Below are 132416 nucleotides of genomic sequence, written 5' to 3'. Positions count from 1 at the left end.
GAAGGTTCACTGGCCTGCTGGTTTAACCTACCTGAAGTTCCAGGATAAGAAGTGACCTTGTCTCAAACAAAACGTGGAAGGTGCATAAGGAGTGACACCTTAGGTGGTCCTCTGACATCAACACGCATGTGCTCTTGAGCATGCATGTGAACTTACACATGGACAGGTACCCCCCTCACCCCTCCACAAACCCTTGACAGCCAGGCAGAGTAGAGTGAAGGCACAAAGACAAGATGAGATAGAAATGTTTTGAAGAATTTTTTTTTAAATTTAAAATTTTAATTTGTTCACTTTACATCCCTATTGTAGCCCCCTGCCTTGTCACCTCCTGATCCCGCCCTCCTTCTCTCATAACCTCTCCCTCCCTCCCCTAGTCCTCATAAAGGGGAGCCTTCCTCCCCTGACATCTGACCTCAGCCTACCAAATATCGTCTAGACTGCCCTGTATCTTCTAGGCAGCCCCACCAGGGGAAAATGATCAACATGTGGGGGCTTGAATCCATGTCAGAACAAGTCTCAACTCCTCATATTATGGGTCCCACAAGGAGACTGTGCTGCCTGTCTACTACATCTGAGCAGAGGGTCTAGGTCCACACCATGCATGGTCCTTGGTTGGTGCATCAGTCTCTGAAGCAAACGCTTCCTCTGCCCAGATTTGTTGGTTTCATTGGCCTCATTGTGGAGCTCCTGACTCTTCCAGGTCCCTTTATTACCCAACTCTTCCATAAGACCCCCAGTGATCCACCCGGGAGTTTAGCTGTGTGTCTTAGCATCTGCTTGGAGCTCCTGCTAGGTGGAGTCTTCAGAAGACCTGTATGGTAGGCTTCTTTCCTGTTCCTTTTCTTCAACTGCTTCCAGTGTCCATTCTATTTACCCTTCTGAATGAGAATTATGCATTCTCCCTACTTGTTATTTAGGTTTTTTTAGGTCTGTGTATTGTAGTGTGGTTCTCCTATATTATTTGGCTAATATCCTCTTATGTGTATATACCATGCATGTGTTTCTGGGTCTGGATTATGAAGAATTTCTTGTAACAGAGAATGACCAACAAATTTTAGGGCAGAGTTGCCAAGTCTGAGATCTCAGAAATGTACTATTATGGGCCTTCAGCATCCCCGGCAGCAGCAGTAGCGATGCTCGCAGGACTCAGTGCACAGCAGCTCCTGGCTCACCTCTCCCCACACTTGTTTGAAGGATTTAAGTGCCCAGTATGCTCAAAATTTGCACCCTCAGATCAAATGTATTTGCATCTTGTGATGTGTTTAACAAAGCCAAGAATAACCTATAATGGGAGTCCATGGTGGATGGAGCCTGAGATGGAGCCGGAGACTCTGGAGGCATGAGTCAACAGAGCCACAAATCCCCTTAACAAAGAGCTGAACTGGGCCAGCATCAATGGTTTCTGCGAGCAGCTCAACAAAGACTTTGAGGGGCCTCCACTTGCCACCTGCTTGCTAGCCCATAAGATCCAGTCCCCACAGGAGCGGGAGGCCATCCAGGCCTTGAGGGCCGGCAACAAACTGGCAAATTGAATGGGAGCAGGTGAGCTGGCCCTGCCCTGAGGACATGGGAGCAGGAGAGCTGACTCTGCCCTGAGGACATGGGAGCAGGAGAGCTTACTCTGCCCTGAGGACATGGGAGCAGAAGAGCTGGCAGGCTGACTCAGCTACTTCCCTGATCCAGGGCTCTGAGTTGACCTCACCTCAATATTTACCCCATGTATGATCTGCTGGAACATGTGAAGGGACTGGTCCTGCAGATCCAAAGCTTAAGAATCTCCCCGACACATGGCAACAGCAGGATATCTGAGAGCAGTCCCAGTGAGGATCCAGTATTGATGGTATAGACCTCAAACCAGACCCATGACTTGCAATGAAGATTTGAAAGTAAATATGTATGCATAAAAGGCTATACTGCATGATATGCTACAGCTTCCGTGACAAGATTTTTGTCTGTCTGTCTGTCTGTTTGTTTGTTTTATTTTACTGGGGGGAGATTACAAGGGCAGAGGTCGGATATGAGGTGATGGGGAGATCAGGTGATGGGATTGCAGTGCAGGACAATCATAGACAATAGTGCATACAGTCATAGACAATCAATAAAAGTTAAAAAAAGAAATGTATTATTGTTTCTTTTGTTTCTATAAAGAGAATATAGATGTTCCATCATCACAAGTGGGCCAGCTCCTTGATCTCTCTAGGCTTACATTTTGCAGCTACAATGTTTCATGTTCCCTGCCCTGTAGCCTGGCTGAGGAGAGTGACTGGCCTGGTGTCTGTAAAGGCTTGAGAAAAGGGTTTGCCCTATGGTAGCACTTCATGAGCACCAGATTTACGCTGTGGGGGGATGCCATAGAGAAGGTTCTCTTATCTCTACCCCCGAGGCTACTGATCTACTTCTTTGAGCACTTTCACATCAGAACTCAGTAAAACAAAACTTCTGCTTCCAACTGCATTCCTCAGATTCTCTCTCTAACCAGCACGCTCAAAGTTTCTTTTTCCATGATCGCCCCCCCCCCGCCCTCACCAATTCTTTTTGGAGATTTAAAAAGCCACCTCCCTCACCCATAACATTGTCATACTGCAGAAGCCCTAGATAAGCTGTTCATGGACAGTAAGCCATTTTGGTGATGTGTCTGCTCTAGCACACGAGACGGAGAGCTGGAGCTTTCCACACACACACTGTGACCTCATCTAATACAGATCGGTTTCTTTTATGTACCAGTGGCTCCTGACCTCAAGACTCCAGAAAAGTGTAGAACCTATGACTATCTCTTAGTTGATACCGATGCTGTGTCTAACAGACTCCCCTCATTGACCTTTGAAAGGGTCATCTTTTGAAAAACCAACAAACTATTTTACCCACAGCCATTTTTTTTCTTATTTGTGAGTCATTGCCCTCTCCTACTCCTCCCAGTCCCCTCTCTCACTTCCCTCTCCTCCAGATTCATTCCTCCTCTGTTTCCCTTCAGAAAGGAGCAGAGCCTCCTAGGGATATCAACCAAACACGGCATAAGAAGACGCAATCAGACGAAGCACAAAGCCTCATTTCACGCCTAGACAGCAACCAGGTAGGAGGAAAAGAGTCCCGAGAGGGGGCAAAAGAGTCAGAGACACTCATACTTCCATGGCTGGGAGTCCCACAGAAACACCAAGCTGACGATCATCAAACGTATGCAGAGGACGTAGCGTAGGCCCACATAGGCCCCAGGATTGCTACATTAGTCTGTGTGAGCCTTTCGGAGCCCTGCTTAGTTGGTTATGTGGGCCATATTCTCCTGGTGTCCTTGACCCCTCTGACTGGTACAATTCTTCTTCCCCCTCTTCTGAAGGCTTCCTGAACTCCAAGGGGTGGGGGGGACTTGATGGAGATCTCCAATTTGGGCTCTCTCTGCATTAAGTTTGGCCACACAGACCCTTCCTTAAAGAAATAATACTTTGTTACTTTATTATTCATTCATTCATTCATTCATTCATTCATTTGTGTGTGCACAGGAGTGTGCTCATGGAAGTCAAAGAAGAATTAATGAAAGTCTGTTCTCTCTCCTAGCTGGGTTCTGGGGATCAAACTCAGATCACTAGATTTGGCTGCAAGCACCCTGACTTGCTGAGACATCTCACTGGCCTCTCTTCTTTATTCTCCTAACATGTTACCTAACATCTTTAGGATATTTTGGTGCCTAAGTAAATCCAGAATCTGCTGCCAGCTTAGCAAGAGCAAACTTCTGTTACCAATATCTGACCTAAAACAGAGTCTTGCCTGGAGAATAAGAGGAGCAGGGAGATACAATCACAGACCAGCTCCTCAGAGCCAGCAAAAGCCTTTAGCAGGTGAGGGAGGAATGGGAGGATTTTAGACAGTGAGTAGGCTTAGGCATGGCGATTCTGCAAATGAGGCTGGGTCTATTTCTGACATGGGAAATTGCCTTACTTCAATCCTCAGAGGGCTCAGCAGGGCTTGAGGGTGGGGATTTTACAAGGATGATGTACATCAATGGGTGGGAATGAGCCTTGAGGTTGAGGTGGCGGGGGGGCTTTGAAGGAAAGGGCAACATGGCAGCACTAACATGGCAGCCCTTTGTGGCTGAAGCCAGTTGTGCGTGGTTCAGTTTGGCGTCTAGCTTTGCAGTAGCAGCTGTAGTAACAGTCTTGGGGGGGTCAGTGTGGCCAGTTAGGATATCTTGCCTGAAACAGAATGCTGGTTGGCCAAGGGACTGACTTTCTCAAGTTTGAGAGTATGTGCCTGGTAACACATGTTCTGACTGTGTTCTTATGGACTTGATGCTACATTTCTACCTTATCATGGCCCATTGGCGGTTCTGAATCCTAGTGTGCCTCCTCAACGAAGTCAGGTGACCACAGTCCTCTGCTCGAAATTCTCCAGAGGCCCCCTGTCCTACCCAGAGAATCACCTCAATTCCTGGCCATGGCCCTTCAGGCTTTGTATTTCTTCACCCGTCTTTTTTTGTCCCTCTCTTCCACTTAATGTTGGCTGTCCCTATGCTGCCCTACACTCCACGAGGACAGGCCTCAGAGCCTTTGCAGTGGCCATTCCATTTCCCTGGAATGCTTATCCTTCTTGAGTCTTTGTGGTCTGTCCCTCTTCCTTGGAGCGTTTGCTTCAACACTGCCTTCTCAGTGAGGCCCATTGTCCATGTGTTTGAAACAGTAGTAACTCTCACTTCCTGTCCTTCTGAGCCCAATGAGCAGCTCCAAAACACTTGTCATCTTTTAACAGATTAAGAGCTTAACTTGCTTATTTCGTCTCCGACGTCTGAAAACAAGCCAGCCCCGACAGCATTTTTCGTGTGTTTTTCTCACTGGCATCTCATATAGATGTTCTTAGTAAAATGGTTGCGTATATGAGACACTCGGGTAATATTTGTTGAATGAATGCGAATCTTCCTTTCATACCTGACTCCATTTTCTCCAGAGTATACCTTCCGAGGGGGTCCTATTCACGTAAAAGAATATGACATTTAAATTTAAGGCAATTCTTGTGTTTACAAGGCTGTAATTCCATTTTTAAAAGCCTTCAGTTTGCCAGTTAACTTTAGGGTACTTTGAAGGGCTGAAGGAATGGTTGTTGTTTCCATGAAGTAAGTGGGAGAGAGCAGAGGCCAGAATCAAAGAAAATAGGTCATAGGTCATGGAACAGGGAAATACTTCAAGAAACTTCTAAATGGCTTTGATTCTTTATTGTGCTGATGTGAACTTAGCCAGGACAGGCTACCAAAGAAATAACTTGGCTCTCTCTCTCCTTTCTCCCTTTCTGTTTCTCCCTCCCCTCCTCTCTCTCCCTCCCTTCCTCAGTCACTCTGAGACCGTATAGTATAAGCCAAGCTGGTCTAGAACTCACTAGATAGCCCAGGCTGGCTTCAAACTTGTAAGCAATCCTCCTGCCTCAGCATCTCAAGTGTTGCAACTACAGATGCAAGCCACTAAGCCTAGTTCTTTGTCTTTTCGCCTCATTCTTATGATTCCATCTCAGTTCTGATGACTGGGACCAATTGTGTCCCCAAGGTGGCAGAGGGCAGACATTCCTGGAAGTGTATAGAATTCTTCAAGATTCTGTTTTGCTGGGTACAGACAGGACTCCACTTTTTCCTTCTGGCTTCTTCAGTCCTTGAGAATGTGGGAGTCAGCTCTGACCACAGGGCTGGCCTGGGTGGATTTTACAGCAGCACACAGATATTTCCTCCTGGCCCAAATGCCTGGGGTTGCAGGTCTGGAACATGTATTAGCGGAGTAATGTCTGGGGAGAAAAGGCCATAGCATGGAAACCCTGGCTGCTATGACAACAGCTGCAATAATAAACAACCTCTATTTCTCTAGCAAAATCATGGAGTTTGGCCTCGTGGCGACACTTGGAAAGGAAATGTGTAATACACCAGAGTATCTTGTGCTTGGCTTGGGCTCTTTTTTTTTTTTTCCTCTTGGGTTAAAGAGATTTGCCAAGTGCCTCACTGGGCAGATAGAGACAATTACACATCATCCAATGTGTCACCTTCCTAGACATTTGTAAACAACCGTCATTCAGAATGTGTGGATTGAGCAGTCAGAACTACCCCTTCTCCCTCTCACACTCACTCTTCTAGAGTAACTGCTACCACAGGGACCATACTAAAATCCATATGTATGCATGCACATGCATGCATGCAAGCATACACAAACACACACACATGCACACACGCATGCATCTTATCAACTGGGTTTCTGTCTTCTTGCTTTGAGTGGATAGGGCTCAGTGGGGACTAATCAATAACCAGTAACTCTGTTCTTTCTTAGCTGTATTGTAATGATTCTCCTTTATAATTTCTTGATGGCACCTCAGATGAATTCAGTTTTCAGGTTCCTGTCATGTGTTTAAAGGTCCACCCCAGGAGAATCGAGTCTTCAATCTCTCACTGAATTCAGATTCTTTCTGTACCGCTGCATTGACACCTCTGACTCCAAAGCTAGGTCCTGACCTGTGGTGATGTGGTCTGTCTGATAAATTTCCCAGTCCCCAAACCTAAGCCCAAGCCTTGAGGGCAGGCCTTAGGGTCTACTTGCCTCCAGGCTCCGCTCTCCTTTCATAGAGCTTATTTGGTCCAGTTCATCTTTGATTTGGCCAAGAAGGGCACCATGCTCTACATCCAAGGACCTTACTCCCATCCATCCTCACTCATTTGTGGCTCTCTCCTTTGAACTTAGTGGTTCATAAGTCTTTGTGTGTATTCTTGATGTAGGACTTGAAACCAGTAGGAGTGGACATATCCACTGTAGGACAGTTATGCCTCCTCTGCCAGCCCAGCCCTGCAGGAAAGGAGGACCTTGACATTGCCCTCCCTCCCTCTGCCCAGCACACAGGTGGCTCCAGCCAGCCTCCTGTCCTTAACTCCTCTCTAAACTGCAGGTAGGCACTTCCAGCTCCCTAGCCATATCTCTTGGGCAGTTGAGGAAGAGAGACATAATTGCCTTCCGAAGAATTTCCTGTGGAGGATTGCAATCAAGACAGTTTTAACTTATGAAGGAGAGAGAGAGAGAGAGAGAGAGAGAGAGAGAGAGAGAGAGAGAGAGAGAGAGAGAGAGATTCTGAAGGGTCTTGGTGGGTGTGTGAGGGTAGGACTTGGGTGTAGAATGAGTAGCTGCTCGTCACTCACTGTTTTCAGCTTTAAGCAGCAGCACAATTCAAAGACAACAGAAAGCATTCTTCCTATTCACTGACTTATATACAGTCATTTCTATAGATGCATTCATCTCCAATGCTAAGCTTTCCTTTTTTTTTTTTTTTTTTTTGATGGCTTCTTTGCTTCTCCAACAGCTGTATAATCTTTCCCATAGTGCATGAGGATGAACCTTAATCTGTTAAACCATTGTCCTATTGATACTGATGACTAAGGCAGGAGACAGGTTTTAAATGTTATAATTATTACTGCAGTGTCTAGCCTCTGGTCATCATACAAATATCCCTAGGAATGTGACTGATGAGCCAAAGATACATATGTTTTGTCTTTTGATAGGTGAAATACTTTGTATTTCAAAAGATGGAACCAAATTGCCAATAAAAATTGTGGCAATTTACACCGGTTCTAAATCCCCCAAAACACTTGCCTGTACTGCATATTGTCAAGCTAAGCTAATTGGGTCTATTCCAATCTAATTGATGAAAAATGATCCTATTCCTGTTTTAATTTGCATTTCTGAGATCGCTAATGCAGTTGAACATTATTTTATGCATTTACTAGTCATTTGCAACTTGTGAATTGTTTATATCCTCTGATAATTTTTCTTGTTTTGTGTTTAGAACTTGTGTTCCTCAGTCATAATGGCTTGACTGGAAGATACATGGCAAATATTTTCTTGCCATCTGTGAATCTCAAGATGCTTTCATGATAAACGGACAGATGACTGAAGCCAAAAGATTATTCACACACACACACACACACACACACACACACACACACACACATACATATATATATATATATATATTTTTTTTTTTGACAGTGTCTTGTTATACAGCCAAGGTCAGCTGGAACGCATTACATAACTCAGCCTGTCCTTGAACTTGTGATGATTCTTCTGCCTCAACTTCTTGTTCTTGAGTTTCAATTACAAGCAAGCATGTACTTGGCTGTGTGTGTGTGTGTGTGTGTGTGTGTGTGTGTGTGTGTGTGTGTGTGCGCGCGCGCGTGCGCCTATGTGCATGCATGTGTGTAGGCCAACATCGAGATTGTGTTCACCCCACTCCTACCCCCCAAGCCTGCTTTAGTTTATGGAGGCACACTTTCTCATTGCTCCACAGTTTGAGCTTGACAAGCTTGTTAGCCTGGCTGGCCAGAGTCCCAGTCATCCACCTGTCTCTGTGATTCTGTGGTTCTGTGATTATAAACATGTGCCGCCATGCTTGGAATTTTTATGTGGGTTCTGGTGATTGAACTCAAGTCGTTGTGTTTGTGTAGCAGGCACTGATGACCGAGTGGGCTCTCCAGCCCCAGGATGACTTCAAATTGTTGTCTCTGGAAAATATTAATGAACAGTGCTTGTCAAAGTAGATTGGCTGCTGCAACAAATTGTCCACATACCCATTGTTTCAACCACTGAAGGGTTTTAACTATAAAACAGTCAGCAGGATGTTTGTGGTAAGCAGTTTTCAAGCAGTATCTTCTGGGCGCAGTGTTCTTTCATTCTGTGACCCTGTTCACCTCTACGTCCTCATTCAGCTGGAGAGTGGGAAGAAGAATGAGTGAAGGAAGAGAAAAGGAGCGGAAAAGGACTGGAGGGAGGGGGAGGGGAAAGGGAAAGTGGTGTGTGTGTGTGTGTGTGTGTGTGTGTGTGTGTGTATGTGTGTGTGTATGAGGGGGGGTAATTTTTCTGGTCAGGTTTGGAAGAGGGGCACATTATTTTCCCCATATTTTTCTGGCTAAAACACAATTATACAGCAAGAGAGACTAGATACAAAGTCTGCCCATGAGCCAGCAGAAGCAGATGAGCATCGCTGACCATGACACTTAAGTGAACAGAATGACAACTAAGTGGCTGTACTTAATTTTTCATAGCTGCCTTGTGTTTCTGGAGAACACCAGAAGTGGGCCTTGGAAAGAACACTGGATGGTCCCCAAGACAGAACCTTCAGAACACATGAATGCCAAGAGTCGTGATTGCCTCATTCCTGCCTATGAGGTCTCATATAACAAAAAATATGTAGGGTCTTCTTCAAAAAGAGAAGGCTTTTTCTGGAGTTATGTTAGGAGGAAGAGGTAATCTCTTGGTTCTAAAAATAGTCTGGAGGTCTGTGATCAAGTGGGCTCTTATGACACGACAGGAAGGTGGTTGGCTGAGAGTGCTCAGGTCAAGCTAAAGCCAGCACAGAGCTGCAATGAGAATGTCAGGGCTGGAAGGCACTGTAAGGGTCTTGGGTGAGCCTTTGAAATGTGACTCATAGAAGAAAGAGACACCAAGGTAGACTTTAGCTAGGGCTTCTGACCTCTGGGCAACATGAGAGAGTGAGACAATAGCTTAGCTTGCTGATAGTTACCCCCCACCACACACACACACACACACACACACACACAAAATGAAATGTGGGTCCCTACACAGTCAAACAATTTGATCTGGCTGTCTTCACTAGCCCTGATGGCCCTTTTACACTTTGGGAAGTAAGATTGTAAACTCAAGTCCCTGTGCCAACTGGAAGCAGTGAGTTTTCATCTGGGTGATTTCCTGAGATTTGACATTGTTTTTCATCTGGGTGGTTTCCTGAGATTTGACATTTTTGGTGGAGCACTCTCCTACCCCCCCCCTACAAGCCCCAAAGTCTTTGGCTACCTAGAAGATTGATCAATGAGTATCTGAAAACAGAATAATGGTGAATTTCATAGTCTCTGTTTCCCTGTTTGTGAAACCAGAGCACTGCAGGGAATGCCTTTGGGGGTCTCCATCAACAGGCACAATATACGTGGTAGGATGCTGAGGTCAGCAATGGTCCTGACCTGTTTTCTTTATTAAGAGTTAGAACCAAGTAAAGGAAGATGACAATTTCTCTTGGAGCTAAAGCTTCTCATAATGTACATGATCTTAAGTAAGCCATTGTCTCTCCCTGCAACTGCCTTCTCATCTGAAAAATGGGGTACGGCTGGTAGAGTGACTTGTCCTCTTTGACTTTCTAGAATCTAAATACAGTGTGTGAAACATGGCTTTGTGGGAGAAGGCAAGCTCTGCCAAAATGCATTTAGAATAGTCCCCTCATTTCTTGGTTACTGTATAATCCAGTGGTTTTTATATTCTTTGTAACTCTCGAGGGACCATAATGACCTCCTCCTCATTCACATTGGAAGGCCAGAATGTCCAAGGGCAAATTCTGCCCCTTGCTTTGTTATGGTGGCTTCACGCTCCAAATGCAGTCACATCTGTTCTTACAGCCCCAGCTTCTCCCCACAGGGATGGCATTGGGCACTTGCTATACACCTAAGTATGTGTCTTTGTTTTCCTGTGAAGAGTGGCAAAAGTCATTAAGTGATCTTTAGCTCAGAGGGGCTAACAATCAATTCTATGAAGGAAGGTGGCAATAGTGGCCTTTTCAAACTGGCTGGATACTTGGTGGAGGTAGACCACACACTTGAAATGTACTGGGGCTACCTTGGAGTATGCATTTGCCTCAAGTAAAAGAGGTGAGGCGTGTGAAAATCAAGTGTCCATTGGCAGTAGTTACAGGTCGTTGGAACCAAAAGGATGCCTGGGGCGGTTTTGGTCTTCATTTGCTGGCCCAAGATATGCCTACCTGTCCAAAAGACCCAGCCTTCCTTTTAGGGGGCTTACATTGGGTTAGAAGTACAGATGCGTGGTGCTCAGCCTATCATGTTTGTTGCTGCTGTTTGTTTTTTGTTTTCTCAGACAGGGTTTCTCTGTGTAGCCATGGCTATCTTGGAATTCACTCTGTAGACCAGGCTGGTCTTGAACTTACAGAGATCCACCTGCCTCTGTCTCCTGAATTCTGGGATTAAAGGCACACACCACCACCATCAGAGCCTATTGTGTTTTTACCCTGATCATTCCACATTAAACCACCAAGCAGAACAGGACCGCAGTTATTAAGGACAACATTATTTGAATAACTAGCCAGCACATCCTAAGATGATAATCATTCCCACATTGGCCAGGCCTTGTCCTCTTCCCCTTTCTCAGGGCACATATGGGTGAGAGAAAAGAATCTATAAAGCCCAAGGGAAGTGTGTGGGTGTAGAGCTCACACGAGGCAGAGAGGATTTCCCAGCAGAACTGTTTCAGTCAGGGGACACACCCTGGGATCTGACAATTTGGGGGAAGGGTTTTCTTATAGTCTTTCTTGGTACATATCGGTGGCCAGATATAGAATAAATGCATGGTTCTCAAGCTGTCCAGTGGTACCTATGATGCCAGCTCATAGTACTGAGAGGCCTCTTAGAGACGGAAGCACCACAATGCTCCTCTGCAATTGGACGCGTTCCATTCTAATTTTCTGATGCTATGCATCTTACCTGGTTACTTAATTTTTGTCATTTGACACAGATTTTGAGGTCTGTTGCAATTCACAGACATAAATCACCACATCTGACTGCTGCCTATTATTTCAGTACCTCTTAAGGCGAAAACCTCTAGAAGTAGGCAATGAAACAGCCTCCAGCAATGAACTTCAATTCCCAGCTAGCACACCACTCAAAACACATCCTTGCAGTTATTTTATTCCAAAACAGCAAATTGTCTTTACAGGTTTAGTGTTCTTAAGTGGTCTCAAGTATTAGTGCATCGCTTTTTAAAATATACTTTGCAAGTTCACCTCGAGCAGATACTAATAGAGGTTACCCTGTGAGGTGTTGGTGAGTATAAATGAGATCGTGCATATAAAGTGCTTAGCACATTATCTGGCAAACAGGAAATTCTCAATTGATGGAATACTCTCTCCAGAGCCTAGAACACATTAGAACTTTAATAAATACCAATTATAGTAATGAGTATTTGATTACCTCTGGTGATCTGGAGTCTACTTCTCCATAAAGCTAGGTCCCGGAACACTTGAAACATGAGGTATGCAGAAGATGGTAATTATCAAGTCACCATTAATCCTTCCAAATTATTCCCCTTTCACAGATGGCGAAACTGAAACTCAGAGAGATTACACATCTTGCTTATGATCATTTAGTGTAGTTAGTGGTAGAACTGGGGCTCAAACTTCAGTGTAAAAAGTCAAAAGCTTTTATTTTTAGCTATCATGCAATTTTGCTAGCCTGGGGAAATGTATTTGAATGTTGCTATTTCAGCAACAATAGTTATGATTTTCTATTTGGGTGGATAATGATTTGTAAGTTATGATTTCTGAGACCTAACTTGTATTAAGCCCCGCTTAGACTATTTTTTAGGATATATTTGTGAATCTTGCGGTACATCTACTTAAGCCTCTTTCAGATAAACACATCCGTGGATGCATAGATAGGTTGGTAGATGCCATCTTGGCTTCTAGCCTCCACTTGCCCCATCACATGGACACCTGAATACAATATACAAATTACACAGATATATTGGCACCGTGAGAGCTTTTCATGTCATGGAATCTATGTCTCTATAACAGTCTTATAGGGAAGTTCAATTCTACCTCCCAGACCAAGCAAGGCTCGGTGTTGTGACGTAGCCCATGCGATGCTAGTGCAATGTTCTAGTGCTTAGGCGTCCTCTGACTCAAAAGTGTTTAAATATAATAAAGTGGTCTGACTTGGGTGGAGTCACACTTGAGGAATTAGGGTCAGAATTCAAGAATCACAGGCGAGTTGTCCACAGCCTACGTGGGCAACTAAGGTTCCTATGAGCCCATAGGAACTTTTGCTTTGATGTAGCTATTTCTTTGGTGAGTTCTTCCTTGGTTGTTCACGAGAGAGAGAGAGAGAGAGAGAGAGAGAGAGAGAGAGAGAGAGAGAGAGAGAGAGAGAGAATTCTACGCAGATGATGAGAAAGTACTAGTGACTTGGGACTGTGAAGCAGGTGTTTTCAGGAACTATGAAGCTCTGGGAATAGGCAAGGGTCAGGTTTGATGAGAGAACTGTGTAGCTTTTGCACAGGGCTTTGTAAAGACACCTGCATGCATGGAGGTGGAGTCGGGATGTGGGTGGGGGGAGCACTTGCTCCACTGGCGGCCAGGAGATCTGGCTGGAAGTTGAGCAGAGATGGTTGACACACTGTTGGGGATTATGATGAAGATTTCGGTATCCAAAGAAAGCCAGAATGGAGCCGCTGCTTGACTTCACTTTACAAATGTTGGAGGAGAAATTGGCCAAGATGTGATTGTCGTTGCAAAATCTAGGCTGCACTGTTCTGGGTCTTATAGGGTTAGAGGTGGTCTAGATGCATCTAGCAGAATGCTGAGCCTATTTTTTTTCCAAAATCTATCTATCTATCTATCTATCTATCTATCTATCTATCTATCTATCTATCTACCTATCTATTTATTTTTGTGTCTGATGTGTGAGTACAGGCATGCCACAGTGCATATGTAGGAGCCAGACTATAGCCATGTGGTGTCATTTTTTTTTCTTCATCCTTATGTGAATAAGAACTCAGAATTGGGAACTCAAGTGGTCAGGCTTGGACAGGGACTACCTATACTGAATGAGCCACCTCACCAAGCCTGAGTCTAGATTTCTGACCTCATGAAATCTACTCAAAGTCTCAGTTTCTACTCTTTTTCCCCTTTTAAGCCTTTTGAGATGACAGCTTTTATAGCCCGTATGTGTTGGCTAATCTTGATTGTTACGTTGATGATACTTGAATAGTCGAAGGAAACACATATTTGGGCGTGTTTCTGAGGGATTATGAAGACCCACCATCCTATGGGCTGGGGTCCTGGAGTGATTAAAAGAAGAATACATGGAACAGGGTGAGCACTAGCATTCACGGCCCCACTTCCGGACTGTGGGTGCAGCATGTGACCAGCAGCCCCCTGATCCTACTGCCACGTTTTCCTCACCATCACAGACTGTAAGCTGAGATAAGTTTTCCATTTTAAATTGCTTTTGTAGGGTATTTTGTCTATAGAAAAAGATTAGTAATTAAATACCAGGCTGGCCTTAAACTATGTAGCACAAAAACAAACAAGCAAGCAAACAAAAAAGAACAACAAAAAGCCAAAAAACAGTAATATCTTGAACCTCTTACGTATTGGGATTGGAGATGTATATGGCCAAGTCTCATCTGTACAGTGCTGGGGATCAAGCCTAGGACTTTGTTGGTGGTAAGCAAGCACTCTACCGAGGTGTATCCCCCTTCTCGCCTCTCTTGTGTTTCTATGATTTCTCTTTGAGACCAAGTTTATGGTCTCCTCACAAAGTCCCATCAGGACTTCTGGCCTTGGAAAGCTGTTTAAAGCACTCCTCCTGTCACTGAAGGGGATGAGCATTTGGGTGGGCTAGTCTCAAATCTACTAGTTGTAGGTATCCTTTCTGTCATGCAAGAACATTTACCCCTCAGATGACTGTGTTCACTGCCTGAAATAGCTTGGTAGTATTGCCTTGATGAGAAACAAGTAGGCCTAAAACAATACTTACAATCTAGGATAGGAAGAGTTCAAATAAGTAGGCCCCTGCCCCTGGGGGAGAGGCTGTCAGAGCCAGCTTCCTAGAGGAAGCTGTGTGTCTCCATTGTTCTGCGTTGAGCAAGGAGTGGGAGGTTTCAGATGGAAGGAATGGTCCATGCAGGAGCACAGGGCAAGTCAAAGCTAGGCTGTGTGCAGAACTGAAAGGCTGGAGAGAAGTCACACTGAGGATTTTAGCCGTCATTGTTGTCAGGACACGCGCCAGGGACAATAGGCAGGCTGGAAGGATGGATTTTGATGGGATGATCAAGATGCTGTTGAGAAAAAGAAATCTCTAGTCTAGGGACAAGGGAGTAGTGTGGACGCAGGCAGGGTAACCCAGTTGTACTAGATGAGAGTTAGTGACACAAGCCTGAAGCTAAAGCATGGCTGAGCCCATCAGGAACCAAGCTTCAGGAGCAGCTGGGCCGAGCTCATTTGCCTCTACACTGCCAGACATCTGTGTTATGAGACAACTCAGTCATGCTGGCTTAGACCAAGACTCTGCTCAGAGCTTCCCTGTGTTTCCCAGCATCCTTACCTCTCATATTCCACAGGGTATTGGTTCCTGGATCCCCCTCCCCAAGATCCAAAAGGACCTACATAGGAATGGAGTCTATGCATGCCTAGCTTCCCCTATATCTCAACTCATTCCTAGAGTAATTGTAAAGTCAAATCCAAAACAAGTGCTATATAAGTCGTTCCGGTGTGTCGCGTAGGACCCGACGATTTAAAAAAGTGATCTATGTGTGTTCAGCACAGACTTCGAGCAGCCCGTAGGGTTTACTTTGAGTTTGCTTGAATAGGAGTGTGAAGAAGCCATGGGTACTGAGCATCCACGGTGGCTCCTCCGTTCTCCAGGCATTCCTCCCCTCAACATCCGAAGGGCTTCCAGACTCATCACGGCAAATATCAGCCCGTGCCCTTTCATTTCTCTATGACTCACCTCTGACCTGCCCCTGCTCTCTTCCTCCTCCTCCTCCTGGGGCTGCCGAGATAAATCTGTGACTTCTTGGCTGCTGAGCCAAGTCTTCTGTCTGGCCTTGGCCCAGCACTGACACAATCTCTGAGCCCAGCAGGGCAGAGGCGGTGGCTTCACCTTGGCCTGGAACAGATCTGAGGTGCTCTGGCTGTGGAGAGACTTGTAACCTAAGGCAAGAAGGAGAAGCGTAGCCTACCCCCTCCTTCTGTAGTGTTCCCTGTCTCCTTAGTTTTCACTCCACCTTGGCTACACGTGTGTGTAAACTGTATGTGGGAGCCACTGGACAACTGGCAAGGCGTAGTCAGTTCTCTCCTTCCATCATGTAAGTTCTGGAGATTGAGCTCAAGTCGTCATGTTTGGTAGCAGATGTCTTTAACCACTGAGCCATCTTGTCAGTTGTTGGGGCTGTGATTGATGATGGTGATGATGATGATGATAATGATGGTTTTAATGCTTATTCCTACCAATAAATTTTTTTATTTAATTGTCATGGGGAAAAAAATCGAGGCTTCCGCAATTTTAAAGGTTACCCTGGTGGTTGAATGTACATGTTCTATTAACATCAGGACTGAGACAAGCCAAAAAAAAAAAATGCCTTGGGTCGGGCAGGCTTTTCCAGCATTTACTCTGGACAAATCAGAGCTTCTTTGAGCTCCATTTATTTCCTTCTTAGTAAAATCAGCAAATTAAATGCACCACTCCTGGAGGTGACTAACAAGCCAACTGCATGATGCTTGCTATGGTTTGGGTCCATAGCACCTCTTAAAGCCCATGTGTTAAAAGCTGGGTCCCCTGCTTGACTCTAATAAGAGGTGGAAACTTCAAGTGTGGCCTACATATTTTAGGGCGTGCCTTTAGAGGATGTAGTGGAACCTCCTCAGACCCCAGATGCCTCTCTTTTTCTCCCAGATAAGAGATAAATGGCTTCCTCCCACTGTAATCTACCAACTTGCACAGATACAATAGGACCAAGCCACCCTGGTGTGATGGTTAATGATAATTGTCAACTCCACACAATCTAGAGTCTCTAGAAGGGCCGTTAGTCATTTCTGTGAGGGGTTATCTTCATTACAATAGTTGAGGTGGGAAGACTCATCCAGCCATTTCCTGTCTGGAATCACAGACTGATTAAGAAAGGAAGCTGAGCAGCAGTGCCCATGTGTTCCTTGCTATCTGCTTTCTTAATGATGGGATGTGGCCAGTTCCTTCAGGCTCCTGTCACCTTGACTTCCCTCCCAAGGTGGACTCTTACCGTACACTGTGAGTTGAAACCCACATTTTTCCCTTAAGTTGTTCTTATCATGCTGATTTTCATCATAGCAACAGACAAGAAACTAGGATACATAGACTGAAACCTTTGAATCCATGAATCAATATAAACCTTTCCTCTTTATAAGCTGATTATTTTGAGTATTTGTGACAGTAACAGAAAGCAGATTGATACAATGTCCAGCCAAAAGCACCAACTATTCTTTCTTCTTCTTCCTCCTCCTCCTCCCTCTCCTCTTCTTCTTCTTCTTCTTCCTCCTTGTCCTCCTCCTCCTCTTCTTCTTCCTTCTTCCGCCTTTAAGATGGTACTATTCTCTCCCTCCACCTTTGAAATGCAGCTTACTTTAGTATGAATTAGACAACAAGAAGAGACCCATGGAACGAGAAGGCTAAAACAAGATGATTAAATAGAATAAGTTTGTGTCCAGGGGCCCCACCTATATTTTCTGTCCATGAGCCTTAGTTTTATAGGTAAGAGCTTTAGGCCAGACAAAATGCTTCAGTACCAAGCATGTGGTCTAGGAAGATGTTGGGGAGGGGGGGTGAATTATTCTGGAAAAATTTCCTTTCATAAGTATCTTCATTATGAAATAAGACTTTCCATAGCTCTCCTGCTGTTGTGTGTTCTTTGCTCTCTGGCAGCACAATGTTTCCAGCAGCCTGGGTGGTCTTTGCCTGCAAACAATCCCCGTCACCACCACTCTGCTCACCTCCTGCAAATGTGCATAATGGGGCTGATGACATCTAGCATGGCCAGGACATGAGTCCTCCCAGTCCCAGTTAGTTCTGCAGAGAACTCTGTCCCTTACTCCTAATATTGCAAAGCTGTCGTGCAGGGCACAGAGAAGATGACATCACAGGAGAGAAAACTCATTCCCATTCTAGGAGAAAGAGCTCACCAAAGACTTCATAATGAAAAGAGTGATGCTTCTCTCTCAAAGGATTTAAAGAGACAGGGTGAAACACAGTCCACAGAGAGGCCTCAGGAACCCAGCAGTGATGGGAGAAATGTAAGCTCTCACCTTAGTGATGATGCTCCAACCTAAAGGCTCTCATATCACTTTTTCCTAGAGCCCAGCTCCCCACGAAGTTGAAACACAAACAACTGTGTCTCAGAGGAGCAATGAATGTAATATGCCAAAGAGCCTGACAGCAGTTCAATTTCTCAACACGAATGCCGTTTTGAGACGTGATACAATTATCCCTAAACTTTTAAAATGCTGTGGGAGCACCTGGAAATTCTATGCATCAAGTCACCCAGTTCAGCAAACATCAGTGCTCTAATCAGCATCTATTTATCCTTCTTCCCCACTAACGTGTCCTAGGGCAGACCCTCCAAAATGCAGGCATTGATTGGTGATTGAATGCTTCACACACAGGCAACGTTAAGTGGCATGAATCAACTGGGGAAAGTAACCGCATGGATTTAATGGTATGTTCTGGAGAAATGAATGAGCAATTCACCATATAAAGAAACTTTATTGCCAAACGAGGAAAAAAAACTCCTATAATAGCTTGGTATTAATTATTAACAATTATAAAAATATTACGACTTCAACATTAATTTTATTGTTTCCATTAAACTTTATTTAACAGTGGCTAATCATTTCCCTTGACCCAACTTGGCAGTAATACAGTGAATGAAACAAAAGATGTCAAGGGCTTAACACAGTGTCAAACACTGAGAGTGCAGACATGAAATGATGGTCTTTATTCTATAATGGTGAGATCATAATTTCCCCAAAAGACAAACACATTGGTGGTGGTGGGGGAACCAGAAAGAATTCTTGGGTTGTACCAATAACCACAAAGTTCACATTTAGATACAAACTGACAGTGAGTGTTTGTTATGTCTCCCAGACTGGTCTTGAAGTTACTATGTAGCCCAGGTGTTCTTCCCATCCCAGCCTCTCTGATGCTGTGATTACAGATGTGTGCCACAATATCCGCTGACACTGTTGATTGGTTTTATCCTTCCTTGAATATAACAATAATAGCATTATTCCTAACAGCTGCTACTACAAGTACTTTGATGATGATGGTATTTTACTTCTATTTTGTGTGTATGTGAATGGTGTGTGTGGGTGTGTTCCTATGGGTGCACATGCTCACTGAGGTCAGAGGTCAACCTCTGATATCTTTCCTTAGTTGCTGTCCACCTCAGTTTGAGACATGGTCTCTCATAGGTTGGAACTTGGGCTCACTGATCCAGTTGGCTGGGTGGCCAGCAAGCCCTAGTATCTTCCTGTCCCTACCCCTCCAGTGCTGGGATTACCAGTTAGTGACCCAGTGCATGGGCTTTTAGGCTTGAACCAAGGACTTTAAGCTTTTGTGGCAGGTACTTTCCTGATTGAGACACCTCACCAGCCCTGTGATTACCAGAAGCTTTAGTGATAGTTATTGCTGACATAGTTGATCCTGCTTGGGACCCCCTTGCTTTTCCTAACAGCTACATTTTCAACAACTACTCTTCCCTCTTGGATCTGACCTTGATTATATGTCAAAGCATACATCTTCCTCTGAAGGGAGGCTCAGAGTTGGTACCCAGGTGCAGCTAATTTTCCTGATAGCAGCATCTTGCTGATGACATCCTTCCTTCCTATCACTGATATGTCCTGGGTTTCCTGCTACTGGAGCAGTGTGGCTATTAAGTTGCCTTCTGATTCTGTTACTGATCTCAAAGACATTCAACATTTTGTTTTCTTTTTTTTCCTAAGTGAAACAAAAGTGATTTGCGCTGCTTAGTAACCTAAGAACTTTCAACAGCACTTGGAATGTGACAGTAAAAATGACAGTGATTGTTATTGTCATTTTTCAAAGTCACTGTCATATTCTTATTGCTTTTATGTTTGGAGCATATTCTAAGCAGAAGATGATGACATTCTCCTAACAGCCCTGTAAGATACAAGACACATACCATCAATGCCCACATTGGCTTTGAGTTATTGGATAACTTGCCTGTAGCTAGTAAGTGATGGAGGCAGGATTCAGACATGGCATTTCCAACTGTGGCACCTAAGACCCTTGATCACTCAACTGCCTTTCTGTGGAAAAACACAGTAGCATGTACCTAGCATTCAGTAGCATGTACCTAGCATTGTGCAAAACGCTTAGCATCACTTACCTTGTTTAATTTTCACAAGAACAGCAGAATTCCTTTTTAAGAATTTTTATTGCATTTCAGTGTGTGTATAAATCAGTAGGTGCTCATTCTTTCTTTCCAACCACCAAACATGTATCACAGGGCTTGATGGCAGGAACTTTTACCTGCTGCACCAGAAATTCTTTTTAAAAAATAATATTTATTTATTTTCTCTCTCTGTTTCTGTCTGTCTCTGTCTCTCTGTCTCTGACTGTCTCTGTTTCTGTCTCTGTCTCTGTCTCTGTCTCTGTCTCTGTCTCTGTCTCTCTCTCTCTCTCTCTCTCTCTCTCTCTCTCTCTCTCTCTCTCTCTGTGTGTGTGTGTGTGTGTGTGTGTGTGTGTGTGTGTGTGTGTGTGTGTATGCTATCAGATGTGTCTACAGGAGTATGGATGACGCCAGAGGCCAATTTTTGGAAATTGGTTCTCTCGGTCCACCATGTGAATTTTAAAGATTGAGCTTAGGACATCCCAAGTTTTTACGACAAGTGATTTTACCCTTGGACCCATTACGTCCATCCAATAAATCAAATTTCTGAAGAAGTCTAGACTGTGACCTTAGTAATGGGGAACCACTCAGGCAGGTTTAAGGCCCTATGCAAGGTCACTCCCTGCAGCTCTCTCTTCAGGCAAGCCTCGGGAAAGGTCTGCTCTTGAAAAGAAAAAGGTTGGTCTGCCCAGACTTCACCTTGCTCATTTCACAGAACAAAAGAAGCTTCTGAGGATGTACAGGGTCAACTTCCCTTGGAAGCTCCCCAGGAGGCTTTCCCAGGAAAGGAAAACTTGCTTGCGCTCAGATAACTTTGAAATCCTCAGATCTAGGCCAGCACCCCCTCCACTGTCTTCTTTCTTTGTTTCTTCTTTGAGAATTTGAGACCTGATTAGGTCACGCTCCCACTTGAGCAGGCCCAAGGCCGTGGTTTAAACGGCGGTCTTCCCGATGACCTTACAGGAACACCATCTCGGGCTAAATCTACTTGTTTTACTGTGAGATAATGGAAAATAAAGCCACCCCTGCTCCTTTCCAGGAGACTTGGCTTGCCAACTTGGTTTTCATAACGTACTTTTATAGTTGATTTAGCGTCTCTGAACAGTGAGGCTTAAAAACTGAAAAATGAGGAAGCACTTAGCTGTGCCTGTGCCAAAAAAATGTAAAAGATGAAGGTTGACTGTATTGTCACAGACCCTGTCCTGGAATAAGCAGATGGCATGCTTCCAGACACGGGGAAAAAAGACCCTGACTCCTCCTGAGACTGGAAGAACATTCAGTGGCTTCGTTGTCAGGGCTTTGTCCCGACGTGTGTGCTTGAAAGGCACTTTGCAAACTGCTGCTTGGCCTCTTCTGCCGCATTACCAAATCCCATTGGCATTTCTGGTCTTTACCTCCAAATTCCTAAGTTTAATGGGGTTATAAACTTAGGAATTTTACCCAGTTGGTACCATTTTGCAACTGCTGTGTGAGGTTTTTAGATGATGGTGAGTGAGGGCACTTTGAGGCGTGGTGGAGGTGACCAGGCAGATAAACAAAAGTGATTGTGACCTTCCTTTTGCATATTTGACCATGTCCCCTGGATGGGGAGACCTGGTGGCACTCAGAGGAAGGATAGCAGGCTACCAAAAAGAGACTTGATACCCTATGAGCATATACAGGGGGAGGAAGTCCCCCTCAGTCACAGTCATAGGGGAGGGGTGTAAGGGGAAAATGGGAGGGAGGGAGGAATGAGAGGATACAGGGGATGGGATAACAATTGAGATGTAATATGAACAAATTAATAAAATATATTTTAAAAAGAAAAAAAGAAATCATTTCTGAACATAAACAACCTTTCAGAAGCATGATGGTGTGGGACTTGGCGTCTCTGGGCCCCATATGCACTCTGTGAAATGGGAGCGATCTAGTGTCTAGTCCGTTTAGATGGGAGAATCCTGAGCAACAGTGTATACGTGGTGTCTGTCACAGGGTAGTGAACAGTAATGACAGCTTCTTGTCTTCATTACCTTGCTCCCAGCTACTCCATTCTGGGTTTGCACCAACACCTACCATTCTGCCTTCAGGGATTTATGACCCATTAAAACCATCACTAAATTCCTCCCTGAACTAATGCTCTATCACCCAAGGCCACCTCTCTTATTTTATAGAAACAACAAGAACAAGAACAAGAATAACAACAACAACAACAACAAAGCCCCACACCAAACCAAACCAACCAAGCCAAATACCCCAACCAATCAAACAAACAAACAAACAAACAAACAAACAAAACCCAACTGATGCTCAGGGAGGTTGAATCACTTGTTTGAGCTCACACAATTATCAAATGTTATTCTTTGCTACTTTTATATATTAGCTCTCTATTGCTGCATGAAAAAAAAAACACCCTGAAAAGTATAGGATCTTAAAATAACAATCTTTTCTTTCAAGGGTTGTAGGGACTAAGGATCTGGGGGGTGGCTTGCATGCCAAATTCTTGCTCAGAGACTCTCTTGAATGCTCAGTCAAGGTTGCCTAAAGCGGTGCTTTCTGAAGACTTGAGTGGCACAGACAGATGTATGTCCAAGATGGCTCTGAAGGGTACATGAACATGCCACCTTTGACCAGCCAGTCTGGCATGGAGATTGTTGACAGCTGAGGGCTGCCTAGAAGGCACATAAACATGAAAAGCTCTCCCCCCCCCCCCCCCCGCCGTTTGCCTAAAAGCAGGATCTAAATCCACAAAGATGCTACCTGTCCTCCTCCCTACCAAGGAGAGAGAGAACTTACTCCCAAGAAACACATCAGCAAATCTCACTTTCTGGTCCTTATCTTCCACTATTTACTGCCCCTGGAAGCTCAAAATCCCTGTCCTTGGTTTCAGCACTTCTCAAAAAAGGCCCTGGATTTCTGTTAGGATGCTCCCTAAGCCAACATCCTCACCACCTCTGTGGGTTCCTTGTTACTGGGTCTGCTGCTGTATGCTCCACACACATCAATCAACCACCTCTGCTTTTCCTCTTGTCCCTTTCTCCATTAAACTAATCTGTAGGCCTCCAGCAAATTAACCTAAACCTGGAAAAGCCATTGTTTTTCCCTCCCGGTTACTCTCACAGCTATTGTCAGGAAGCTTCTGCTCCTTTTCACACAAGTGTCACCACAAGGTTTGGGGACATGATGTCCCTCGGAGTGCAATCTGAGGGAAGTGGGATGCATCGTGTCTGTCGCAGACTAATCTGACACATGCAGTGTTTTCACTTCTCTCACCGGTTTCTGGTCTCTCCAGTTGTTCATCCTGTGAACTTGACCAGCCTAAAAGATCTAGAAAATTAGGATAGCACACTGCCAGGGGGGGACATTTCCAGACTGAGCATTATCATCTAACGAAGGCTTAACCAATGGGCTATTGAGAAGTGGAAGAACGGAGGCAGGTGGGGGAGGAGGAAGGATGTCATGGGTGTCAAGTGGTCGGGGCGATTTCTTGCCCCAGCTCCTCTCTGTTGTCTCTCTACTCTGCTTCCTGTTTACCACAATGTGCACTGCTGCACCATGCCCTCTCCATGGATCGAGACCCCTGGGGACAATGAGCAAAATAAATCTCTCCTCCTTTTAAGTCCTACATGGAAGGCATTTTGTCATAGCAACAAGAAAGGTGACAACATAAGGAGACCAATACAGCCGACACATCTGGGCCCAGGGGGCCCTGCAGAGACTGATGCACCAACCAAGGATCATGCATGGAGAAGACCTAAGACACCCTGCTCAGATGTAGTCGATAGGCAGCTCAGTCTCCGTGTGGGTCCCATATATGGGGAGCAGGGACTGTCTCTGAAATGCACTGTTTCCCGCTTGTTGGTCACTTTCCCTCCTGGTGGGGTGGCCTTGTCAGGCTACACAGGAAGAGGATGCAGGCAGTCCAGATGAGATTCAGTAGATTGGGGTCAGATGGTAGGGGAGGAGGGTTCCCTTTTTCTGAGGACTAGGGAAGAGGAACAGGGGGAAAGAGGGAGGGAGGGTGGGACCAGAAGGAGAAGAGGGAGGAGGCTACAGTTGGGATGTAAAGTGAAGAAATTAAAAAAAAAAGGCAGAGTCACATAGACCCATTCTTCTACATCATGAAAGGGCACGATGGGATGCCATGACTGACAGGATGCAGAAATCGTGATACCACTTAGGAGGTCAGTGGCTACACCCTCTTAGGTAAAGACAAAGTCCTAGTATGTGCAGAGGCCTGCTTCCTGTCTCAGGCTGCTTCATCAGTGACCCCCACAGGTCATGAACATCTATTCATACTGGTCTGTTTCTGGTTTCTTGCATATGCCACGCCTTTCTCCAGCTGCTTTCCTTCCTCCCGGCCTAGCACATTCATTCATCGCTCTACTGTCTTGTCCATGCTTCGTCTTATAAAGCAGGACCCCCTCCAGGAAGCCTTCCTGATTCCTGAAAGTCAGGTCTGGCTTTTGTCTGTTCCGTGTGTACTATTAGCCATAACCAAGCAGTCATCTATCAAATGCATGTTTCCCTTCCAGGTGTCCATCGTCTGGTTTATTTTCTCCAGATCTCCAGGACAGAGCAGAGAGCAAGGTCTTGGATTCCAGGTGAATTCTGGATGCAAACTTGGCAACCACTTCTTACTCCTCAATCCTAGAGGAAGAAAAATAGCTGTTATTATGCCATGTTCCTATATGAGGCTCTTTTCATTAGCTCTAAAAATAGAACCATGCGTATTTTCCAGACTGATCACCCAGCCTGTAGTTTTCCTTTCAAGCCCCCTACATTGACTATCAGACAAAAAGTGCTTTTTTAAAAACAACAAATTGTTATATTTCCTTACCAATTTGACTTTTTTTTTTTTGGCCAGTGAATACAGAATACAAGGTTTAAAACATCACCAACAGCCCTACCTGTCACAGGTTTTCTTGAGAGCAAGACCTGCTTAATACATGGGGTGAAGGAGCCAAGAGAAGGAAGTCTTAGTAGCATTTGGTTTTATGGTTTGGCACACTGAGTGAGCTGCTTACTGTGCTGTTTTCATGCCAGATGCCCTTCTTTTTTTTTTTTTTTTTCCCTTTTCTCCTCTTTCTCCCCCCAGCCCTGCCACCCCCAGCTCTCTCCTTTAACTTTCAAGACAGGGTCCCACCTATCCTAGGCGATTTCCTCCCTTCTGAACAGATCAGAGCAGCTTGTTGGTATCTGGAGAGCCAGCAGTTGTGGGGATGAGCAGCAGCTGTGACTGCAGGCAGCCGCAGCTACACAGGCACATTGAGAGTGCTCGGGGACTTTAGATGTGGGCAGCATAAGTCCATGATGAGTGACTAGTTGGTAAGTACCTGGGAGACCCCTCCTGGGATGCCAGGAGACAAGAGACTGAGAATTTCCAAGGTACTGGTATTCTGTAGAATCCTGTGAAAGACCCAGTCATGTGTGGAATGGTTGTGCAAAGTGACAGGTTCCTATCCATAGATCAAAGAGAAAACCATGTAGCACAGGTTTGTATAGAGCAAGTTCATTGATGTGAGAGGCTTAAGCCTTCACCTTACAGGGAGGGAGCTGAGTCCTAAGAAAAAAGCCAGTTTCCCCAGTGGAGACAGCTAGAGCAGAGATCTGAAATCTAAGCATCCCTGATGTTTCCTTCAGACTACTCAGACTTGGACTGATGTAAGCGGAGCACCAGGTTGTGTGACTCTACACAGTGTGGCTAGAACTGAAGAGAGCCACCCAGCCTCAGGTGCCACCCCGATGGTGTCCTCAACCAGAGGCATGTTCCACCAGGATTATCTTTCTATGTAAAGCTGTGCACTCAGAAAATGTGAATTTTAGCTTTTCAGTGTGTGTGTGTGTGTGTGTGTGTGTGTGTGTGTGTGTGTGTGTGTGCATGTATACAGAGACCTGCGGTTAACATCAGCTGCCTTCCTCAACTTTCCACCTTATACATTGAAATAGGTCTCTCACTTGAACCCTGAGCGCATCAGTTTGGTTATTATCTGATGGGGACCGCCCGTCATCCTGAGTCCCCGGATTAGAGAGATATGGTATTATTACGGCCTAGAATTCATGTGGTTGCTAAGGACCCAAACTCCAGTCTCATGCTTGCTAGCAAGTGTGTTACCCACTGAGCCTTTCCCCAGCTCCAGCGATGGTGCCTTCGATGGAACAGTTATTCCTGTAGTACAAGACAACCCTCAAGGATCTGGATTCTTTGTGTGAACCGGTGAGAGCCTGTGAGGTGCAAGTTTATGCTGCAGCACAGGCAGAAATGTCTTCAGATCTGACCTACAGCAAGACTGTGTGGGACTTGTAGGGGGTGGTCTCTCTGGGTGGGGGGAGGTGCAGAAAGGGTAGCAGAAGCTAAAATGGAGAAATATTAGATGTGGAGGGCAATGACATTCTCTTTGCCTCCCTCAGGCAGAATCCACTGCTTCCAAATGCTCTGCGGGCCGTCTGTCCTATGATTAAAACCCTCTCCCCCAGACAGAAATGTTCCAGTGTGACCTCATACTCATGTTTGGCCTTACCTTCCTGTAGGAAGGAGAAGAGGAGAGAAGTCAGTGGGAGCTAAAAAGAAAAGAAGAAAAGAAAAAAGGAAGGAGAGAGAATAGAAGAGAGAGCCAGAAAGACAAACGTACAAATGAGTGTGTGGAAAAGAGAGGCATCCCAGAGATCCGGCAACTAGGAAAAGCAGACAAGGGCAGTAAACTGTTTCCAGGGTGTAAGGAATCTGGCACACTTGCATGGAAGCCCCCTGGGGCCACTGGTTAATAGCATCCAGCCGTCCAGCTGCAGGTGGGGCTCTCACCTGACTCCTAGGAGAGTGCCTTGCCTCTAGAAACTTATGTGATGTATGGGCCCCTCTGGGCTCCTGGCCAGACTGTCACACCATCCACCACCTAAAGGCTGACCCTAACTCACCCTCCTTCCTGAACTTGGTCCAGCAGGTGGACCTGGCTTTCTAATGACTGCAGATATCTATGTTTCCCTGAAGCACTTGCCATGGTGAGGGAGAAAAGCCAGACCTGTTGGAGGCATGAAATATCACTGAAAGTGTGGACCCTGTTACATTTCATTACCTGTTTACATTTCTCTGGCTCCCTTCCACTGGTTACTGGTCCAGAAACAGAACTGGAAACTAACCTCAAATGAGATCAGATTTTCCAATGAAATATGATAAGGAGAAGTGTCCAGAGCCAAATCACAGGTAAATGGGCCCAGTCTACCAGAGGGACATTCAAGCAGAGCCTGGTGTTGACGTGGCTCTGGTCCAGCCTGACTGATGGCTGTCCTGAGGCTGTGGGAGCCCCACTGTGAAACAGAAGAGAGAGAAGGTTTGTAGAGACCAAGGGAGATATGCACAGGCTGGGATTTATCAGGACCCCTGCCAGATGCCTCCTGACTTCTAACTTTTGGATAGCTGTTCCTTGATGGCAATTCTGCTGCAGGACATGGAAACTCAAGACCAAAGGTTTAATGTCCGTGGTCAGGCCAGCATGATGGAGGACAAGAGATCGTATGAATCTTGGGCTGGGGAGATGGCTAGGTCCTGAGTTCGATTCCCAGAACTCATGTTAAAGAGAGTCAGGCATGGTGTTATGAGTGTTGTTAACTTCGAACCCCACTAGAGAGGTGGGGAGTCGGGAAGATCCCTGAGGCTTGCTGGTCAAGTGGCTTAGTTTAGTTGAGGAATTCCAGATTAGTAAGAGAACCTATCAAAAACCAAAATGGAGAAACAATGATGTCTTCTAGCTTAAATTCACACAAATGCACCTGTACACACATGAACACACACACACATGTACACACACACACATACACACACACATGAGAGAGAGAGAGAGAGAGAGAGAGAGAGAGAGAGAGAGAGAGAGAGAGAGAGAGAGAATATGCCAGTCCTACATCTTTCAAGAGGAAGCAGTTCATGATTGCCAGGTAAGCCACCTGGCAGAACAGGAATCCCTTCATTCCAATCCATTTAGATGAAGCCTGTGGTGCCAGCTACCAAGGGTCAGGGTCTCCTGGTGCTGCTTTCCCCTTTTACTTAGAGGAGAAAGTATTTCCTGCTAACCTGTTCATGACTCCTTTAGAGTCTGTTAGAAGAGCTTTTTTCTGTGACCTTGATAAAGGTGACATTTGCTCATCTCAGTCCCCACTATGCAAGTGACAGTGCATGGACCTCCATTGGCATCACTGGGACTTTGTTAGGACTACATCTCTGATCTCGGCCCCCAGTCTTGCTCATCTGAATTCAGCACTGGGCCCTGTTGCTGGCAGTGCCACATGCAGAAATCCTAATAGTCAGATTGGCTTCTGTAAAGCTACATCTCAGGTCACTGTGCCTTGGTTTACCTCCATCTCAGCCACTGGGACATCTGTTCATGCATGCCAACTGTCAGGGGCTGATGACCACCTCTGGCTATTGTTAACTGGTGGAGCAGTTTATGTCTGTAGAATTCTTCGACTTACTATGGGAGACCTCCTGATAACCCCATCAGGTGGTAATGGAAAATATGTTCATGCAAGCAACCTCCTGAACACCATAGTTGGCAGCACAGCACAGGGTGGAGCGTTTATTGTTACCCTCTGTGATCCTGCTAACACTTAGGAGCCGTAGCTCACTGATTCTGCTCAGCATCTCATGTAAGCATCATACTGCTAATGGTCAGCCCTGAAGAAAGATCCTAGCTCAGAATCACTTTAACATCTTTGAGTAAAGCAATCTTAAGTTGATCCGATGTAACTCAGGGACCGTCTATCCTTTGCTGTCCAGTGCCTCCTCCCGGTGGTTGCTTTCTCATCCACTATTGTCACATTTTATATAAGTGGGACTATATTTACCAGCCTACTTGTCTCCACTGTAGACCTTTCCAACCATTGAGACGCATGACCAGCCAGCAGGATCCTAAATATATATATAAATATATATATACGTTCACATCACACTACTTTTCCTTCCACAGCTCAGATGAGTAGGAGTGGCACTCAAGCCCTTGCCTGTGGTGGAGACTTTCTTCCAAGCTCACTCCTGAGTAAGGCAGCAACACTCACCACCCATCTTCATAGACTATGGTGATGAGGTTGGCTCACACATCAGTTGTCCTGATGCTGTGTGCCTCCTCCTTCTCTTTCTTGTCCTCTCCCTCTCTTGTTCCTCTCCTCTTTCTTTGAGCGGGAGAATATAAGGGCTCCTTCAGCATTTTCCCATGCACAAATATTTACACAATCCTCAAACAGGGAAATGACTGTGGCTTCTCTTTCACTCCTCCACACACCATCAATCACGGGTCCCATCTTTCTGACCTTCTTATTGCCTCTTCCATCAAGTCAGTTCTCTCCACCCAATTGAATGCAGGGCTCAAAGAGCTGTTCTGAGGTTCAATAGGACCCAGTAACCGGCTGGCTTTCAAATTGTTTTCCATAGTTCTCGGAATAAAGTTCATTGTTTTCAAGGTCTTGTCTCCATGTTAAATGGTCATTCTGATTTCAATCCTCTGCTTTCTTTTTTTTTTTTTTTTTTTAGGCCTGAAGTTCAATATCACTTCCCCAGGAATGTTTTCTTACCCAAAAGGAAGGTTAGGTTCCTTGTTATCAGCTTCAAGAATATTCTGTCTTTGCTTGCTGTAGTACTCACCACATTTGATCCGTGTCTCACCCCTGTATGTTCTGTATATTGAGAGTGGGAGCTCACACAGGTTTCATTTACAGCTATCCTGCTGGATTCTAAAATGCAGAAAATGATAAACATACAATAACTCGTGTTGGATGAATTAATTGAGACTGTTTATCTAGTATTTGCTTTCTGTCATTTTTTTTATCCCATAAAGAAAAACAGCTTGATTTATATAACTTAGTAAACAGTATGATGAGATTGAGCCAGATAGTCAAAGCCAGGCCCCTGGCAGGGGTGTTTCTAGGGCCTGGACAGGATCTAATTAGAAAAACCTCTCATTTTTTGTCTTTTATCTAATGCATGTTCTACCTCTATGCCTCCAACTAGAAACATATAAGAAAATACAGTTTTAAAGTATGCTTTTGTCTTGAATCAATAGCAACATAATATACCTTAAACTACAGATCTGAGGAGAACAGTACCCACTTTTAATTTCAGCTAATAGCTGGAATAGATTACTGTTTTTGAAAGGGCCACAGTGGGATTTTATAGATGTGTACAGTAATGGCAAATATTAGTTTTTATTATGCATATTACCAGACTCATTTGAAATTCTTAGCAAATTTACAAGGTTGCTATATTAACATTTAAATTGTATCATTTATTTGTTTATTTATTGTGTGTGCATGCGTGTGTGTGTGTGTGTGTGTGTGTGTGTGTGTGTGTGTGTGCCATGAGAGTCAGAGGACAATTTGTGGGAGTCAGTTTTCCTTATAATGTGTGGGTCCCAGAGATCGAACTCAGGTCACCAGACTTAGATGCAAGTGTCTCTCTCTGTCCACTGAGCTGTCTCCCTAGGACCCTGAGACCCAGGGGGCCAAGGAGCCTTTTTAAATCCACACACCCAGTCAGTGGGAGACCCTGGGCACATCTGGAGTTGGCTGTATACAGTGCCCTTCTTGTGCACTGAGGTCATACCCTCCTCCACCCTCTGCTGCCTTCTCGTGAAATGACTTTATTTTGTGTTCACACCTCAAATGGCTCAACTACTATTAACTCGTCAGCTAGCCACTTGGATCACGGCCAGACAGTCACCAGTGGTTTTGTAAAAGCTGTGTGTAGCAGCCAACTCTTTATTTTCAGTTGAAGTTTATAAACACACACATGGAAGTCAAGACCAGGTCTGTCCGGGTGTTGTAGGAGCATATTGACTGGGAAACAGAGAGGCTTGCTGGCTTTCACAAATTGCATGAATGACATAGAGCTGGAAGAATGTGGCCAGAGAAGAACCGCAGAGCCACCTTTTCCTTTCCTGACTCTCAGGGGGGAAGGGAGTGGAGCTGAGCCTGGCAGGAACATGGCTGTTTGCTGTATAGGAGAACATCAGGGATTCATTAAGTCTGGAGGCTTCCACGGTGGAGGTCAGTCATAGCAGCCTCCAGCCAGAAGCCCTTTCCTTTCTGCACTACTCCCGTTTCTTCTCTTGTCCAGGTTGGCTTGAACGGGGTGTTTGTGATGCTGATGAAAACCAAGCTTAATTACCAGAAGAAGTCAGAGAAGCCTTAATCCCTTCACAGATCACTCTTGTCTGTCCTCTTCCTGGCTTTCCCAGTGTGTAGTTGGTCTGCAGAGACTTGCAGGCTAGAGTATGGTGAACTGCTGGGTTTTATAAAGGGAGCCAACTGCCTCTCTTGATGCTGCTCCCTGCATATAGTATATGTGTAACCTGGGGGGGTGAAAGGGGGCAGGTTTTGCTGGAGCATCTCATCCTTTCTTGTACAAGTTAGTGGGTATTATGGCTGGGTTGACTCCATCGACTGTAGCTGATTGCTGAATTCTGAGTGCTTGTAATAAGGAGATAATACTTTAGTGGGTTTTTTCTTTCCTCCCCCCCCCCTCCTTTTGAGACAGAGTCTTATTATGTAGCTCTGACTGTCTAGGAACTTACCATGTAGATAAGCTGGCCTTCAATTTACAGAGATCCTTCTGTATCTGCCTCCCGAGTGCTGGCATTAAAGGCATGTGCCACCATACTGGGCAGGAGATGATCCTTCATCCTGTCTGGCATTCTGACTTCCTGGCAGGTCACTCTGCCTTTTTCAAACATAGCCTCTTGCTTGGGATTTAATCCTCCTTGGAGCATTAATATGAAGCATAGATGTCTGGTGGGCAAGATGGCTTGGGTGTGTAAAGGCCCTTGCTGCCAAGGCCGAGGACTTCACTCTGGTCCTCAGAACCCTCATGGTGGAAGGAGAGAACCAATTGCCAAAAGTTGTCCTCTGACTTACATACACACACACATGCACACACATGTAAACAGATTAAGAATCATAGATGTCACTACTATACATCAAGTAAGTATTAGATTTTAGGCATCATTCTGAGCTCTTTGCTCCAATCCTATGTGAGATGGCACCACTATTTTTCCCATTTAACAAGTGGGGAAACTAAGGTCACCCTAAGTCCATAGATTATAAGGGGTCACTCTGGAAAGTGAACACTAGGGAGCATGACCTAGGGTGAGTGCTAAATCAAGAATATTATTTTCTTTTAAATTTTATCCTTATCTACGTGTACATGTGTGTGTCTGTGTATATGTCTTATGTGTGAAGCTCTCCATAGAGGAGAGGGTGGTGGATCCTCTGGAGCTGGGGTTACAGATGGTTGTTAGACCCCCCCCTATGTGGGTGCTGGATCAGAACTCAGATCCTTCACAATACCATCAAGTACTCTTAACCCTTGACCCATCTTTATAACCCAAGAATACTCTCTCTGAAGGTTGGGGTACAGGCCTTGTTGTTTATAGTCAGGACTTAACAATTGCTTAGATGTACAGAATTATTTTTTCTAAGTCTAAAAAATATTATTTAGTCAAAACTTTAAAAAAATTTCACCAAGATCAGTGTCCATGAAAGTTTATAGCAAGACCTCAAAGAAGGCTATGGCTCCTTTTTCCTCCAAAAATGGTGGACAAAGGACTTATATTTTGAGACTTACAGAGCTTCCTTAAAGTCGCCTTTCTCCATGTTTAAAAGACCCAATTTAGAACAATACTAAACTCTATGTACATTACAAATGGTGCTGATGTTGATGAGATACACTACCGACTTTCCCAGATCATCATCACAGCTTCGCTGGTCCTCTCCCAGGCCTGCAGCTCCTGTGATGCTTAACAGAACAGTATCTGATGTCCGCTGCTTTCAATCGTCCACATAAATGTTCACACCCCTTTGTACAGCAGAGGGTTTTCAGGATGATTTCCAAGTTCCCTTGTTCAAGGAAACCAACAAAGTCAAATTAGCGGCTTAAACTAGGATTCAAACCCCTCTGGGGAATTCCAGAAACAGAAGCGACTGTGTTCTTAGTTCTGGAGAAGCTTCCTTAACATGCAGCCAAACATGTTCATAAAGGATGCAAAAATATTTTCTTCCTCTGAACATCCTGTGATCATTGACTGGGGTCCTGTAAATTAGACTAGTAGAAAACAGATAAGTAATAAGAAACTCAAATATATGCACCATCCATATACCTGGAAGTACACATGTGTGTGCATGTTTGAATATACTCATATGCACATGTATGTACAGTATGAATACATTTAGTATGCCTGTATAGAGAGGCTGGAGGACGAGCTCAGGCTATTCTTCTCAGGGATGCTGTCTACTTCCTTTGGTATAGGATCTCTCATTGGCCAGGAGCTCATCCATTAGGCAAGACTGTCTGGCCAACAAGCCGAGGAGATGGGCTTCCTGGGGCTGCATTGGGAGAGGGCACTGCTACACCTAGTGTTCGTGGAACATCTTAGCAGAGCAGTACATTTGTAGAGAAGCAGCAAGGATAAGGACAATGAGTTTCCAGGGACACAATTGTGAAAACGAATAAATAGATGAGGAAGCCACTCGGAAAAAAAGCACTAGATAATAGGGTCTCTATATCAATACCTCCAGGCTCATCAGGGCTCTAACGACTAACCTCTGCCTTTCATTTCCTGTCATTTAGACAGGAAATGGGGATTCCTTTATAAATGGGATTTTTCCAATGGAAAGGGCACAGAGTGCTTCTTACATTTGCTTTTTTTCACTTACCTTCAGTTCAGTCTTTTTGCCACAATGGCAGGTTCTACTTAAGGTCCACCACCCAGAGCCCAGTCTGTTTCGGGTACAGCTCCCATAGGGAGGAGGCTGCTAGATATTGGTGCAGGGAGGCTGGGGGGATGGAGGCAGAGGAAAGAAAGAATGATCCTAATCAACCATTAGTGGACTTGAGAGGACTTAATATCCATAGGTATTTAGAAATGAAGCTACCCCTGTCCCACTGCCATTACCAAAGGACCAGCAACAAAGCAATCTTTCTCTAGTTTCTGCCTTGTACTATTTCAGATAGCCTATTTTTGCACCTTTTCTTCTATTTAATACTATTTTTTTTGTTTGTTTTTGTTTTTGTTTTTTTTTCGTGACAGTTTCTCCGTGTAGCCTCAGCTGTCCTGAAACTTGCTCTGTAGATCAGGATGTCCTCAACTCAGAGATCTGCCTGCCTTTGCCTGCTGAGTGCTGGCACTAAAGGTGTTCACCACCACTGCCTGGCCTTAATGCAATTCTTGGTGCTTATTTATATTAAATGTCTCCTAGACAGAGAACTTGAGAATGATTAGGAATGCCCACACCATGTGTTTCCTCAAGGCCAGTCTCATGATAGACAATGATGATGCCTAATATTTATTTATAACAGTCTATGTGTGCTAGCCCTGAAGTGTCCTTGCATGCATAATCTCATTCCACTTTTCCAAGAGTCTCTAAAACAGGTTTGATCGTTACGCCCACCATATACTGAAGACAAGTAGATAGATGCTTGTAGAGAGAGTTGGGTAACTAGCTCAATGTCATGAAGTCAGAATATGAAGCAAGGATTTGGACACAGCATTGAATGCTGAGTTTCTCACTGCTCCTACTCATTGTCCTCCATGGATGGAGAACCTGCTCTTGTCACTAGCCCTGGCCTACAGGAATCACCCGTGTCCCCCTGAGTACAGAATGTGGAGCCCTGTGCTGTGGTTCCTGTCCTTCCAAACTGTCCTGAGATCCGGCGTTCACCTTCCCTCCAGTTGTCTATGTCATTTCCCCCGTTCCGAATCCATGGTTTGTTCTTGGCTTCGGCCTTCATGGATAGTCCAGAGTGACTGTCTTCTCGGGATTTTTATTTGATCTTAGTACCTACGACATCAAAGCCCCAACAACTAGAGGACAAAACTTAGACACCCTTCCACACTCACACTATGTGCTTGCTCATTGCCACATCCAAACACCACACACATCCCTTTCAGTGGGATCTATTATTTAGCCCCACTCTCAATATCATCTATCAATTATCTATAATCACTACTTATTTATGTATGCATCTATCTGTCGATCTGTCATCCATCCATCCATCCATCCATCCATCCACTTGTCATCTACCTAAGCCATTTAAAGTGCATTTTGTTGGCTAACCTTGTCATAGATATCTTGGGGGAAATGAATAAATATAAATTTATAGTACATATTGTATCTCACACTGGTCAGGTTCAGCCTTCCTTCTAGAGAGTTCTCACTACTCTTCCCCATGGATGGAGATTCTGCTTTTCTCACTAGCCCTGGCCTGAAGAATGATCCTTGTCTCATAATTTTTTTCTTTTGAGACACGGTCTCGCTCTGTGTAGCCTTGGCTGTCCTGCACTCACTGTGTAGACCAGGCTGGCCTTGAACTCACAGAGATCCACCTGCCTCTGCCTCCCAGAGTGCTGGGATCACAGATGTGCCTCACTGCACCTGGCTATAATTTTGGGTTTTAATCTAACATCACAAACTAGTACTGGTGTAGCCCAGAACCCCAGGTCTACACAGACTCCAGTATATCCTACTTTGCCCTTTGTAGCCCAATGATCTCATTAGTAAGTTGCTTAAAATCTGCATCTATCTTTCTGCTTCCAGAGTCTGTGGAAATTGTTACTGATTGTACATCTTGACTATAATGGTTAAACCTACTTTCATGTGAATATTACCTCTGAAGCCATATAGCGTAGTGGTTAGGACTACAGACTGTGGGTCTGAGAGTCATAGGATCAAGCTCCAGCTGTGCCACATTTACTTGTGTGACGTTAGATGGGTTAACTCTCATGGGCTCATTTTCCCTGTTTGGCGGGAAAGAGGCACCAAGCTCCTATCTGTATGCTCTAGGAAGTACTTCCTGTTGTTCATGAACTGAGGTTAGGATTTCCCAGTAGCCTGTGTGTGCAAATGGCCTAGTTTCTAAAACGCAATTGCTTGGAGCAGAAAAGGAGAAAAAGAGCTTGGAGGGAGAGGAGCAGTGGCGAGAAGGGAGTACAGGTGAGTTTCCTTTACTCTTTGATCACCCATTGGAGGAGGGGGTTCACAGCCTCATTCAGGAGTAGGTGCTGGTGGAGGTGGCGGTGGCAATTTTTAGGAGTCTTTCTTTCCATGAAATTCAGGGATTAAACTCTGGTCCTGGCATTGCAACAGCACACAGTTCTGCCCTTTTGCTGCATTTCCTCCCCCTGCCCCCCTCCCCAGTCTTCTAATCTGCCTCTGCCTGGCTTGTCAAGAGAATGTACAACTAACTACACCTGTCCTAGCCCCGCCCCCCCTCCAGCCTTCTGTGCCATCTTTTTAGCAGCTTCCCATACCAGGTTCCTGTCCCATCCCCGCCCTCTCAGCCTCCCAACCCAGCCCCAGGCTAGCCTCCTATGCCTGCTCAGCTTTCTAGCTAAGGCTTGCTGGGGGCGGGGGGGGGGGGGGGGGAGTGGGGGTGGGATGTTAGAGTGAACATCGGTCCTATCCTCATCTGAGAGGTCCCACAACCATTCCTACTTCCGTTCCCTGCCAGGGGCTGCTTTTACCCTCACCAAGGGTTGACCACGGAAGTCCACAGAGATAGAGCTGGCCCTGGTGTACTGCTGCTTCCCCTTGGGTCGCGGTGCACCAGCCTCCAGGCGTGGCCACGTTTCCCCGGGCCTCGCAAGGGTTAAGAGGAGAACTCTGGGCTGACGTCGCTCTGGCCGAAGGTGGTTCCCCTAGCAGAGGGTGGGAGAGCCCAGAGGGCTGAAACCCGAGCTCTCGCTCAGCTGGGGTTTGAGGAGGTCCTGGCAAGAGCCGAGCCAGCTGCCCTGCTCTCGCCCAGGCTTCACTCTAGTCGCTAGGCGCCACACTCGTCGCAGCAGCGGGAACGATGGAGCTGGACCGCTGGGCGCAATTGGGGCTTGCCTTCTTGCAGCTCCTTCTCATCTCCTCCTTGCCAAGAGGTACTGTTAGTGACTGGGAACTCTCCGGGGCTCATGGGGAGCTGGACAGGGTTGGAGGTTGTTCCAGTGATAATCTGAGGTGCCTGACTGGAGGCACCGATGTTCCTGTTGTCTGCCCTAAGAACAGGATAATGTTTCATTCCTAATTGTGGGACTGCATTATGTCTGGAAAGAACAGAGCTCCAGCGTTTATCTGTCTCTGTCTGTCTGTCTGTCTATCTTTTTAAAGCACCACATTGCCTTGGAAAGTTCATTCCCTGCTTTGCAAAATTAAAGTTTTCCGAGAAAGCACTCCCGCAAAGGGTGAAGAGCAGGGATTGGGCAGGCATTTCTCCAAGGAACCCTGTTTGGTAAAGTCTCAAGGTGAGAACTCTTTGGAGCAGACCACCAGCACAGGAGCTGTGCTCTCTCAGAAAATAGTGCACATCCCTGGGAGCGCGAAGCAGAAGCTTGGGGAAAATGGGCAATCTGTTTCTGAGGCGCAGTGTTTATTTTTGAAAGAGTCCTGACTTCATTGTTTCTCACGTGTTTGTATTTCTGACCCACAGTTCCCAGAAGATGGGCTTCTAGGGGCACAAGAGGTGGAGACATGGAAGGGCTTCTGGCAGCTTCTTGACAGACAGTGAGCAGAAGCCAGGGAAAGGCAGGTCTCAGAGGAGAGCCCTAGGAGGTGGGGAGCAGGGACTTCTCTCTGCGTCTGTCTTGGGTGGCTGCAAGGGTGCTGTGTGAGGAGGTGAGGCAGGAGTGATGAAGGGCGGAAGGGTGAGGTGTGAAGAGGACTGAGATGTCAGGCAGGAGGTTTGAGGTGCAAGGAAGCTAGATTAGGGGGTACAGGTGTGAGGCCTGGAGGGGTGAAGTGTGGAGGTGGAGAGATGAGGTGTGAGGAGAGAAGGTAAGACCTCACCAGAAGAGCGCAGTTGAGATTTGCCTGGGAGGGGAAACTTTGCTTGTGGGAAGGGCACCTGTGAGCCCCTTCTGCAGCCTTTCAGTGCTGGCTGCCTGAAGCCTGTGCTCCATACAAGAAGAAGGGGCTTTGCTCTAGCAGGTGGCTGGCAAGTGCCTGAGAAAGACACGGAAGTGGAATGTTGCTGAGTGCAATAGCCTGCTGCACAGGGGCGCAGAGAGAGAGAGAGAGAGAGAGAGAGAGAGAGAGAGAGAGAGAGAGAGAGAGAGAGAGAGAGAGAGAGAGAGAAACACACAGAGAGAGAGAGAGACAGAGACAGAGAGAGAGAGAGAGAGAGAGAGAGAGAGAGAGAGAGAGAGAGACAGACAGACACACACACACACACACACACACAGAGAGAGAGAGAGAGAGAGAGAGAGAGAGAGAGAGAGAGAGAGAGAACACAGAGAGAGAGAGAGAGAGAGAGAGAGAGAGAGAGAGAGACAGAGACAGAGACAGAGAGAGAGAGAGAGAGAGAGAGAGAGAGAGAGAGAGACAGACAGACAGACACACACACACACACACACACAGAGAGAGAGAGAGAGAGAGAGAGAGAGAGAGAGAGAGAGGAGAACACAGCCTTCAGAGGTTTCCCTTTATGTCAACACAGAGCCTAGAAACACAAGACCTCCCTCCCCGTGTTTGGTTAATAATTTCCATGCACAGGAGCCTGCCTGTGTTCAGCTAAATCCCCTTTAATGATTTACGGCCCAAATGGTGGGAGTGATTGGCCTGGCTATACATCTCAGTGGCCCGGGGCTTTTCTGAAGTTGGTTAGCTCCTCTCATCCAAATTTCACCTCACTGACATCTTGTGCAGCCTGGATACAGTACTGAAGGATGGGAGAAGAGGCCCTTTGATGAGAGCTTGCAGTCCAAAAGCCTAAACACTTGTGGTGACTTGAGGACTCCGCATTAAGACTCATCCCCACTTGAATGTGGTACCCTTTAGGTACAAATCTCTAGGGAGAGCTGGGTGGCCTAGACCCACTCTAGAGGATCCTACTGTCTGTCCTTTCCTGGGTGCAGTGTTCCAGACCCCCCAGCAGGGCACATGAGCTGTCTCCTGCTTAGTTTCTGTGCTGTGTCAAGTGAGGCAGCATCACTCTGTACAAGTTAGGAAACAGCCCAACTTGCCCAGGGGCTGAAAAACTCAATTATTGTTGACCTGAGAATCTCTTTTACCTTTTGCCATGGAAAAGCTGAGCAGAGGGTGTGAGATGAGCTGTCAGCCAAGCTGCTGGCTGTGTGTGTTTAGTACCATCATCCACTGTTGAGCTCAAGGGAGAAGGCACAGCGGAGAAGGAAAATATTTCTTCCTGCAGGGATTGAGTCCCCCTCCCGGGGCCTGTCAAGAAAACCTTGGAAGTACATTTCCTTTAATTACTTTTCTCAAAAGAGTAACTGGTATGTAAACACCCCATGGCTTGGTCCGGGAAGTTGTTGTTGCTCACGAACATGTGATTCATATTGGAGGAGGAGAATCTAAACACGGGGGCCAAGTGATAAACGTAACATAAACAGCATGTGAGGGGGAAACCCAACTCCGCTGACTCCACCAGACAGCAGCACTCCTGCTGGCGGGGCTCTGCCTAAGAGGAAAACCTCATTGAAAATATGGGCCTCTGGGGAAATGAAATCTTAATACGGATCACTTCACAAGTGTCGCTTCCAACAGACGCTTAGCTTGTAGGGAATGAACGCAAATGCAAGTGGGGAAGATAATTAGAAGCACAAATAATTCAGTGAGCAGGATCAGCCAGCTGAGAAGCAGACTGCAGAGAGTAAGAAAGGGAGGAGGAGTGGCCAGAAAAAAAAAATTAGAGGTTCTTTATAACAGATACATTAGCACATTCCGAGGAGAGCTATGGAAATTGGACTTCTTAGCAGGGGTGGAGTTGTGTGAGGAGCATGAAGAGGGTGTTCCCTAGTATCTACGCTGAGAATGCCTGGCATCCCAACAGGAAAATAGTTTTATGGTGCACGCACTTTCAGGCACAGAACCTGGAGCCTTCTGAGCTGAATCTGATCTGAAAGCTTCCTCCTTGAGGACTAGCTCTAAAATGGTACCAAAAGGCACCACGCAAGCTTCCAAAAGAGGGCAACAGCCAGTAGTCCTACCCAGCCATGATAGCTATGACCCACACTGATGAGCACGGCTGGGCACAGCACAAGAACCCTAATGGTGTAGTAGTGGCACACATCTATTGGTGGCAACCAATAGCTTTCAAGTTTGAACACCTGTTCAATATGAGGGAAAACATTGTCTGATTTCATTTATGAGTGTCACAGATACTTTTCCATTGCTGTGATAAAACAGCATGAACAAGGCAACTAAGCAAAAAATAGCTTAGTTGTGCTTACAGTTTTAGAGGGTTAGAGTTTATGATGGCAGAGAAAGGGCATGGAGGTAGGTGGCTGGAGCAGCAGGTGAGAGCTCACATCTCGAACCGCAATCAGCAGGCAGACAGAGGAAATAGGGAATGGTGGTAATCTTTTGTAACCTCAAAGCCCTCCCCAAGTGACACACCTCCTACAACCAGGCCACACCTGTTAATCTTTCCAAAACAGTTCTACTACTGGGGACCAAATATTCAAATGTCTGAGCCTATGGGAGCCATTGTTATTCAAATCACCACAATAAGGGGCAGTGAAATTCATTAAAATGGAAATTAAGATGCCAGTTGCCAGGGCCAGCCAGAAGTAATGGGAAGTTGATGTTTAATGAATAAGGAGCCATGGCTTGATATGATGAAAGGGTTTGACAATACATGTTGGTGACCACGTGACGTCAACAATGAGAATGTTGATGACAATATACTATGACTGTGTGTTTGTGTTCAGGTATATATTTTATCCTATAATAAATAGGTACTTTAGGGCATGGCAAGTGATTTGTGCCTATAATCCCAGCACTTGGCAGCAGGACTGCAGGTTTGAGGCTAACCTAGGCTACATCATGAGATTTTTTCCCCCTTTAAAAAAAAAAGTACAAATAAGTTTCTACAGACAAAAATTAGTGGAGCCTTAGGTCAACCTTTGCTGCATAATTTTCAAGATCACATTACCTTTTAACCTTTTGCAGGGCTTAAGGCACACAATACAGAGGAGAGAGACCTCACCAGTTTTGTTTTTGGCGGGGGTGGGGGTGGGTGGGTAACTGTTTCTCTGTCTTGGGTAGTTGATGTGCTGAGAGAGGCCACAGATTCAAGGGCTGCAAACATCACCCAGGGGCCACATGACCTGAAGTATCCCGTTTGACACAAGAGTTAGAAACATGAACCTGACTGTGTTGAGGGATGCAGGCTCCTCTCTGCAGTTGGCATGTCCCACCTTGCTGCGTTTGATACTGCCTGTCAGCATTTGAGTTTCTGATCCACAGTCTTGAAGAGACAGGGGCAGAAGGAAGGGTAGAGGAAGAAAAAACAGGGAAGACTGGATACTGAATCAGAAATGTCCAAGTGTATACAGCTGCTAAGGACTTATTGGTTGGCTAACAGGAGTTTTAAAAGCACCTGTTCTCTATCTGTATAACCCTCAGCTATGTGTCAACCCACCTGCTCTTCCTTCTCTCTGTGACTTCCTTTCCCTTTGTTACAGAATTTAACCCTATAAATACCTTTGGGCATGAGCTTGTGGTGAAAATTGAGACTGAGACTGGGTCTATGTCTGGCCATAAACTGGATGAAATAATTTGGAGCATAGGATTTCAGAAGAGGACGTGTCACAGGGCATGTAAGGCCTTTGTGAATACTTAGCAATCTTGAGGAGGCCTTGTATTGTCACTGGCAAAGAGTGTGAGTTTGACTCAGTCTTGCCTACACTGGTGTTACACAGAGAGATGGAGTTGGCAGAGACCATGGTATCTAAGGGACCTATGACTGATCTTAAGTTAGAAGATTATTTCCATCTGCCCAATTTGGGCACAGAAAATCCTGTTGCAAAGGGAATTTTTTCTACCTGCTTCCCCAAGGCCAACCCTAGACACTGCAACTCATGAGAGGTGTGTGCACATTGAAAAAAATGCCATTTCCATGATAAAGGAGGAAGGTTGTGATCTCCTTCTCAACATGGGGAGGGGGCTGTCAGCCGTACTCCACACTACTGTAGAGTCACAAGCATCCAGCCTCAGTTCCTCCTCATGTATTTTCAATGGAAGTGAAATGTTACCATTCTAGTCCCCCAGTTCCAGAATAAAGAACTCAGAGGCCAGCTGGAGCACCAAAAGCTACCAGAACAGCGGTGGAAAGCCCACCAGATCCCAAGCCTGGTCCTCATTGAAGGAATTTCTGTCAGTCATTGTAAGATCTGAGCCAAAACTGTAAATTTATAAAGGAGAGAGAGAGAGAGAGAGAGAGAGAGAGAGAGAGAGAGAGAGAGAGAAAGAAGAAGAAGAAGAAGAAGAAGAAGAAGAATTAAAAAAAAAAGTATGACAAACTAAGCCTCATATCTATGTACAGCATCCCTCAAGGAAGGTAGAAAATTAAAGCTGGCTGAAGTGTTCCAGGATCAGAACCAATGTGACTTTCTGTTTACCACACCCTGCTCCACTCATTTCACTTTTCCAGGTACTAATAGCCTGTGAAATAGACTCAGCTCCTGTAGGTAGAGAATAGCATCAGTAGGGATAAACATCAAACTCTTCACTGTTGGTGAAATACCAAAAGTGGAGGCCACTTTGAAGGGGCTTCTACCATATTATACCATACCTGAGGGATTTGATTCTAAGTTTAGTTACCCAAACTGAGAGCGTTTAATGCTGAGTCCATGCTTTCCACATATTTACTCAATCCTTGCATCAAACATAAAAAGAAATAGGTTTGTGCCAGAGTTCACATGTGGAAGAACTTAGGCAAAGTTTAGGTCTTTGACCAGATTGAATGTTGAATATCTGTCTTGAGTGCAGACAGTCTGACTGCAAAAGGCGTGCAACTGCCATGGGACACAACAGAACCACAGTGAGCAGGAGGTCCACCCGGGCTAAGTGACGAAAGACCCTGACATCTGACTGTCTCTTAGAATTACAAGTCCTTAGTCTGGCCCAAATGAGGGCATCCACTCATCTCTGTGGAGGGGGATGTGGAGAAGAAGAGAGAAATTGGCTTCAGTGGAACCACATGGATCATGAGAGGAGCCATTTCATAGAGGAAGCGGCTGCTAAGCAGACTGGAAACCCAACCAGTTCCAGGCTCGGCTGTGCACAGTATCGTGGATCCAACTCTGATTAGACGTGGGACATGGGAATGGCTTTGTCTTGTGGTCAGTCTTGAGACTCTGAATCACGTGTGTGTTTTTCAGGGGGAGATGGCTGAGCATGAGACAGATTTCAGGTTTGGGTCTGGCACTATGTATTTCTGCTTTTTTATGGATCTGCTCTGTCAGGTTCATCAGTTGAGCACTTGCAAGCCATTGGATAGGTGGAGCAGGTCTGGGAGCTTCTTTTCCTCTTTCCGTTTTGGCGTAACACAGTTGATGAGTATTGCAGGAGATGGGGACTTGATCCTCTCCCACAAATACCAGGATGCCTTTTAGCGAAGGCATTTTAACCTGGAGAATCCAATGCCTGCCAGACATCATTGTCCTGGGTTTTGTGCCACATGGAGTGAAAACACCTAGCTCTGTCACCCTTCAGCCTCTGGGGTTGGATACCTGCTTTAAACCTGCAGGCTTGGTGTTGTCATTGCTACCCTCACCAGGGCTCTGGCTGTCTCTGAGGGTTGGGTTCGTGGTTTGGCAGCATGTGTCTACATAAGTAGACATCCAGCCGGCTGGCTTTGTGATCAGAAAACTATGGCTACTGCTGTTGCCAAAATGGAGTGTGGAACATACTCAGTCAACTGTAGCACACAGGGAGACTCAATGATTGTCTTCATACCTGAAATTTGTTTAACAAATCCCAGCCACTTTAATGCAAAACCCCTGAGTGGAGGGAGGAATCTCAGTCCAATCTACTTCAATTGATAAAATTGAGGATTTTGGGAGACTAAAGTACTGGTATTTTCAAGCCTACTTTCCCTTCCCGTTACTTCAAAAGATTTCACTAAAGGTGACCAGTGAACCCTTTGACAACATAATCTCTCTTCCAGAGTTTACAATAAAGCTGGGGGAATGTCTAAGGTATCCTAGGACATGCCACCTGAGCTTTGATTATGCCTGGGAGCTTCTACTCTCACGTTTCCAACATAGCTCTGTCTTATCTGGGCTTAAGCACAAGGTAAGATGTGGCTGGCAGCAATGTATATTTATCCAGGACTTTTTGGACTGGATTTCTGGCTCTACATAGTATACTGCCTCCTTCCAAATGGTGAAGCTCGGCTCTCTTGGCTCATGTGTCAGAAGGGAATAGTAAATGTCACAAGCCTTATAGAAATGTGACACAAACTTCAAAAGACAAAAATGTCCAATTGATGAATGTGATGGGTCGTCAGATAGATACCACAATAAAAATGGAAATACAGCAAGAGGAGGGTCTAACATTTGTCTTTGTCACAAATAGCCTTCACTTCAGGGATTATTCCTGCCTCACACATCCATATTCGAGTATCTATTCAGCAGTGTTTAGTGAGCACTTGTCAGGAGCCAAGAATGTCTCGAGGAGCTGAGATATCATGATAAATAAGACAAAGTCCTTTTCTTTAAGACACTTGCAACCTGTTGGGAGGATTTCAGGTTCATCCAAGCTCTTCCCTCCCAAAGTGAGCTTTATAAACTGCAAGTCCAGGTTGATGTTTAATAACAAAAGAGAGTGCAGGAGGCTATGATGGAGTAAGTCTGGGGATGTAGAGATTAATTATATACAAAGTCCCTTAGAGATGTGCAGTGTTCATCAACAAATAAAGCCACCACTTGTATATCATAAAGGTGTTTGGCCACGGAACCTTCCTTGGCATAGTATCTTGTTTTTCTGGGTAGAGCTAGGGCTCCATGGAATATAGTGGTAAAAATTATTGTCTTTTACTCACAATGAGTCAAACATTGAAGAGTATATTATAACTACAGAAGAAAGAGCAAAAGGACACTTTAAAGTCCAAAAAGGTATGGGCTTATATTCAGATTTTTTTAAACATGTGAGCAGAATCTGATCTTTTTGTTTGTACTTGCCAAGATGTTGAAAGGCTCCTACAGAGGATGATGCATTTATGGTACTTGAAGAAAATTCTGGCTAGCATTGAGCTTCATGGCTCACTGGGAAAATTTATTTCCTGTATTCAAGTTGCTTTAAGCAATGTGATTGGCCTGGGATCGTTGGGCACTCTGGGGTGTGAGTCTGTCTGATGAACACTCACAGTGGTGTGATAGTTCTGAGGAGTGTTCAGCCTTGTGACTTGACTTCCCAACTAGATTCATCTTTCCTTCAGGAACAACAGGAAAAATTGAGCATCCTTTGAGTTGTTGGGAGTACTGGGTCCAAGGTCTATGCTCCCCCCTCTCCAGTCTCATGTTATTTCCTTATCACTTCTGGAATAGTTCACATATAATAAATGACATGTATAGGCCGGAAGTAGTGTGGCTGTTTGCTCTTGGGACATATTCCATGGAGATAGCACATGCATTTCAGTTGTTCATTGCGCCTTTGTTTGCTGCTTGTGCAACCTTCTTTTCTGCCTTTACAAAATATTGGTCTTGTTGTCATGCAACGTGTTTTCTGTCTCGGCCCTCACACTGCCTGCCTCCTCTCTCTGCCCAGACTTGTTTCAGATGTAATGACAACAGTGGCCGTGGGTGAGGAACCAAAGCAGCTGTTCTCATAAAAGGCATCTTGGCTAAGTGGACTTGGGAACACATGATCTTCTCATTAAGGCTTCTGCTCCCACTCACCATGAATATGAGGTTCATCTTTGATGTAGAAGCCTTGGTATAAGCATAGTCACATTTACTTGTGCATATACACATAAGAAGAAAAGTGTAGATTTTAATGTTTATATATTCGTGCATAGGTATGATGTATGTACACATGAGGTATGGTGTGTTATGATTTAAAACACAAGCTGTGATCAAATCTCAGGTCTGGCATCTCTTTTTCTTTTTACTTGTTTTGACTTCTCTTGGGTGACCATATCGCCTTCTAATCTGTAGACTAGGGATAATGATGGCCACAGTCAAGGCTTATTGAAAGTTTTAAATGAAACAATTCAGAGTGGTTAGCACATTGCCTTGTAGGTAGGAAATATATGGGAGATTAAAGTCTTCCACCTCCTCCTTCCTTTACAGATATTCATGTATGCCACACATACTGACCACTCTCACGCCCCCTCTCCCTAATGCCCCAAACACCTCTCCACAAATCTTCCTCTCACGTTCACGTCAGCTCATTTTGTTTTGTTACCCAAGCTTAACCAGGGCCATTTGTGTGACCACTGGTTTGAAGCTGCCATCGAATCTGGTAAGCTTAGCAGAAGGCACACAACTAAAGACAGTGGTTTCCCCTTTCCTGGAACCTTTTGACAGCCAATAGCTTTGTGAGCCTTACCCTTCCTTAACTGATTGTTGGTGGGCCTGGTAGTCACAGTTGTGTGCATTAATGATATCAGTGATCATGTTGAGTCCTTCATCCTATCCGGTCTTGCTTGCCTCAAGAGTATAAATTTCACAATGGAGAATGGAGAAGTAGCAATAGCAGGTTCCTTCAGCTATGGTCATATGGAACTTACATGTGGCTTACTTTATCAGTCCTTAGTTCCATTCTATTCATCTGTGACCCTGTAAGAAAAGAACCCCACCCCCACCCCCAAGACTCAACATATACTTATTTTATGAAACTTGTCCTCTTCCCTCGGCTTTGCAACCCATGCATTCCCCAGCCTTGGTGAAAATGTTTCTCATATGCTGTGCCTTAAGGTCTCTTTGTTTGAAATAGGTCCAATGGCAGGGTTTTCCAGGGACTCAGGGGACAGTGTTTAGCAGAAGAAGTGACTCTGGGACAGTTGTGCTGCAGTACAAGCACTGAAGTTCTCGTGACAGTCTGAAGAGGAGATGCTGCCAGTGGCTATCTATGTACTGCAGAGTAGCCAGCCAACCTCAGTGAGACGTTCCCTTCATCTTGCTTGCCAAGCTGGGGAGATTACTATAGCAAGGGCTAGCCTGTCTGAGGTGCCATGAACCCCAGGAGTCAAGGATTGATGGGACACCCCCATTGCAGTTGCAAGCTATGTCCCTTGTCACCCTGCACTCGATGTCTATTATTAGTCAGCTGCCTTTAGTAGGAGAATCTGGCTTTCCCTGGCACTGAAGGACATGGCTATGAATGGGTAACCCTACCTCTGTGAGCTCTCAACAATGGCATAGTGAGTCCTGGCACGTCCAGCCTTTTGATATTGCAACGGGTGGTTGTGATATACAAAGTTCACAAAAAAAAAAAAAAAAAAAAAAGGCTTATGTTCCCAAATTCAAAATAGCCCAGAAGCAGCTGTCCTTCAAGGTCTTTGGCACCACAGGTGCTAAGGATAAAGGCAACTGGGGAGTTTCTCAAAGACAGCAGGCCTTGAGTTCTCCTTGGCTGTGGCTGTGGAATGTCCACGTCTAAAGAGAGGCAGCAGGAGGTGATGTATACCCTATTAAAAGCAACACGAATGAGAAGCACTGTGGTTTGAATGTGTCCCCCAGTTTTAAATGTAGAGAAGTTAATCCCGAATTCATATATTAAGTAAGGGTGGGGCCTTTGGAAGGTGGCTGGGCCTATTAATAGACGGATTAGCCTTTGGGTTTTGGAGACAGTGCCTTTGCTATATGAAAGTGAGCTTCCTCCAGCTTGCTTGCACTGTCTCACCCCATGAAGCCCTTCACCACATTATAGAGAAGAAAGACCCTCACCAGAAATTGACCAAGTCCCAATAGTATGATCTTTGATTTCCCAGCATCCAGAACTTTGAGCTAAATAAAGGAATACTCTATAAATTATTCAATCTTGTGTGTTTTGTTACAGCAACAACAACAAAAAAATCAGACTTAGACAGGAAGTGTTAGGGGAGAGAGAACAAGATAGCTATAAAGGCAGGTGGGAAGAAACAAGCCTGCTTCATGAGGAAATTGCTTGAAATGCTGTGTATGTGTGAACCTGTGGAGGACACAGTGCTTCCCACTCTCTTCGTTCTCTGTGACTTAAAGGAAGATGATATTCCTAAAAGAAAAAAAAATTACACAGAGAATAACTGTTCAATTCTTCTTTCAAAGTCTTTTATCGTTACTGTCATCTTTGAGTGCAATGGCATCTTTAATCCCATCCCTTGTGGCTTTGGGGAAAAGGCTGTGGCAAGATGCCCTGTCTATGGTTGTCTATCAGCATGGAAGAGGAGCAGATTCTATGGGTGTGGGTCCAGAGTGTAGGATTCCCTTCAAGGTTCTCTTCACTGAAGAGTCAGAGACATCATCCTGGATTGTTAGGCAAGTAGGAAGGGAGAAACCATATAAGTCTAACTTCTAGAAGGATGGCTCAGAGGTTAAGAGCACTCACTGCTGCTTCAGAGGTCCTGAGTTCAATTCCCAGCAACCACATGGTGGCTCACAGCCATCTATAGTAAGATCTAATGCCCTCTTCTGTCCTGCAGTTGTAGATGCAGGCAGAGCACTGTATACATAATAATAAATAAATCTTTAAAAAAAAAAAAAAGGTCTAACTTCTGATGGACTGGAAGGAGGCTGGTTAAAGCAGATGCATTTCTAAAAGGAGTGTTTGCTTTGTTTCAAAGACAGAAATCTAGATTCTATCTCTAGTGATGCTAATGGAATGGGTCTGAATTGAGATCCAAACATGCAAGTGTTGTCAGCACAGGTGCTGGTGTTGATGAGAAAAGCACCTTCTGATGCACACAGACAGCATCTCAGCTCGGCCAAGCTCTGCCAAGGCACTTGATCTTTTGTTGTCTGTTTCCTCAACCATAAAACGGGAGACCATTGTGCCCCGAGTTAACACATGGGATCATCCGGGGAGCAGTCTGCACTGTGCCCCGCTTAGCACAAGCTCCAGGGCTGTTGCTGCCGTTCAGAATCAGGAACGATGTCGGTGAGTTAGACCAGCATGTTGGTTAAGCGCTCTGACTCGACACACAGGCTACCTGTATTTGAACCTTATCTCTGATATTTACTACCTGTGTGATTCCAGGCTCACATCTACAAATGGAGTATTTCTTCTAGAGGCCTTCATGGTCACTGTCATCTTCAATTGCAGTGACACCTATGTGAGGGAATTGTTGTAAGGGCTAAATGAGCTAATACAGGCGAGTGACTTAAAACTGGGTTGGGTCTAAATGGTGCTATCATCTTAAACAGGGTACTTGCCAATCACTTACGGTGCTCTCAGAGGACAGCAGTACCTTCCTTGAGCTAGCCTTTGCCATTGCTTGGCTATGGAGGTTTTGTTGGACTCAAAGCCAAGTTCTAACAGGTAGAAGAAGATGCCAGCATATGATAAAAATGACTTTCCTGATGCCGTCTGGAGTGGTCCTGGCCAGGACCTCTGTGGTAACAAATGATGGGGTATTTCAACTGGGTCTGAGACAGAGTCCTGTTTTCCCATGCAGTCCCCAGTCTTCAGACCAACCTTAATGGCCACCTTGTTCACTTATGTCTTTCATAATGTTGTAAACTTTGTGCTTGTGTTTTAAGGGGGCATGATTCCTCGCCGCCCCATCTGCCTCCATAAGTACAATCTGCTGAAGGACTTTGTTCTCTGGCTCATCAGCAGTAGAAAGAGACCAGGGCGGGATAACCCTAGAGCAAACTTCCAGCACATTCCAGGACAGGAAGGTGACCGCAGACTAACACGGTGACAATGGTGATGGCAGCCAGCTGTCTTTCCTGTCTTACTCATTTATTTCGCCAAATGCGTGGACACTGTGCTGACTGAGCTGCCTTGTGTAGACTGCCCTAGCATCCGGAAGTCAGAACTAAGATGTTAAGTGGCTCCTGGTACTGGTTATCTCTGATTTTTTTTTTTAAAGAGGGCGTAGAACCCTTGTGCATATAGGATAATTACGTGAAGTGAACCTTGACTTTTCTATGTCAAAAGAAAACCTTTAGGGTAGAAGCAAAGAAGAAAGTTTCTGAAACAAAGTATGTCATCAATTTTGAGAGGTCCGAAGACTCTGCAGTTACACAATGATCAATAACAACAGGCGTCTTGTGTGCCCCGAAGGCATGGCGGGAAAGACGGTCACCAAAATGTTGAGGCTCTTTCTGAATATTCATTGTGTTTTACTGACGATTTTCCTCACTTCTCAAAGCTTTCACAAGGATATCCCCCTCTACTTCCTTTTGTACTGAAACAGTACTATTTTTGTGGGGAAATGAGGAGGTGAGAAGAGATGTGCGTCACAAGAAGTGAACCAACTATAAAAAGGGACTGGGTGATAATTAGTTGACTGTTACAAGTTATCACTCTGGAGGGGCGTGTTCTCAGTGAGGAACACCCTGCGGGCATGGATGGCCAGCCAACCTCTATAACTGTCCCGGAACCTTATCATGAGTGTAAAATGGCTCTTAAAAAAAAAAAAAAAAGAAGAAATCTTAAAAAGTTTTGGAATGAAAACTTATTCTATCCAATGAAAACGCAAGTAATAATGATGCACATGCAGAGAGAGAACCTAGGGGCAAGGAGGCAAGCCCAAGGACCAGGGTGTGAATGCTCAGCATGCATGGCTACGCATGCCTCCAACCCCAGCACCGAGGCAGGATGTGAGAGAAGGGCATCTCCAGAGTTCTCTGGCCTTTCTCAGACGAAAGGCTGAACTTCTGGTTTAGTGAAAGGCCCACTCCCAAGGCAATGAGGTGGTCAGCAATAGATGAAGATGCCTGACTTTTTCCTCTGGGCTCCATATGAAGGCACATGCAACCTCATACCCACATGCTTGTGTGCATGTATCATGCATGCATTACCCCACCACCACCACACCCATACCTGCAGCTTTGTGAAGATGGTTTCTAAACATGGGGCAGATATAGAGTAAATTGTCCCTTATCCTGGGAGCGTGTTTTCCCACTAGTATCAAGCTTATTTACCTTCTGTCAGCCCTGGAATTTTTGTTTGTTTGTTTGTTTCTTACAATGAATTCCCTAGAAAAGATGCTCTGATGTTCCTCTGTGCTTCTATTAATAAGATAACTAAGGTCTCCCTCATCCTTTTTCTTCCCTGGTGAAGTGAAAACTAAAGTCAATGATTCTGACTTAAAAGAAAACACACTAAGAACCTCACTGGATCGCTTTGAAGAAGACATTGCCTAAGAATACAGAAGTGCTTTCCAACCTATGGAAATGCTGATGTGCCTCAGCATACCCAGAGAACACTCCTCAAATAGCTACTGCTGTTGCTGTTTCTGTCAGTCATAGGTGCTGAAACTGGCTCTTGGTACTATCCTGAAACTCCTTGAATTTGTACAGCTGAAGCCAAGTCATCAGTGTGCTCTTCCTACAAGTGTAATTCTAATAAATAGAGAAAAAAAATCCCACAACACTGTTCTTATCTACTTATTACACCTTCAAATCTCCCTAGCTGGTCAGCTCAAGCCACCATAAGCTATTTCATGTGTTTACTTATTTTTTACAATTTATTTTATTTACAGTTTTGTGTGTGTGTGTGTGTGTGTGTGTGTGTGTGTGTGTGTGTGTGTGTGTAAACACATGTGTAGAAGCTGGGTGACGCATTGAATCTGACCAAAATCTATTTCTCTACTAAGCTGTGATCTCCTTGAGGTCAGAAATGGTATGTATCGCTCCCTGGTTTATTTAGCAGCCAGCCTCCTTCCTAGGACATCCCTGACACTCAATGATTGCTTTTGGAATGACAGAGTTAAGCCATCAGTTCACCCATGCTTTTGGTACTGAGTCCAGTGGGGAAATAAAGCACAGGGTGATCAGGTGACTGGCTGTGGGTTAGCCTGTCTCTGAGTGGACCCAATGTGTTGACTCCTTATTGATTTGCCAGCAGATTATTGCAAACTTAGTGACTTCAAATAGCCCACATTGACCATCTACTTTTGCAAGTCAGCTAAATGATTCTTACATGTAAACCAGGGAATTGGATCTCCTCTCTAATTTCCAGAAACCCTTCCTCTACTTGCCACATGACCCCCTCTCTTTTTTCCAAAGACCCTCACTCCTCCAAACTCCACTCCTGTCACCGCACCACCTTTGCTGACTCTTACCCTCCGACGCCCTTCTTACATTCTCCTTGTGGCTATATGTACACCCAGACAATCCAGCACCCTTCTCCCACCCCAGGATTCTTAGATAAATTACATCTGCAAAATCCCTTCTGCCAGGTTCCCCTGGGGTCATTCTCTGGAACTGAGATGGCTCTATTAATAGAAAGGGCTAGCCAGGCAGAGCTGGGCTTGCTCACTAAAGTAGCGACATGCTAGTGAAATTACTTCAGGGAATTAACGGGAGCACCGAGGCTGGAAATGAATCAATCTGCTGCTTGGAGAATAGGATGCAGCAGTTACCAAAGTAGAACAAGCCACATTTGGCTTTCCACATCGAAGTACAAAAGCCTTAGAAATTAATTTTAAAAGTTTGCAAATGAGCTTCAACTGTGTAGTATCCTGCCTCAAGGAGCTACCAGGATCTGGAAGTTTTAGGAACCCTGCCAGGGAGGGGATGGCGCTCTAGGGTCTAGAGATGGAGAATGTTAAGACATTAGTTCACATCTCGTAAGCACATCTGCTGTTCAGAAAGTGCAGGAAACATGCCGTCTGACAAGGCAGGGACAGTATTGGGAGAAGGCTGGCCCATAGTGAAGATTACCTGGACCAACTTTTCTAGGTACATCCCCAAGGGGAAAAGCATGTTCGGGCTTTGATACCATCCAACAGGGCAAAGCCAACTGTCCTGGCTCAGGGCTCCAAGCTGGATCCTGTGGATTTGAATTGTGAGAGGAAGCTAGTTCTAGAGTGCCTGGTGGTTTGGGTCATGTAAAGGAGCCGGGAGATAAACAAGGACAGTCATCCTCCATGGTATCCATGGTGATTGGTTCAAGGACCCCTGTGGCTATGCAAAATCCATGTATATTCAAGTCTCTCACATGAAATGAGTCTTTGGGTAGCACTGTGCACATTCTCCTGTGTGTACTTTAAAGTATTTCTAGCTAATCAGGCATACTAAAGTATAATGCCATATGAACAGTTTATATATTGTTTAGGTAATGATTTTATCCTTTTTACGTTTTTTTCCCCTTTGTTTTTATTTAATAGGAAAATCACTTGAAAAGATAAAAGACTAACCTGGGTAGGCAGCCTGCCTACCACTGGCTGCATCAAACCCTAACAGTCCATATCTAAGTTACAGAATTCAAGATCATTTAAAAAAAAGGAATGTAAAACTTTAAAATGGCACCTGCAAGAGGACACAATAAAACCTATTTTTTAAAAAAGTCTATATATGTTTAAGAGGGATTCAAACAAAATTAGACTGGAAGCTGTTTGAATCTGGGGATACCGAACCCACAGAAAAGGAGGGCTGGCCATAGTAAAAACAGAAGTATTAAAGACAGCTCTGAATGCTGAAAGACAGCCAGTAGGATGTGTGATAGAGACCATAGTGGGATGCTTGTGGAATGTACCGCATTTTCTCTATTCTTCTGTTGAGGCGCATGTAGGTTGTTTCCAGTCTGTGGATATTATGGATAGAGCAGCAGTGACTATGGGTGAGCAAGTGTCCTTGTGGTAAGATGAAGCATCCTTTGGGTATATGCTCAAGAATGATACAGCAGGGACTTGAGGTAGACTGATTCCCAACTTTCTGAGTAACTGCCCTGTTGATTTCCACGGTGGCCGTAGAAGTCTGCACTCCCACCAGCAGTGGAGGAGTGTTCCCCTCGCTCCACATCCTCAGCAGCATGAGCCTCACTTGTCCTGTGGCCAGTGTAAGATGGAGTCTCAAGGTCATTTTGCTTTCCAGTTCCCTGGTGGCTAAGGATGCATTTCTTTAATTGCTTCTCAGCCACTTGAGATTCATCTGTTGAGAATTCTTTTTAAATATGCGCTTCATATTTATTTGGATTATTTGGTTGCATATGGTTTCTAGAATTCTTTATATATTTTGGCTAGCCATAATCTATTGGATAAGAAGTTGGTAAAACTCTTTTTCCATTCTTCAGGCTTTTGCTTTGTCTAATGATGGTGTCCTTACATAAGCGTTTCAATTTCATGAGGTCCCATTTATTAATTGTTGATCTTAGAGCCTGTGCTATTGATGTTCTGTTCAGGAAGGCTTCTGTGCCAATGTGTTTGATGCTGTTTCCCACTTTCTCTTCCATCACATTTAGTGTATCTGGTTTTATGTTGATGTCTTGATCTCCTTGAACTTGAGTTTTATGCCGGGTGATAAGTATGGGTCTACTTGCATTCATCTGTATGCAGATATCCAATTTGACCATTTGTTGAAGATGCTGTCTGTTTTCCACTGTGTATTTCTGGCTTCTTTATAAAAAAAAAATCAGATGCCTTGGATTTTTGTCTGAAATTAGATTCTATTCATCATGGTATTTTTATGCCAATACCATGAGGTTTTTATTATTATAGTACAACTTGAAATTAGGGGTGGTAATACCTCTGGAAGGTCTTATACCGTTCAAGATTTTTTCAGCTATCCTGGTTTTTGTTATTTCATATGAAATTGAGAATTGTTCTTTCAAGATCTATAAAGAATTGTTTTGGAATTTTGATGGGGGTTTCATTGAATCTGTAGATTGCTTTTGGTGAGATGGCCATTTTTACTGTGTTAATCCTATGGATCCATGTGTGTGGGAAGTCTTTCCATTTTCTGATATCTTCTTTTATGTCATTCTTCAAATATTTAAAGTTATTGTCAACAAGTCTTTCACTTGCTAGGTTAGAGTTACCAAGATATTTTATATTATATGTATCTATTGTGAAAGGTGTTGTTTTCCTGATTTCTTTCTCAGCCCACTTATAATTTATAAATAGGAGGACTACTGCTTTTTTTTTTTTTTTTTTTTTTTAGTTAATCTTGTATTCAGCCACTTTGCTGAAGGTGTCTATCAACTGTAAGAGTTCCCTGTAAGAATTTTGGGGATCACTTATGTATACTGTCATATCATGTGTAATCAGGCAATACTCTGACTTCCTCCTTTCCAATTTGTATCTCTTAATTGTCTTATTGCTCATATCTATATTGAATAAATATGGAGAGTGAATGGCACTGTCTTTTTTCTGATTTTAATGAAATTTCTTTGAGTTTTTCTCCTTTCCATTTGATGTTGGCTGTAGGCTTGCTGCAAATTGCCTTTATTATGTTTAGGTATCTCTCCAAGACTTTATCATGAAGGGGTGTTGGATTTTGTCAAAGGCTTTTCAGCATCTAATGAGATGACCATGTGTTTTTTTTTCTTTCAGTTTGCTTATTTTTTATTTTATTTTTAAAAGATTTATATATATAAATTTATTTATTATATATATAGCATTTTGCCTGCATGTACACCTACATGCCAAAAGAGTGCTTCAGACTATGTTATTGATGGTTGTGAGCCACCATGTAGTTGCTGGGAACTGAACTCAGGATCTCTGGAAGAAAAGGCAGTGCTCTTAACCTCTGAGCCATCTCTCCAGCCCTTTCAGTTTTTTTATATGGTGCATTGTATTGATAGATTTTCATGTGCTGAACCATCCCTGCATCTCTAGGATGAAGCCTACTTGATCATGGTAGATGATCTTTTTGATGTGTTCTTGGATTCAGTTTGTAAGTATTTTATTGAATATTTTTTTCATCTATGTTCATAAAGAATTTGGTCTGTAATTCTCTTTCTTGAGGTTTGGATATCAGAGTAACTGTGGCCTCATAAAACGAATTAGGCAATAATACTTCTGTTTCTATTTTGTAGAATAATTTGAGGAGTATTGGTATTAACTATTCTTTGAAAGTGGCAGAATTCTGCACTAAAATCATTTGGCTCTGGTTTTATTTGTTTGTTTTTGTGGTCAGGAGACCTTAATGACTGCTTCTGCTTCATTAGGGGTTATATGTCTATTTAAACTGCTTATCTGGCCTTGATTTTACTTTGATAAATGGTACTTACTGAGAAAGTTGCCCATTTCTTTTAGATTTTCCAATTTGGTGGATTAGAAGTTTTAAAAGCATGTCTTTATGATTCTCTGGGCTTCCCCAGTGTCTGCTATGTCCTCTTTTTCATTTCTGAGTTTGCTAATTTGATATTCTTTCCCCATCTTTTAATTAGTTTGGATAAGGGTTTGTCTATCTTGCTGACTTTTATAAAGAACAAACTCTTTGTTCCATAGATTCCTTATATTGTTTTCTTTGTTGATTTTAGCCCTCAGTTTGATTATTTCTTTCAGTCTATTCCTCTTGGATGTGTTTACTCTTTTTGTTCTAGAGCTTTCAGGTGTGATGTTAGTATGGTGTTAGTGTGAGACCTCTCCCTTTTTTTTTTAAATGTAGGCATTTAATGCTGTGAGCTTTCTTCTTAGAACCACTTTGTATGTATTTCAACTGGAAAAGTATTTTTACATGGAGGTAATTTTCATCTTTGCATATTAACAAAATGGTGGCCATTTTTCAAGTTCCTAGGGGAAAGAGCACAGGACCCAATGAGTCTCACAGTGATGCCAATTCATTGAAACTTGCTGTGAGTGCATTTCTCATTCTGTGGCTTGGAGTAAAATTTATGATTTAATGTCTTTGTTGTGAAGGAAGATCTATAAATTATATGGGCATTCTCAAAAGTATGCATCTATTTCATGAGACTAATGTCACAATGTCATAGGAATAATTCACATTGCCATTTCAATGCCATTTTTGTAAATTTAAAAAATTTATGCTCTGAAAAAGATTTTTTTTTCTCAATGTTACTTGGGTTAGATTACTGTGACTGAGTAAACTATTATTTATCCCTGCATAATATTTATTTTTAAACCTCTGTCTCTTGTTCGTCTATAATAAACCAATTTTATGGCAGATGTAATTTATTGAATAAAGAATAGAAGGGCATTTGTTGTACAGAGAATCAAATTAGTCAACAAATTGTCTTACTGTTATAGCCTCAAAACAGATGTTGGAAAAGAGATTCATAATCAGTGTACTTAGCTTAGAAGGTGGAAAGATCTATGGTGTCATGAAGATGTCGCAAAGAATTTGTCTTATAAATCTTCCAGGAGATGTGATTAAGCTCTTTCTTTTTCTTGACTTTTTTTCTCCTGATCACTTACATACATCTTAGCAGGTGACCAATCATCGTTTAAAGTCTAATTGCTGATAAGCTATTAAAGCCCAGATAAAGACACTAATAGCCATTGTTTACTACCATATTATTCTAAGTGCAAGTGACCATGTATACACCAGCTTGCTTGAATCAGCTTTTGACAAAAGAAAAGCACTATCAGTCACTTGCAATTTTTCTTGTTCTAAAGAAAACAGTTATATTCTGCAGATAAAAATTATGTAAATAATTTTTTTATACCAGAAAGATTCTTAATGACACATTGTTATACTCTTAGATCAGTGCTCTGTTCAACCCTTGTCAGAGAAGCTTCTTGCAATAAATGGTTAATTACCAGCGACCCACACCTGAATACTGTTACAGAGAATGAGAGGCTTTGGTGTGCTCAGCCCTGAATGGGGTGCCTTTATTGTGCCCCCCTCGATGCTCAAGGATCCCTGTGCCTGAGAGGGAAGAAAGGTTGTAAGCCAGAGGTGGTGGATGATTTTGAGAAAATAGCATTTTCCGGACACAATAGGGCAGGTGCACACACGAGCTCGCAGAGACTGTGATGTCACACAGAAGGCCTGCACAAGTTAAACCAGACAAAACCCCAGAAAGGAGAAGGGGAAGTGGGCACAAAGTCTCCCCCTCGCCTAGAAGCTATTTATGGTTGATACCTGCTGAGAAAGAGAAAAGTCAGTTTTCTCCAACGGAATGGCACTGAGTAAATCAACCACACTCTAGGGCAGGCCTACTCAGGAGTAATTTACCATCACAAATTGGACCTCATGGTTTTTAGTGGTTCACTCTCTCTCTCTCTCTCTCTCTCTCTCTCTCTCTCTCTCTCTCTGTCTGTCTCTCTCTTCTTTCTTTCTTTCTTTCCTTCCTTCCTTCATTTTTATTTTATTTTATTTTATTTTTTTGAGACAAGGTTTCTCTGTGTAGCCTTGGCTATCCTGGACTAACTTTGTAGACCCGGCTGGCCTCGAACTCACAGCGATCCGTCTGCCTCTGCCTCCCAAGGGCTGGGATTAAAGGCGTGCGCCACCACCGCCCGGCTCCTTCCTTCCTTTTTAAAGACAGAGAAAGAATATGAAGCTGGTGAGTAGACAGGAGGAGGAGTTGGGAGCAGGAAAGAATATGACAAAAATACATGGAATGAAAAATTCAAATTAATAATAATCATCATCATTATCGTCATCGTCATCATCATCAGTGTTATTGCTAAATCCAGAGTCATTTGCTTTGCCACTATGTATATCATCTTCTTCCATTCCCATCTAGATTTCAGAAGTTGGGCTAACAGCGGGGAGGCACAGCTGAGCAGAGCTTAGAGCTCCCAAAACAGAATCTTATGTCACTCTAACACCAAGGCAAAGGTCGTTGTTGGTCCATCAGCATTTGTACAAAAGGATGAAAACAAGCTAGTCTAACATTAAACTTACCTAACATAATGAAGTATCCCATAATATGAAAGCAGTTCTTTTGGATGATTCTAGTATGTTCTTTTAACCTCAGCCTGAGAAGCCTTGAAGCCTTGAAATCACAACAGATGCTAGGCGTGATACATGCTGGGGATCTCTGTGGAGAATTTCTAGTGAGGCCTTCATGGGACTTGCCCGGATAGATACACTTTCTTCCACAAATACCTGACCCACTTCTGTTTTCATCATCTTACGCAACAATTTTAGAAAGGGAAAGTGCGGGGGGGGGGGGGGGAGAAAAACAAGAAGACTAAATACAAGCTAGGAGATCTGTTTTTTAGCCTGAGTGTTTCTGTGCAGCCTCCAGTTGCTTCCTCTTATAGATTTTGCCAGATGGTTTTCTTTTTTACTTAAGGTATATTTTTGAATATGTAAAAAGGAAATGAAAAAAAAAAAAAAAAAAAAAGGAAAAAATCCTACCCACAAACACTTTTTCTCCTGGGAAAGAATTCCTGGTTGTACTGAGTTGGGTTAATGAGTTCACCCTTGACATTCTCCCGAACACACTAATGAATGTACTTTTGTTTCTCTGTTGGTTTTATCTTTGAAGATACTATGACTGTAGCATGCTGCAACACTGAATAGCCAAGTTTGGAAGCAATGACATAGTTTCCACTTGGCCACCAGCTTTGCATTTGAGAGTGGTCTCTGTGTTTTTCTGCTGGGCTGTCCTATGGGACTTTGTGATTGAATGGTGAGGTGCAGGGAGCAATGCGCCCAGCTATAAATAGTAACTAGATATAGCTTAAGAAAGATAGAAATGAGGACTGAGGCAGGCCTATAGTTGGTGATAAGTTCTTTAGTTTCAATCCCCAACACAGCTAAAACAAACAAATGTAGAACATAAGGAATTTGTATTAGTGTATTGATCATAAAGGCATTCTACTGTTTGTCTACTTGTATTTGCTGAAGCATTCTTAAAATTATATGTATGTATATACATATGTATATGAGAAAAGATTTCCTATAGTTCAGGCTGCCTTAGAACTTGCTATGTAGACCAAGGCTAGACCAGATCTCATGACCCTTCTGCCTCCACGCCCCAAACACTGGAGATCACAAACATGCACCACCACACCCAGTTTGTATGAGGCTTGGCATCAAAACCATGGTTTCATGCATACTAGCTAGGCAAGTACTCTACCAAGTGGGCTACATCCATGGCCCATGAAGCATTCTTTCAAGATAAAAAAAATAGGATGAAAAAAAAAAAAACAGAACAAGTTTTTCTTATCTGTATCTCAATGAATAGGTTTGAATACCCATTGGGGTAGGTCGCCTCAATCTGTAGATACTGGCCTGGGAAGAGGTCACACCAGTCAATGCCACTCATTCAGAAAAGACAGCACTCCGGTAGGGCAAGGTTGCTTCCTAATAGTGGAGTGTCTGTGGGTCTTCCCTCCCGTGTCTGCAGGGCCCTAGCCTCACCTGTTTGTTTCCCATTGCAGAATACACGGTCATTAATGAAGCCTGCCCCGGAGCTGAGTGGAACATCATGTGTAGGGAGTGTTGTGAATATGATCAAATTGAGTGCATCTGCCCAGGAAAGAAGGAAGTGGTGGGCTACACCATCCCGTGCTGCAGGAACGAGGACAACGAGTGTGACTCCTGTCTAATTCACCCAGGTGAGTGTGCAGCGGGACACCACGTGTTGAGTGTGCAGCGGGACACCACGAGTTCCTTTCACACTATCTGAGGTAGTGGACAGGTACAGAGTGAATGTCTGGATTCTAGCAGGCAGCCACCATCCAGGGCTGTGGTGCCATGGTACTTAAGAATGACACAGCTTATCAAGTCTGATTTCAGGAAAAGGAATCAGAGGAATTAGGATTCTTTTTGGCGATCAAGTTGTAAATCAGGGCACATGTCCACTCATTCATGTAGCAAGCAGACTGGAGTAACTCTTAGGCAGCTATGGGGAGAACAATGTGGTGTTTGTTTTTTTTTAAAAAGATTTTTAATATTCATTTGTGTGTGTGTGTGTGTAAGTGTGTGTGTGTGCGTGTGCATGCATGCATGTGTGTTTGTGTGTGCATATGTGCTGAAGTTAGAAGAGGCTGTCTATCCATCAGAGCCAGAGTGACAGGCAGTAAGGCATGTAAGCTGCCTGACGTGGGTGCAAAACTGAACTCAGCAAGAGCAGTATACATTCCTAGCCACTGAGCCATCTCTCCAGCCATTTTTGTCTAAAGACACATTCCCAACATTGCTAGAGCTTGCAGCCTGGTAGGGGAGGCAGGGACAGGTAGCTCTGGTCGGTGCGAAGTCAATGCTGTGAAAGAGATGCACGGGGTACCATGGTAACAGGATGAGACCGGGTGAGGCAGAGGAAAGATCAATGAAGACGTATTAAGAAAGGTGATGTGATGTGTACACTGAAGATGGAAGCATCAGACTCAGGAAGGTCTAGGGGACCAAGAGGGGCTCAGCTGTTGACAGAATGTGCAAAGGACCCATGTCAGGAGGAAGCCTGAGGCTTTGAGGATTCCAAGGAGGTCATTCTGGCAGGAAAAGCAAGTTTGTACTGTGTGATGTGAGGAAATGGAGTCGGACAAGAGATATCAAGGGAGAGCAATTTGAAGGAAGGAATAGGAGCCAAATTAGGATGAGCTTTCCCCCAAAGCCTTGCTATGAGATCCAGGCTTTTGGAGATCTTTTGGTAAAGGGTGAAAAGTAATTTCTCTTTAGCTACAGATGGGGAAAGGACCTGGAGAAGGGCAGGATGGCTGGCAGGAGGGAATTAATGGGGACTGTGATGAAGGTCAGAAGCCTGGTGGATGGAATTAGGGAGGGGCTGAGAGTAGAGTGGCGGTTGTTTGGGATTGCACTGAAGGAGGAGAGTGAAGGGGAGGAAGAGAGGAAGTCAAGGATGATGGATGCTGAGCCTCTCGTCCCCAGGAGGCTCATCTGGTCCCTCTAGGAGAGGTCAGATGGGGGACACAGAGACTGCCCAGGGAGGTTTGTGAAGGTGAAGAATGAAAGAGCAAACTGTGCTGGTGGAATTTCTCTCGTTTGTGTTTCTCCCTTCTTTCAAAATCAGAGGATAGCATTGAAAACGAAAACAGGACTGACTTTAGTAGTACTGCACATTTTGGGAAAAGAAGCTTACCACCCCATCTCCCTGACAGGCTGGAGGGGTTTGTAGAGAAATGACTGAACAATGTCCCAAGATTCCTCTATGAAGGGACACTAGCCATGGACTGCTTGACTTTGAATAATTTGAAGGAGACATATCTTTACTTTGGCGTAGCCTCAGCTCTTATAAGGTGATGTGGGGTCAAGAAAGGCAAGAAAGGTACAAGCTATAGGCAGCACCCAGGATCTGCAATCCTCCCTTCAGAGGTGCTGGGATAGACATTGGCTCTAGAGAGTGAAGGACTGTCCCACACTAATCGTTTGGCTACCCTGCAGGGCAAGCGAGGCAAAGGGAGCAGGCTGCTTTGAAACTCCTTTTCAGAGCAGTGAGCTAATAGCTACCACTGGAGACCCAAGAAGTCTCAGTGTGTGTCATTGGGGACTGCAGTTTGTTTATATTTGTTGTTTATCAATTTCAGTCATTACCTTCTTTGACATTAACACAATCACATTGTAAGGCACCAGGAGTCCCTTCATGTCCTTTAATCCTTGTCCTTCAGACATTACTGGCGTGATCACACTAGCTTTAGAAGGCTTCTTGGATTTCTACCATGAACAAGTGTTTCAGATGAATTTCATATATATTTCCAGCCCCAGATCTGTAAGTAGCCATTTCTTCAAGAAACTCTTATCCTAAAAGCACAGTCTGGGTACTGGAGCTGTTCCTGGCTTTTGGATTGTCATGTTGATAGGCAACCTTTTTTTTTTTTTATTTTTTAGTTTCTTTCTTTGTGTTTTATTTGTTAACACACACACACACACACACACACACATGCACACATGTATGCATGCACACACATGCTTGCAGTGATAGGAATCAACCCAGGATTCATATTCCATTCTGCTACATACCCAGACCCTGAGACAAGATTGCTCTATGTAGCTCAGGCTGTTCTTGAACTGAAAATCTTCCTGGCTCCCCATCTTGAGTACTGAAATTAAAGGTGTGGTCTGGCTACCTGTCTGTCTGTCTGTCTGTCTGTCTGTCTATCTATCTTCTATCTATCTATCTATCTATCTATCTATCATCTATCCATCCATCTCTGCTTCCTTTATTATCGAATCTCTATCTACTCTTTTTAAAAGAAAAAAAATAATGCATACAAATACTCAGTTCCATACATAACACCTACAAGGTTATTTACTTCTTTGACTTTTTTCTCTGATGCTGAAAAATCATTCCCTATTATGGTGTTGCACACCATAAATGTGCAAAATAACAATTGCATTATCTGTACCACCAATAATCCTGCTGCATACAGTTATAATTCTTTATGGTTACCATTGACTTTAGAATGCACGCTGGTGGATGTGTATAGCCAAAATTCTACACTGTAAAATCAATGGATGGCATAGCTTCCTTTTTGGTGTTATGCCACCTATCTAATATCTAGATCAGTTAATTGTTTTCGGTATCTGAAAATGCAAGGGAATAGGCACATGTATTTATTTCTCTTTCCCCATTTAACACCAAAGACAACAAAACCACAAACACTGCTAACTGTCTTGCAGAATCTTTTCTTAACAACATGTGCTGGAGAGATTTTATATCAGATAGATCCATCTTCTTCTTCATTTCTTTTTGCAGTTGCATATGACTGTGTTGTGTGAATCACTACAGTTAATTGTCATTGGGTTGCTTCCAGTCTTTTGCTATTATAAGCTGACTATTTAGTATCTATAGTGCTTGGGATCCAATATATTTTGGATTTTAGAGTTTAGGGAATTTTGCATATATAAGCAATGAAATGTCTTAGAGGAGGCACCAAGGCTAAATGTGAAGTTCTATTATTTCTTATAAAACTTATACCCATAGTTTGAAGTGATTTTATGTAGTATTCTTAATACACCTTTGTTTTGTTTACATCTGCCACAAAAGGCTGTCTATGGAATTTTCTACTTATGGTGACATACTGGTGCTGGGATCAAATCGAGGATTTGTCCTCAATCAATTGGGTACTATATCTACACACACACACACACACACACACACACACACACACACACACAAACACACACACCGTATCTTGAATTAAAGAAAAAAAATCTCAGATTAGGGGCATTCAACCTATTCCAACAACACTACACACTACAGCACACACCAGTTAGTATTTTTGCAGTTTATCTTTGAGGTAGGTTCCTAGAAGTGAGTTCAGGGGTCAAAGGGAGGCACAGAATTGCTTTCTAGCTTTTGTCTAATTCTTTGCTTTGAGTTTAGTACTCATGCTTAAAGTATATGAGAGCATCTTTTGTCAATCCATGTAACAAAATGTCATCTGGACTTTTATCCACCCCATAGGTAGGAAATGTAATGTCATTATGGCCTCAGTTTACATTTCTGTCATAAAGTGATAGTCTTACTTTGGACTTGTGTGTGTGTGTGTGTGTGTGTGTGTGTAGATATAGTACCCAATTGATTGAGGACAAGTCCTGGATTTGATCCCAGCACTGTATAAGCTCTGTATGGTGGCCTATATTCAATCCTTGAACCCTGGAGGTAAAGCAAATGAGATCTGCAATGGCTCTTTTGGCAGCCTGCAGACATCCCAGTGTGTTTCCCTCAGAGCCTTGCTCACCTTTCCCTCTAGGCTGGGGTTTGTGGCTGGAACCTAAGGACCCTAATGTGTGGCTGTGCCAAGGAACAGCATTAGCAGGGCTGTGGAGGGCTGGCGCTGAGCCCATTTGCCTCCTCAGTGACATGTGAGTGAGGTTGGTCTTTGTAAGGCTGGGAGAGCCAACTGTTGACCACATCAATCACGCCAGCAACTCAGCTTCCCTGGTGGGAGGGAAAGCAAAGTCAGGAGGAAATGTGAAACAGGACTGTGAGTCCCACTGTTATAGAACACACACACACACACACACACACACACACACACACACACACACACACACACACACACACACAGAAACATGCTGTCAACCTAGCAAACAGTAGCCATCTCTAGCAGTTCATTATTCATTCATTCTTATTGATTCTGGAGATTTAATGCAGACCAAGATATAGCCCTTTGCTTGGGTCTGCTATAGGAAAATGGCAGCAGGCAGTAGACAATGGTAAGGATAAGCCAAGTGGAATTATGGGAAAGTAGAACAATAATAGTTCATAAGCTGAGGGCACTAACAGCGTACATCACTTTACACATGTTGATGTGTAGATACACTTTAATCACACCTTGGCAGGTGAGGGCATTAGGGCATGGCTTAGGTTTGTGTTTTGATAAATGAGAAGAAATTATTTCTAACTTTTTTTTTAACCCTTCAAGAGACCTTGCTTTTGAGATGAACCACATCTGAACTACATCCAGGTCTCTCTGGTGTTCTCTGGCAGCCTGATCTTTCCAGAGCAAGACTGTGGCTAGTCATTGGTGTTGATTTCACGGTGGATCTTTGTTATAAAAGTACATGCCATAGGTGAATGCTTAATAGAATTGTATTTGTCATTAGAAAATATAAATGAATTATTAAAACAAAATGCACAGTATATAGTAGAAGTCTAATTTTTTGTGTGTGCCTATGTGTGTGGAGAGGCCAGAAGACAACATAAGCCATCATTCCGCAGACATGGCCCATCTTGGTTTTTGAGACATCATCTCTCACTGGACTGGAATTTGTCAAACAGTTTAGGCTGGCCAGCCAGTGAGCCCCAGAGTTCTGCCTGCTTATGCCTGTGCAAAACTGGGATCACAAAGTCATACCGTTATATCTAGCTTTTGTTGTTATTTTTGTTTTTTGAGACAGGGTTTCTCCATGTTGCCCTGGCTGTCCTGGACTCACTTTGTACACCAGACTGGCCTCGAACTCGCATCCATCCTCTTGCCTCTGCCTCCCCGCCCCCTTCTCCCCTGCCCCCCGCCGAGTGCTGGGGTTAAAAGTGTACACCATTCTGGGGATTGAGCTCAGGTCTGGATTGTCTTCTGAGCAGCAAGATATAAAAGTGTTAACAGAATCCTCCAAGTGATACTATGTTTTAGAATAAATTCTTTTGTTTGCCTGAATTTTATATTATACAACAAATAGGAAATAAATTTGTAAAGACCAATAAGTAGCACCACCCTAGCTGATTACATCTTATACTACAAACTGTTTTCTATTATTTCCTATAAAACAATAACCTCTAGTCAATGCTCAAATTCCTTCCCACACCCTTGCCTGTATCCAGGTGACTCTCCTGTTCCTTGGGATGAGCACGTTTGCCTAAGATCGTTGGTATCTTTCCATGTCTAGATGCCCCGGGGAGAGATGGATCTGTGTAGAGACATAGTTTGTCTCCTAAGAAAACTCATTCTGAAAACGTGTAGACTTAATATTTTGGGATGTTTCAGGTTGTACCATCTTTGAAAACTGTAAGAGCTGTCGGAATGGCTCATGGGGTGGAACTCTGGATGACTTCTACGTGAAGGGATTCTACTGCGCAGAGTGCAGAGCTGGCTGGTATGGAGGAGACTGTATGCGTAAGTAGACCCTTGCACACACAAACAGGGTAAGTAGACCCCTGTGCACACACAGCATAAGTAGACCCCTGTACACACGCAGTGTAAGTAAACCCCTGCACACATGCAGAAGCTCCATCTTTACTTGGTTCCACTTTCAAGTCTTAGCTTACAACACAACTCAATTTTATCTTGTTGGAATCTAAGTTTTTGAAAGCTTGTGGCTAGAGGGTTTTGTAGGTAGGACTATCAAAACAAAGGCCTGTTTCCGTCTATTGTGGGTGGATAGTGGACACGCGTTTAGGATTATTGCTTCCAGAAGCTTCCTTATCTGGTCCTCTAATTCACCTTTTGCTCAAGTGAAGCTGAAATGTTCAACACACAACATGCTTGGGAGAACTTGTGAGGTGGCTTTGGTCAGACTGTGAAGTAGGCTCCACTGTTGTTGCCTGAGTGTATTTAAACTAGGAAGGGAATTCTTCTGGAAAGTACTGGACCTCACAGGATCAGTCATTGTTACTCTTCCTTGAGCTTCAAAGCTCTTTGAAAATGGAATGGATATCTAGCACCTCTCTCAGTCCAGGATGCTCCTCACAGCCAGCCTTGAACGTCCTCTGAGAGCCTGCCTCCTCGGCAATGCTGGTGCAGTGTGATTTCAGCAAAGCCGCACTCAGGATGATCAGCTTCACTTCTATAAATGACATCCCTAGTTTACAGAGATGGTTTGTAATGATGCTGACGCAACCACTGGACTCAATTTGTAGCCAAACGTTAGAAGTCTCAAGACTCCACCACAGCCAGAGGAGGAGAGGGATTTCTCTGTATTCCAGGGTGAACCTAACAGTTCTAGAAGAGGGGTACATTTTTAAAGTGCTGGTCTCTACTGCTGATTTAAATGTTCTGAAATGCTCTTTACCTATTCTATGAGATGGTGTGGGAAAACAAGGATCAGGATACAAACTATACACAGGCCTGGGTTGAAGTAATGATTGTCTGTTACTACATATGACTTTGGGCAAGTCATTAGCCTCAATGACAGTGCTGTCACCTCTTTAAATTGGGAAGAATGCTGTCTGTCTTACAGCACTGATTAAATGAGATAAGAACATGTGAAGTGTTTAGTGCTTGCTTAGAGATAGTGAAAGCCTAACGCCATGAACATAAATGTTATATTGACTTGCTTTCCATATGCCTCTAATAAGATGGTTAGAAGTGCAAATACAAAACCAGTCTCAAAAAACCAAAAAAAAAAAAAAAAAAAAAAAAGAGATTAGGAAAGACACAGGGTCCAGGGAAAACAGCTCAGTCAGTGAAGTGCCTCCCATGTAAGTGTGAGGACCCATGCTTGATCTCTAGCACCCATGTAAAATGCTGGTCAAGATGGTTTTGGGGAGTTGGAGGCAGGTAGATCACTGGAGATTGCAGGCGGCCAAGCTTAATCAACTTGGTGAGTGTTAGGCCAGCCATAGACTAAATCAACCAATCAGTCAATCAATCAAACAAACAAACAAATGCACAAACAAAGATGGAGAGTAACTGATAAGTGATTTCTAAGCTCCTCTGATATCCATACACATGCAGAAACATGGTTGAACACACACACACACACACACACACACACACACACACACACACAGAGAGAGAGAGAGAGAGAGAGAGAGGGAGAGAGAGAGAATGACAGAGCACTACAATGCACGGCTTTAGATTTCATATTGGACTTTGCCGTAATTAGGATCACTTTGGAGTCTTCACATACTTTGGGTTATATTAGGACTGAGTGTGGGTGAAATGGCAAGCAGAGATTAGGTGCTATACAGGTACAGTGGGAAGTCAAGGATGAGATATGAACTCGGGCTGGACTAAGTGCTCTGAGAACACACTTCAGTGAACAATTGTACAGTCAGAGTCATATAGGACACTTCTTTGAAGTTATAATTTAATTGCAACATTTGTCCCTTCCCTTTCCCCCCTCCAAACTCTCCCAAACACTTCTCCCTGCTCCTCTTCAAATCCATGGCCTCTTTTTAAAGACCAATTGTTACTTCATACATATATGTATATACATATATATTCCTAAACTTAACCCATCAGTCTGTATAATGTCACTTGCATGTATGTTTTCATGGCTGATCATTTGGCATTAGGCAACCAGTTGCTGGGCTCTTCCCTGGGGAGGACCACTTTTCCCACTCCCAACTTTCCTCAGTTGTCTACAGTTCTTGTACATGGTTGAGGCCTCATGAGCTTTTCTCCATCCAGTTTGGCGTGTTCAATGGTGTCCTCCCTGTTCAGCTCTTGTTTAGGCAGTTATGTTGGTGAGACTTAATCCTTGTAGCTTCTGACATTACTGGGAGATACAATGTCAGAGCAAAGTGCTTCTGGCTGTTTAATCTTTCTGTCCCCTCCTCCATATGTTCCTGAGCTTGTGGTAGGAATGTCCTGTAGATTTATCTATTGGAACTGCATTCTGATTGGTTGTGGGGTTTTGGCAGTAGTGTTTGTCTGTTGCAAAGGTAGGGGACATTTCCGACAGGTGATGGTTGAATGATGGCTTTGCTCAGGGGTTGGAAAAGTAGGAGACTACTGTGGGCAGAGGGAATGGAAGGGTTGGCTATAAAAATGCAGAGTGTCTTCAGGCGAGCCATGATGTCAGGTGTGACTGATGAGTGCGATGGTATTGCGGAGTGATGGCAGGTGACTGGAAAGGTAGGCCAGACCAAACTGGAAAGAGACTCGTGTGGCGGAGCTCAGACTTTGAATGTCATTTGGAGGATTCTTGGAGTGTATTGATGGTCTGATAGGTACATTATCTCCTTTCTGTTGCTGTGAAAAACACCATAACCAAAATCAACTTTAGGACAGAGGGGAAGGGCTTATTCATTATCAAGGAACACCAAGGCAGGAACTGAAGCAGAGATGATGGAAGAAATCTGCTTACTGCATTGCTCTCCCTGGCTTCCTTAGCTGCCTTTCTTATACATCTCAGGCTCATGTTCCTAGGGATGGTACCACCCACAGTGGGCTGAGCTTTCCCACATTAGTGAGTCCACAGACCAGTTTGATGGAGGCAGTTTCTTAACCTCTTCCCAGGTGACTTCAGTTTGTATCAAGTTGACAAAAACTAACCCGCATAGCCAGAAACGTGACATCTGGCAGGTAATTCTAGCAATATACTAAAGGCTCACTGGAGCAGATGCAGTACCATGTGTAAAAGCCATAGTTAGGAATGCTAATTCAGTAGCTAGGTGGGGAGGAAAGAGCTCAAGTTATAAGAGGAGCTCAAAGGGCAAGATGCCAGCCAGTGACACACTGAAAGAGGAGCCAGGGACCTCATGTTTGTCTGAATAGCAGGTACCCAGAGATATCCTGTGCATGGCCTTCCCTAAAGTCTCTGTTGGTCACGTGTTAGCTGCGGAGTCTGATTGGTTAGGTTGCTGGTGGCCCCACTCTAGGAGTCAGGCTTTCTGAAGGACAACAGAGCTGGCTCAGGGTAGACGTCGATCCCATTAGACAGGTTAAGCAGGAAGTTTGTGATGTTATTCATCAAATGGCAGATTCATTCAAAAGAATGCATGCACCCCGGATGCTAGGCACATAATGCCAAGCAGACAGACATGGCTTCTTCCATTGTAGAGGCTGACATTCAGCAAAGAAAGGTAAAAACAACAGTAAGAACTAAAAGCAAACATGGGAAGTGGTTCATTTTGTGACGTAAACAAACGGAAGAAGGGCCAGATTCCTCCCTGCATCTGACTCTGTCGTGGACACATGGGATGGTGTGAGTGCATTCTGCCTATTTTGAAAGCCTCGTTCTACACAGTGCATGCCATCACAGTTGCAAGCACAAGTGGAGCGTTTCTTGTGGAAACCTGAGACGTCAATGCGGACCACAGTGAGTTCACAAGGAGGGTAAAATCTGTCGGTGGAAACAAGGGTAAAGTCAAGAAGATACCAGCTTCATATTATTAGGTTCTTATCTCTTACATTTCATTCTCTCGCTGCATAAGTTAAAAGCAAATCAAAGGAGAGAAGTGATTCATATGTCGGTCTGCTGAATACTTATCTAGACATGAGAATTTTGCTGGCTTCTGTGAGGAGGGGACTGGACATTTTGGTGGCCCCATTTTTTGTGCTTTGAGGCAGTACTAGTATTTTCCCAGTAGATGGCGCTCAAACAATCCTTTCGGTCTGTCTTAAAAAATGTTTTTTTAGTTATTTCTTATTTGTTAATTTGTTCACCTTATTTTCTGATTGTAGTCCCCTCCCTCGATGCCTCCCAACCCCACCCTCTTTCCCTTACCCCCACTCCCTCCCTCTCCAAGTCCTCAGAAAGGGGAGCCCTTCTCTCCTAACATCTGATCTCAGCCTATTGAGTCCCATCTGGACTGCCTGCATCCTCTTCCTCTGTGGCCTGGCAAGGCCACCATACCAGGGGGAAGTGATCAATGTATGGGGGCCAGAGTCCATGTCAGAAGTAGTCCCTACTCCCCATATTATGGGACCCACAAGGAGACTGTGCTGCCTGTCTACTGCATCTGAACAGATGGTCCTTGGTTGGTGCATCAGTCCCTGCAACATCCTCATCCATTGGCTCCACTGGCCTCCCTGGGGAGCTCCTGACCCCTCCAGGTCCTTCTCTTCCCCAACTCTTCCATAAGACTCCCTGTGTTCCACCCTGAACTTTGGCTGTGTGTCTCAGCTGCTTCCATCTCCTTCTTGGAGTCTTTCAGAGGACCCCAACCATAGGCTTCCTTCCTGTTTCTTCTCTTCAGCTGCTCCCGGTGTCTATTCTATTGGTCCTTGTCCTTTATCCTGAAGGAGGAGGGCTTCTTTCTTGTAGGATACCATTTCCCTTCCCGAGTACCATGTACAGCCTTAGCGACAAAGAGGAAAGGCAGGCCAACACCGAAAGGCATCATGCTATATTAAGCCTTAGTACATTTGGCACTGGAGAGATGAAACATCACCTTAATTTGTTAGCTGTCCACATTGATGATATATTATTCCACCTCATAACAGTCTTAAAACTCAGATTCTGGAGAATGCCTGGTGCCTGAGCACAGAGCCCAGAAAGCTCACTCATTTCATCTTCCTGCTCAAGAAAGACAGTTTGGAGGTCTCAAACTATGCATGCTGGGAGCTAGGCTGCTATAGATTGCTAAAAGAAAGATCTGTGTCTTTGCCCTTTCTCTCCTTTTAAATTAGACGAATTTCAAGTCCACAGAGTTGAAAGAACTGAGTGTATATTATCTACCTGGACTCACTAATTATCATTTTCCAAACTGTGACATTATTTCTCTTTTTTCTATACTATAAATGCTAATATTTTCTGTTCTGTGATGTTAGAATAATCTTTCCTTCTTTTGTTTTCTTTTTGAGACAAGGTCTTAGGAAGTAGCACATGATGGCCTGGAAGTCTCTTCTTCCTGCTTCATCCTTTCAAATACTGGAAAGACAGCTGTCTTTCATGATGCCTAACTAGTTTTTCTTTCTGAAGCTCAACTTTGGCCAGTGAAATTTTTTTTTTATTTATTTGGCTGTCATGGAACTCACTCTGTAGACCAGGCTGGCCTTGAACTCACAGAGATCTGCCTGCCTCTGTGTCCCGAGTGCTGGGATTAAAGGCACGATCCACCACTACCTGGCCAGTGAAGATTTTGAAAACTACCTCTACACATTGTTTTATAAGCACCCCTCTACTTTTCAGTCCCCATAAATATTTCAAGTTCACTTGTACTTCTCTCCCTGGTCCTGAAACCAGCCACTTCTCTGTGACTTAGGGTTCCTTTCATTGGGGTACACAGGACTGTGAGGTGCAAATATCTAAAGGTAAGATCAAAGCTGTCATCAGACCTCCTTAGACTGGAAAGTTGGCCGCTTCCTCCTCCTCTCTCTCCTTCTCCTCTTCCTCCTCCTCTTCTTCTCCTCTTCCTCTTCCTCCTTTTTGAAAATAGTAATTTTTATTGATTCCTTGGGAATTTCACATCATATTCCTATCACACTCACCTCCCAGTCCTTCCGTGTCCACCCACCACTGTGACCTCCAACTCCTACCCCGAACAACAACAAAGAAGCCCACTAAAGAAATCTGAGTCTTTCTCCACCTGCACCCTTGCAGGAAGCCATCAATTGTGGGGAGCTACTGTCCAGCTTTATTATTACATTTTTAAGAGTTCTCCTTGATGGCTTACTTTTTTTGGGAGAGCATTGGGGTGACAGGTGTAAGAGAAAGATGAGGTCGGCAATGGAATAGGTCATAGCCCAGTGGGGTCAGCAGGATGATGTGTGCTAGCCTGGAGCTTATACAGATGCAGACACAGGCCCAGAACATGCTGTCCCATCTCAGGACCACCCTGGCTCTAGGCAATGATGGAGGCCCAGGATGAGGAACGATTGACTTTCTGAATTGGACCTCCTCAGAAGAACCACCATGGCTCATGATGCCACTGAGGGCCATCTGTGGGTCGGTGGTCCTATTGCAGCCAAGGGTCATGTTCATGCTCTGCGCTGTCATCAGGAACCAGAAGGAAGCCCATGACCCATGCTCCAGACCAAAGAGCAAGAAAGGTGCTGTGGCAGTGATAGAGAGAAAGGGACCAGGAAGGGCTTCTGGGACAACCCCTACTCTTTCTCTTACACTCGTCACTGTCATCACATCTCCATTCTTTTCTCTCTCCACAGTGCTTTGCTCTTCCATCTTTCCAAGGTCTCCACTGCACATTCATTCATTGTAGTGATGCCCACATGAGAAAAATTGACTTCTTATTTGGAACCACCCAGCTGACCTCTGGGTCTTGCTCCTGGAATGAGATTTTTGTGGGAGGAGGGCAAATGTTTTGGTTCTCTTTTTAAATTTAATTCTCATTGTATATATTCATTGTACATGGTACTATGTTACCTAAGGGCTTTTTTTTTTTTTTACATAATAGATACTATACATTGAACATATTTTCTCCATAGTCCCATCCACTATGGGACTAGTCTCACTTCCAAGTTCCCATTAGTCCCCTTTCACATCTATTTCCATGTCATATATACATATATGATTTTATATAATTATATAAACTGTAGAAACCACATTTTAGAGAAAGCATATGATATTTGTCTTTCTAAGACTGGCCTAATTTTCTTAATATGACCATCTCCAGTTGTATCCATTTTCTTGCAAATAACATCTTTGTTCTTCATTATGGCTGAGAAATTCCATGTGTATATAGGATACATTTCTTTACCCATTGACATGTGGTTGGACACTTAGGTTGGCTCCATAACTTAGACGTGTGAGTAAAGCTACAATACATGCCAATGTGCAAGTGCCTCTCTTATGTGTTGGCTTAGAGTCCTTCAGATGAACACCCAGGAGTGACAGAGCTGGGTCATAAGGTTCTAGCTTCAGCTTTTTAAGGAAACTTCATAGTGACTGGACTTGTTTCCCTTACAGCAGTGTGTAAGGGCTTCATTTTGCCCACATCCTTGACAATATTTGTTGTGATTCATTTTTGTGGTAACTAACCGTTCTAATTGGGATGTGATAGAGTCCTAATGCAATTTTAATTTATACTTCTTTGATGATAAATAAGCTTGAGCATTTTTCATGTGTTTATCGGCTATTTTTGTTTTAGTTTTTGCAAATTGTCTGTCCACTTTACTAGCCCACTTATTGATAGGGCTGTTGGGTAGCCTACTGCTTAGTTTTTTGAGTTCTTCATATAGCTAATAAAGATTTTTCCTACTGCTTGGTAGACTTCATTTTCACTCAATTATCTATAGCCTTTGCAGTGCAGAACCTTTCTAATTTCACAGGGTCCGTTTTGTCAATTGTTGACATTATTTCCTGAGTGACTTAAGACGTATTCAGAAAGTCTTTGCCTATTTCTGTGTCTTGACTCAGTTCCCTACTTTCCTTAACAGGTTGAGAGTGTCAGGTCTTACATTAAGGTCTTAGATCCATTTGCATTTTTAATACGGGGATGAAGACAAGGATCTAGTTTTCGTCTTAGAATGGTATTTGTTTAACTTGGCCCTCAGGCTGCTCTTGCCCCCCCCCCCAACACACACACATGAGATGCAGGGGAAACTGTGGCCCCGAGGATGTTACTATGTGATATTGTAGCCGTTACCACAGAGATCCCAATGCGTCAACCCCCGAAGGAGACTGGGGATCTAAGAAGGTTAGAAAAGCAACCCAGATGAGAGGATTTATGTGGAGAGATTATGGCCCCCTAATACGGTTATCTTCTTACTTACGTTTTGGACAGAGGCAGAGGAGCAGAGAAACCAGCTGTGAGCCATGCCCCCAAAATGTTTGAGGGCAAGACATCTGAGATGATTTGTGTGTAGGCTAATGCACGAGTCATATTCAGAAATGCTTAAGAGAAGTTTGGAGAGAGGGAGGCTCAGAGGAAGAAAGGAGGGTGGGGGTCAGGGATAGAGACAGGGAGACAGAATCACTCAGAGAAAACCAGATCATCTTGTCACAGCTTTCTGTGTCCTGACTCTTTCAGGGAAAGAATGAGGCACAGTTGGGTGTACAATGAGGATGGTATCGTGTCTTGCAGGCTGGATGTGGAGCTGACAATTTGCAAACTACAATTTCTTTTTTATGACTAGAGATAACAATGGTCCTTAGAGATTGTGTGTGTGTGTGTGTGTGTGTGTGTGTGTGTGTGTGTGTGTATAACAGTTAAATTAGATGCTGTCTATAAATCCCTTAGTCTGATAAATAATAAATATTCAATAAATAATTAATGCTTATGCTGGCCAGTTTTAACTGTCAGCGTGATACAATTTAGAATCATCAAGGAACAAAGCCTTTTTTAATTTTTAAAAAAATTTTATTTTAAATGCATTGATGTTTTGCCTGTATGTATATCGGTATGAGGGTGTCAGGTTTTGGAGTTACAGACAGTTATGAGCTGCCATGTGGGTCCTTGGGAAGAACAGTCAGTGCTCTTAACCTCTGAGCCATCTCTCGAGCTGCAAGGAACAATGTCTTAGTGAGAAATTATCTAGATTAGGCTGGCCTATAGGCACATGTGCATGGGTTGTCTTGATTGTTAAATGGTGTAGAAAGACCCAGCCTGTAGTGGGTGGCACCATTCCCTAAACCATGGATCCTAAACAGCATAAGAGAGGAGAAAGCTAGCAAGCAAGCAAGTGTGCATGCATGCATCACTTTTCTCTGCTCTTGTCTGTGGATGTGAATAGTTGCCCCAAGCTCCTACCACTGGGACTTTCCTGATATGATGGACCATGGCCCGGGGCTGTAAACCAAATAAACCTTTCTCCTTTAAGTTGCTTTTTTGACAGGATATTTTAACATTGTGATAGAAATAAAACTAAAATAATACTTTTCTTATTACTAACCCAGAGCCATAAAATGAGGGATTTCTTTTTGCTTGTGAGCACACATATGTGCACCTGTGTGTATGCATGTGTATTTGATATGTGAACACAATCATGACTTTCTTTAAGACTATCAGGTATATGTGAATATAGAAGTTGAAAGACTCCAACCCCCAGAGGAAGGATTTCTTTCCCAGGTGAACAAAGATCTAAGATGCTTGGTCCCTGGGGCTGGCTGTTGAAGCTGGCAGAAGGCAGGGTGCAGATAAAGGCTGAGTCAGCCAGAGGAAAAGTAGAACCCGAGCTTTTGGTGTTCTTATGAGCCAGCATGATGGAGCTGAAACCTAAAGCAAACACAATCTCTACCTAGTATTTTCTGAAATGGAGTTTTGCTAATTGACCAGGATTAGATTAAATAGAAGATCTCTATACGGTGTGTCACTGCAAATTCATAAACCTGTCGTCTCACAGCCTCATAATCCCACAGTGTCTTAGTCTTGTAGTCTGGAAAGTGGTGGAAGTTGAAAAGAGGAGGACTTGAAAAAATCAAACTGATTTTCTAGGGCTCCTGGTGCTTGCGTTTCAAATGCCTTGTGGTAGGACCAAAGCCTTAGTCCTGTCCCAATACTAACTCCTGACCTGGTTGAGTCAAACTGAACAATCTTTATTTTACATGCCTAACAAAGGAGAGTGCACTCCTAATCAAAAGAACTGATGTGCTGCTTGTGATGTCCTGGTGTAAAACAAACAAACAAACAAAACCACAGTAAAGAGAACAATTAGCAAAATGAAACACTTTGCTAGATGACCAAATAGTGGGCCTTTCAGACCAGAACTGTGGATAGCTTTAAAATAATTATATTAAAAGATCTATAAGAAAATATGGTTCTTAGTGAACTAACATATGAGAAATGTCAAGTGAGACTCAGGAAAAAATAAAAGAACAAAGTGAGCGTCCAAGAACTACAAACACAGCACTTGAAATAAATAACAACAAAAACGTCAGCTGAAGGGAACCAAAGAGGAGGAATTAAAAATGGGTCAACGAAAGTCAGCCAAAACTGAAGCCCAGAAGCAGTACACACAAAGGCCTCACTGTTCAATTTTTATTAGTGTATATTAATTGGATAAAATACTGATTTTCACTGTGATATTTTTATACATGCAAGAATTGGATTGGGGAGGGGCCAGGTAGGGAGGGCAAAACATAGTAAAGGGGTCTGAATATCATCAATCCAGTTTTCTTTTCTAGCCTACTCTGGCTCCTATTTTTTTTCTTTCTGGATTGACAAGGTAACATGGTAGGCAGTTTTGGAGGTGATCCTGGTAGCTTCAGGGAGAAAGTATCTCTTGCCTCAGAGTGGTACATATTTTTCTTGCTAAACAGTCATTTTAACTGGCGGCGTAGCACATGTGGTCTAGGGAGAAGGGACTTTGAAATCCTCGGATTAGGCAGGGAGATGTTGAATCTATTTGATGTAGTCACCTATTTGGTTAATAGTTCTCTGGGCACCAGCTCGATACTTACAAAGAGGTGAGCAAGACAAATGTGCCTGCTCTCACACAGCTGTGCTATTAAGTACAGAAATAATTCAAGCAGCAGCCTCGTCATAAAGCGCCAGGCTGACTGGGGTTTTAGGCCAAATCACAGCTTGGAAAAATCACCACTGGACTTCTAGCATTGCTGATGAAGACAAGAGTCCCAATCAAAGCAAAGCCTTTTCTCACCACTTACTACAAACTAGGCGTTGTTCTAAATACCTTCGTGCACAGTCTCGTTGAGACTTCTCTGCAGTCCTCATTAGAGCCATTTTATAGACAAGGGCATTAATGTACCCAGGTCCGATGAGGGATGGCACAGAGGAGGTTTTTGTCACCAAGCTGTAAGTGACCAGGCTCAGATATGAACCCACCAGCTTGGCACCAGAACCTGTCTCCCATCTTCTCCGCTGGACCACCCCTGGGGAACAGAGGTGGCTGAGGTCATGGCTCTGAGGGTCTGGAAGGGACCAGGAAGATGATGGCCAGATAACTGGAGTCACACACGAGGTTCAGCCTTCCTTTCTTCCCCTGGTCTAGTTCTCTGGAGATTAGCATGCCACTGTCAGGCCTTGTCTCTGCCAGCTTGTGTACTTGCTAGCTCTGCTGGGTTCTAGCCAGTGTCACCACTGGATTCTTATAATATCTGAGGGATAGGGCAGGATCCGTACTCTCCCTGGGAATCTTAGCTAAGATGGCGTCTCTGACTCAGATCGGACTCCATAGATAGAGTAATATGGTTGCCATTTATAGAACATCTTTAAGGATGCAGGTCCAATGCTCAAAAGCGGGGCTGGAGTCAGAAGTCAGTTGGTAGAGTGCCTGCCCAGCACAAGTGGATCTAGGTTTAATCCCCAGCAATGCACATGACTTAGGCATGGAAATATACCTGCAGAATGCTCTCACTTGTCAGGCGGGAAGAGAAGATCAGAAGTTCAAGACCAGCCTCAGCCTCAGCTAAAGTTCAACAACAGCATGGTCTACACGAGACCCTGTTTCCAATAAAAAAAAAATATCTCCAACAAGGGAACAAGAGAAGTCATGATGACAGGTACTACTGCTATTCTCACCTCCAAAAGAGAAGCAGTGGCCTAGACTAATGGACTCGCCAAGGACTCAAGCCCAAGCTGTGCATGGACAGAGTCCCACCTGGACTCTGAAGCCATCTTTGAAAGGGGAGAGACAACACCAAAGTTTTGCTGTCTGTACAGTTTCTCCAAATCCTTTTCTCCCTGAGAGGGAAGATCAAAATCAAGCCTCTTCTCACAAGTGTGCTGTTTCTCTCTCTTGCCAACCCTCCCATCCCAATGTTCGAGAAGATGGGACTTCTGTGAATGTTGGGGTGTTCATTTCTGTGGGGGGCACCTTCTGGTTCTCTTACCAGTTTGGAAAGTAAGGAAGAGTTCCTTTCAGTTCTGTAAGTGGAATCAAGGTCTGTCCACCTATGCCATCCAAGGTGGACTGTAACACAATAGGGGTGAGTCCAGGGTAGTCTGAAGACACGCATGCATGCACACAGACAGACAGACAGACAGACAGACAGACAGACAGACACACACACACACACACACACACACACACACACACACACTAAGGCATCATTAGGAAACCCAAGCACGTCTTCTGGGCCCTGAGCCTGCTCTGGTCTTTTAACTCAGGACCACCTGCCTGGTTGGCCAACGACACTTCCTTGGCAGAGACTCTGGCTGCATTCACTGTTCTGTCCTGGGCAGAGAGGTGTATTGGTTTGTCTCTGCACTCAGATCAGCAGAGGAGAGGAAGGGAGAAGGGAGCTGAGGGAGGCCCTAAGAGGGGAAGGAGTGGAGGCCCTTCTTTTCCTTTCTGTCCAGTGCCCTGTCTCCACGCACATTTCCAGAGAGTGGCCTCTTTGTCTTTGCTTGGCTGGAAACTTCCTCCTTTTGGAGCCAAAGATTCCTTCCCCCTCAGGATGAGAGGGAACAGCACAACGTAGAGCCCAGCCCCTGCGCATGCTTTGCAACTCTGGCTACCTCTGGAGGACAGCTCTAGGGCAGGCAGGAGTGGTCCAGCCTACCCTGAGTAGGGCTGGGGGCTCCAAAGCCTTTGGGGGGGGCTGCATGAACCCCTGGAGCTGTCCTAGCTTCACCAAGGAGACCAAGATGGGGAGGGCCCGCAGTCACAGGCTGTCTGATTCCAGCTTCCACAAGGAGGAAAGGACACAACAGGAAGCAGGCTGGCAGCCTTCCAGTTGCTTCTAACTTGGGGCTCCCAGCAGGAGATTTGTAGGGGAGCTGGGATTTAACACCTTGCAGGCTGGGAAGCTGCCAGGCTCTGAAGGGCTGAGGCTGTGGGGAGAAGCTTCTTTTCTTGTCTCTCACACCCAGTGTAGCACGTAGCACTTCCTTAGTCTTGGCAGCAGATGGGCAGATGTGGGCGAGAGAAAGAGTGAGGTGTGCAGGAAGAATGTGTGCTTCCGGTGGGAGGGGGAGGGACACTTCACGGGGCGGTGTTCTGGACGAGGAGAAAAACTCTTGCTGCTTCCTATAGCAGTGAGGGAGGGTTAGATCAGAAAGTCCCTAAGGTGGTACAGTAGATCATCCGAGACCCACTACCTGAACTAGACAGATCCACCTTCCAATCCCTGCTCTGCCACCCGGTAGCAATGGCTGATTTTCCTGTTTCCACTTCCACACACAATCTGTCTGAAGCCTTACAGACCATATGTTCCAAGTACTGCTTTGTTCACATCTGACAGAGGTTGACTGAGGTTTGGGGAGGTGATGTAACCTCCAAAGCTACACAGCTAGTGAGGCTAAAGCAGAGCCTCAAAGGACAGTTAGAACCTTGACATTTCTGTCCTTGCGCAGGGACTTGCAGGGTCTTCTGTTGGCCATCCGAGCCTGGGAGCATCCCTTTCTTATTCTCGGTGTTCAACATCCAGGCAATGAGACGATGAATATTATTTCCCAGGTTTATCATGAGAGTTAAATTAGATAAGCCTGGTACACCTTCAAGGCAGAGCCTGACTTATAACAGCATTTTCCTTCCTTCCTTCCTTCCTTCCTTCCTTCCTTCCTTCCTTCCTTCCTTCCTTCTTTCCTTCCACAAATATACCAGGTCTATCCTGGCTGTATAAGCCAGCTCTATCAAAGTAGGTAAGGAAGTAAATTCTAATAATTTCAACTTTGTGACATGTGTTATAAAGAAGACAAAACAGGATGGAGTTCGACTTTAGAAGTGGCGAGGGTGGGCACTTCCACAGATGGCTGAGGAAGGGCTCTTTGAATAAGTGGTAGCTGAGCTTCCTTGACAGAGGGATGGAGCTGATGAGCTTCCTAGGTTGAACCTGAGGAAGCTCAAGGCCTGGTGTTAGGAAGGCTGGTGTGGCTGGAGCAGAATGGGCAGGCAGATGCTTGGGATCAAGAAGGAGATTAAGAGGTGATGCGACATAGTCCACAAGGCAAGGCTATGAATGCCACTGTGTTGTGTGACTTTCCCTGGGGAGATGTGAACAAATGTCTGTCCAATCCAGATAGGGCATGGATGAGTCATCGAGTTTGCCTGGGTTACTTACAAGAGGAGTACATGTGGGGAGTTATTTATAGAAGCATGGATGACTCAAAGACAGCTGCATCACAAAATAAAATAAAATATAAAATAAAGTTCCTAGAATAGTTGACCATGTGCTGCACAAACTACAGGCAGCTTAGCCCATTAGAAAGTCTCCTCTATCCAGCAATTGTTAGTGCTTATATAACATTGGGGGTGGGGCCCTGTGAACCTTGTAAACTTCTGGGGCATCCTGAGCCTTGTAAGTTTCATTAACTTCTTGCATCTTATAAGCATCCTTTACTTCATTAGTCTTACCAGCCTCCTCTTCCTTCCAGAAGGAATGTTTCAATGCGCATGGAATAGCTGCACAGCACAGGGCAGGGTGCTCACACAGGGGATAAACTTTGGTGAACTTAAATAGAGAGTGATACCATTTAATTTATTTATTCACTTAAGACAAATAAAGACAGGTTGGCAGCTGTGTGGAGAATAGGATGCTGGGTGTTAAGGATGTATGCAGGACAGCTTGGAGGAGGCTGTTAACTTCACAGGGGTCCACAGTGGACAGCAGTGGATGACACATCTCATGGCGGAGCAGGGTAGCAGCCACACATCTCAGTGAAGAGAAAAATTGGACATCTTAGTCATTCACAAAAGCCTTGGGCCTCATCCTTGTCAAAAAGTAGGGTATAGGCTCTTTTCATAAGACCATGTCCGTATTTCCACTGTCATGTTGTCAAGGGTGAGAACCTACTGATACTACCATTTTTATTATTAGCTTTGAGATTAGCTTTTCACAATGTTGTCTCTGGAATGGAACTACTGTGTGTCTAGAGTTGATGTGTCTTGATTTCTGTATAGAACTCGAGCAGATCAGTTTCCCCTATGAAGGTGTAGACAGTGTTTTCATTTGTTGAGATCCAACTCTCTTTTGTGACTTCTCAAGTCGGCTACTATTTGTGAATTTGGCTGAAGAGCCAAATACAGTATACCAGTGGATGGGCACAGCAATGAGCAAGAGAACATTGTTGTTGTTTTAAATAGTGTCTTGCTCCATAACTTGGGCTATCCTTAACCGTACACTCTTCCTGCCTCAGCCTCCCTGGGTACTGAGAGTACAGGTGTGTACCACCACACCCAGCCCAGTGAAACTTCATCTACAGCAACAGGAGACAGTCTTCATTTAACTCACTGGGTTACAATTTGTCAAGATTAGGTACAGAAAACCATTTGTTTACATTGCTCTCGTGATTTTTTTAAATAAAACTGAAAATGGTTACCACAAATCATTTTTCAAAAATAGGGTGTACCTTAACATAAGTAAATATACAACTCAAAGAACTCCCCTGCTCTTTGGGACTTCCAAGTCTTAAGGGTTGCCTTGGAAACAGTTTATGGGACCAGGAAATCAGGAAGTGGAATGCTCCTGTCTCTTGCTTCTGCTTTAGCCAGGAACTGGTTTCTTATCTACAGTTTGCATTGTTAGTTGACAGACCTAATGAGAGCTTGAACAAGAGGACTTGGGGGTAAGAAAGATGTGAAGGCCATTAATCTAGTTCACTGATGTAAGGTCATTTGTCTTTTCTAGTGTTGTACATTAAGGAAGCAGTATTACACAGTTGTCACAGAACAAATTGACAACTGATCACAGAACAGGTTAACACATACGTTGTCTAATCAGAGGGGAAGAAGAGAGGCGTGATGTGGGAGAGTCCGAGCCTTCTGCAGGAGGTAGCGGGAGGGTGACTGGAGTCATAGAGAGGCAGGTGATAGGGTCTTGTGGACTTCGCATCAGGCATAGGTCAGCCTCACCCTCTCAGTGACAAGACTGGGAAACTGGGATGGTACCACCCTATACCACATTACTTAGTGGAATAAATGAATCAAGTTGTGAAAATTTCTTACCTCTTCCTTTTGTCCTTTTATTTTGTTCTTAGGGATGTACCCAAAGCTCATTTCTCCCAGATCTCTTCTGTTGACCCTATTATCTGTGCCTTAATTTTTTTTCCTTCTCTTTTCAGGATGTGGCCAGGTTCTCCGAGCTTCAAAGGGTCAGATTCTATTGGAGAGCTACCCCTTAAATGCTCATTGTGAGTGGACCATTCATGCCAAGCCTGGGTTTATCATCCAGCTGAGGTAAGGGGCTGGGTCCGGATATAAAGCATACAAGCCTATGAGGAAGCTGATGGAATGGATGTCCTGTGTCATGGTGACTAGAGATGAAACACTGACACCATTCTTCTTTCCAGGATAGTTTTGCCTCCTAGAAGCACTTCTCCTTTTCCTTTTCAGGGGAGTGGTGGGATACTTCCATCACTCATAGGATTTCTGGGGATGCTGTTCTTCTCTAACCAGTAGTGTGGGTGGAGATGACTAAAATCCCTGGTCCCCTGGGTTACAAGATTCCAGTAAGTATTTTCTGAGTGAGCCTATTCATGCCCATGTTGCCACATGCCATCTGGCTTCCTTTCAAGAGGAGCAACATGGCACCAAAACTGAAAGGGAGAAGCAAACTAGAGCCCCTCCCAAGTCCTTCCTAAAACCAGGTGCTTACTTGATATTTGGTGCTCCCAGAACCTGGGTACCTGGGCTTGGGAACAGGCTCAGTGATTGGGTTTTTCAAGAGGAAAGCTGGTCCAAGGAGCCAGTGAGGGGTCATGGTCCTCCTGATTAATGGGCTCTGGGCTGGGTCTATGGAGACGAGAAAGCAGGTGCTAAATGCTACATATTAATGTTTCAGTAGTTTGGGGACAAAGACAAATGGTTATTTCAGAGTCTCTGAGAATGTCTCCAAGACTCAGGGCACAAAAATAAACCTCTCCCAAAATAAAATGGAAGATCTAAAAACATGTCAGCTATGCAAGAGCCCCCAGAAGCACAGAAACATGGGGTTTCATTTCACTTACTTAAACATGGACCTCCTGGACAGGGACGACTGAAATGGTGGAAACTTTTGGCAGCATACATAGACTGTTCTGCCCAAAGCTCTCTGCTCACCCCAAGTGCTATATTTACAGCACTTGCCACAAGCACACTACCATGCAAATCTGTCTTCCTGCCTGTGAAACAATCTCAAGGCCACCCACAAACCTTATACCCACTGCCACAATTTCACCACAACCATCACCAGTTCTCCCCAAGATGAGTCCCTGGATCCTGCCTAGGCTTCTTGCTTCAGCTTGGACCACTGCTACCACTTCCTCCATCTAGAGTAGCCATCGTGATCTTAGTGCATTGGAAATCCAACCATTCCCTCCCCCTTGATGCAACCTGCCAGTAGCCAACTAGTAAACACAATAAAACCCAAGCTCCCCAGAATGCAGGATAAAATTCTGCCTCTCAGTGTTGGCCTTAGCTCTTACTGCTCCTCTCTGCACTCACAGCCTTGACTTTTCCTTCAGGTCCTTGTACATGCAACTCTCGTTACTAACCACTGGGACTTCTAACGTACAGATTCTCCTCTTCAGACCACTGTTACCAATGACCATCACAAGGCTAACTCCATTGTACTACTTAAATCTTGGTTTAGAGATCAGGCTCTCAGAAAGGCCTTACTTGACAGTAGATATTTTTTTCTCCTTTTGACTTAATTTCTACTCTTTCATTGTTCATTTGGTATCTGTCACATCTCTCTTTACCATCTGTTTTCTGTATCAGAGTACCTCCATGATGTCATCATCTGACCTTGAATTCACCCCCCAGGATAGACTTGGGCCCACCTGCTCCTTCTGTCCCTTCCCCATGCAGGTTTGGCATGTTGAGCCTGGAGTTTGACTACATGTGTCAATATGACTATGTTGAGGTTCGTGATGGGGACAACAGCGACAGCCCCATCATCAAGCGTTTCTGTGGCAACGAGCGTCCAGCTCCCATCAGGAGCACGGGTTCTTCACTCCATGTCCTTTTCCACTCTGATGGGTCCAAGAATTTTGATGGCTTCCATGCTGTATTTGAGGAGATCACAGGTAACAACCACAGAGACAAATGCAGCAGTGGATGCCTTTCTTTATAAAAGTGCCTTTCTCTGTGTCCTTGTTCATCTTTATTCAAAGTTAGGATGCCCAGCTCGCAGAAGCAGCCTGTGCAGTGAAGAAAAGAAAGGAGTGATGAGGACCTTTCTTTTTTCTCCCTTCACCAGAGCTCATCCCTGGAGCTAGGAATTACACTGCCTGGAGGAGGTGGCTGGAGCCCAGAGCGGGTGTGTTATATACTGAGGGTCACACAGCTATGAGAGTGGAACCTAGGATTTTTATTAAAGCTTTTGACTCTAGACATCATGTGAAGAGACCACTCATGCCTGAGAGTACTGGCTTTGTGACCTAAGCTACATGACTTTGGAACAATTCTTCTTTATAGGCCCCAGTTTTCTAAGAAGTAATAAAGGGAAGAAAAGATAGGCTGGTCCATAAGGAAACACTTGAAGAAGAAGCTTACACAATCTAAATGCTCAATAGTTGCCTAAGCCAGGAGTCTGTTAAGCAGGCATCAAAAGCCTTTAGTACAAGCCATGCTACAGTAATAATTCCCACTGTGTTAAGGCAAGCAACCCTAGTTTAATGCAATGGCTCAGAAAACAAAACAAAACAAAACAAAACAAAACAAAACAAAAACAAAACCAAGAAAGACATGAAAGTAGGGAAGGGTTTACTAAGGCTAGGAGGGGATGAAAGGCTGATGGAGATGTGAAAATGATCAAAATGCATTATATCTGTGTGCACAATTATCAAAAATAAGGTTAAAAATGTTTATTTAATGTGTGTGGGTGTTTGATCTGCAAGCAAGTCTGTATCCAATGTGCAAGGCTGGTGCCCACAGAGGCCAGAAGAGGGCATCGGATTATTTGAGACTGGAGTTACAGACAGTTGTGAGCTGCCATGTGAGTGCTGGGAATTGAACCTGTGTCCTCTGGAAGAGCAGCCAGTACTTGACTTGATTTCTCTAAGCTCAACTTCAATCCTGTCCTATCTGGTCCTATCTGGAAGTAGGATTTCCTTCTAGCCAAAATGCTAAATCTAAGGAATCACACCAGCTCTTCTTGTGAGTCTGGATTTCTCACGTTTTACACTACAAGTTGCTTTGAGGTCAATATTTTAAACTACTGAGTGAGAGTAGTGAGAGAAAAAGAGCAAAAACACAATGGCAATTTGGTTACCAAGAAGGTCTTGGGAGAAAGCTCTAATACGAGAGTCTCAGGGAAGGAGGGGGTAAGGGGTCACAGCATCAGGGTTCCTTCAGCTGTGCCATTTCACCAACACCAGCATTCTGGCTTCCCAGCCTTCTTCTCCCTGACCACGGTGCTCGCAGTGGCTCTGCACAGGTGTTCCTTATTGTCTGAGCATCGGGTTCCTTCTTAAGTTGTGTCCCACAGCACTGCTCAAGGAAAGATGCTTTGATGCTGGAGTGGAGTGTGGTCAGCCTGGGGCTACACCCTCATTCTGTGACGGCATCCTCAGGCTAGACTGAGGAGACGCAGTGAGAATCATTTGTGGATGTTTGGAACAAGTTAACCATCTCTGGCTGTCAAAGTAGTCAGGGTGGACAGTAGCAGCTCAATTAGCTTGTAGCCCTGTGACTGAAGAAGCATCTTTCTCCTCTGAGGACCACTGGCAAGCAGCAGCCAGGACCACCTCTTGTCCCTCAAGCTCTCCCAACTGTGTGATTATCCCTCAGTTATCCCCGCTGTCTAAAGTCACCTGTGCCAAACCTGCCCTTCAGAATCTATCCTGCAGGCGCTATATTCACATTCTTTCTTCTCCACCACCTCTTCTCCTCACTGAGCTAGGTCTTTGCTCCTTTGTTGGCTACCCTGCTGTGCTTCTTTTGTCTGCAATACACTAACTGCATTATGTTTCAGGTTAAAGTCATTGTATACTCTCCTTTTTATAGCCTTGATCTAGTAAATAAGAAGTCCTGTGTATCTTTCCAGGGCCCTCACGATTGTTTCATTGGGCTGAGCCAAGGGATAGAGTTCTTCTACATAAGCGTAAATGAAGTTAGGATTGGTGGCTAACACATCCACTAGTGTTTCCCATTGGCCTTTGCAGAAGAAAAAAAGAGTCCCTAAGATACTCAGTAAATCACGGGTTCTGAGCTTTGGTAAGATTAAAAAAAAATTGACTAGTATGTGCGTTCTTAGAACTTCATGCGCACACTCGGCCACTGAACTAAGAGGTTCTTCAGTAAAGAAATATGACCAGTTACCTGTTGAGTCCTGGGGAGTCTAAAGAAAACCCCATTCAGTTCTAGATTAGTGAAGAGGTGAGTTTATTTGGGTTTCTTGCAGGCACACGGATGAGGGGCTCCTTCCAGGAGATGCACCACTCAGGAAGCGTACACCAGCATGAGTGGTGATTCCCAGAGGCTGCATCACTGGAGTTGCCTGTGCACTTTGCAGGCAGCTACACCACTGAAGATTCTCTTCTTCTCTAGCATTTTTTTTTTTGCTGGTTGTATAACCTGGAGGAAGAACCTGCTGAGCCTCTGTAGGAAAGACACTGCATGCTGCTGGTTTCATTGGTGCAAACACCTTATGTCTCTCAGACCACGTGTGGGTACCTTGAGCACACTCAGGGAGCTTTTGACCTGTCAAACAGTATCAGCATCATTTGATGTTGAATAGCTATGTGTTTTTTGCCTTCTCAATTCACAGCAGCGTGAATTCTGTAAAGAACGAAAACCTTGTAAGAAGTTGGGGAAAACATGGTTCAGATTACAGACTTGAGGAGGTGGATTCGCTATTCGTGGTGACACTGAAGGATGGATGCCTTTCTATTTCAGCATGCTCCTCATCCCCTTGTTTCCATGATGGCACGTGCCTCCTTGATGCAACTGGGTCTTACAAATGTGCCTGCCTGGCTGGCTACACAGGGCAGCACTGTGAAAACCGTGAGTATGTCTATTGTTGGGATCTAAGGTGTTAGTGGGATGTAAAGGGATTTGGAGGCTCACAGCACTGTGGTTTCTTGGTGTCTCCAGTGGTCTATCTGAGATGGCACATCGTATAGGCACCTGGGTTATAGTTGTTATTGTTATTGTCTTCAGTGTGTGTGTGTGTGTGTGTGTGTGTGTACCTATGGGGGCCAGTGTTTGATAAAGGGTATTTTTCTTTATTGTTCTCCTCCTTATTTTTCTCCACTAAATCTGGGACTCATTGATTGGCTAGTCTGGCTGGAGAGCAAGACCAACATCCTGATTGCTTCTCTCTCTCTTATTTTGTTTTTATTTGTTTCTCAACACAGCCTTGGCTGTCCTGGACTCAATTTGTAGACCAGGCTGGCCTTGAATTCACAGAGATCCACCTGCCTCTCCTCTGCCTCCTAAGTGCTGGGATTAAAGGCATGGGCCACCACTTCCTGGCTCCTGTTTGTTTCTCACAATGCTGGGACTGCACATGTGTACTGCCATGATGACTTTTAAATAAATAGATGCTAAGAATGTATTTCAGATCATATACCTGTACAGCAAGCAATTTATTCACTGAGCTATCTTCCTCAGTCTCCTAAGACATGATCTCTTTTCCCTCCCTCTCTTTTCTTCTGTCTCTTCTTATGCCTTTCTTGGTTTGGATGCTCGGGTTTCATGCATGCTAAGCACATGCCTTCCCAATGAGCTACAACTTTAGTCTATATGTCATGTCTTGGCTCTATTGCTAAATCACTAGCTCGTTGATTCTTATGGACAGTCAAAAGCAGAGCAATAATGGAACTCAGTAACCTGGGGCTCTCCAAACAGTGGGAGAATTGGTCTAGAAATGGAGAGACGTCAAATGAAAAGCAAAATCAAAAACCATCTTAGCCCCACTACTTGGAATGCCAGTGAAAGGAAAACAAGGGCACCGGGCTCTTCTATCCACATGGCAGGCAGTCACTAGCCAAGGCTGCCCTAAGGAAGGAGGAAAACGTGAATTCAGACATGCTGTCTTAGCTTAACTGCCAACTTGACCCAGCCTACAAACACCTGAGAAGGGAGTCTCGGTTGAGGGAGTACCCAGACCAGACAAGCCTACGGGCATATAACTTATGTAGTAGGCCAGTCTACCATTCTCTGGGCTGGTGTTCCTGGGCTAGCTAATAACAAACCTGCCAATCAGACAGCAGATAGGCTTCTTTCATGGGTTGTGATTCATTTCCTTGGCTGCAAGTGAGTTCCCTGCTGGGAGGTAATGCTGTGGTGTGGAGCAGCAAGCAGCCCTGCTTTTAAGGGTCCTATCTTGAGCTCCTGTCTTGACTTTCCTCAGTGGTGCCCCATGGCCGGAAAGTGTTAGAGACAGACAGAAGCCCTCTCCTCCCTAGGTTATTTTTAGTCAGAATACTTTATCTCAGCGACAGAGAGGAAGCTAGAACATATGCCTAGCTTCCTGAGCAGATGCTCAGTGTGGTTCCAGAAACCAAGGATCAGTTTCCTGAAACCATACAGGCCACACAATCCAATGGGGGAGCAAGAGGAGGACATAGGAACTGGAGGAAAGGCTTCATGGCCAGAGAACCAGCAGTGTCTGCTCCGGCTATGCTCTGTGCACCTCTGCTCTCTGGAAAGCTGATGGTGTTTCCAGGTAAATGTTTGCTAGCATTCCTTACAGACTGTGCAAATGGGAGTTACAGTTTCAACAGTGCGTCTCTACGTATGCCACTGTGTTCTGCTAAAGACCCTGGTTTGCCTCAGCTGGCCTGCATGTCACTGCATAAGAGGCTTAGAAAATGGTACTGGCATTCGTGGACCCTCCCTCATTTGAAGCTTCTGTATTACATAAGGCAGATAAGAGGAGTGTGGCTTCTAGATGTGTGTGTACAGTCTGAGATTCAGAAGGGAAATCAAGGAAAGGAAGGCTTCCTGTCTGAATAACTAGCTACAGTTTTCATAAACAGAGGTAACACTAGGAAAAGACAAAGCATGACCACATAATCCAGGTGCCTTTAGGAACTGTTTTAAATCTGTTGTTCCAGAAGTTATGACTAAATTACGCATGAGTAGCTTGTGAATCAAAACTGGATTTCTCGGTAAAGTTACCCTATCAAAAGAAAAACAAGCATCATGAAAAAAGAATGTAGCATAAGGCCCAGGGATTGTGACTTGATCTATAAGTGGTCTCAAATCACTTTAAATGCCAGGCGAGGCTGGGGTGTAGCACTGTTAGAGTGTTTGTCTAGTATTTGCAAGGCGTGAGGATGGATCCCCAGCACCACAAACAACAGCAAAGCCAAACATAAGTAAAAAACCAGCAAACAGGGCTGGAGAGATGGCTCTTCCAGAGGTCCTGAGTTCAGTTCCCAGCGACCACAAGGTGGCTCGCAGCCATCTCTAAAGGAGTCTGATGTCCTCTTCTGTCGTGCAGGATAACATGCAAATAAAGTACTCATCTATATAAAATAAACAAATTCTTAAAAGATTTATTATAGTTTATTTACATTACGTCCCGATTATTATCCCCTCACTTGTATCTTCCCGTTCCCATCCTCCCTCCCTCTTCTGTCCTATTCCCTTCCCCTAGGGGAGGGGGAGCGCCCTTCTCCCCCACCATCTGACTACAGCCTATCAGGTCTCATCAGGGTAACCTTCAAACAAATCTTTAGAAAAGCAAACAAGGAAGGAAGGAAGGAAGAAAAGAAAAGAAAAGAAAGAAAGAAAGAAAGAAGAAAGAAAAGACAAGCAAATACTACCACTTAAGGACATGGTCAAGGGTATTAGCTCTCCACTTGCAGTTTTCAAAATAGAGTTCAGAATCTGTAGAGTGTCCCCCCCACCCCCCCGCCAAGACTGTGTAGTTGCAGCTGGGTGAACAGTTGAGTGTGGACACTCATCTTCCATTTGCTAACATCAGTATGAAAAATTAAATTTTTATTATTTTCTGTAAGTAAGACCCAGCTCTGTTTTTCCTGATAGGAAGTTCAGCTGGGGAGACATAACAAAAATCCAGCTGTGGCAGTTTACCTTGTTATTTCTGAAGTGATCTCAGCTATTGTTCATGGCAGTTTCTCCACAAGGAGGGCAGACTTGATGGGGGTCGTATTTCTGCTTTCCCTCTGAGGGTACCAACGGGCTGGAACAATCTCTCCAGAGGAAATTCTTTCAAAATTAACAGGAAATGCAAGCAAGCATTTGGAGAACCTCCAAACTCCAAAATATCCAAATTGGACCTGGGACTTGATTTTAAAAGCAGCTTCCAGAGCAAACACCAAAGCCAGCATGATGCGGGAGAGTCCCATCCTTTATCGCTGTGCCTTTAAAACTGGTCCCCAACACATTCAGAGCCAGGCATCAGAATCACGAACTTCTCACGTAGGCTGTGGTGTCTCAGATGCAGCTCTTACGATGTAACATGGGGAGAGCTCATGTGATTGATAACCTCTGCCCAATACTGAGTCCCCTCCCTAAGTGAGGTTCATCTGCCCCCTGTTCCAATGCAGTGTTTGACTTTAGTTCTTTTATTTCTCATGTCCATGAATGGGAGAGGGTTAAGAATAGATTTTCCATTTAATTGCATAAGAAACTTTAAAAAATGGGGGCTTGAGAGGCCACTCCATGGGTAAAGTGTTTTCTACCCAAGTGGGAGGACCTGAATTCAACCCCTAGAACTCATAAAAAGCCAGATGCATTAGTGTGCACATCTCTAATCTCCGTGCACTTGAAGGGAAATAGAAGGTAGAGACAGAAGAATTCCTGGAACCTGGTGGGCCTGGTGTATGCAGTGTGTGTGTATATGTGTGTGTTTGTGTGTGTGTGTGTGTGTGTGTGTGTGTGTGTGCGTGTGCGTGTGTAGAAACCCTACTTAAAAGGTGGAAGACAAGAACCAATACTGGACGTTGTCCTCTGCTTTCCATACATGTGCCCATGACTTATGCATGCCACCATTAACATACACAAATGTGCGCACACATATACATACATCAAGCACACATTTATTTTAAAGAAATTGAACAGTATCATACATATAAAACAAAAATGAAATATTTTTCCTGACCCATCTGTGTTTCAGAGGAATCGCTCTGAAAAACACTTAGGACTATCTATTTCTTTTTAAAGTTAGGCTAGTTGTCTAAATCATACTTTAAACCAGTAATTCTCAACTGGGGTGACTTTGTGCTCCGTCTCCACACAGAAAGGGCCCTCGGCAATATTGGAAGATGGTGGTTTCGATGCAGATTGAGTGATGATGCATCCTGAGGGATGCTGCCAAGCTTCCTTCACCACACAGGACACACTTTGCTGCTATTATTCAGCTCCAATGCCAGCAGTAACAAGATGGGAAGACCCTATTTCAAACAAATACAGACTAAAGCACTCATGTGAACTTTCAGTGTGTTGCCAATGTCCATGGCATAGGCAATTTATTTCCAGACAAAATGATTGCTGACTACTCTATGGTGGAAAAGAAAATACGCATTCATCTAATTCCTTAGATGGACAAGATTGTTTTCAATATTTTATTATTTGTTTTAATTATTTGCTACGAAGAGGGCTATTAGCAGTATCCTTACATTATTCCGTTGCTCACATGTAAACTGAATTCCCTGGTGCTGTACTGTTTGTTCAGAGAGCATAATTATTGTCTTGAGAGCCATTGCCAAAAGAAAGTGCGCTCGGAGATTTGCTTTTAGCCAATCTGATACCGTCTAGGGCTCGTTTTCTCTGCTGATTAAGGGATTAAAAGGCAGGAAAAGTTTGAAAGGCAAGACATTCCAATTTTTATTCAAAGAGGACAATTTTATTAGAGTTTAAAAAAGAAAATTCCAGATCAGGCAAGCCTTAACTCTCAGCAGCTGTCCAGAGGAGGAGGATGGAGAAGAGAAAGAAAGGCCACAAAAACCCGTGCCATTCCAGCGAAGCCTGCATGGAGGCAGCCATGCGGCAGCAGGCACGTGGTGTGACGTGCGGCGTAGAGGGAGAGTGATGCCCTGCGTGTTACAGAGAGCACAGTTGGAAAAGGCATTGAAGAAAAGAAAAGGTTAGGCTTTTCTGAGGGATTCAGAAAAGTGGGCAGGCTGTGTGTGTTAACAGAGTATGCTAGGGCGCAGGAATTCTGGAAAGGAAAAGTATAGTCACTCATTAAAGGGGTAATCGTTCTGCCTATTTCTTAAGCGTGATTTAAAGTGAGCCTGCCTCTAGGAGTGACTTTGCCTTCTGGAATGATGGTTCTTGGCCAGGTGATTGACCGGTCCATCGGGATTAATTCCTTTATACTTGGGGTAGCTTGGAATGTTGGGGCTGTACCCGGCCTGGTATTTCATTGCCTTGACCATGAGTAACTAGTTTTCCCTCAGTGGGTCTTTACCACGGCTGCTTCCAATCTGCAGGATGACCCTTAGTACAACCACTGCTCTTTAAAATAAGAACTGAGACCTGCAGTTCAGAAGCCAGGGGTTCATCGCGTAAAGCTGGGAATGGATTGCAACTCAAAGGGACTCATCAAGCTGAGGAAAGGGTTCCTGAGGAGACTCATGGTGTTTGACATCATTCTGGGGGTCAGGAAGATGTCAAAGTCCCTGGCGGGACAGCCTACAGATACCCAAAGGTAGAAACCTTTCCCCTGCTCTCCAGTGACCTTCTCAGAAACCCAACTCGGGGTGGGGGGTGGGGGGGAACAGGCCCCTCCTTAGCCCTCAGGCTCAGGCTAGCCTCCTGCCAACACCCTCAGCGACCTCCAGGATCTCTGGGCCACCATGTGAGAAAACGGGGGCCCTTTCTTTCCTCTGAGGGTTCCTGTTTCATTGTATGGAGCACAAAGACAAAGCAAGTCTTATAGTAAATGGTCTGAATTGTTTTGAAAGAGTGGAGAGTGAGATTCATCGCCTGCTCCAATTTCCATGTTGCCTTTGTTCCCCTGGCCCAGTTGACAGGGCCGGGCACTCCCCCTGCATCCTAATGAAGGCCGATGAAACGGGCTAAATCTTCAGCCACAGTGTTCACACTGCAGGCTCTGATGCTCCTTGGAACAAAACAAATCAGTCCCCACCAATTAAAGTAAAACGGTGAATCTAGACTCATTGGGAGTTTTTTGGAGTCTCAGAAGGTTTCCCACTGGTCTGTCCCAAGGACCAGGGAGAAAGAGCAGGATGAGAGGCACACTTTATTCCTGAGCCTCAAAGCAGCAGTCTGAGTTTCTCATCAGAACGAGCCCGTTGGGAACACTGGGAGGGGTCCATGGAAACATAAGTGCTGACGCAAAGAGAATGCAGGAGACCCCCGCCCCCCGGTGGGCAGTGGCCATGTCTCCTGGCATAGATGGGCAAAGGAAATGTAGTGGGTTTGGTCCTGAGGCCTGGAGGTGAGACATTAAAAAAAATAAAATGGAATCACCACCCTTTTCTCAGTTCCAAAGCCTTCCCTTATCCTGAACATACCGGGAAAGAAGTACATCTTTGTCTAACAGTGGCTGGTGCACACCGGGGTGCGGTCTTAGAGTCTAAGGTGAATGACTTTGGGCTGCCAGTGAGTCTGCATTTTCCACCTTTGAGTGGAGTCATTTAACTTGTACGAACCTCCATTTTCCCAGTTAGAAATTTTAGTATTTCTATCTGAATTCAATGAGAAAAATCCGGGATACTAGCTAGTTCTCATGGTGTTTGTGGGGATGAAATGTAGTGATCCATGAAAGACAGAGTTGAGTATTAGGAGCTATTATTTTAGATTATGATTGTCAATGCTTCCTTTTAAAAATAAAATGCTATTTAAAATTTATTGTAAACTTGAAGTGAATAAGTCACTAAAATATTCCACATTATTTATAGTAATGGATAATGACAGTAATGTAAATAATGCATTAGTATAGAATCTTACTAAGATAGGGTACATGAAAGAATGACTATATTTTTGACATTTCTTCTTTTTATTTTATAATATCTATTTTCATTTTTTAATCACATTTTCTTTTTGCCTATATAGGTAAAAGATTTTTAAATTTTTTTTATTGAAAATAGATTCTTTGCTTATATAATACATCCTGACCACACCCTCCACCCATCCCTTTTAATGTATAATTAGCAGAACTTTATGTGGTATTTCTATACATGCATATGGCATTCAGCGATCATGCCCACCTACTCTTCAACCCTCTTCCTCCTCTCTTTTGTCTCTTATTTCATGTACTGGAAAGTTCTGGAGATTTCATGTAATGGGGGAGAGTGTTTTGCTAGTCAGGGTTTAACAAGCAAGGAAGACATAGCAATTACTCACTAGCTAAACTTCTCCCACAAACACGGGACTGAGCAGACCATGTGGGAAGGGCCACCTGCTGTAGGGGTGCTCAGGTACTGTGCCCATCTGCCTATTCTTGTCCTGGCCCTCACAGCTTTGATTTTGGCAGAAGAGGTCAGTGAGGCAAGACTTAATGTAGGAGACAGATTTATGTCGGTCCTGGGTGAAGAGGTACCCATTAGAGCTGGGATGGGCTGTGTGCCCATTGAGAGTGGGAGCACCAAAGACTGGGCCTGATATGGAAACAAACATTCCTGTGGCCACAGCCTCAGAAGAACTCTAGCCCCATACATAGGTCACAAAATTCCTTTCTTTCTGAAAGGCCTGCCTTTGAGAACATTCTTTGCCTGGTCCCCACCAACTTCAAAAAGTGACAGTATCATCTTTGTAAGTTCCAAGGCATTCTTCTTAGTGTCCAGTGCTAAAACAAGAGTTTTTCTTGAAACAGGGTCTCACTATGTGACCCAGGCTGACCTCAGCCTTGCAGTCCTCCTGTCCCAACTTACAAGTCCTGAGATTCCAGGCAGGCAGGCTCAATTGAGCCTAGCTCCTCTCTCTCTCTCTCTCTCTCTCTCTCTCTCTCTCTCTCTCTCTCTCTCTCTCTCTCTCTCGTGTGTGTGTGTGTGTGTGTGTGTGTGTGTGTGTGTGTGTGTATGTTCATGTGGCTATGTGCACGGTGACACATGTACATGTGCACGTGGTGTCTTTCTCAATCCCTCTCCACCTTATGTGTTTGAGGCAGGTTCTTTTATGGAAACAGAGCTCACTGCTGGACTAGATTGGCTGACCAGTGAGCTTTTGGGGAATCCACCTGTCTCCACCCACTGAGTACTGAGCTTGCAAAGTACATTCCCACATCCAGATGGTAAGTGGGTGCTGGGGATCCAAACTCAGGCCTGCATGCCTGTGTGTCAGGCACTTTGACTGACTGAGCTAGGTCCCCAGCTCCCCAGCTCCCCAGCTCCCCAGCTCCCCAGCTCCCCTGTTTCTCTATACTTTTTAAGATTCCATTTTTTTTTTGAGACAGATTTCACTCTGTAGCCCAGGCTGACCCTAGAACACACTGTATAGACCAGGCTTCCATAAGTCCCGCCTCATTCTCCCAAGTATTGGGATTATAGACGTATGCCGTACTATACTCAGCTTGACTACATATAATCGAGCCCAGCTTTCCGGGCTTCATGCGCTGTTATCTGCTCCATTTTATCAACACTACAGCACAATGGATGTTTTGATGGTCTTTACTTTTCAGAGTAGTTTAGAAATATTTTTGAGTGTCCCTTACATACTACATACAGAGAAAACATGATATGTATCATCTCCTCCTTTTGACAAAGCCATGAAGCATTCTTAACAGTAACCCTGTCCTAGTATAGAGGAAAGGGTCACATGGTAGATGTCCTGGCAAGGACCTTCACTAATGAGAACTTTGGTAGTTGTGATGAGCATTCATCAATGAGAGTTTCACTAGGTAGCTCAGGCTGGCCTTGAACTCATAATCCTCCCTCCTCAGATTCCCCGGTGCTAAAATTATAGATCTGTACCCCACTGGCCACTGAATCTCCAAGGACTGAACTTACTTGGCGCCTAGGGCTCTTTTGCTAGAGAACTCTCATCACACTCTAAGCTAAGCAACAGCGTTGCCCAGGGATGTCATAGTGAAATGATTATCCTGCGAAAAGTTGACTCTGATAACCACTGGGAGATATTTCACCTAGTTTAGAGTTACTCTCTCTCTCTCCCTCCCCCTCTTTCTCCCTCTCCCTGTCTCTCTCTCTCTCTCTCTCTCTCTCTCTCTCTCTCTCTCTCTGTGTGTGTGTGTGTGTGTGTGTGTGTGTTTGTGTGTGAGTGTCTGTGTGTGTGTCTCTGCACATAAGCACATGTCCAGTTGTACATGAAGAGGCCGGAGGTCAACTGTAAGTGCTATCTATCTTGTTGTTCAGAGAGTGTCTCTCACTAGCCTGAGTTTGCCAATTTAACTAGAGGGTTCCTTGTGTCTCTTCTTCCCCAGTGCTGGAAATACAAGCATGTGCCACATGCCTTTTCTATGTGTGCTCTGGGGTTCGAACTCAGCTCCTCATGCTTGCATGGTAAACACTTTACTTACTGAGCTGTCTCTCCAGTACTACATCCATCTTGACTATGACTCAAAACAAGAAAACAAACAAACAAACAAACAAACAAAAACTCCTGAAACTTGGGGAGCTCCAAAAGAGACTGTTACTGCCAAGCAGATCCAGTGCCAGATCTAGGGAGCCTCTCAACTCACTTAAGAGGCCCACTTACTCTATCACAGGTTGATTTGGAGCAAGGCATTAAGCAACTCAGACTTTCTGAGAAATTGTCAGTGCTGACCGTCTCTTGGACACGGACAGTTTTAAATAGGCCATCCAAGCACCGGAAAGTGGTGTTTGAAAGACACAGTGTACCAGAGGCCCAAGACAATACTGATTAAGATCAAATAGCCAATTAAGCCCCAGTCTCCAAATTGCTGCCGGATGAATAAATAGCTGTGTGTGCCATCCAAGCATAACTTCACATGGGTAGCACCTCATTCACACCCACAGAGGGCTGGAAAACATCAGGGAGGTAGAATGCTATTGGCTGGAAAGGGATAAAAAGAGACTTTGGTGAAGTCTCTCTTTTTCAGCTGGTGTCATTATTTCTGGTTGGCGGTGACCTTCAAGGGAGTCAAACACGCGTGCTTTAGTCCAGAAGCACCAAATTCAGACATGACCCCAACAAGAAAAAGTATGGAAGAGAAAAGATGCCGCCCATCATCCGTTTGTCTCTGAGTATTGGCTTTGCATTAACTTTCAGAATTAAAGCCCCAGTGAGAAAGTCAATGTCTTTTGCAAACAGAACCCAAACTGTCACAACTTGTTTCCTTGATTTTGGTGATGAGCAAGATTGGGTAGATATGAAGAGCACGCTGAGGATTGAAATGAATATCCTTCCGTCCTGGCTGCTGCCACAACCAGATTGCAGGATAATGGCTTCTATTGACGGTGGGCCTGCGTCCTTTGTTAGGATGCTCAGGAATTCTCATCGAGGGAGAATACCATCCCTGACTTTTCTTCAGTGGGCAACCTGCCTTTCACAAATAGTTCATGTCTAAAATTTTCCAAAAGGCAAATATGCTTCTTCATGCACTATCATGTGATTCAATATGAACCATTTGTGAAATCAAGAAGGATATAAGAATATTAATTAATTTAAGTTAATCTGTGGAGTAGGAACAATAAAAAATTAAAGAGGATGATGAGGGGATTAGCCAAAATTACCACAAGTTTATCTAGAGGTATGAACATTTATTTTATTCTGACCCAAACTCCTTTCTTTACTATGTCCTATGTATATGTGTGTTTGTGTGTGTATTATATATGTGCATGTATACATACATACATACATACATGCATACATACATGTATACATACACTTATACACACAATTATATGGCTACTATACATCTGAGAAGCCCCATCATCTGCTGTCTGTAAAGACCCAGAAATTGGGTGATGAATTTTGAAGGTCAGAGATTTACAGTATGGCCACCTGAGCCATAAAACAGAAGGCTACCTGGCCAGGGCTTCCCAGGCCTCTTGGGGCTCATAAAGGACAGCATATTCCCCAGATGTTGGGTGCGAAGCTACAGTGTTTGACTTTTGTTGTGCTGTGTTTTGGTCTTGCTCTGGTCCCACCACTCTTTTCTATGGGAATGCTTACTCTGTGTCAATATTGGAAGTATGGAATCTTTTGATTTCACAGTGGCTGATATTACTGAGTTTGTCTTGGGTCTCAGAAAATACTTTCTGAAAATAGTTTTTGAACAGTAGCAATAGGCTGTAAAGATTATTGGGACTTAAGGAATGAACTACATTTATTATGAGATGCACACGATCCTTTTGGGGGCAGAGGTGACATGGTATGGTTTAAAAGTGAGGTATTTGGGTGTCAACGGATGGGCTTTCGATGGTTAATTAATTAGATCATCATCTGCTTGAACCTCTAAAATATTGGATAAGCTTTCAATCAATGTTAGGTAGTGTGGATTTTAGGGTTTTGTTATTTGAAGAGTACTCAAAATATGAAATGTCTGTATTGTTGATTTTTTAAAAACTGTTAGACGAGTTTTTAATTTTGTGTGAGTGCACATACACATGTGTGCATACACACAGATAGATAGATAGATAGATAGATAGATAGATACAGACAGACAGACAGACAGACAGACAGACAGACAGATAGGCACACAATACTCTTAAGGTCATGGGAATGTGTAGAGGTCTCAGAAATACTTGTGGGGTGAGACAATATCGTCTCTCAGGGGACTTTATATCTTCCTAAAGACTTATTCAAACTGCCATCTAGCATTTCCATGCAGTGTGGCACAAAGCTGCTCCCATCATAAGGAAGCATTTCTGAGCCTCTTCTCAATGTGTCATCTTTTCCACTTGTGGACCTGTGCCTGATACACTCACTGGTCACACTGTACTGACTACAACATGTGCCCTGGCTAAGTGGCAGTCCCTGTCTAGCATCTTAGAGATGGCACAAATGTGCTAAAGTTGGGACCTCTAGTTACAAGTCCCTAGTAGTCATTCTGGGAGGACTATCTAACTTATCTGGGTCCCTGTCACCTGGCTTTCTACCTGTAGACTCAGAGGTTCTCTTTCAGACCCACAGCTGGTTAAGTAGCATCAAGGCAGTCCCCAGCAATTTTACCTCCTGGACTCTTTGTTGCACCGAGACTACAGAGGGCTCTGGCTGCTAGCTAGTGTTTGCTAAGGTCCTTCACACCCTGTTCAAATTCACTTAAAGCTCCTGTAGTTGACTCACTTATTTCTTGGTTTAACACTCTATCTTTTGATATTATTTGAGAATAAAGACATTAGTCACAGGCAAGCCAGTGCTAATGAAACGGGTCTGTATATTTATTCCCACATGCTCACTTGTTGTGTCTTTTTCCTCCTCTGTCAGAATGCATTGAGTTAGTCAGCCTAAAGATGTTAAACTGAGTATCTTATAGCAACATCCCTTAAAAATCTCATTGAACTACTAAGACTTTTCTTTTTCGTCATTTTTATAGGACTAGGGGTTGAACGTAGCATCTCACATGTGTGTGGGAAACACTCTGCTACTGGGCCATATCCCCAGACCTCTTTCAACTTTTTACTTTGAGACAGGGTCTGACTATGTTGAACTGACATCGAACCTGCTCTCTAGTCCAGGCTGGTCTCGGACTTGAGCTGTTCCCCTACTCAGCTTTCTGAGCCCCTGGGATCACACTGGGCCTGGCTAAGAGTTCACTTCAATTGAGAAAGATTTTGCTTGGTTAAAATCAGATCCAAAGGATAAAGGACTTGATGGGATATCATGAGTCCTTTTCTTTTGTAAGTGCCTGAGTGAGGCCGAGGAAAGGCTGGGCATACACATACCTTCAGTAAAATGTACCTGGACTAATGACACTTGTGTTTCTGGTTTTGAGATGAAAAAAAAATCTGTTTGCACACATGAACTTACTGCGGTTACATAAGACCTGCACAAAATGAAGCCATAAGGTCCCAAAGATGAGAAGCTATTGGCAATCAATGGCTGCTGGGGGAAAGAGACATGTTTTCTTCGGGGATACGGTTCCCAAAAGGCTACCCATGCTCCAGTAGACTGTCCTAAGCCCATGTGCATACAGGCAGCACTAACCAGGTTTGAGGGGGGGTCAAGAGGGAGAGAGAGAGGGAGAGAGAGGAGAATGTAAAATTAGGAAGGAAAGGTGGTAGTAGTGAGGGAACACGGAAGAATTGGAGGAGGAAATAATGCATTATACCCATGTATGTATTTCTCTTTTTTTTTGTTTGTTTGTTTTTTTGTTTTTGTTTTTTTTTAATGCATTTTTATTAATTTATACATATTACATCTCAGTTGTTAGCCCATCCCATGTATCCTCCCATTCCTCCCTTCCTCCCACTTCCCCCCTACTCCCCTCCCCTCCCCTAAGTCTGTGTCTGAGGGGGACCTCCTCCCCCTGAATAAGCTCATACGGTATCAAGTCTCTCCTTGGTGACCTCTTATCTTTCCTCTGAGTGCCACCAGGCATCTCCGTCCAAGGGACATGATCAAATATGGGGCACCAGAGTTTGTGTGAAAGTTAGATCTCCTTCTCCACTCAACAGTGGAGAATGTCCATCGGCTAGTCCGGGTAGGGGTTCAAGGTTTTTACTGCCTATTTTTTCCTTGGCTGTTGCCACAGTTTGCGGAGGGCCCCAGGGCCCAGACTCGCCTGTATTTCTCAAACAATAAAAATGTTTTTAAAAGATATAGAAAAATATCTGCCAATGCTTTTCTCTACTTGGCACAGATTGAGGTCACTCATTAAATATGATGTGATCAGCCAGGATCTCCATGGTCCTCCATCAAGTGACATGGTGGATTTTGGAAAAACAAAGTAAGGTAGTTCTTAGTTCTCAGCAGCTTTTTAACTAGTCTTCTTTACAAGTCTGAACTCACAGCTTGGAGATATAAGCCAAAGGAAAATGATAAATATTCATAGATTACTGCATCACATTAAAATTCTAGATCCATTCATAAAGTATATTTCTTTTGTGGGCAGGAATATCATGTAGGTAGTGACGTAAGGGAACAGAAGGCAGGTTGTCTTCCCTTGGCTGGGCTCCGCCCCAGGGCATGCTAACTATCAAGGAATGGTGAGGCAGTTCTTGGATGAACTTCCTTCTGTTATAGGCAGTGTGACTTACTAGTGTGCTGCAAAGAACCACTCTTCCCAAAGACAACGGCACGAGGTCCTGACAGATTCTATAATGCTGCCATCTTCATGTCTTAAATATCTGTGGCCTTAGTCATCTCTACTGTCAGTAGTGGGAGAAAAACAGTATAGCTTTGTTTTAAATCAACTTAAGCCTAGCACTCAGATCTGCAATTGGTAATTCAGTACTGGCCATTGCAGGGTCTTCTTCATATCACAGGCTCTACAGAGTCATGTTATGTAGACAGCACCAAATCACCAGGGTGAATCTGAGCAAGTATTCATTATTCATCCTGAGAAATCATACTGTCTACACTACCTGATCCCTTCAGGTACAATAGCTTGGCTAGGATGGATCTGGCTTGGAGCATGAGAGTGTTTATGGAGGCTGGAAGCCCTTCTTTACTGCTTCCTGCCTTTATTTTTCTGTTCATCTTTCTCTTTGAGAACTCATTACTTAGCCATGCTGGTGGCCCTGTGACTATTGCCTTACTAGATTCTCATCACTGTCTGCAGAGCCAAGACGTGAAGGCATTAGAGGTGCTGGTGTCTGGGGATAGAAAAACAGCAGGGCGATTGGGAACTTAGCTCAGTGGTAGAGCTCTTGCTTAGCAAGGACAAGGTCCTGGGTTCAGTTCTCAGCTGAAACAAACAAATAAACAAACAATAGAAAAGAAACCAGCAGAGCTATTGTAGGTTGGTTTCTCCTAGATCAAGCATTTGGAACCAGGTTTTTGTTAAAGGAAGCATCCCTACCCCCACCCTCCACGATCAGTCTGCAAGGAAACTGGAGAAGACAAGAAAGGAGAACGAATCAATCAAGAGTGATTAGACTGAATTGAATTAAATTGCATTGGATATCCAAATGCAGCCTGATCCCATAGGGTTATGGAAGGGAAAATGATAGCCCAAGGAATATGCCCACCCATTGGCTATCTTTGGTTGGGTAAACAGTGAGACAACATCAAAGTAATTTTCAATTTCCTTCAGTTAGGTAAGCTAGTTTTCACACCGACAGCCCACCTAAGGACGTAGTTGCCATCTGTAATCAGCAAGACACTGGGGAAAGTGCAGGGCAGATCCCTTGTGTTGGTATAGGGATGTGAGGACTCTGGAGGATCCTGTAGAATTCAAGATGAGGGCAGCTATAAAGTCATCACATGTATGCCTGCAAATGGAAGCCTAACAAACCGCCTCACACAGTTCTCTACAGGGAAGGAGGGACTAAGAATGTAGAAGGCTTTTTTATGTTCATCTGAAACAACATCCCAGAGAGATGCCCCTCTGCTGACGGCTTTGTTCACGCACCAGCATCTAAGGGCATGCTGACTTTAATGTTTGTGTCCCCAGGCTGAGAATCATTCAGAGGAACACAGCAATGTGCTATTTATTATTAATCATGGGATGTTCTACTTAGCAAAGCAGGGCTTCTGGCTCCTTTAGGCCAGAGATAGAGATATTTTAAATTCTTTATTGGCTTTGTCTGAAGTATCCATCCCACTGAGGTGAAATGAGATATAAAGCCTTTGTAAAAAAAATCAAACAGAAAAGAGTCATGAATCTGTCCAATGGAGAGATACAAAGGTTTCTATAAAGAGAACACATGGAGGATTGGGGATTGCTTTGAAACCGGTGGGAAGGACCTCTGATGAGGTGCAATGGATAGTCTGTGTACTCACCAGGGAGATGTCTAACCGAGGAGAAACAACAGTGAGCAAACTGAGTCTTAGACTCTTCAAAAGCATCCTAAGTAGGTGTGCAGCTTTGGAAAAACATAGGAAACAGGAGAGAAGGTACATATCCAGGTGCTGTTTGATGTGGGAGTATGATGTTAAGGCCCTAGTATGCAGGACTAAAAATGTGAAAGTACAGATACTTCACTTGGTACCCAGAAGTCTGAGTCCTCTTGAGTTTAGAAGTTCATTCGTGGTAAACACTACCCAAAGCTCAGAAAAGGCAGAGGTTTACTTCATTATGCTCTAGTGCAAAGGAAAACCTTTTTTTTCCCATTTCTCCCCAAAGTTAGCCCAAGAATATACATGTTATCCTCCTGCTTTATAGGTGGGTAAAAGAAGGTTTGGAGACATTAATTTCTAATTATTGTTCAGACCACAGAAAAACAAATCCCTTCTACCTCTGGAGGAAATTGTGATTATTTGAACTCTCATGCTAGAAGGCCACTGTTGCCTACCTGTGCCTTGTGGCTGAAGAGGTTTCATGGAAAAACTTGTATTAGTCAATGACTATGCAAGACTTTAAAGAGATTTTTTCCCCTTGAGATGGAGAACCTATGGGACATTAACAAAAAGTACAGAATACCAAATTTTGGCTTTAGATACTTAACAGAGAGGACCCTGGCTGTCTTGTCTGATCTTTTGGAGCCTAACAATAGGAACAGTAACAAAAATAAGAAACAAGAAACTGTTGGCTGTTGACATTTAGTAATCGCAAAGTTTGAAAGCACAACATAAAGAAGCAAAAGCTATTCTCAGTGTTATAAGCCATAGAAATGAGTGTTTTAAACTATATTTTCCTTATTCTACACTCTCTCACTGCTTTGAAAATATATGAAATACATAAAGTAGATGAAAATATATGTGAGCTTCTTAATGTGTGTGGGGACTTGTAGGGTATTTTCCAGCTGCTATCTCTTAGCACATTGCTTCTGTTCCATTCTCCATTTCCTCTCATCCAGGGCACCGATTTACACACATACTTATTTGATCTCCTATGCATTTTCACCTTTTTGGACATTTAGGTTTCCTTATGATTCTTTTCTTGTTAAGTATTCTTTCAGCTTATTAGTACTCGTCAGCCTCATTGAATTTCTTATTAAATTATCCACTAAATTTTTTATTTTATCACTGTACTTTTCCACTTTGGATTTTTTCCTGTTGTTACATTTCATGGCTTACACTTTTGTGCTAAGGTTATCAATCTTGTCTTTGGTTTCCTTGGGCATATTCAACACAGTTACTTGTGAAAAGTGGTATCACAAAACTACATCATCCAGGACTTTAATGAATCTCCTTCTATTGTCTGTGTCTCTCTTGATTCTCAGTTATGTGATCTTGCCCTCCACCCTGGTCAGTTGAGGCTGCTACAACAGATTGACTTGATGTTTATGTCTCATAATTATAGGAACTAGGAAGTTTCAAGATCCAAACACTAGAAGATGACTGATCTAACAAAGATCTACTTTGTAGTTCATAGGTGGTTGCGGTCTTGCTGTCTCCTTACATAAAGGACGGCAGGGGAGAGAAGGCTCTGGATTCCATTTTATAGGGGCAGGAATGTCATTCATGTGATCTGTTTTCATCATCTAACTGTTTCCCAAATGCTCTACCTTGATGGCTGCACTATTGACAGTGGTTAGGATTTTCACACAAGGTTTTTGAGGGAGACACAAGTACTCAGTCTATTGATTATTCCATCGTATCTTCACTTAAAATTTCCACTTGGCTCTATCCTGGTGACGTTATATACACAATAGTTTAATACTACTAACTGTTCTCATAATTCTCCATCCTAATGTCTCACCAAGTTTCTGTTATTCTGTTGATTTAACTGTGACTTTTCTTAGCTCAGAAGTAGGACATTCTATATGAAAAGTGTACATATAATGCAAAATTGACTAATCTCATGTGGTAAAATGTACAAACTGAAGAATTGTGGGAATGCAGTCATATCCTCACATCTTGGGTAGAGGTGGTGATATATTCCAAATTAGATTCCCTTTCATTCTTATTTTAAAGTTTTGCCAGTGGGAGAAGTGAATGACTTGAATGTTCTAAGTCTTTATTTTCCCCAAAGGTTTAAGAAGTTCACAGTGTTCTGCTTACCTGCCACGGGGGCGTGGCCCTGCCCAGGGCCATATAAAAGAACAGACCCTCCGCATGGCTCTCTCTCTACCCCTCTCTAGATCTCTCTACCTCTTTTATATCTCTCTCTCTTTTTACTCTCTCTACTTCTCTATCTCTCTACTTCTCTATCTCTTTCCTACTTTCTCTGTCTCTCTTCTCTTTTTCTGGGGTTACCCTTTACCCCTTTCTTTCTCCCCCCATGTTCATTTAATAAACTCTTTATAACATTAAAAAAAGAAGTTCACGGTGTTCAAACCCACAGTAATTGTAGCAGATGTGTACATCCTGAGGTCCTTGCCCATGACAAATTGGAGTCTATCATACTATGAAAGTGCCTCCTTCCAAGGAAAGAAAAACCCAGATTTCTGTTTTACCTCTCCAGACAATCATCAGAAAGGACTTTTTTTTTTTTTAAAAAAAAAAACCTTCTGCTAAGGTTTATGTGGCTATAGTTTATTTCTTTAGTTCTCACTGTTTTAGAATCAGCCTTAAATACCATCCTTCTCTCTTGGCCATGAACAAAAGTCAACATGGATGAAGAACAACACTTGCATAACATAAACTTCAGCCTTTACATTGACCAGTTGGCCACAGACTTAAGTAAAAGTTGGAGCTAGGCAGTCTAGTAGGGGGCATGACCAAGTAAATAACTCTCCCCAATGCAGGCAAAGCATTACTTACCAATGCCAGTTGATTATTGCTATATGGGAACACAGATCCAAGCATCTCAGTCCTGTATCACTTTAAAGGCCAGGAACTTGACTTAAAACCTCCCAACTTCTTTGTTATGACTAATTATTCCTTGAGATACACTATGCTTTATTAGCGTCTCCAGGTCCCAACAGTGGCCTTTCAGCTGTGTGGTCAGAACTGAATGCATCTGTACTGGACGGAGGCATCAGCACTCGCTGCTTCCTCTCCCTGTTTTTCCCACACCAGAGTCACTCCTTGAAAACATAGCACTGAGGTTTTCTGAGTCCACTTGAGGTGCCAAAACTCCATTTCCCTATTATGCCATTTCAGTCTTTTTGAACAGCTTGCTCAGTGAGGTCTCTTTTCTTACACTTAAAATAGGAGCTTAGGATTCACTCACAAGAGGAGTTGCTTATGTTACATAACCCCAAGACACACAGATTATGGTTGATCTATTGCCATATGGCTCATGGACTGTCTTCAGATAAAGTCAAGCCACTTATTTGGCTAGTTCTAACAACCTTCTCAAGTAGCATGTATAATCAATATTTTTTTTTTTGAAAAATTGGAATGTTTTTAGAGGTATTGTTTGAATGGAAATTCTCTTCTTGCCTGAGGGCAAGCAACTAAGTTGCTGTGAAGGTGATTGGGAAGGCTATAGGAAACAGGCCCTGTTGACTGTACAATTGCATTACTTGGGAACTGTTCAAGAGGAATGGCTCTATGCCTTGGTAGAAATGACAGAAAATAAATCATGGGTAAATGCTGGAGAGAAGGCTCACTTGTTTCTCTTGCAGAGAACCCAGCACCCATGTGGTGGCTCACAACAATCTAGTTCAAGGGATTTGATCTCATTCTTCTGACCTCTGTGGGCACTGGGCACCCAGGCAATACACACACACACACACACACACACACACACACACACACACACACACACACACACACATGCAAGCAAAATGCTCATACACATAAGTATTTTTAAAAAGAAACAAGGAAAGCTGATAGAACTTTTGGCCCCAAATTCAATAATTAAAGGTTGGATTCTTCAGGAGTCTCTCTGTTTTTCCCTAGGTTGGTCATATTCGTCACTGTGTAATAATCTGTTTCAGACAATTATTATACTTATCCAATAGACTATTTCCAGGCTGTACCTGAAATGCTCAGAATAGCTGCTGCCATTTCAACTTTAAGTCTCTAGCCGACAGGAAGGAAAAAGTAGAGATTTCTTGTAGTGAATGCTAAGTGTGCAGATCTCCGTTTGGTGATCAGGGGATTTTGCTAGATCTACAACTATGTAGTGCTATTTTCTTTGATTTTATTTTGTGTGTATGTGTGTTTTGGCTGAATCTGTGTCTGTGAGCCACTTACATGCCTGGTGCCTGAAGGACAATCCTCCTGGAACTGGGGTTATGGACAGTTGTGAGCTACTATGTGGAGGCTGGGAACCTCAGTCCCCTGGAAGAGCAGCCAGTGTTCTCAATTACTGAGCCATCTCTCCAGGACCACCCCCACAATCCTAGGTTTTATGTTTTGCTTTGTTTTCATTTGTTTGTTTTTTATCTAAAAGTTTCAGCACACTGTTTTCTTCCTGGAAATGAAATCTAAAGTCTAAATCCATTTTAGATATGCACGTTTGTTTCAAGCCAATTCTACTTTCTGAGTACAGAACCTAAGAAGGAAACAGGAAGAGTCTGGGTTAGTGGCCCAAGTGCTAGGAAATGAAACATAAATCAGCACCACCAAAAAATAATAACCACCATATACTAATTGAGACATCTAGGTGCCATGTTTACATTGTCCAGGCTTGCCCAGCTCCTGCAGTTTGAGAAAGAATTGAAGGAGGTCATCGAGGGCCAAACTTATTATTTAGTGTCAAACGTATTTATATTTCTAATAAATGATTTCTCAATTTAAGAGTAAGTCATGAAACAACTGGAAGACATGCCTAGGACGTGCTTCCCCGTAATGAAGTTCCTTTGGGAGACTCTCCTGAGCATGGCTGTTAGCAGGCTCCCTGTCACTGTATTTTTAATTCAATGAAATATGAAAAGAATCTATTCTAAAATCGGATGACTCAGACTTTCAGTGCTTCTTTTTTTTTTTTTTTTTTCCTTTCTCATTCCATTCCATTTCTAGTCCTTGAAGAAAGAAACTGCTCAGATCTTGGGGGCCCAGTCAATGGGTACAAGAAAATCACAGGCGGTCCTGGGCTTCTCAATGGGCACCATGTAAAAGTTGGCACTATCGTGTCATTCTTCTGTAATGGCTCATACGTTCTGAGTGGCAATGAGAGAAGAACCTGCCAGCAGAACGGAGAGTGGTCGGGAAAGCAGCCCACCTGCATAAAAGGTAACTCATGGATGTTGCTGGGTTCTGTGGATGTGCATGGAGTTGTTATAACTCTTTGGCAGCTCCTGTGCCTGCTTTTTAAGTCCCTGGAATGTTTTCTTAGGTTAGAGACAATCCTTTAAAACCGTTGCTTCCCCCCACCTCCCACCCTTGCACCCCTGGTTCCAAGAAGACCTCACACCTAAAGTGACGGAGCGGAACAGTTTGCAAAAAACCACAAGGCTGAGTTTTAGATACACAATTCCAAGGACAGGATTTGTAAGCCTTTGCAAGGCTGATTTTGTCCTGTCCCTAATAATAAGCACATGTAGCTGGCCACCTGTATGAGAAAAGGCTACAGCTGGAGATGGCTAAAAACAAAGATGGCAGATATTCAACCATCTAAAGGGCAGTTGTGAGAACCATGAGAGATGAGTATTCCTGAAGTAGAGGTGATGGTGTGAGGGAGGCAGGGTTGCTGGCAAGCAGGAGGGAATGTAAGGATGCTAGGAGGAGCTGGGGTGATATTTCAGACTAAAGAGAGGAGAAGAAAGTGGGGGCGTAGGTGGAAGTGGAAGCGTCTGTCTTATGCTAAGCTCAAGGCAAGCCATCTAGGAAGGAACATTTAAAATTTAGGCTGGAAGCAGAAGACCCTTGACTATTGTGTAGCAGGACTTCAGCCCTCCAGCGGAGATGCAGCCTCCCCCTGACTTTATACCTTATTTGCTTAGGGCTGACACCTTCTTCAGAGAGAGGAAATGTGTGATCATATCCCAGATTGTCAGGACCGTTGTCTCCAACTCTCTCTCTCTTCTCTCTCTTCTCTCTCTCTCTCTCTCTCTCTCTCTCTCTCTCTCTCTCTCTCTCTCTCTCTCTCTCTCCTGGGTGTTTGTCAACAACCTGAATCACAGGGAAAGGAATGAAAGAGAAAAGAGGGATAAGTGTGAAAGGGATAAAATCACTTTAGACTTTTGCCAGAAGCGACTTTCATCGCCCCAACACAAAGCCTGATGTTTTATTTCATTAAGTATGGGAACGGTGTTGCATATGTCCTAGGAGGATTTCTTTTTGTCAACTTTTCTCTTACAAATTAATACAACCAAAGTACTCTAAGTTGCTAATTAGACAAATGTTGGCTGCTAGATTGGGAAAGTGAGATGGGAAGGATTCGTTTTCCCTGGAAGAAAAAAGAAAGAAAGAAAGATTTCAGTGAATTGAAACTGGGCTCTGAGTTGTCCTCTGGTGACTGCTAGGGACCTTCATTGCAGACACAGGACAAGGAGCGGTCAGTTACCAACGACTTATTTATAATTGGCACTGTGCTCTGGTTTTAAACAAGGACCTCCTAATTCCCTCTGTGAGCTATATTTTGGAGCCTTCACTTTGAGTTTTATTCCACTATGATCTAGTTTGCTAACACCATTCCCATGAACAGATGGCCTTAATCTATTAACTGCCACCATCCCACATCACCTCCGCAGAGCGCTTCTTTTCAGAGGGGACCACTGAGTTCTACAGAGGCAGCTCTCAGGTCAGATGAAAAGCAGACGACACCTTGCTAACTGCACTATTGAAGCTTTTCCAACCCGTGCAGGCTCTGAGAATGGGGGAGTGAGTGCACGGCATCTGGAAGGGTGGGAGTCAGGTGTTACTCTAGATGGAGTGATGTGAACAGTGAGGATGGAGAAGGATCATGCATCATGGTTTATCTGTTTATAGCCTGCCGGGAACCAAAGATCTCAGACCTGGTGAGGAGGAGAGTCCTTCCGGTGCAGGTTCAGTCAAGGTGAGACCAAGCACCTGAACTCCGCTTTCAAGGCTAATGGCTGTTTCCTTTCTCCACTTGCATTTGGCCAAAGACAGCCTGGCATTTCTTAGGGACATTTAGTGCTAACTGGTCATGAAAGAATGGGGTTTGTTAGATGGAGGCTCATTAGCCAGCTGCTTTTGGCCAAGAGGTAGCTACTATTGGAAGAAGTACAAGTTTTATTGGATCGTGGGAAAGCAGATGGCTGGTGAGAAGAAGCAAGGCTTTCCTGATGATCTTTGAGGAGCTGGATTTTAATACTTGCATCTTCCTAAAGTGACTGCTTCTTTATTATAGCAGCTTCTAGGAGCTGGCAACCCTACTAAGTCCTGCAGCCAGCTGGGGTTTAGGAAGATGGTTTTGATGGTGACCAACCAGATGAGGCAGACTGGCGGAGCCCAGGAGCTAGAGATAAATGACCAATAAGAGAGACATGAACTCTTGCACACACCCCATGTTCCTCCTGGAAATACAGATGAGGCCCAGCTGGCAGCAAGAAAGGAGGCCATTTCTGCTCTCTTCCTACATCCTCTTCCTCACGCTTTCTATTGCAGTTGCACAGGTCTCTTTGGTATTCTTCTACCAGTCCAAGCATAATTCTGTTTCAGAAACATTAACCTTATGGCTCATTCAGTCTGGGAACGGCTGCTTCTGGATCTCACCGAGGCTTAGTCTCTGCTTCAGTTCTTTTGCACCTAGCAGAACAATTGTCTCTGACTGTTCTTTTATGATTATTTAAATGCTATTTTTATGATATTGGGGAATGAATCCAGAGCCTAATACATGCTAGATAAATATTACTACATCCCCAGCCCCTTATTGTCATTTTAAATAAAACCAACAACATCACATGTACCCTGATGCCACATAGGCTTGCTTCCATTACCTGCTGTTCTCCAGCCTTCACCATGATTCTGATTTCATTTTGGCATCCTTCTGTCTCCTCTCCCCTTTTTCTCCCCTCTTCCCACTCTCCCTCTCTTCCTCTCTCTCCTTCTCCCCTGCCACGTCAAGTGCACAACTTACAAGTAAAGGAACATTGCTTGCTTTGGTCATGCTGAACTTTTCCTGCATGAAACCATGCCTGCCACATAGAAGCCATTCAATACATAGCTCTTGAATAAGTAAATTCTATTGACAGCCAGGGGTTCAAAACCTGCTTATGCCTCTCTCTAATCCTGGTTATGTTTAAGCAATTTCCTGAAGTTAAATGGGCCTTCATTTTCTTTTCTGAAAAACGGGGGTAGTTAATAACGGTCCCTGAAGATTACTGTAAGGATTAAAACCACAATAACAGATGACAGTGCCAGCTGTGTGCCAGCTGCTGCTCTTGTCATTTTACATAGATAAATCAATGAATAACCTTTGAACCCGGGCATTTTTATTATTATTTGCGGCTGGATTAGCCTTTCCTTGCTTATGTGGAAACTGAGGTTCAGAGAAGTTTAAATGGCTTCCTCCAAGTCCCAAACAAGATGTCCTTCTAAAGCAGAACTGACTTGAATTGTTCCTCAGTGAAAATCACCATCCATGTCTGGCCACTGCTCAGGCTCTCATCCATATTTGCCTTTCTCCAGGCAAGGCGCTCCCTTGGGAACAATGGCAAGAGAATGCAGACTCTGCCTCATCTCTGATCTTTGTGGCTTCCCTGGGGTAGACTCTCTGCTAATAAATGCAATCCTCTGGCTCCCAGGGAGACACCTCTGCAGTTTTCCCTGCCTGTATAGGAATCCTGAGCTACACAAAGAGACAATAGGGCTCCCTACTATTGCAGCAGTTTTAGTGGGAGATTAAGTAGCAAGGTGCTGGGTGACTCCTGTAGTTGAGAAAGCAAGCCTAAAATCTAGTTTAAGTATCTTCATGGAAGACAAGCTGCTGAAGTGGGGGTATTCTTATGTCCTGCAGCTCCCCAAAACAAAACAAATAGTAGCTTCAGTGTCCAAAAGGAAAACACACCACACATGCTGCAGATGCTCCCAGAGTTGCCTAAAAGTATAGCATGAATATTTGTTGAATGAAGCCACTATAGCATGTTTCCTGAACCAAACACCATAGAGATACAAGAAATAGATTCCATCTTAAACATCAAATTGATATCATAGAGACAGTAGGGTAGAAATGGTGACTGTTAAATGCTATCTTGGGTGTTGTCTTCCTTTACTGCGCCCCAAAGTACCCCTTTCCCCCAAGTACCTCTCTGGGCCTCATTTCCCCGTTTGTTCATTATAACACAAAGATGAAGACATCAGTTCCTGAGGGAATCTCTGTCTGCCGACTGACAGTCACTATGCACCCGTGTAAAACAATCACGAGACCCCAAAGGGTGTTTCTAGGGGCCTCAACCTCAAGGCTCATTTAATGCCCCTTTCACATTTACATGCAGGTTTTTTGTATTTCTCCCAAGCAGTGTTGCCTGAGAGAAAGTTCTAGTCTCTGAGGTAAGCTAATTACACTTTCTAATTGCCAAATCAAGCTACTGTATCAACACAGTTTAGTTCAAGTCAATTCCTGATATTGCCCCATTATGATAATGTTTAGAGAAAAGAATGTGCCTGGCTTTCTCTCATTCAAATTAACCCCTTTTCCTGTTTAGTTTTGCAATTAAATTTGTGTGTGTGTGTGTGTGTCTCTCTCCTCTCTTTCTCCCACCCCATGGGTGTCTACATAAAGCATGCATTTGGATAACAATATTATGTCAGACTTTATTTTCTGTTTGGTTAAAACCCTACGTACTTGGAGGCATTCCCAGAGCGAAGGAATACAACATTGAGTGACATAAGAGAATCTATTCAGGAGCAAAAGGAGAGAGAATGAGAGAGGGAAAGAGAGGAAGAAGAAACAAGAGGAATGAGAAAGAGAAAATGGGTAGAAAAAGACAGGGAGAAAATGGCATGGACAGAGAATGGGAAATGGGGTATTTTTCTCTCCTATAACCAAATCAGCATTGGAGTTGGATGCTAAAGTCTTGCTCTTGTTCTTTCTCTGGTCCCGTGTGCCACGATCCAGGGAGACACCATTACACCAGCTTTATTCCACAGCCTTCAGCAAGCAGAAGCTGCGGGATGCCTCTACCAAGAAGCCAGCCCTTCCGTTTGGAGACCTGCCCCCTGGATACCAACATCTGCACACGCAGCTGCAGTATGAGTGCATCTCACCCTTCTACCGCCGACTGGGAAGCAGCAGGCGGACCTGCCTGAGGACTGGGAAGTGGAGTGGTCGGGCTCCGTCCTGCATCCCCAGTGAGTCAAGGCTCGCCTCTGAGTTTGAGCCTCTTTCCTTCTCCATGGCCATTTGTGAAAAGGCTGTTACTATTGCTGAAGGCTTTTATGGAAAGTTTACTTGAACAAAGGGATGGCCTTCCATTGCTTTCCCTAGTCTAGTGACCTCGGGAATTCCACAGTGAGACTCATTAAATCTTAGAGGAATAGTTTCTGTTGATGATTCATCATATCTAGAAAAGGAAAAGACCAGTAATTAGATACCAAGTGGGGATAGATTAAAGCCAAAGCTGTGAGAGGACCTCTGCCTGTGTTATCTTGACAACCTTATCACGGCCCCATTGTTGACCTTGCATATCCAATAGTATTAATCAACTGACATTAATTGAATAATGAGATGATAGTAGATGCTGTGAGATACTATGTGGACATTCTGGATTAGGAGGTTGCACATTCTCACCTATCTTCCTCATCCTCTTTGTAAAAAGAGAATAGTAGGGCCAAGTCTGTTGCGGTCTTGCTTATGGAGACAGCCATGGGATTTTGGATGTTACATCATCCCATTCAGGCCTCTCAAAAAGCCCCTAAAGTCACCGTTATTTCCTTGTACATTTTCTAGACAAAGAAACCAAGGTTCTAAAGGGCTAGACAGGTTTTCCGAAGTCCTATTGTTTCAATGAACTACAGACCCTCCATTATTAGCTCTAAACTTCATAGCCAACTACATGTAAGATAGCTGACTAATACCAAAGGGAGGGGCGCTAAAGAGATAAGTTGGCAGTACATACTTGCTATGCAAGCATGAGGGACATGAGTCTGGCTGGCCACAGTGATATGTGTCTGTGATCCCAGCTCTGAGTGACAGAGACAGAAGGCTGGCTAAGGTTGGCTAGCTAGCCCGTTGGGCCAAATTGATGAACTCCAGGTTCAACGAGAGACCCTGCCTCAATGAATAATGCGGAGAGAAATCGAGAAAAGTATTAATACCTGACATTCACTACCGACCTTCACACATATATGCACACATGTGTCTGTTTGCTAGCACACATATGCACATACATGAGCACATATATACAAATATAGCACATACATTAAATGAAATAAAGAGAAAGAGAAAACCCAAGCTGTTTTACTTAGTGGTTGTCACTTCCATTGGGTCTTCCCGATTAGATTTGTATTGTCTTGACCTATTTGCTTTCCAATATGAATGGTCTGAGTTGATCCCATTAAAGTGATGTTTTCTCCATAGTCTGTGGAAAAATCGAGAGCGTTGCTTCTCCAAAGACCCATGGGACCCGCTGGCCATGGCAGGCAGCCATCTACCGGAGGACCAGTGGTGTACATGATGGTGGGCTGCACAAAGGTGCATGGTTCTTGGTCTGCAGTGGAGCCCTGGTGAATGAGCGAACTGTGGTTGTGGCTGCCCATTGTGTCACTGACCTGGGGAAAGTCAACATCATCAAAACCGCAGACCTCAAGGTTGTCTTGGGAAAATTCTATAGGGATGATGATCGGGATGAGAAGACCATCCAGAATTTACGGGTGAGAGAGGGCTTTTTTTTTTTGAATCTGGAGCTTTGACTTAACCAGCTATGAGCACAGGAAAACAGAAAACAGGGCCTGTGTTAGCCCCATTACTTTAGCATGTCAATATCCATCCCAAAGCCTAGGTTATAACAGGGGGCTCAAAATTTCACCCTGACAAACTGATAAGGACAGTTAGCAAGACATGCAGTTGTCCTCCACACCTTTGCTTGTTTTGAAAATATGGTAGAGCTAAGTATCAATTATTACTGTAGTCCTCAAAAGTCATTCATCTCACAGTAAAATATACATCTACTTTATCTAGTCACATATACTATAAGTTATAGTACACTGTACATTAATGAAGCTATTTTTTTTTTCAAGACAGCATTTCTCTGTATAGCCTTGGCTGTCCTAAACTCACTTTATAAACCAGGCTGGCCTCAAACTTGTCCTCTGCCTCCTGGAGTGTTGGGATTAAAGGTGTGGGCCGCCACACCCAGCTCAAAGCTATTTGTTTAATGGATCTTTGTTTGAAATTATTTCTTATAGGGATGCTGTGACTTGTTACTGTGCCCAAACTACCCAGATAAAGATGGATGGATGTGTGTTTCTTAAATAAAAAAAAAAGTAATTATCTATCATATTTGGATTTGGGAATTATCACAAGTAGGCCTGGAGGACATAGGTTTTATCCAAGATATTCCTAATTACACATACTTCTCTCTTGTTCTGTACCTTCCTTCCATTTATCCATCTGCTCATCTAGACATCCTACCCTATTGTTTTTCCACCTGTACATTTTTCTTACACATCTTTCTATCTGTACATCAGTTCCTTCATCTATCTATCCATTGTTGAGCCCCCACAACATGTAATTCATGGAAAAATATAAGAATAAGACATGTCCATTTTCTCTAGTCTAATGGAAGGGGCAGACCAGAATGTTACAGATAGTATTTCATAAAGAAACTCCTGGGGAAATAGGGTCTAGTATAGAACTATACACTTTAAAGTTGAAAGATAGGAATATGGGTTTTTAGAAGCTTCTGTCAAAAACATTGACTAGCAAGACATGAAATACTTAGGAAATACCATGTGGAAAAGTCTTATAGAGTATTCTGAGAATGTTCTTATGGACAAAGTCTTAGAGACTACTGTTGGGAAACAGGATTCTGTCTTACCTGCTTGAAAGTACATGAAATGCTTACAGTGGGCCACAGATTGTAAACTGGTAATGTATAGGTTTTGTGCATGGATGCTGCATGTACATGTTCTTAGTCAGTTGAGTGGACATTAAACAACTGAGGTGTTTCAGAGAAAGACTTGGAGTCCATTCTCTGGTAAAATCACAGTGCTTGTCACATCTCTATACATCAGTGATCGTTTGGAACAAATCTCATCTGCCCACTTTAGACGGGACATGAACACCCACCTCTGCGGCCTTACTTGTAGGCACCACGGATTTAACACCACCTTCCAGGCCCCAATAGGCATTTCAGTTGATGACTCTGAAAAAGACAACAATCACTTTCTGTGATTCCTTGAGAAAAGTATCTTCAAATACTTGTAGCTGTCACTTAGACAGCTTCTCTCAATCATTTGACCCCCTAACTGGCCTCTTCTTGCCAACACAGGAGCGGGCTGTTCACCACTTGTGCATTTTCCTTGTGTTTGTAGATTTCTGCTATCATTCTGCATCCCAACTATGATCCTATCCTTCTTGACACCGACATCGCCGTTCTGAAGCTCTTAGACAAGGCCCGTATCAGCACCCGTGTCCAGCCCATCTGCTTGGCTACCACTCGGGACCTGAGCACCTCTTTTCAGGAGTCTCACATCACTGTGGCTGGCTGGAACATCCTGGCAGACGTGCGGAGCCCTGGCTTTAAGAATGACACACTGCATTCCGGAATGGTCAGGGTGGTAGACTCATTGCTCTGTGAGGAACAACATGAAGACCATGGCATTCCAGTTAGTGTCACTGACAACATGTTCTGTGCCAGCCAGGACCCCAGCACCCCTTCTGACATCTGCACTGCAGAGACAGGGGGCATCGCTGCTTTGTCCTTCCCTGGACGAGCATCCCCTGAGCCGCGTTGGCATCTGGTAGGGCTGGTCAGCTGGAGCTATGACAAGACATGTAGCAATGGCCTATCTACAGCCTTCACAAAGGTGTTGCCTTTCAAAGACTGGATTGAGAGAAACATGAAATGAACCAGCTGCAAGGCCACCGAGACGGTTTCCTAGAGTCCATCGGTTTATATGATGCACAATATGGACCTGAAGTGTGAGTTTGTCCGTGACCTTGGCTACTGAAAGGTTTCAGGGATATATACCTCACTAGAGGGTGAGTAGAGTTTACTTTCTGGCAGGGAACTGGTCTTCCTGGCTGCTTGGAAGCCATCTAAAAGATGCCAGGTCCTGCAAGAACTGAATTTCTTCAAAGAAGGACCATGTGGATAGAATAGAGCCTCCCGGACCTTCTCCACCTCAAGGTGCTGTGAATGTCATAGTCAATTTTGGTTGAAAAGATTGACTTGGGGAGGTCTGGGTTGCACCAGGCTTCAGTCAAATTTCCAAAGATTAGCTTGCATGATAGCCCAGGGCAAAGGAGCTTGGATGTAGCACGTGCTTCTATGTACATTGTCACAAGATTTTCTGATCCTCTTTCTTTCCAATCTTCTGTACACATTTCAATAAAACAAGGTCTGACCTCTGACCTACAAAACAAAAGTGCTGCTCCCATTTTTGCATGCTGTTTTTTTTTATAAGTTACATGGACTTGGGCCAATAATTTGGTGAGGGTCCTTTAACAGACAGTGAAGGGGTATAAGTTTCTAATGTTACTGTCAAATGCTGTCTTTTCTATGCCAGTTGTTGGAGGGCCAGGCAAGTCAGATAAGACATAGAACAGAAAGTATGAGCAGTGTGCTGGTTCTTCCAGACCGCAATCTCAGCTGGACTGAGAGGTGCAGAGGTCCGAAGATCCGTAAAGCACAGCTCTAGGTGTCTGTAAGGCTGTTTCAGGAAGGACCAACTAAGAAGAGAAGACTTGATGAGTTCCAGGCCAAAGAGAGAGCCTATCTCAAAAGAACACATATACATACACTTGCACACACAAAAGAATCAGCGTGGAATGTGAGTTGTATGGAAGAGATGGGGAATAGAAGGATGGGGGTGGGTAGAGGGGTGGGGAGTAGGAGTGTGTGTGTGTGTGTGTGTGTGTGTGTGTGTGTGTGTGTGTGTGTGTGTGTATGAGAAGCTCCACAAGGAGACTATCAAGGCTGGCAGATCTGGATCCAGGGTTGCCTGGACAAACTGATGCTCCAACCAAGGATATTGCAAGCAAAGAATCTAGGCCCCCTGTTCAGATGTAGCTGTACATGGAGAAGTGGAGGGGAGAGAGAGAGATTGCCTCTGACAGGAACTCTGGTGCCAGTGATTTGATCACTGCCTCTTGGCAGAGACGCCCTGTGGGAACACAGAGGAAGGGAGCAGGCTATCCAAAGGAGACCTGATAGGCTGTGAGAGAGGAGGACCCCACAGGTCAGAGGTCTAGGGGAGGGGAATAGGGCGGAAAAGGGAGGGAACAGGATGACAAGAGTGAGGAGATTACAATCAAGATGTAATATAAATAAATTATAATAAACAAAACGAACAAACAAACAAACCAAAAAAGAGAAGACTTACCCTAAGTGTGGGAAGCTTCCCATGTTCCGGCCCATGAGCTCAGGTGGAATAAAGGGGAGAAGAAGAAAGCCAGCCACACAGGCATTTTCCCTCTGCGAACTCGATGCCATGATGCAAACTGCCCTCTTCCTCCATGGCCTTTCCACCATGATGAGGTGGGACGTCTGAGACCATGAGCAAGGAGAATCTTTCTTGTCTTCAATGATTTCTTTTAGATGATGGCAACAGGACAATTTAGTGCAGAGCAGCTGATTCCAAGTGTCTCCCAGATTCTATAGTCCAGGCCTAGTATAAGGCCAGGGCTCTAACCCAAATCATCAGGCCTGGTGGCAGGTACCATTCTATACTGATCTCCAAACATCTGTGCTTCCAAAGTAGTTGAATTAGAATCACGTGTTTACTTACATACCAGATTTGATCTGCCAAGATCCCACGGCTTCAAGGTTTCTTACAATGTGAGTGTCCTTGGAAGACCCCTTTTGCTTTGCACTAGAATGGAGAAGAAAGCAAATTCTATCTGATAAATACCTTCTATAATCTTTCCAGCACATTCTCTCCTAGGGATTGACTAATTTTCTCAACACAATTTTTTCTTTCTTTCTTTTCCTTCTTTCTTTCTTTCCTTCTTTCTTTCTTTCCTTTTTCCTTTCTTTCTTTCATTACTTTCCAGCCTGACCCCAGCTGCCCTCCTCTCCTTCCAATTCCACCCCATTCCCTGTCTCTTTCTCAAAGAAGGGGAGGCCCCCAAGGGTACCAACCCTCCCTGGCAACTCAAGTCACAGCAGGACATAGCACATCCTAGCCCACTGAGGCCAGACAATGCATCCCAGCAAGGGGAAAATGATCTAAAGGCAGGCAACAGAGCCAGAGACAGCCCCTACTTCCATTGTTAGGGGACCCACAGGATGACCAAGCTGCACATCTGCTACATATATGTAGAGGGTCTAGGTTCAGCCTATGCATGCTTTTTAGTTGGTGGTTAAGTCTCTGTGAGAACCCATGTGACCAGGTTAGTTTGCTCTGTAGGTCTTGTGGTGTCCTTGATCCTCTGGCTGCCTCAATCCTTCCTCCCACTTTCCCACAAAACTCCCTGAGCTCTGCCTATTGTTTGGCTGTGGGTCTCTGTATCTCTTTCTATCAACTGCTAGATGAAGCCTCTCAGAAGACAGTTATGCTAGGCTCCTGTCTGCAAGCACAGCAGAGTATTATTAATAGTGACGGGGTTGGTTCTCTCCCATGGGTTGAGTCTCAAGTTGGGCCAGTCATTGATTTGCCATTCCCTCAATCTCTGATCTATCTTTATCCCTAAACTTCTTGTAGGCAAAACAAATTTAGGATTGAAGGTTTTATGGGTGAATTGGTGTCTCCCTCCTTCCACTGGAAGTCCCACCTGGTCACAGGAGGTGGCCACACCAGGCTCCATATCCCCTACTGCTAAAAGTCTCAGCTAGGATTACCCCAATAGACTTCCAGGAACCTCTCCTGTCCCAGAGATGCCTCCCTTCACTGATTTACATTATCTTTTCTGGTCCTTCTTTCCATTCCCCACACCTGATCCACATCCCTGCTACCCTCCCTTCCCCTTCTCCCACCCAGTTCCCTCCCTCCATCTACTTTCAGATATCTATTTTGTTTCCTCTTCTGAATGAGATTCAAGCATGCTCCCTTGGGCCCTCCTTGGCTTCTTTGGGTCTATGGATTATAACATAGTTATCCTGTACTTTATGGCTAATATTTACTTATAAATGAGTGCATACTATGTGTGTCTGTCTGGGTCTGGGTTACCTCACTCAGAATGATATTAAGTTTTATAGCCCACAAGATAGTGTCTTAGATGCTTGCATCCCTGAGCACTAAGACAATAGGGGAACTCCTGAGTTCATGATGGTTCTTGGGTGTCTATGGTGGGTCTTTCCAATTCCTCGGTGTTTTCCTAACATTTATGTAGGGTCTGTCTGGTTTCCATGTGGCTCTGTAGTCCTTCCTGTTGACCTAGCTTGTCCTCAACCCTTATGGGGACCATTCTGCTGTTGACTATTATTTGACCCTGGTGTGGGTAACTCAACATCACAGCCACAATATCAACTTCTCTAGAGACTGCCCACATTCCCAGTGACATCCTCTTCTTACTTTGGGAGCTTGTGGGGACTTTTAAGTATTTCCTGTTCCATATAAGAGAAGAACCAAGGCCTGTTACAGAGCCTGGGGGGACATTAGCTTCCTATCCATCCTAACAGGAATTTTATTTTCCCTCTACCTGTGTCAGAGATCTTTAACCTTGACAGCCCTAAGACAGGAGGTAAGGATACATTTGTGGTCATGCTTTCCTCCTCACCTTGGTGCCTTTACACATGCCTCTGAGCCAGAAGAGAATTACATCCCCTTTCTCTTTTGTCGTGCTTTCCTGGGGTTTTCCACGAGGCATTCCCTCCTCCCTCTACACAATCCTTCTCTTCATGCCTTAATCAAGGGGCAATGTATTAATTACTTATTACAAACGACCCAACATTTGGTGACTTAAAAGAAGACCCATTTATTTTCGTACCGTTTGGTAGGCTGGGAACCACAGAGTTGCTTAATCTGTGGTAGGAGTGGGCTTTCTGTTAATGCAGCTGCCTGTGTCACCTATGTTCCTGCTAGTGACCCTTCCCCATGCTCCTGTGGCTCCTATAAGTAAACTCATTGCTTCACTAGGCTAGACATGATGGGATAGATAGTTTGTTTGTTTGTTTGTTTGTTGTTGGTGCCCTATCTGAGGTGAATGGACACTAGTTCATATCTCCCCATGAAGTCACACACCACCTCTCCAAGGTGCTTAATTCAGTTTCACAGCCACAGACCTCTCCGGCAGCCCATTCCTATATCTCTCTACACGCCCTCCTCTTGTAAGCCTAAATAGTCTTTCCCACAGCAAATTGAAGTTTCCAGGAAAAAAAAAAGACAAATATTAACTAAATCTTCTATAAAGGCCAAATGAGTGAAAAACCACAATCATAGAGTTAATTGTTGCAGTCCAAAGTCCATGATCTTGGACTATTTTTAGTTCCCTTAAAAGCCACTTATTATCCACCTCTGTGTCTGACCTAACATCCTTGTGACGAGCAGAACCATTAAAATGTAATTTTAGCAAACAACTATCTCCCACCAATCCAAAAGTCCAAAGATGTCATCTGAAACCTATAGCAGATTTCTCCTGCTTTGCTGTGACTCACCTATTGATTTGGCGAACCCATCAACACAAGTGGGAAAAGCCTTGGATTATGACTTTCTTGTTCTATAAGTAATAAAACATCACATAACAATTCCCACAAAGAAATTGTCTTTGAGGGCAACCTTAACCCGTGTGCCCAGCCACGGTCACTCATATTCAACTTAAGAATAAACTGTCTCTTACCCTCTTTAAGCTAACAGCTATGTTTCTGCATCCACTACACTAAGACTCAAGTCAGGACATGAGACTCAGATACAAGTCTGTCTCTTGGCACATCTGGATGCTGTTGGAATGTTCTTCATCTCCGGTGTGGAATTCTCCAGTAGAACTCCAAAGCCTAAAGGTTTCCTCTAAGCTGGAAATTCAGAGTTTCCACAAATCAGAAACTTTTCTAAGAAGCAGATCTCCTAAAAATCACCTAAAAATAAGATATTGTGATGGCCATATGCAACAGTGGTCACTGCTGGAAAAAGTATGTGTAAGGTCATTGGTTCTGATCCTGCTTATGGATCTGAATCATTTGGGCCAGTACTTGAAAAAGAAAATGATGTGAATCTGACAGAATAAAGACGTACTGAGTTTTATGAAAACCTTGCTTGTCTTTTGCTGACTATGACGAGTGACCTGTTAGAGAATCCAGGCCCTCTCACCTGGTCCAGGGTCACACAAGGGAGAGGAAGATTGACAACAGGTGCTTGAGGATCTAGGGCCTGGGTACTTTTGCACATTGGGCGAGATGCGCTTGCAGTGACAAGGGGTATGAGCTACTATGGTGTCCCATGGACTGTATCAACTATGAGAGTGTGAAGATAAGCCACCTCTTCCTTCTTTCCAAAGCTTGTGTTTCTCTCACACCCATTGAATCCAGACCCACACAAGACAAAGAACTCTGCAACATAGTTCCACTTTCCTTAGGTTGACACAGTGTAAAGCCACAACAGGTCATAGACTGCTAGCGCTGGGAAAGCGGCTCTCAACTGAGGATATCTTAGGGAGAGGCCAAGATAACCCTGTTTTATATACAATGTTTTAGTCCTCATTTCCTTTGTAATAGTTGCTTCTGTTATTCTAAGCTTGTAAAAACATTTATTTGTTTTACACAGCAAGTGCACACATGCTGTGATGTGCACGTGAAGGACAGAGATAACTTACAGAAGTCAGTTCCTTTCTTCTCCCATGTGATTTTCAGGATTGAATTCAAATTGTCAGGCTTAGCAGCAAGTGACTTCACACAGGTAAAAAGCATTTCACAGGCTTGTCTCATATACATCTGTAACCCCTTATAGTCAATATTCTATTGGCTAGACTTTTGTATGTAGTGGTTTATTGGTAAGGGTATGGTGTTACCCTTTTAAAGATACATCATGTCAAAGAACGGCATGAACCTGAAAATAGTTCTGTGACTTGGATCAAGATACAAGCTTTTCCACTCGACACCTCATGTAAAAACAGACATTGGCATTGAGTGTCTTCTTCTATCATGCCATCTTGTTTTTTTTGTTTTTGTTTTTGTTTTTTTTTTTGAGACAGGTCTGAAAAAATGTTATATAGACTATGTTGGCCTCAATCTCACAGAAGCACCCACCTCTATCTCTGGAATTCTGCAATTTATACTTGTTGGGAGAAGGGAATCAGCTTTCTCCAATGTGGTGACACTGGTACGTCAACCCATCCCAGGGCAGGCCAAATGCCTGGAAGTAGTTGGCCAACACAAAATGGACTCCATGTTTTTGTGTGGTTTTTGTTTGTTTGTTTCTTTTGGTTTGATGTTTTTGTCTTTTCGGGCCTTTTGTTTTTGAAAGAGAAAGAACATGAAATTAGGTAAACAAGGAGGTGGGGATTTTTTTTGGGGGGGGGAGGAGGTTGGGAGAGTAGAAAGAGCATGATCAAAATATATCATATGAAAAAATTTTAAGTCAATAAGTACCAGAGAGAGAGGGGGTGGGGAGGGAGGGAGAGAGGAACAAGTGATGTCTGTCAATTCTGGGGAGGAAAAGGCAGCATGCTTTAAGGATGTATATAGTATGGGGTTTGCGGCTCTTATTTGTTCTGGAAGGGCTACAGAAAATAGCTCTTTCTCCTTCCTGAAGCTGAGCTGGAGTACTAAAATGAGGCAGCTAAGTGAGGGAGAACGTTCGAGAAGAAGGGAAGGACAAGGGCAGAGATCTTGAGGTGGGTTCCTGGCATGTTTGCAGAACAGAATGTTTGGAAAGCCAGTAAGCCTTCAGAAGAAAGTCCATCAAGCAGCGAGGTAGAGTGTCAGACTGGAGACAAAGTCACAGGACTTGTGGCAAAACTGAAATCTGGGAGGACCAGAGAGAACACTGCTGTGATGGGGGGAGGTGGGGGAGGGGGCACTGTACTCATTGAATCCTGTGAATTCCTAGGATACATGCAAGGAATTGGTAATGAGGCTTTAAGTTGGGCACATCCCTTGGCTTTGCATTGTTCTGTTGTCTAGCCTTGGTGTGAATGAGAACCTTAAGACTCAGCCCTGCTACAACTACGCACTGTTCTAACAGAATTATCTAACACGAGAGAAATGCGTTCAAGGGGAAAGCAGACAACCATGATCCTGTGGTGATAGGAGCAAGGCCGGCAGTGTCCCTCCCACCTGACTCTCCTTCTTTGGGGTCCTGTGACAATTCTGATGGAAATACTTTGGAACCCTGGGACTCGGGGAAGTTTATGTTTTCTGCAGTGTTGGAGAGAGGAGAACATTTGGGAGTGGCTTGGTAGCAATTTGTGGCCTGTTTCTGCTTTTCTTGGCAGCGGCCCTTGCTTTCCCTGGCAGGGCTCTGCCCGGATGTGCAGCTGAGGCCCAGCATTTTAAGAAGACTGTCTCAATGGTGGAGGCTTTAAGGGCTCACTTCACGTTTGTAACCCAATTCACTCAGTGTTTATCCACAGGCTTGGTCTAGGCTAGAGAGGGGAGGGGCAGGGACCTTTGTCAACCAAGCAAACAAAACCAGTACATCAAATTGGGAACAATATTCTCAGATGAAGAATAAAATTCCAGATTGAATTCTTGGAGGAAAAAAAATCCAGCCAGTTATGTCCTTGTACTTATGGTTTCTAGGAATGTAACCTAACACAGGAGAGAAAGAATGTCCCTAACTGGACTCAGGAAGTTTACTTGCAGTTGAAGGGGAAATGGTGTCACAAACAAAGCAGTGTCCAGGTGCGAGTGGTGGGACTTTGAAGAGAGCTGGGGGTGCGCTGCAGATCACTGGAGAATGCCAAGGCACGATGTAGATTTTTAGCCTTCGGTGTGAAAACAGGATCTGTGAATTTGGAATCATCCTGAAGAGCTAGCTCTCTGATTTATCGGAAGTCACCTTTCAAGAAAAATGTTTTGAGATTTGCTACACAGCCTCTCTTAGAATTATTAAGGAATTTTGTAGGAAGTAACTAGAGCAAACAGAACATCTTTGGGTTCTCTGGAGGCACCAGTACCAGGCCCAGGTCCTTAGTCCAGTCCTTTTACTAGTTCATATAACATTTAACCACAATGAACTGGTGTCAAGCAAATCCCTGGAAGAAAGCACATTTCTCTTCCCTCCTTTTGTTGTATGGCAGGATACCACTATTAAATATTACAGTGTCCCAGCAGAAGAAAGAGGTCACCTTTACAAAGACTAGCGAGAGACTGGGTGTAGAAATTCAGATACCACCAAGCAGTCTCAAAAAGCCTTCCCGTTGTACACAATATCAACCTACCAAGAAAGAGACAGGCACTCCAGTTCAAAGCAGAATGGTTCTTATGGTTCACTCAAATGATTCTAAGAGAAGCTTCACAGTGAGCCCCAAGGGATCTTGTTCTAGAAATGCTGACTCGGGAATGACAGGCAGAGACCTCACAATTCACCTTTTTGCATCGTCTTCTCTCTCACCTCATCTATACTAAGCGAGAGTGAATTCACTGTTTCTATTAGAATTCATTAGGCAATAAGTGTAACTGTGGAATGTTTCAAGCTTCTGGGTACTTAATGAGAGGGTTCGTGCCTGTAGAGATTATATTTAGACCAAGCTTTCAGTCTGAATTGAAGCTACGCTGAAGTAACATCTCTTTTCTCATTAGCTTAAAGAGCAAGACAAAAATAGACCCTCTTCATTTGTCGTTTGCTAATGTGTGCTCACAGGAAAAAAGTGAATGAGCTCAAGTTGTATCTTGACGTTCCACACGTTAATGACAGGATAACATCCTTTCTTTTCTATTCAGTGGCCACAAAGGAAAGACAAGGCTGCAGTGTGGCTCATTGCTAGTGGTAATGTGTGGCTGGATTCAAAGCACTACAACTGACTTTCTAAGTGACAAACTAGTGACACCGGGCTGGGGCGGGGGTGAGTGCAGGGGAGGGGGAGAAGCTGGCACAATAAAGGTGATAATTGTTACTGCAATGTGCCTGGAGCTGTGCCAAGTGCTTTGTGTGACAGACGCCATTCATTACCACACTCAAGGATGACCAGAGGATTAACTTACGGTCGCCCAAAATGGAAAGAGAAGAGGGTGAAATCAGCTTGGCTCTCAGGGCTCCAGACATGTTTGGGATGGATGGTTCCCAGGCTGATTTAAGTCTGAAGCTCATATTTCAGCTTCAGTGTCCATTCTTTCCACGCACATTCTTAAGATGAGCAGGTGCCAGGAGTGGAAACGCCCTCTTGCTTTTTATCACTCCAGCCACCCTTCCTCCTTCTAAGACCTTTTAGTTTCAAGCATCTCTAGTTGCTGTCTTGTGGGCTCTTGGCTCCTGAGCCAGTGTTGTAGAGAGCAGTTTAATACATCCTTCCTTGAAATCAGAGACCCCCCCCACACTGATCTTTACACTTCTGTTCATTAGTGAAAAGAACTTATGCTTTATTAATTAAAAAAAAAACTTTAAATGTCTAGACTTACAGCTTTAGTTAATGTTTGGCCGTTTTGTTCTTATTTTTTGGTTCTTTGAGATGAGGGTCTTGCTACATGACTCAGGGTGGCAATTCTCCTGCCTCAGCCTCCTGAGTGTTGAGGTTACAGGAATGTGCCACCCTGCTCAGCTTGGGCTGAAGTCTAGAAGATAAAATGGACGCAGCTTACAATTCCTCAAGTAAGTATGGAAGTCAGAGCACAGACATTAATGGGTTCCTAGTATATGACAGGCCCCCATAATGGCTGTTTTGCAAGCTATAAGAATAACTTCTGTTTTACAAAGGCCAGAGCTTGGGGTCAAAGGAGTCAGTGATATATTCAATGTCATGTTCAGTGTTATTTGTGGAGGTGTTGGAAGTCAAGCCCAGGATGGTTTGTCTCCACAGTCTTGCTTTCCAATAACACCTGCCTAGACCCCGAGAAAGAATAACTTTGCTATTTAGGTGGTTCTGATGTTCTGAAGAACCACAAACACAGTCACTTTACCTAATGAGCTGGTGGTGGGCGGTTTTCTCATTACCAAGTTCTACAGAGCATAAATCATCAGAAAGAACAGGGCAGATGAAAGATGTAATTGTATTAGGGTCAAGAATTGAATGCATATTTCTCAGACATTACAAATGATAGTCCCCTTTGGGGGGGTGTATCAGTAAAGTTTTTCATTGCTGTGGGTAAATACCTGACAGACGCAACCTGAGGGGAAAGGGTTTAGCTGGATTCACAGCTCAGGGCAGTAGAGTCCGTTGCAGGAGTAGTGGCGCGAGGGGCTCTGTCCATGGTGGAAGGAGAGCCCTGCCACATGCTTATTCGGTAGCACTGTCCAGAACACAGAGAGCTGGAGCCAAGCAGGGAGAGCTACAACCCTCAAAGCCCACCCCTAGTGACCAACTTCCTCCATCTCTGCCTCACTCCCCATAAAGGCTCTACAACTTCCCGAGAGAGCAACTGGCCCAAGACCCAAGAGTGTGCAACCGTGTGAGTCTACGGGAGAACAGTTTACATTCTTTCTAGAATGGGTAATCCTGGGGTTGCTTGGTGCTCGTTTTCTTCTGATAAGCTTGTTGCTACCCTGCTGGAGAATGGTATAACCCATCAGTCTTTTATGGGAGAAACACACAGCACATTCTTCTTTTGTGTATGGAGGTGCAAGAACTAGCCTCAAACCCTTAGGAAGAAAAGCAGTCTAGGAATAGACTCTTCAGAAGAAATAATGGGAAAAAGATGAGTCTTTGTCTCTTCTTTGATTCAACTAAGCTCTCATAATCATTGGAGAAGCCCTCAGAGACTTGTGGAATTTAGCCCTGGGCCTTCTGGGGCCATTTGGTGACTCCTTCTATGATATGAAGTTACATTTTTTTCTGATCGCTGGCAAATGATCTGACCAAATGAGTTTCTCTGCCAGAACTTCAGAGTGCCCTTGAATATTATAGGGGTATCCTGTGTCAATGTGAATGACCCTGTAGCCACGATAGGTATCACAGCACCGAGGGGGCAAAATAAGGTTCCACAAGAGAGATAGCTTGACTCAAACTCCGACCTCATTTGTTGCCCTGGAGATCTCCCTGCACTATTCTCTTCCTCCCTTGTTTTCTGGGAAGAGGAAGTACAAGGGTTTTCCATGAGCTATTTCTACATCTCACCCTTTAACTTCCAGCCACTAAGGAGCCTGTGGGGAGAGAAGGATGGAAAGAAGGAAGTTGCCTACAAGTGTTTAGCTGCATCCCTTCTCATGGATAGCCGCAGCCACAAGGCCTTGGATCCTGTCATTGGCCTTCTCCACTCTGGATGCTCATTGGGTCCCAGTAACTTGTAGGTAAGCACCTTTCAGGCTCTGAATGGATAACGGTGCCACATTGTCCTGAGCACAGGTCTGCCCTATCCCTAAGAGTGTCTTCACACTCCCCCTGTATCCTTCAGCATGGTCTTTTGATTCAAGCCAACTCCATTTGTTTAATTTGAATATGCCATCATTTCCTGGCTAGGATCTAAACAGAGACCACCAACAATTGTGTAACCTTAAGAAAACCCCTCACTCTCTGTGGCGTCAGTTTTCTCCTCTGTGAATTGGGGGCAAGTTCAGTGTCTTCTGTAGAAGTTGATCTTGAGAATAAAACAAAGCTTTGAATATGAGAGCCTTCCCGTGCATTATAAGCTCTCTCTCTTTCTCTCAGTAAATGGCCCTTCCCGTGCATTGTAAGCTCTCAGTAAATACTACAGTAATGTTATACAGCTAGGAGGAAGATGCTCAAACACCACCTTAATGCAACTATAAGTCACATTACAATTCGGGTTAGGTTTTTAAGTCACATATCAATAATACAAGAAGTTTTTTTTTTAAATCCCCTTTCCTTTAAAAAAATCTCTTAAGCTACCTTTCAGAGAGCACACAGTTGATTTCTTTTTTATTCAGTTCTGAGGATAGTTTTTACATTGATATTGGAGAATACATGAGTGTGACTTAAGAAGATAAATCTTTGTGCAAATAGCAGAGTAGTCTACCACCTGTATAGCATGGAATCCCAAGGAGACAGATGTATACAAGACTCAAAACATCCCCAATACCTGTAGAGGTGGCCTAGTTCTGTTCTCAGAACCAAGGCTCCATCCACTTATTACTCCCTGGGAGACTTAGGGATTGCCACGAGGCTAAAGGGGACAATAGAGCATACTCTGGGTTGGGGAGACAGACTCCACACGTAAGCTAGATAGTAAATACAGTCCTCATGACAATCATCCTCATGACAATGCTGAGATGGCCATTGTTGCTGCTTGGGTTTGAATCTAAAATTTTCCTTGTAGGCTCCTGTTTTTCAATACAAAGTCCCTTCCTTTGGAGAATGAAGGATAAAGCCTGGCTGGTAAAAGTGTATTGCTGAGAAGGTTATAGCCACTCTTAATTCACACACACACACACACACACACACACACACACACACACACACACACAGAGAGAGAGAGAGAGAGAGAGAGAGAGAGAGAGAGAGAGAGAGAGAGAGAGAGTCTAGATTCTGTATATGAAAGAAACCACACAATATTTGCCTTTCTGTGTCTGGCTTATTTTGCTTAACATGATGATCTCAAGGTACATCATTTTCCTGAAAATGATATGATTTCATTCTTTTTAATGGCTGAATAAACTTCCAATGTGAATAGACACCACATTTCCTTTATCCATTCACCCATCGATTGACATCTATACTGGTTCCATACCTTGGCTTTGTTTGAATAGTGTATCATACACATGTGTATACATTATCTCTGTGGTATGCTGGCTTAAAATTTATTTGCATATGTCTGTATGTATGTATGCATGTATGTATTCAGGATTGATGCAGTGGAGTCACATGGTTGTTCTGTTTTTACTTTCTGAGGAATCTCTATAGTGATTGCACTAATTTGCATTTCCTTTAGTAGCGTGTATGTGCTTCTCTCCTCCCGCATTTCCAACAGCGTTGATTATCATGTGTTTTCTTCAGATAGCCATTGTGACTCAGGTAATGTAGAGTTTCAATGTGGCTTCAAGTTTTCCTAATGTGTAAGATGTCAAACATCTTACGTATTTATTGGCTGTCTGTACTTCTTTAGAAAACTATCCAGTTCATCCGCCCATTTATTCATTGCCTGACTTTTTGGTGTTTACTTTTTTAGTCCTTTATACATCCTAGATATTCCCCTGCCAGATGTGTTTGTTGGCAAAGATTTTCTTCCACTCTGTAGGCTTTTCTTCACTTAGTGAAGCTTTTTAATTTCATGCAGTCCTATCTGCCAGGCCTTGTTGCTACTTCCTGAGATGTTGGGGGTCTTTTTCAGAAGCACATGACTATGCCAAGATCTTGAAGTGCTTTCCTCTGGCAATCTCACATTTTCAGTTTCTGTGCTACATCTTTCCGGTCCATTTTGAGTGGATTTGGACATGGTAGGAGACAGAGATCAGGATTTACTTTTGTCTATTTGAATATTCAGTCTTTCCCTGGGGAGGGGGGTGGACACCAAATCAGATCTTTTAGACTGACAGAACCGAAATCTCAAGAAAGCAGCCTGAACATCTCTAATTTAAACAATTTCAAACCAAATTTAATCTTTACTAGAATATCTTATTTCATACCCAGTGCCAGAATCATATTGAAGGTTGACAGGTCCCTGGGGAGGTGGGGGTGGGGGTCAACAGAGATGCAGTTTCTTCTGAGCCTGAATCATCCCTGGCATAGTCCACTGGAGGAAAAGACCTGATTCCCCAGAAGGCTGAATGCAAATGTCTCTCTAACCCAGCAGGTGATGTCAGGGCACCCAGATACAGACATTTATGGAAGTGGCAAGGCAGAATGACTACACTTCTCTAATCTTGCATGTTTAATGATTTGTTCACCTGAATCCTCTAAGATCTTCACCATGGAAAACATAACTAAGACTAATTTATTTTAATGAATTTATTTTAATAGGATCAATTTCATTGCCTTCCTCTTCCTATCCCTTCATTTGCTTTGTGCTTGGGGCATCAGGAGCCTGCTGCTGGCAGAGTGCCAGCAAATAGTGCAGCTGCCCTCAGGGGCTGTGTGGATGCTGAAGGCTTGCTATTACATAGCAGTTCATTTAGGCGCAGCTTAAATGGGGTGCTGGGAGCAGAAGGGTGCTTCTGGGGTTCTTAGTATCCAGCCTGGGAGAGATTTCTTGTGCTTTGTTCTATAGCTGCTATCTCAGCTAAAGAGCAAGGAAAATCCGTAAATAGTGAATAGTCACAGTCCACAGGGCTTCTGAGAAGGCAATGCCAAGGGCACCCCCAAATTTCACAACACCAGTTTTCCACGCACACATTATTTTTTAAAACGAAAGCTGAAAGTCCAAGTATGGAGAGAGAATTCAAGATTTTTATTCTTTAAAGAAAGTACAAGTTAAAATTAATTCTGATTCATCCAAAAGCTTTTTAACTTTTATTTTTATGCTAGGTGTGTGCGCACTGGGAACATGCTGTGGAACCTGTGGAGGCCACAGGAGGGTGTCAGATAGGCTGGAAAGGGAGTTACAGAGCATTAGAAGCTGCCACGTGGGTGCTAGGAATCTAACCAAGGCCCTCTGCAAGAGGCAGCTTCTCCAAATCAGAGTCAGATTCTGTATACTCTCAGGTTGAACAGAACATATATCTGGACAGTGTAATTGGCAGGCAAACAAACAAACAAACAAACAAAAAACAGTAGAGCTAAATCCTCTTAGGCCTGCCCTGTTCCTTTTCTCCTTTTTCTTTCATCTGCTCCATCTTCCTGAAATCTTTTGTCCAAGAAAAGATCTTCTAAAGGGTCTTTAAAATTAGCTGATTTTTTTTGTTTGCTTTTTTTTTTTTTTTTTTTTTTTTTTTGGTTTCTGAGGCAAGGGCTTACTTTGTAGCCCACACTGGTCTTGCACATGAGGACTACAGCGTACACCACTATACCTGGTTTAGCAGAACATTTTTTGAATGTCTTTCATTGAATACCTTACTGAGAGTGAAGGCATTAACCTTCAGTTTGCCATGGATGCAAACAAACAAACAAACACCGAAGTTGTGAAAGAGGGAAGCACCTCCTGGCTAGGACCCTGGAGGGAGAGTGCAAGGAAAAAAGAAACCAGGATGCTGGAGTTTTGAGATTCTGCTCAGGGGAGCCTGGCAGGTTCCAAGAGACAGGCTCACTCCTTTTTACATCTTTGTTTACACTTTGCAAACTCTCAGATGAGTCTGTTTCATTCTCATCACGGCCCTGCAAAGGCAGTTGTTTTGAGTCTCATCGTCCAGCAGAGGAAAGGAAGGTTTGCTTCCTCTGTGGCCAGAGGGTCAGCAGG

At 44.0% G+C, this 132416-nt stretch overlaps 1 protein-coding gene across 1 annotated transcript; it reads left to right on the top strand.

The window, feature by feature from the left end:
- Positions 1–36407: 36407 nt before the first annotated feature.
- PAMR1 (peptidase domain containing associated with muscle regeneration 1) lies at positions 36408–117528 on the top strand. Its single transcript, XM_084776943.1, has 11 exons — positions 36408–36835; positions 59875–60051; positions 65884–66012; positions 82428–82542; positions 84154–84371; positions 87184–87291; positions 108052–108264; positions 109963–110029; positions 113057–113289; positions 114518–114810; positions 116473–117528. Exons 1-11 carry the CDS (start codon positions 36763–36765, stop codon positions 117007–117009), a joined length of 2163 nt encoding a protein of 720 aa, XP_084633069.1. The 5' UTR covers positions 36408–36762; the 3' UTR covers positions 117010–117528.
- Positions 117529–132416: the final 14888 nt, after the last annotated feature.

This window comes from Acomys minous (genome assembly GCF_964271855.1).
Source record: "Acomys minous genome assembly, chromosome: 3".
In the NCBI taxonomy this organism is placed as follows: domain Eukaryota; kingdom Metazoa; phylum Chordata; class Mammalia; order Rodentia; family Muridae; genus Acomys; species Acomys minous.
Note: the sequence above shows the minus strand (reverse complement) of the source record. Positions and strands in the feature narration are given on the sequence as shown.

Excerpts from the sequence above, each read along its gene's own strand:
- PAMR1 (XM_084776943.1), top strand. The coding sequence starts at position 36,763 with ATGGAGCTGGACCGCTGGGCGCAATTGGGGCTTGCCTTCTTGCAGCTC. Across the intron at positions 84,372-87,183 it reads TGTATTTGAGGAGATCACAG|CATGCTCCTCATCCCCTTGT; the intron begins GTAACAACCACA and ends TTTCTATTTCAG. Across the intron at positions 108,265-109,962 it reads GCAGCCCACCTGCATAAAAG|CCTGCCGGGAACCAAAGATC; the intron begins GTAACTCATGGA and ends ATCTGTTTATAG.